The following is a 144,179-nucleotide window of genomic DNA, read 5'->3' on the forward strand; positions in this document are numbered from 1 at the left end:
TAGCTGGTAAATGTGATTAATTGTTGCTTGTCTGTAGTTGTGGAGTTATGGCCTGCTGGCTTCTCATATTGGGTTCCTCTGCCTTGCCTCTCCTACAAGGCCATGAAAATGAGAGCAGGGAAGAAACTGTAGAGGTTTTTGGTATGATGCTGATACACAGTGAAATGCGTGTGTATAAATATACTTCTTTTTAAACTGGTTTGCATCCACAAATAAGCAGATTACAGTAAAGCATGGGGTAAAACTCTTCTTTTTTTCATAGATAACAGTAGTCATGAAAGCAGATCAGTTTCCAAAACAACTGCTTTGCCAAATGTGAAATTTCTATATATACACCAGTGTGAATCCAGTGCTGACATCCTAACAGTGATGGAACAAAATCTTTGTCTTCTAATGTTAGTGTTTATACTTCGTTCTCTCAGTAGCTGCTCAGGATGTGACTCTGCTAATAGGCGTTCATCAAGTTCTGTTTAGCAGAGATATTTGCTATATTCTCCCTGTGACATGGAATAAGGAAAGAGCTTTTAAAACAGTAAGGCTGCCATGTTCCTGAAAATCTTTGGGTTTTGGCATTTGGAATAAAGCTCACATGAGATGATCATTAAAAAACAAATGAAAACCCAACTGTATTGTTATTAATTATCTGAGACGAAAAAGAAGACCCTTCGGAAGAGCTTGATCTTCCTCATCATCATCTGCAATTCCTTTTTTTGCTGCTTACTTTTTCTTACATAGATAAACCCAATTTTTTTTAATTATTAGGTATCTGGATTATGCTCTGAAAAGGGTAGGACATGGTCCTCGCTGTGCTGTAAGGCTACATCTAGATGATGATCCCACTGCAAAGTTCAAGCCTCCTCACCTCCCAGATTTTCTTGGGGACTGTCTCTCTCAATGTTTTATTTGAAGAGGCTGTTGGTGAGGGCTGTGGGAGTAGAGCAGAGCAGAGCAGAGCAGAGAATCCTCCTCTTCCACATGCAGCTGCCAGTAGCTTCCCGTGCAGGAAAACCTCAGTGCTGTTCTTGTGCAGCAAGGCAGTTCTGATGGAAATGCGGGCAGATCCTGCATGGGCAGCTCTGTTCTGCAGGCTGTTCCCCTCAGGCAACTGTGAGGCCAGAGGAGAAACAGGCCTGAAAGGGGAGTGATGATGGCAGGGCAGGGATGCAGGAGGCTTCCTTAACCCACCACCCTTTTCTGCCTGGGAACCTTCAGGAACTATGTGCCCTGATGAGTAGAACCTGGAAGTGGATGTGGACACCTCATTCTCATCCTTCAGCTGGAGGTGGGCAAGGTTTATTTCCATCTTGACTTACTAGGGCAGGATTACCAGGAAAGGGCAGAGAGCTACAATGAACTTCAGGCTCCCCTGCGCCTCCATACTGTAGCTATGAGGATACATCCGCAAGGCCAGGAGGGCAGCTGTGGGTCAGCAACGTCTCCCTGTCAGATGAAAGTTATGTCTGCTCTGCAACCAGGATTCTTTTTTTTTAATTCTTCTTCCTTTCTTTGGGGGGTTGAACTGGGGAGGGGATAGGGCTGTAGTGAGGCATGCGAACAACAGAGCTGGGATCCTCATCAGGTCTCCCCACTCTGAACTTGTCCTCAGCTCTTTATTTTTACATCAATATTTTCTTCTTCTGTGTGTCCTTCTTAGCCTACTCTTCTTACGGCCCAGCTGGTACTGTTTGTAATTGGCAGGCCATTCAGGGCTTAGGCAAAAATAGCTAGAAATTAAAGCACGACTGACTGACCACTCTCTCCCCTGCCTTGCACCTTCTGTAGATAACTCCACGTGTGGAAAACGAGTGGGAAATTATATCATTTTGATCTGGTAAGGTTTTACATATGCTTTGCAGGGACATAAATGAGTACAGAGTGTATATGGGTGGAACTCTGTAGAAATGGAACCAATAGTTTGCATTAAAGCTTGTGTGATAATTTTTCCTATGGTTAACACTTTCCTCTTTTTGCATATTTTGTTCATTTTAATTATTTATAACATTAATAATACATCAATCTTCCTTCTATTCTATCCCAGTGGGATGCTGTCACAGAACTTAAAAAATAGGTATGTTATTACTCTATCTATTAACAAAAGGAGACTGATTATTCTAGATAGTGATATCTGGAAAGTATACTAATAATTTTAGATAGTGACTCACCCAGAAAATGAATTGGAATTGAAAAAGCAGTGGGGGTGTCAAGCTATTACAAGCCCTGTAACAGAAGTTGTAGAAACCTCAACAGTGATTTAATAATGAAAAGGACTCTAAAACCATAAAAACCCACACCTTACAACCGTCCCTACCTGTAACAAGACTGGTTAATAAAATGCTTTTGAAATGCTGCTTATTAAGATGAAAGACTAATAATTAGTCTATGCAATTATCAGCCAGCTTTCAGAACAGACCTTACAGCCTTTGTCTCTGTTTTGGAAGGGATGATGGGCAGGGAGAAAGCTGTCATGTGTGTGATCCATCCATCCTTACTGCACAGACAAATACTGTGAGAGGTAAAGCCCACAACTGGTAGTGTACCCAAGAAAGAGAAAGTCTAACAGTTGTGTTCTTACTGAGTGAATGGAAGATGTGCATGGCTTTGACTTGATTTAAATTGTACTTAGCTAAAGGGGCTGTTCTTCTAGCAGGAGGTTTACAAAGGAGTCAATGTCAAATTTTCTGGACCAGCATCTGTGTATAGGGTCAAAGCTCCCCTAAGTCTATGTTTTGATCTTACTTCTGCACCAATGGCTTTCCTTAGAACAGACAGCCAATTTCTCTTAAATTCCTTTAGATCTTGTTGACCCAGGAGAAGAAAGTCTTAAGAGTTCCTCCTGTGTCCAATGATTGCAAAAACCAAGTGAAGAACTCAGCCCCTGTGAGTAAATTACCATATTTGGTATAAATGTCTGCAGACCTCACACTCAAAAATCAACAGCAAGATGTGCGGCCAGACTTGTTTTGATTCTCCCCTCCCTTCTCCCAGGAATTATTACTCAGAAAAGGGTCTGTGGGATGAGCTTTGAATAGCTGTTATCAGTGATTTCTGTTTTTACATACACTCTTTTTCATACATGCTTGCTGGCATACTCATTATACTCACTGTGTAATTGCTGTTCGGTGCTGCATGGAGATATGCCACTGAAGCAACTGCAGTTCCTGCGTTGAAGGTGGAAGCTTCTTTTTGAAGACTGCCACAGAGTTCCTATTTTTGCAGAAAGTAATGAATTTCAAAGCCATAAGGAAAGCTGTCAGTGGGATCAGGCTGCATATTGCCCTAAGGCACGCACATATCTTTTTCTTTTCTTTTTAATTAATTAATACAAACTAAAGCTTCTCAAGACTTGGAATGTAAGGAATATCCTCGAAGTGGATTTTCTGGCAGAAGCTGGTGTAAAGGATCAAAGATGCATAATAGATTCATTACTTCATGGACCAGCATCAAAGAACAGAGTCATGTCATGATGCAGAAGTCGACGATGATGTTTTCATTTGTTGTGTAATCTATTTTAAATGCCTGTCAGAGCTCTGCTATGACTGGTTTCCTTCAGCAGTGCTTACTGCATAGTCGACTGGCTTATCATGAAGTTGAAGGTATATATTCTATGTATGAATTTATTGAATGCTTTTGAACTGAAAGCCCATTTTAACATGTAGTTAGCTTCACACTCTGTTGCAGAGGAGAACAGAAGCTTGAAGATGTGTGCACTTCAGATGGAAAAAGAGGGTTCAGTGTGTTTGACAGTGATTCTTTTTACTTGTTTGAAGAGTATACTGAGTATGGTAGTGTTATTGGACTGAAACAAATGATAAAGAAGGAATTAGTGTCTGGTGGCACTCTGTTGTTAAGTTGATGGCTGACTTGTTTGGGGACTTGGCTTCCTTTCAGAGTGTCTGATGTTGGGGAAACAGCCTTATATAGGTTCTCTCTAGGTTTGTGCTTAGTGTTCAAACATGCAGCAACATTTTGAAAGACAGCTGTAATCAAAGCACTTAATAGGATAAAGGAAAATGGAGACTGTACAACTTGAATAACTGTCACAGAGGAGCAAGGGGAGGGATGTGAGAAAATGGATGAGTTAGAGGAATTGGAGGGAAATTACACCTATGTGTTCCTCATCACCATTATTTTTTTTGCCTTTTCTACCTTTTTGATTGGTTGCTTTTGGTCCTGGTGAGCCTACTGTCTTGGTTCCTGTGCTTTTGCTTTTCCTCCATGTTAGGATGTGTGCAGAAACTATGTTAGGAGCATGCGAGATGGAGGAAACATGTTCAAGTTATTTGGTGGTGGGTGAATACCTGAACTGACTACAGGTGAACCACCTTCTAGACTCATCAGCCCACTGCCACACCTGAACTAATTAGCCTCATAGAGATTGTTTTATTTACTGTGAGGAAGTCCCCAGAAATTTTACTCTCTATGTGGGAAAAGGTCTCAATTGTTCAAGCAACCCCTTTCTCATATCCATCTTCTGTTAGAATTATTGTCATCTTTATTCTCTATATAGTATTGAGAGCAAATTTATAATTGCAACTTTTGTAAATTGTTAGTACAATCATTTTTTGTAGGTTAAGTGATTTATGATGTTTTACCACAGTCTTATAAACAGGAAAAGCCAGCCTAAAGACAGAAGAGAGATGCTAATTAGAGAATGATAGAAATACAAATTTAAAACAGTCACAGTAGAGCAGAAAATTTAAACACCAAAATAAAAGCATCCCTTTTATTACACCCTAAGTCTTAATTACATATCCTACGTCTTCTATTAAATCCCAAGTCTAATTGCAGAAAACAGGGGATGGGAAAACTAAGCCTTCACAGCCATATTTGGCAGAAGCTCTGGAATGGGATTCCTATTAGAGGAGAAAGTAGGAAGTAAGCTCTCGTGAGGAACGTGTAAGAGAGATCAGGACACTCTGCTTGGCTGAAGGGAGAGGAGGAGAACCTGGAGCTCCTGCCAGGAAGGAACCAGAAAGAAGTACATTGGCGAGTGCAGGCTGGAGCTGGATGCCCGGTGAAGTACCTGATGGAGAACTTGACTGTTAAGTATGATCTGGTGACGTGTTTTGATGTTTCCTCATTTTGTTAGTGTTTATTTCTTTACTTCTATCAAAGAGTGAATATGATTTAGTTTCCCATATTTCTGTATGTTAGATGGAGTCTTCAAATAATCTGGCCAAGTTATGGAAAACAATCTCTTTAGTGGTGTGTATTAGTAACAGGGTAGAGCCTGCTAAATTATGAATCATATTTTTTAGAAGTGCATTTCTGGGGATTGGTAGTATTGAAAGGTGAGTTTACAGAAGGAATGTTTTTAGTAGATGTCAGCAGTGCAAAGGGAGTCATCAGTATGGGTTGTAATGCACTTGAGTGCCTACAGAATCTGTGGTAAACGTCTTCCTCCTGTATTTTGGTTGAATTTTGCTATCAGTCTGTGGGCCCTGTGAATTCTGACCTTTTCTTTTTTTTTGTCTTCGGAGCTCCTTATTTAACCCCCTACCCTGACCTGGCTCCGAGTGTGCCTACAGTCAAGTATCCTTCTGTGTGTGGAAACTCATGGTCGAGCAGCCTTAGTCCTTGAGAATTAAGGGGTCCCAGTAACTAAAACACCCTATTTGTCAAAGCTTTAATCATGTAGGTTTTCCAATTTACAAGACATAGGATTACAAAAGGACACAAAATACAACTCCTTGCTACTTCTGAGTATTCTTAAGTAATATCAAGATTTTTCTACTACATGTGGGATCTCTCTCCTATACAAGGCTTCTCTCCATGAGCTGTCTTCTGCAGGCAGTATCTTTTTGCTTTCATTTCTCCCCATTCTGTGCACACTGGCCATTGAGGGATACGTCCTGTCTCAGCTAGTATATATTGCCTGCCTTCTTACAGTGAATCTTGGCCTTCATCTATTGTCCCAGTTTATTTTACTTTGCCTCTAAATCCACTGAACTGTCCAGCTAGTCTAAATTCAATCTATTCTTGTGAGTGTGTTCCCTCAGCCTGAATAATGAAAGCATCAGTTTATTATGAAGAATAAAAAGAGGGCTTAAACTCACATAGTTCATTAACTGTAAGTAGATTCCTCAAAATTTCAAGAATTGGGGTGTTCTGGCTGTTTTGTGGGGTTTTGTGCATGAATGTGTGTGAGTTGTGTTTTAATTAAAAATACGTTGATGTTTGCCTCACAAAGAAAAAGGCACTTCTCTAACAGTCTGTTTTATATTTTGAATTCTTGCTTCAAACCACAGGAATCCTATAGAATTTCAGAATGAAATCATGAAGTATTTTGCTTAGCAGTATATTATAATTACATTCTTTAAAAGCCTTAGCTGGTTTGTCAGAAGTTAACGCACCAAAAGAAAATGGATGATACAGGGTACTCTATATTAAGTATTTAGTATTTAAGCCTAGTTCAGGCTGCCCAGAACCATGTCCAGACAGCTTTTGAATGTCTCCAAGGATGGAGAGTCCTCAGACTCTCTGGGCAACCTGTGCCAGTGCTCTGTCGCCCGTACAGTTAAGAAGTGCTTCCTGACACTCAGAGGGAACCTCCCGTGTCCTAGTTTGTGCCCACTGCTTCTTGTCCTGTCACTGGGCACCACTGAAAATAGCCTGGCTCTGTTTTCTCTGCATCCTCCCTTCAGACTTCATGCCATAAGCCAAAGCTTCCTATGGATGCTTTCCCTCTGCTGCTTGCGATATAATTTTCATTGAGGCTATTTATGGTCTCCTTTTGTAGTGGTTTGTATAAAGAAGTCTGGAAGGTCACAGGGAGAGATAATTTAGTTAGAGACTAGGAAACAGTGTGTGTGGAAATGAGAGAAGATCTCTACCTCCGTTTTAAGTATTGTGCCTTGTCATGGACTCCATTCTCAGCTGACGGGGACATTAGGTGACTCTCCACATAACGCCATTCCCAGCTGAGATAATGAAACAAAGGCTTGCACTCTTTATACCCAAGTGCCAGTCAAGAAAATAGTTTGTATGCATCACTGCCCTCGATTCAGGGACATTCAGAGATTATGGCTGGATTCTTTACCCATACAGCACTAAAGCTAGGATTTTGATTTTTTGGAGATAAAGAAAACAAGGAATCCTTCTGTGTTCATATTATACAACTTCCACCTCCACATCATAAAATGTATCTGCATCTGTGGCACAGCAAAACCTGGGCTGTTCTCTCATATTTTAAGGTTTCTGCTCTTTTTTGGAATGCATCATTTTACCCTCAGTAGAGAATCTATTTGCCAAAAATACAGGGGTAGAGAGCCACTCAGTACTCACCTTGTGAAAGAGGCATGGAGAGAGCTACTTCTGTGTCCTGGACTGGGACACAAAGCAAAGACTGGCTGACACTTTTGAGAAACAAGAGAGTGTTTCCACATCTCTATCTCCTTTGCATAATCTGTGATATCTGAATTAAGTTTCATGACATATTAACACTTTGAAGTTGAGTTAATATGCTGTGTTGTATAATACATTATGTATGACTTGGGCATCAATTGTGTTGGAGCTTCAGCAGCAACAGACTTGAAAATGTCTCTTTCAGTGACAGAAATCTTAAATAATACTGAAACCAAATTCTGTTGGCATCATTTTATTTTGCATTCCTTATCCCATTACAGTGTCACTTATTCACAAAGCCACTCATGTTCAAGCCATCTAGCTTTCTCTTCTCTCCTCCTTGTACTTGTCAGAAGGTCCCTGCTCCAGATCTTTCATATTACAAATATTCCCATGATGCTGCATGGTAATTTTAGTTTGTAAAATCAGAAGTGTTAGGATTATGTTAGCTCTGCTGAGTCTGAGCACTATGATGTGAAAAAGAACAATGATGAACATTAATACTTACAGTAATGATGTACTGCAAAGAAGAGCAAGAAACAAAAAGAAGAAAATAAACCCCACCATGGTTTTTTTTTCGTCTTCTGTATTTGTATTTCATGCTTCCAAATACAACTAAGATATAACTTATTTTATCTGAAGTTGTCTTGTAAACTATACATTGGTCTGACATCGGATACAGTATATATATATAGGCAAATATTCAGTCACAGATTTATTGATCTTAATATAACTCATCTTAAGCCTGATTACTTTATTTCAAAATTAGAATCTCAGAACATATTAATTATGGATGTATCCCCAGACAACATGGTTGTCTACAGGGGATTTCTGCCCTTAACTCTGATTAGTGTTAATAGGAACCATCCATATAAACTCCTAGAGGACCAGAAAGAAAAATAATTTTCTGTTAGTTATATTTTTACTTTAGAGTGTAGAACAATAATGAAATGTTCTGAGAGTGATTTGGTAGAGGGCTTGAGAATGCTAGTCTGAAACCTTTCCAGTCTGTGGTGGATTCTGGCTCTAATAAACGTATTACAACACTATACACAATTTTGTATGTTTTTAAAATTATATATAAAGTGACACTCTTTTTTGTTTTCTTCTTTTATTTGTTTTTGTTTTTGTTTTGTTTTTTCTTCTATTTATTTATTTTAATCTGAATTGAGATATTAGGGTTTTTTTTTCTTTTTATGGAAGCACTGGGCTGAGAACTGCTAGTGTAACATATATTATGTCTACGTGACCTGGTGTTGTATACACTAATTATCCACTTGTCATGATTCTCCCATCTCAAATTACTCAGGAAAAAAATCATCTACTTTGGAATTAGCAACAGGCACAATTTTTGGAGAGAGGGGATTGCTTGTGCTTAAAGTTTATTGGGCCTGTGTTGACTGAGACTTCTGGGATCTAGTATAAGCTAAGCATACAGTGACTAAAGTATTTTCTTAGTGATGGAAAATTTACTGCATCTTTTGACAATTCACCTCAGTAGCTAATTATACTTAAAACACTGCTTTTTATCTCTAGATTGAACTTGCAAATACTGGATTGTGTTGCATGTCTGCCCACTAATTTACAGTCTTCTGAAATATCTTCTTGTCTACTCTCTTAAAGATTATAATCTTCTCTTTGAAGCAAAATACATTTAGTTCAATGTCTCATTGGAAAGAGTCTTCTCTTTTTCCAGAGCTAAATCATTCTTGTTGCTCTTCTCTGCACTCTTTCCAAGTTTGTTTACCTCTTTATTTATTTATTTTAATTAAAGGTATTGTGGTTTACCAGAGGCCTTCCTGCTTTGTTCACAGGGTTGTTATGGTTTGCTTAACTTTATTCAAATTCATGTCTCTGACTGTCCTCAGCCAAGCAAATGGCACAGATCTTTGTGCCTACCCTCGTAAACAAGGGCCCAACGCCCTTGATGAAGCGATGCAAAGAGCAGGAAGATGTTATCCAGAATCAACCTAAGAGCTTAATTGTTTATCACCATTCAGAACCTGTACCCAGAAGTAAAGTAGGATCTATTCGAAATGATCACGTATATTCTTAGCAACAGATAAATCTCATGATCATCATGATAGACCCATGTGATGGGAGGGCAGCGTTCCAGAGGTGAGGTGAGAAGACATGAACAGTGTGAATGGGGGCACCTTAAAGAGAAGAGATCATGGCTTACTGGTCTGAAACAGCAAAATAATAAGGCATAACATTCTTGTAGTTATGCCAGCTGCTTTGCAGCCATTGAAGGGCTGGCAGTACTGTTACTGAGGACAGTGTCAACACAAGAAAAGAAATACTGTCAAATTCTGTCACTCTGCTCTCTGCAAAGTATGCAAATCAAACTCTAGGGTTAGATCAGTGAGGTGCTTTCAAAGTGGTGAACTGAAGTTTGTGAGTAAACAAAGAAACCTAAATACGCAGTCATAGGCTTTTCTCAGGGAAACTCAGGAACTGCCCAACAGCACCTGAGAGACCTGGCAGACCAGATCCATGAAATGGAATGGTTCAAAACCTCTTGACCCAATTTATTCTCTTCTCTCCTGTCTTTAAACAGTAGTTGAAAGTTTCCTTTTTTTTTTTTTCTTTTTTCCTTAATCATTCTGTTAACAAAAAGGAAGAATAGCTTGGTGGGATGGGGAGTTCTCTCCTCTCATATGGAAGAGAAAAACGGGAGAAAAAGCTGACCAAGGAGGCATGGAAAAAAAATCACGTTGAAAAGATGGTTGTGATGAAAAATAGGAGTAGTGTAACTGTGATCTCTCTGTTTATAGATAATTTCTTTCAAAGAGGATGTGACAAATATTTGTGGTTGCTGTAGCCAAAGGCGATATACTTCTAGTATTTGTTTTATTCTAGTTGTATTTGAAGAATTGCTCAGGAAACCTTTACTTTCTTAATCTTTTTTGCTGTATTGTTATGACAAAAAAGATACAGTATTGCACTGACAGTATCTTCTAGTACGTTTCTGTTCCCAGGTGTTGTTGCAAGAAATGCATATGTATGTTTTCAGCTTTCACTTGTGGCACAAAAGTGGTTTAAGCATCTTCTTTGGCCCCTTGGTCTTCATTTCTGTTTCTGTTCAAAGTTTTATTTCAGTGAAGGCTAACAAACGGATGGCATACAGGTGGATCTGGGCCTTGAATATCTTCTCCGTGGATGTGCTGTGCTGTGCATTTTAGCAAATGTTATGGTGAAATACACAGAAGCTAAGCACAACACCGCTCCATAGTAAAAGCAATAGCAAAATGCTGTACAAATATAAAACAGCTTCAAAAGGCCTCTGAGATCCCATAATAATTTAGTAAAATAAAGCTAGTAAATGTGAGTGGGCGGACACTTTCTTGCCATTATTTTATTTTTTTTATCTAATTTGTAAAATAAAGCAGGATGTTGCTGCAGGCTGAATTACTGGGGGTATCATCTGAAGATGCGATCTCTGTGAAGGCAAGCCCCAGAATATTGCCTGCTTTCCCTAATTAGCTCTGGTTATTACAACTGAGTCACTCAGAAGAGCACGGACAACAAATATCCATGGTGTTCAGAAGGTGCACAAAGTCTAACCTCTGTTGTCTGCACTTCTTAATAGTTAATGTAATCCTATCAAGCTGAGTGTTGGGCTTTTGGCAGGGAGGGTGGGAGGCACCCTATGCCATGCTTTAAAGCCTCACTAACAAAGAACTTTACTTAAGGAGGAGATGTTAATAAGTAATAAAACAAAGGCTCTGTTATAGAGATTAAATGTGCATGTGTCCGAGTACAAAGTTCGTGTGGCAAAGAGCAGCTGTTGCTCTGCTCGCAGCCCTGCCACAGCCTCCGAACCCGGGGTTCAAAGTCTGCCTGCTTTCCTGTCACAGGGCTGGCCAGGGCAAGGGCTGGCCGAAGTTCAAAGTTCAGTGTCTGAAGGGTTGCTGGCTCTGTCTGCTCTGCTATCTGGCACTGTTTGGATGAGCAATAGTTGTTTTAAGATTATAAGTACAAACAACAAAAACTTCCCACTCTGTTTTCAGATGTGTCACATTTCATTAAAGAAGGAACATTTGGGGAAGGAGTGACTGAATTGTTTAAAAATAATGTGCTGTATAATAGTCTACCCTAAACAAAACCCACTGAAGGAGCACTAGTAAAATGATGCATACAGGAAATTGTGCCTGTTTTCATTCTCCTTCCTCCTGCAATTTATTTAAATGAAGGAAAATGAAGCAAAAGAACTAATTCTCTGTACACACAGATGCAAAACTGAACTCTTTAAATTAAAAACAAAAAAAAAACACACGCAAAAAAAAAAACAGAATCCATTAGTTCATGTGTTTCCTTTGTGTCCTGGTAACTGTGTTGCACATTGTGGGGGTGCAGCGAACTTAGTATCTCTGGATATCCTGCTTTCAAATCCTCCTTTTTTCTCCTCCATCAAAGGCTTTTTATGAAACTAACCCCAACTTTCTTATTCAGAAGGGCTGGATATGCCTCCGTGCAAAACCCACCTTTGCAGCTTTTTTTGATTAGCTGTGGTTGTATCAAAGGTTCCTCTACCAAGCAGGGATCCTGAGTGAGAATGGAAACCTCAGCACTGATGCCTGAGAGCAAAGGCTGATACAAAAACCTTTGCAGAAATTTGTATCAGGCAATGCTGTAGCTGTATTGGAGATGGAGAAAAGTTTCCTATCTGCTACCATATCCTTTCTCAAGTAAAGAATGGGAAACCATGGGTGGTAAACCATGTCTTCAGTGCTCAGCACCCGTGGCATGTCACAGGTCTGAGCAGACTGCTGTCATCTCACTACCCTGAAAGGAACATGGAGGCTCAGAAAGCTTTCTCAGACAGCAGAGGCTAGCCCTGTTCATATCATAGCTTCTCTTTCTCTGGATTCAGTAAATGTAAACATTGAGAGCTACAATTAAAGCAGGGCACAAGGAACGATGATAGCAGCCAAAAACATCATTTCTGGGCCAAAAGACATGTGCTTAGATACAATGATTTTTTCCCTTCCCACAAACATTCAGGTGCCCATCAAACACCAGAGGAGCCTTCCCTGATGAGCTGCTCCTACCCTTTGATTATCACCCCAGATCTAACCTTCTACCTCTGAGCAATTTACTTCAGAGGCTAATCAGAGACAAAATGTCATCTGGTGATTAGGAGCCCATGGAGATACAGCTAATGCTCCAGACTGTGTGTTGCAAGGTTTCTGATGGGCATATGAGCTTAGTGGTGACGAGATATTACCTCCTTTTCTCCAGTGTTTGGCAGTATTATGATGGCTGAGCCCTTTCTGGGAGGATGTGTGGAAGGAGAAATAACAAGCAGTTCCATTCCTGTCCTAGGCTGATAAACTCAGGAGTATTCTTTTTTTTTTCTTTTTTTTTTCTTCCTATTATTCTCCTGTCTCCATGCAACCAGTATAGTGATCAAATTAAATCACCGAGACTACTAGTAAGTAGTGACTCTGGTGGTGCATATCCATAATTAATTTGGTCTGCAGTGATGCAAACCCTTGACATAGCAGCGCCTGTAAATAAGAATTTCTGTGGCTTCTACTGCCAAAGTTGCACTCTAGTCTGTCACATCTTTGGCATCTCTTTGCTAGACTTACTACATCTGGCCTTGAAATCTCTGTTTCCTAAGAAAATCTGACTAGAGTCATTACTCTCTCCAGTACAGTAGGCTACTGAAAACACACATAAGGTAAGGAAAAGATGATGAAATTAACAGGTATAAAGCATGTATATTTCTCACTGCACTCTTAGAAGTCTTTTGGATGACATAGTTCTGCTAGATGGTAACTGCAGATTAGAGCCTTGGCTTGCCTCCTCCAAAAATTTGGCCCTGTCAGGCTATTATCTACTGTGAAGTGGGTTTCTTTCATTCCTTTCTCTTGGCATTGGCCACCTTTTATTAATAGCATATTTATAGGGGAAGGTATAATGGGAGGAAGAAGATTTTGTATAGCCCTGTGGTTAGTAGGGTTGTGTTGGCAAGGCCAGTAAGCTGAAGTAAAGGTACATAGTCCAAATCAGGCAAAACAGGAACTTAGACCAGGCTTGCAAGGTAGAAGTTGTTCAGAAGTAGATAGATGAATGTTTGTATCTTCTCCCACCACCCCACCTTGAATTTTCATGACCGTGTCCATGTCCACTGGCTTGAAGGAAAGGCTTGAGTCAGAAATATAATTAAAAAAAATATTTTTTGGCCTAGGTCTATCTGCATTTATTTAAAATTACATATTTACCTTCTCAGCAGATAGTTTGAGAATCATCCCACCTGTTGCCTATCTGAACCAGGAACCAGAGCGTGGAGTAGGACTGCACTGGTACTGACTGGCTGAAGGTCTACCAGGATCCTAGCACTGAGACCAACCTAGCAGGTAAGTCGAAATCAGATTTTATTTGAGGGGCTGAGTCCCTTAGAAGAGTACTTTAGTCACTTGCCTCTCTTGGAAAAAGAAATCACAGATAAAGGGTGTGTGCTTGCAGATATGATTTGCTTTTTATTATCATTATTATTTTTACTATCTTGAACCTATTATCATTGCACTAAGAACATGTGCCTGTGAATTGCTTTATTTTCAAATTAGACACTCCCCGGCCCCTTTCTCACCCCTTCAAGTATGACTACCAGAAAAGCCCTCCTGCAGTCTAGCTTCCCTCTTCTCATTCAAATTCAGATGTCTTAACAAAATACAAATGAATTTCCTTTGGCAGGTATACTGGAAGAAAACAAACAAGATTAGTGCAAAATAGGATTGGCACAGCTGCCATTGCAGTGAGGCATTATATTTGTTTCTGGTTTTGTTGTTGTTGCTGTTCTTGCTCTCCACCTTCAGAAAGTTTCTTTTCTGCATGCCTTCTGCAATCAGTCTTGTCCGTGCTCCATGTTGGAGTGTTGGAGCAAGAAGGCTTGTATGCAGCTGAAGGTTTACTGCTTTATTTTGCTGGTGTAGTTAAGGTACCACCCACCCCACCCCCCCCATTCCCCAAGCCCTCCTTGCTCCTTCCTAATGCAGGTTGTGTTGTAACAGGAAGGAAGTACTGGTACAGATACTTAAGATGCTCTGTACAGCAAACTGACATCTATTATTTGATGCTATATTTATGCCTTTTTTTTTCATAAAGACTTTTAGACATAACCACTTAATTTAAATACATATATTTGTATTTCAGATTTTTAAAAGGTACACTGGCTAAATGTTAAGAAAAATCTCTGGGTAGTTCACTACTTTATAAGCTGTTAATAATTAAACTAATACACCTTCACTTAGAGTAGCGAACACATTGTTACAAAATTAGAAGGAAAGAGTGAATTGAAATGAAATGATTTTTATAGGTATACATATATTTGCTCGGTAAGAACTTTGACAAACTTCTTCAAAAGAGTTGTTCAAACAGTAATGCTTTTTGCTTCCATCTAGGTTAAATACTACACTGTCCAGAACCTCCCTCAGTCCTATTTCACAGCCTATTCTATGTAAAATAATGACCAAAATATTTCCTTTAAAAAACAAATCCTAAGCAAAATGATCAATTTTGTCTGCAATATGTTAATTATGGCATAATATTGGCGAGAGGTTCAAATCTTTATTATGAAAGCACCTTGTTGCTTTTGGTATTTCTGGTTGACACGAGATTACTGCAAGAACACAGATCTGTGTTACTTCTGTGTCAAGTGGAAGGTTCTGTATGAACTTGTTTGTTGTCAGGACCTGGGCTCTGGTTTGCTGTAGTTACCGATGTGATGTATTTAAGGACAGAGCTCTGTAGTTTATTGTGGAGATGCTAGTCTTCATTTCAGAGTTCAGACTGTGGTGGAAGCTTTTGGTTTACTGGGATCTCAGTTATCAAAAAAATCTCTGTAAAATGCCATCTAAGGTGGCAGTGACTTAAATATTTAATGATATTTTGTTGGAAAATGAGCAGAAATAGGAAGATCTTTAAGAGTTAAAACAATTTATTTCTTACCAATATTTCTTTTCACTTATTCTTCCTTTCTTTGTCACTCTTGCATTCTGGGTTTGATCCTTTGTTCCCCAAAGTGAAAACTCCTTGACTATCAGTATGGATGTGCAGTTTTGATCTGTGGAGAATTTTCTAACTTTTTAGTCATAACTGAAAATTTATGTGCTAAGTTCAACTCAATGAATTACATGACAAATCCGCAGTAGTGCAGACGCCATCACAGAGACACAGAGACTGGCTGTCTGTCTTGCCAAATATCTCAGCAGTCCTAGGACAGAATAAGCTTCCTAATGCATAGAGTATGTGACAGCAAGATGTGCTGACTTTTTTGATATATACGTGTACAAAGTTCCTATTAAAGCTTCTGTCTCAGAATAAGAGGTTGAAGCAGCTGGGTATATATTGCGCTGTAAGATTTGTTGGGGATGGGAGACAGGAGGGAGAACATTAGGGCATGTCAGTATGTTATCAGCCTCCTGATGGGCAGTGTGGAGATCCAAACCAATAAGAAAGTGTACTCCTTGCAGCTTTTAAGGTGCGTGCCTGCATGTATAAGGTGTGTTTCATAATGTGACTTAAACCATCACTAGCTAGTTAGCCTTTGCTTATTTACATGAACTGTGCTTAGATCTATATACTGTTTTGATATATTTCTTTATATTTCAAAAACTTTGTGCTATTTCCTATGCAGAATGTATACCTTCACTGTGCTTTTATTTTCTCTATTCAAAGACAAACTTGTTTCCTTGTAAGCAAATGAATTGTTTACTTTTCAGACAAAATAAGAAAATACTCTTTGGAAATAAACTATAGCATGGTCTGATCTGGCTGAGAGTCCAGTAGGTATACATTACACCAACAGTGGGTGTTCAAATTTATTGCTATGGCTAAAGTAGCATTTGCTGAAATGTGCATAAAAATATCTGAGAATGCATGAAAGATTTAAAAATGTCTCTGAACTTTTTATTCATATCCCACTTATATAGCTCATTTAAATAGTGAAATTGTTTGGGCTTATTTGGTTTCAGTTATTATTGGCTGAAGTAGTGGAGTGTGGATAAAATAATGGGTTAACTTGAGTGTTAAGATGTATCTTTTTCTTTTTCCTTCAAAAATCAAAACAAACAATGCCTTGAATTAAATATAAGCCAATTGATTTTTCATGGATTTCATCTGAGCCACAAGCTGTAGGTCAATGAGACTTTGATTTCTTTTTCAAAATACCAGATCAATTTATGTGAAGGATACAGCTTAGGTTTGAATGTTAGTTCCGGTTCTCTATATTTGATATGCTTTCTGAGTGGATTCTTTTAGCCTGTAATATTAGCAGTGCAGGAGTTACTTGCCTTGGCTAGTATCAGCAGTCAGTCACTAGCTGTGTATGACTGGCATAGTGAAGTGAAAGAGGTGGAGGCACATCTGTGAAAGAGAAAAGATCCTGGAACAGCAATTTATCAGATTAGCTAGCCATCTCCTTTGTAATAAAATGATGCCAAATCCAAAAAGGCTTTCACTCCTATGTTTCTCCATGTCTCTGCCTCCCATGGGATTCATCAGGTGTCTCTGGGTACAGAGGGTCTGGCTTATGTGAAGTGGCTGCTAACGTTTGCACAAAATGGTAAGCAGAAATAAGCAGAAATCCCCCCTGAGACATGTATGCAACAGTGATATGTGTATTTAACTTCATCCCTTTCCTCCCCATGTAATAGAATTAATTTGCACATAAAGAGGATAGAAAACATGTTGCACCTTAAGCATCTTGTCCCTAATTGTTATTAAATTTTACATTTCTGTATTTACACACCTCTTTTTCTCCCTACTTTGCCACAGACTTTAGTGGCAAGGTGCTGTTGTAAAGAATGTGGCTCTGAAAAACCCATATTGTGTTTCTTATACATCAGTTCAGCTTCTGAGCTGCAAAGCCAGTCTGATACTCAGGATTTTAGCCAAGGCAACGGGGCAAAACTCTGTCTATTGAGAGAAGGAGAGAAAAAAAAAAAAAGAAAAAAAAAAGAAAGAGAGGCAAGCCATGGAACTTTTAATGATCAAGCAGAGATGATAGGACCTTGGCATGTGAAAACATACGGTGTAGTAAATCAAAGCAGGCTGTCTTGAGTGTAGTAATATTTTTATGCTAATAAATTAGTGTCATAAGTGATTTGTCAATAAGATGTAGAATATGCTATGAAGGAAGTCAGACAATATTTTTCTTTCATGTGGAAAAATAGGGTGAGGTCATTTAAAAAAAAATCCTCAAGATTTTTTTTTTTTTGAAGATAGATGCTGTTGGTCTGACCCACAGCAAAATATTTGCATATTTAATTTCTTAGGTGCCTAAAATACCTTATATACCTAATCTAAATTTAATATTTTACAATAGTTTAATGGGAACTATCATGGTAAGGAGCTGCACTGCTGCAGTGGAGAATGCCCCAGTCAGGGACATGCAGCTTTTCTGAAGCAGTGGCTCCAAAACTCATGAGAAGCTCATGGCCCATTCCACCCTTTCTTCTTAGGGGGATGTGCTTCATAGCTGCTGGTTTTGATGTCTCAGTCAGAGGTAGTTGAATTTTGGAGCCATGGCAGGAAGGAATTTGAACTTGGACCTAGGATGCTACACTAAAGGGTTCAGGACAGTCCTGGATCACTCTGCTGCTGAGCTGGTTGCTCAGGGCCATGAGGGCTGCCCCATCCCTTGGGCTCTCTCTACGGCACAGGCAGCAATCCTTCACACTGGTCACTGTGCCAGCCCTCACAAAACCTATTGTACAGTAACCTATGCTCCTGCACACCAGGCCCTCCAACTCCAGCCACAACTAATTCCTTCTTCACTTGCCTTAGCTTTACTTTTTCATTCGTGGACAGTTCATTTCCACCTGAATCTAGAAAGCACTATGCACTGCCTAGGAACAGATGAAGAAGCTACTCTTTCCCCTGAATCTAATGCAATCCAGCATGACGGAGCCTTGTTTCCTCTTCAGACTTTCTTCAGACTTTCCTCTTTGATTTCCAACCTGCTTTGTTCTGCAAAGAAGTTGCTGCTTTCCTTGAGAAAACTGCATTCTTAAGGAGCGAGAGAGTCACTATGCCCATGAGCATGCAGGGCCTGGATTTCTCCTGGTCCTTGCAAGAAGTGTACAAGGGAGAGCTGTCCTTCCTTGCATGCTAGCAGCCCAGTAGCATAAAGGCCTCTGATTTGGCAGGGTGAAGGTATTAGCCCAAGGTAAAGCAAACTTTTCACTGGGGAAATCCAAAGGGAGAGGATTTATCCTTTATCTTCTAATCTGCACTTTTCACTCTGGGTCCTGTTGCGTAAAAAACGTCCTCCACTGCTGCTTCACACGTACAAAATTACAGGTGGAAGTCCAGTCTGACAATTTGGCACTGCTCTCTGCAGCAATACTAAGTCTTAGGAAGGTCAAAGGCTTATCAGAACTCAGAAGATTCATGCTAGTGCAACATTGATCTGTTTGTTTTAATTCATTCCTTTTAACAGATTCTGAAGGTGCATGTTAGTAATTAATTTAATAGTGGTATGCAGATGTAATGCTCCTGAAACTTGCTGCATCAGCAGTAACAGTAATAGTAGCCTTCTATTAATCTATCCAACAGGTATAATATAGAGAAAAGAGTTTCCATCTCTTTCAACACCTCGTCAGTTCAGAAGGGTAGAAAGCTAGCTCACTTGCTTTATATTTCCTGGAAAAAATGCCTGCAGTTGCACGTATCTTGATGCAACAAGATAGTGGTGCTTGTTTTACTATCCATTTGGATTTTCTTGTAGATATGCTTAAGGTATATGAATATTATTATTATTTTTTTAAATCCCAAGAGGTTTTTAAGCTTTTCCACCTCACTCTCAGGTCCTCAGTACCTCCTCTCCAAATCATAATGGTCAAAGAAGAGCTCATTTAACCCAGAGTCTGTTGTAAGACTAATCACAGTTGTGATGCAGAGAGAAGGATTTTTATGCGGGCTCAGCCTCTGCACGAGTACATCCACTACAGCCAGCCGTCAAGTTTGTGAGAACCGAGTGGGAACACTCAACTAACTTACTATGCCCGTTGGCTAATGCAGACTATTTATCCACCAGCATTGGACTGGTAGATGGCTGGCTTATTTGCAGCATGATTAAAGCAAATATATACTGCACGCACCATTTACACTGATACATGGCTGCCTTATCTTCACATTATCCTCTGTATTGCTAATCTGGGATAAGACCTTCTTCCGCAGCAGTTAATCAGGTTCTCAGCAGTTTGGGCCCTTTTTAAGGGGTTAGCTGGAGCACATCTGCTGGTCACTCAGAAGCAGGTCTATGAGGCAGAACCTGAGCACATCCCATCATGCAACATACACTTTTGAAAACACCTCTGCATTGTGCCCTGTGATTGTACTAGTTCTTGTAGGTTTCTTATTTTAGCTCATGATTCTAGTGTCGATGCTTATTCCTATCTCTGGCTGCTGACCCTTGGTTTGACTTTCTGGATCCTGATTTTTGGCTATGAATGTTCAGCTCCTTTCCCAGTTCTGGACATGGGCCCTAACCTTTGGGCTGAATAGCCCGTGCTCTAGTCTGTAATCCTAGAAGGCCACCAGGTCATCTGTAGTAGACTGTACTCTATTCAATAACAAATGAAATCTAAAATAGTAGATACATTACCTTTTTTAGGGGAGCATGTGGTGTGGCTTTGTTTGTTGTTGTTTTTTCACAACTACGGCCATTTACTTGTAAACTGGTCTTACATTAGTATTTTGTTATACTGATAAATGGAACTTTTCCTTTCTCTTAGTTATCAAGTTGTGCTTAGTGGCTGTTCTTTCTCTGGGGAGATTATAATCATATCTCAGCCAGTAGAGTGAGTGAACAGAACTGTCAGTAAGTATGGACATTTCCGATTGGTGGCTACAGGTCTGATAAGCTGCAAGGTACCAAAGAAAAGGCAATAGTGTCAGCATATTATGAACTTCCATTTCGTTTGATATATGAAATATTATAAACATTATTGATATACTGTACACTTAGTCTGCTTTTTCTTCTGGAATTTCACAATGTTACTTCATCACATGGCATAAGAGTATAAACACACTCAAATGCAGAAAGTTCGTTATAGACTTGTGACCGAAAATCCATGAAAAAAAATGAGATAGAAAGTTGATAAGGTATGAGGGAAAAAATTGAGACAAAAGAGGAAGAGCTGAAGCCTGTAATGTATGTCAATGTTCAGGTGGGAGAAGGGTCAAGTTCCTTTGACAAGTGAGTTAATGGATCACAAATGCAAAGCTGAGTTCTAAAATGAACTTATGGTTACTACTTAACCAGCTAGAACGTAACTTCGAATAGGCAGTAATGTGGATCTGAGTGAAAATACAACTGCTTTTCTATATCCTATATATGTTACGTATGTTATTTATATGCAAAACTATGTAGTATAGATGAATATATACAAATGCTCAACAGCAGATAATTACAAGATTTGTATGGATCATCAGGGATAAAAAACTCTGTGTTGATGCAAAGTTTTTGCTTCGTGATGTTTTGACACAGGTATCTAAAATCAAGGTAATGTATGATCCATACGTGCTGCTTCTGTTTCAAAATATGTGGCAGTTATCAATCTAGAAAAAATATTTTTTAGCCTGTTTTAGCCTAAAAGCAGATTACAGCCCAGTGTTCATCACTGTCTCAGAGAAATGTGGTACTTCCTTAATTTTAGGGCTTCAGTCCAGAACTATTGATATGGAGACATTTGGATCAAATTTTTATTATATAGACATGCTTGCTAAATGCACCTCTTTCTGCCCTTTGACAGGAAAAACTGTACTTTACTAGGGTAAGTTTCATGGATGTGTATATATTTTTTTTCTGAAGCAGGCTGGTTTAAATAAGGGATAGGGGGATGTTTGTAGAATTCAGTTAATGGTGACTCACTGAGATTCTCCTTTGGTTAGTGTAAATGAAGAGCCTGTTGGGGGGGGGGGGGGGGGGGAACAAACAAACAAGTTTAGTGGATTGCTTCAGTGTGTTTCTTCCAAATCTGTCATTTACATTAATATGATTTTATATGTTTTTGTTAAACTATCAGTTCAGGGAAAGAAATGTGGTGAAATAAAACAAGTGACTTCTTCAATCTGTTGTTGAGTTAAAATTTGTCACCATAAAAGCTAGAGAACAGTAGGGCATAGTTTTTTATTTAAACTGAGAATTTTTACTTGGTGTAAAGCTTCTTAATGGAACTGCCTGTGAACTGATGTGACATTCATCATGTGTAATGACATCACTTGGGTCTTTTTTTTTTTTCTTCTTCCTCAAATGAATTAAAAATGGAAAGTACTTCCAGTACTTCTTGGTAAGTATCAAGAAGTCGGGTCCCTTGGTACAGCAGAGGTCCTTCCTTCATTAGAGGCAGGTAGTTTCCCTTACTCATACCAGGTACCATTTAAAATCCCACCACCTACTTAAAAGGCAAGATGTTAATGAGAATGTTACTGGAATGTCAACTCTCAGTTTGATAGCATGTGATTCATCTGTTTTAAATTTGCAGAGAATGAAGCTTCCATTACCTTACATCAGAGAAGATTTTTACAGGCAAGAAGATCTAATTCTTGCCTAGTTTCCCTTGATAGCCAATTGCCTTTCTTAAATCTTCACCATTTACTTCTAGGTTAGTTCCCTTGTTTCACTTTAAATAATTTCTCTGATTCCTTGATACTCACACACTGCAGTTAGTTATATATAGACATTTCTCATACTACCCCCATCCACTTAGCTGGTGAGTAGCCAAGTGATACATATTTAGCATTTTTAATTTTACCTCATAAATCAATCATTTTAGCTGCAAAATCAGTTATATTTTTTTCTTTAAAGTATCATTCAACACAAAGGGTCCATTATGCTTGCCTATGAATAATATTAATTGTGTGGTTTAAATTATAAACAATGTTTTATAATTAACTTCATAAAATTGCTCACTTTGAAAATTGTGTAACTGTGATTTCTATAATAGTAGCTACAAGATGACAGCATTAATCTGTTGCTCTGAATTGTTGCCAGTAAAGCAAAGGCCTCTTAACTGTGTAATTATGATAGAGAGAAAGTGTATTCTTTGTGCAGATTTATTGCTTTAAGTACTTTTTCAGGGGCTTTCACCTTGTTTTCCATTACCATGCACTAACGGTATAAGCAAAGGTTACTTCAGGGAATGGCTTTAATAATATAAAGAGATAACACTTTGTTTGTTTATTTATTTATTTCAAAGTAGATTTTATTTTTTTTCCAATGTGCTACATTTTCTATCAGGTTGTTTAAAAAAAAATCCTGATTTTGCTCTTTTGCTCTTGGCAAATAGTGTTTATTTTCTCTTGGGATGGAAATAGAGCTGGTATGAACAGCAGGATTTATAGGAAAAGAGAAGTAAAATCAGATCCAAAAGGAAAAATGTGAATACATTAATAATTAGTTGTTTCATGTTAGGAGGTTGAACTGATGTCCAGATCCCATAGCTAGACAGCCTGCCAGTGTCTCTAACAAAGCAAGAAACATTGCAGTATTGCAGTGTGTTTAGGTAAGGCAGGGAAAGAGTTGAAAAAGATACTACTTTACTTTCAAATCTAGGAAGCTGAGGTGCAAAGAGACTAAGCAATTTGTCCAGTATTACAGAGATCTGCAGGAGTAGAAGGAGTTTAAGCTTCTGCCCCCCAGTTGAAGCCGATCTACAAGACTATGTATTCTATAATCTGTTTTTATGCTCTTATCTATTTAATCTCCCTCTCATACAAATTTTTCTAAGAATGTCTCCACAGAGAACTCCAGTGTAAGAAACGTTTCTGCAGATGAACCCTGAGGTTTTATAGTAACACTGTATAATCAGTACGTGGGAGGTACTCGGAGTTAAAATGGTGCAAATTGCCATTAGAAGTGAATCATTTCAGTATAGGGAATTCAGGTTAGCTATCTGCTTATTGCCGCCTTTTCATCCTCCACTGTCAACAGCAGTGGCTCTTTCAGCATTACATAACATTATATATGTTGAGCCAGATTGGCTGCTTCTGCTGGGGGAGCGACAAACACAGCCCCCCCGTGCTGGGAGTAGGAGGAAAACCCTAAGGAGTCCCGCCTGGGATTTTCCAATTTTGTTTTCTGGGCATGGGAAACTTTGGCCTGGACTTTATGCTTACATGTGTGTATGTGCCAGCTCCTTCCTTAGCATGTCTCTCCTCTCCTTTCCATTTTTCCCTTTATTCCTTTCTGAATGGAAGGGATTGGTTTCGGCTGGCAGGAGAGGATGCACACAAGAACACCGTGTGCTGCAGACATCCCTAATGCTTGCTGTGTAAAAACAAATTTTGGGGACATTATGCCATGGGTTACAGCTACAGTATGTAAGTACACTAAAATTAAAGCTCAGGCATGGAATTGATTGATTTGATCTTGTGTGACTCAAAGTAAAAGGCAGCCACTCAGTCAGTGAGTGCAGAGTACCAGTTATTTCGTGAGTTATTCATCTAAACTGAAGATTCCACCACTGCTTAATTGCACTGTATGTGAAGCTCAAAAATGGCTGCAGCTCCAAATTTATAAAATAGCATTATACAAAATATAGGCCTATTAACTTTACAGTCTAATTTCTGATTAGGTTTTACAGCACCTCTGATGAACTGCGTAGATTTTACCCATTAAAAATGATGACAATTCAGTTTTGTCATTTTAAGTGGAATTAAACCCAGTATTGCCAAGTACGATAATATCCTATAAAAAAAAAAAAAAAAAGAAAAAAAAGGAACCAACACACCCACACCCACACACAAAAGGGGGGGGGGGGGGGGGGAAGGGGATGACAAAAAATTAAAACGTCTCCAAGGACCATGTCATTTCTGTAAAGGAAAGTTTTACTCTCCAAGATAGTGGGACTGTTACCTGTTACTGCAGCCAAGAAAATGTGTGTCTGGAATCTGCTATAAACTTGAATTCTCCGTTCAACCTGGGCAAGTTAATCAGTGTTTTCTAGCACAGCTATGTAATGTGTCTATTGACAATCAAAAAGCCTACTAGAGCTGATGAAGGAAGAGGTTCAAGTAAACATTTCTATCAGAAATTATTTACATTAAATAATTAAATCTTTACAATGTCTATGCTTTGTTTTAGAGAAAAATATTTTTATTATTATTTTTTGGGGGGGCGAACCTGCAAACATTGAAACAGCCTGTTCTTGACATTTTTAGATGCAAACTTAAACACATCAAAATCTGAAAATGGAAATACTGTAATATGAAAGAAAGAATATGGATTTTTTTTAACTGTGAATTTTATTTTTTGGGGGAAGGGGCTGACTTTAAACCAAAGTCTGGAAACAGACATAAAGTGACGTTCTTGCTTGTGACATGGCTTTACATTGGCATTTGTAGATGCAAGGTATATTTTTTAGTTCCTATTTGCTATGATAATACTGTTGAAATCTCTTGAAAAGAATGGCATGTTTCCCACTGACTTTATTAGTGACAGGATTGGGCCTTGATGCAATACCTCATGTCATAGCAGCAAAACTTGTTGCCAATAGGCTGTCTCAAGGGAGGAGATTTCCAGTAACTGCTCCCTGAGAACTATTCTAAAAATGCAACTTTTTCTGTCCAGCCACCGGGATAATGATATACTCCATCCCTAAAGAGAGGGGCACTGACTGAACTGCATTGATGGCACCAGAGGTCCCTGCTGGCTTGTTCACTAAACAGAACTGGCAACTGACTCTGAAGATAAAAGTTCTTGACGTTTTTCCAAGCTGGTGGAATGGAGCTGAGTGACACTGAAATAAATAAAGGAGGGAATAGTATGATCTTGAATGACAGAGAAGCTTTCATGAAAGGCTTTCATGGGGGAGATGTCGGATGTACAGTACAAGGCTTGAGTCTAGGGGATTTATTGACACTTGGATAAAAATGCGCACATTTACTACCATTAGTATGAAATGTAGAGGAAAATAAAGGGAAAAAATCTGAATGACTTCTTTATTCCCAGTTAAATCATTTTTTGTTTTTTTTTTTTTTTGTTCTGTTTTGTTTTGTTTTAAATCCCTTTAATTGACTCTCTATAAATTGCCAATCTCTTCGGAAATCTGTTAGAAGAACGTTCTCTCTCCTGACAGTGAAATACACTTCATGCAAAACATTTGTCATTTGTCTGTTATTATAATTTATGATCTTATCCTTCATTCTCTCACTTCTTTAAGCAAATAGTAATCGTACCTTTAACCCAGAGACTTCAAAGGTAAAAACATTGTGACATTGTGAAGGGGTCTGCATTCTTTTCCTTCTTGTCTCTGATCTCAGCCAAAGCCTTTGAACAACAATGCTGCTCGAAGTTTGGGGCAAGTTCTTAAGGACTGGGTTATTAGAAAAAAAAAAATCATTGAATTTCTATGTTCATATTCAATGCAGATGAGAACAAATATTAATATTCAATAATAGTTTAATTTAATGACAACAATTAAAACAAGTTGCTGTTTAATCTTTTTGCTCAGTACAATGAAGCTCACTCATTCCATTGTATTGCTGTGAAAAATCCTTGACTTCTGTTACTCTGAAATTGCTTGAAAATTTTTCTAACCTAGGAACTATAAAGCAATTAGAAATTTAAAATAAATTCCCAAAACAAAGAATGTTGCCATTTTAATTACATTATAACACTGTAATATGAGGTTAACACTTACAAAAATGAATCCTGTACCCTCAGTCTATTACCTCTAAGCGATTCTCATTTTCACATTAATTTTTGTAGGCTCTCATCTAAATTAAATACTTTTCAGCTCTGTCAGTTTATCTCTATACATATTCTCATTACAGCAGTCACTAGAGCCAAAGTATTTTAATCTTCAGTATAATCCCTGTAGGACCATATTCTTAGCTACAACTTTTAGGGGTTCTACAGCTGGTCTTTTGCCTTTAAGAAGTAGCACTCCTTTGTACAGCAAATCTCACCCTTTTAAAGACATTCAATAAACAATTAAGTTTTGCAGTCTGATCCTAATAATGTAAAGGAGAAACGCTCTTCATTTTCAGTGGCGAGATAGTCATAAATCCTTCCTTTCCCCATTACTCACCTCATAATTTCTGTGTTCTCAGGAAATGTTCTAATCACTGTTTTGGTAGGTCTAATTTCTGGTCTTTTATTAAAAGCCAATTCCTGAGGACAAAACCCTTCAAATTTTCATTAAAAAAAAAAAAAAAGGTCAGAAAATATTGGTTGTAAAACTAAATCACCAGAAATATTAGGGTTTAAACTAGATCTCTCTTCAAATCAGAGCAAATGTGCATAAACCTGAGTGACTACAAGAATCAGTAATCAACTCTACAGCAGAAATGCATGCCATCAGGGAGGCCAGTAGGGTAGACTGGCAACTCTGCTATGCCAACATTTCTTACTTAAATTAAGGTACGTTTTCTTGTGGAGAATTTTCACTGACTTCAGTAGCAACATCCAAGAAGTAAGAACCTTGTTTGAGTAAGGTTACCTGAGAAAACAAGCTGCTAGCACTACTGTTGTTTGTTTGCTGGGGTGGTTACATTGGTAGGTAGTTTTGGTTTTATCTTGTTTTTGATTTATTAGTGAATAGTAGAGAATGCTTAGTCCAGATTCCTACAAATAATTCAAAAAAAATAATAATAATTTAAATGGCTTGTTAGTCCTTGGTAGCTCACAGCCAAGACACGTTCACAAGCCATAACTCATCAGAACACAAGAAAAACCTGATGCAGCTTGTGGCATATTCAGGCCCTCACCAGACACAGCTAAACTGTGTCTCTTGGCGCTGGTAGTCTGGCCACCCTGAGAGAAGGCCCTGTTGTGTCACACATGGGATTCCTTCAGAAGAAAATCAGAGCCTGCTAAGAAATAGTGAATACACCCAGGTTTCATTTCAATACGTAGGATATAGCCAGAGTGCACAAACATCTGGATCCAGGGGCAGAAAAGGGTTTCTGAATCTGCGAGTTTAGATTCAACAAGTCTTTCTGAAAATTATACAGAAGGTAGAGACTTATGATGTTCTCTTGTCAGAGGATATGAGCAGAAGGCCATCACCCAGCATGTTAAAGCTTTAAGAACACAAGTAGAGGCTATGTCAGCTTACAGCTCATTTCTTCTGGAGTCAGTGACAAAGCTTCCATTAACTCAATTTGGTAGGATCAGACCCCTGATGAGTATCTACTAATAAGTCAAAGTTTGTGGAAAAACTTGGTAGGGCAACAGAAAAAACAAACAAACTAACAAACAAACAAACAAAACCACAGCTTAAATAGATTTTGTGGTGTATAGTAGCCACTGTGAGAGAGCAGCAGGTATGAAGTGTGCATTAGTCTGTAACAATACACTGCCCTGGAAGCAGAATTTGCTATGCAAAATGAAATTTGATAATCGGTCTCATCATTGGATCGACAAGCTGGGCATTAAAATAATCCTAGTCTAGGGAACATAAAAACATAAATGAGTAATAAGTAAAGCACATTTATTTCAACTAATAATAGGAAGCCTTAATCTTTTGTCTGCAATAATGAAAGAAGAGCTCACAATCAAAAAACACATAAGGTTTTAAACCAATGAACCTGGGTTGAATTTTAAAGATGGGTTAGAAGTTCAAGTGGGTTTGGGTGGATGGCATGAGCCAGTCATGAACAGCTCTGTTCTGTTTGATTTTAAGTGAAGAAAATTGATGCTTGTAGAAGCTTTTGTAGTCACCAGCTTGTCAATATGGTAATAGTGTAGTTTGAAATTGCTGGTTTGGTTGACAAATAGGTCTGTGTCTTATCGGCATAGAAATGAAAACCAGCATCAAGCCAATGAATAATCCTGTGTACAGGCAGCTTTGGAATGCTGAATATGAACAGGGCCAAAATGGAGCCCGACAGAGCATAAGAAAATGCTCTAGGAGAAGGACACAAATTACCCTTGAAAATATAATGCAGGTAACTGTTGGATAAATATGATTTAAGCCAATTTAGAACTGTGCCAAGCAGGAAGATAGAGTCCCTCAGGCATTCAAGAAGAACATTAAGATCTAGCAAAATGAGAATAGCTGTAGAATGAGAACCTGTCTTTTGGAGAAGGTTACGTCTCATTGCTGTGTTGCTGAAAATTTTAAATAGTAAAAAAACACCTAAAATATATAAATTTTATTCTGTATTCACTGAAGCCAATGGTAAATCTTTTACTTACATTGGTGATGCTGGATTATGGGGATGTAAAATGAGACAGTAATTCACTAAGGATTTTATGCTTTTTGTTGTACATTCATGTAGCTTTTTTTTTTTTCCAATATAGCAAACAGACTTTGTATGTGATGTTGCATCTCTTGCTTTTTTTTTTTTTGATTCCAGCAACTACTGTTTACCATTACTACTTTTCACTAAACCCCTGAAGAGACAGCAAAAAAGTCAATTAATTAAAATAATTCAGTGAAACATTCTGTAAATTTGATTTTTCCAATTTTTAAAAATTTGAGAAAAGATTTGTATAGGTTATTTTTTTAGCTTCTGGTTTCCAGGTTTTCCTTCTATCAGAAGCATTCTAGCAGAACTGGAAAATGTTGCTGAAAATGTTCATTCATATTTCAACTCACAAGCAAGAGACACGGGAAAGAAGGAAGGGAAACCTTTACCAGAACCTTTAACAGAACAGCTGTACAGTAGAAGCAAAGGCTGAGTATCTTCGTCTTTTTCATGGTATGGAATAGACAAAATCCACACTTCAGTTTAAATTAAAAAAAAAAAAAAAAGATTTTTCTGGGGGGGATAGAAGGTGAGAACTGAGAAAAAGCTGGAGAGTCATGGCAAACAACTACATGTCTTCATGTCATGATTTACATTGTGTTTTTTATTCATAAATCCAGGTACTGGATATTACTGTAATCACAGTAGTCTCTGAAACTGGGAAAGAGAATTTCAGTAGAGAATATTGAGGGTCATAGCACAGCAATCTGTTTCTGCCTTTTCCTTTTTTCTATAGAAAGGAAATAAATAAAATCTATTTACCGTCAAAGGAATAACTCTAAAAATCACATGGAACTATTTGTTAAAATGACAAAAAAAAAAAAAAGAAAAAAAAAGAATTCATATAAATTATTGCATCATATACTAAAATCATTTACTTGCTTGTTTACTGGCTTTCTTATAGCACCCATATGAGCAACATCAATCAGACAGCAAGAGTAGCAAATTACAAATAACTAGCATATAAAGCGACTTTGGAGAACTGAAGAAATGTTTATGTATTTAATTAATTTTTCGTATATCAACCAAACAACTTTATTAGGAAGAACTTCTTTACTGAAAGGGTTGTTAGGCATTGGAATTGGCTGGCCAGGGAAGTGGTTCAGGCACCATCCCTGAAGGTCTTTAAAAGACGTTTAGATTTAGAGCTTAGTGATATGGTTTAGTGGAGGACCTGTTAGTGTTAGGTCAGAGGTTGGACTTGGTGATCTTGGAGGTCTCTTCCAACCTAGATGATTCTGTGATTCTGTATATGCTAAATATTTGTCAAGTGTTTGCATTTTCAAGAGTTGAAATCTGCCCTTGACAAACCACACACACACATTTATCTTTGCACATATATTTTTCAACTAACATTTTTATATGTTTCTGCTAGGTAAATAGTGCTACTGACCAGTAAAAGTTACGAGGAATATAGAAGGCAACATATTTTAGAGGATACTTGTAAGGAGTCGTGTGAGTCCTTACCCTTCTATTAAGAAAGTTGGCAATAGTGCTGAAGAACTGATGTAACAAGGGTTTAGATGTCATATACGTTAAAGAAGGGATTTTAGAGAGGGGAGTAATTTTAAATAGTGTTTGTCAGAAAAATGTGGATCCATTTATATATTGTATGTGATGGAAGTATTCTGCTTACACAAAATAATAATAAAAATGATTCACGGCATCAAGTTAGATAAAATTCAACTTGAAAACATTTTTTTTTCTTGCTGCTCGATGATCTGATTCCTCAGGGATGCATCTGGTAGGCTGGAGAGGAAACAAGGAACAGGAATTCCTAGGTGTACAGACTCCTCCTTCCTTTGTAATAGGGCTTCCATGTTGAGGCTTTTTGTAGTATTTTATCAAGAACAGTATAAAAATCCTGGCTTTCCACCTGGGAAATTGCACAGTGGGCAATAATTATAATGTTGTAGGACTTTGAATGTTGCTTCTCAGTCCAAATAAACATGAAACAACCCTTTCAAATTTTTCACAAAATGTAACTTTTTTGTATTTTTTTTTCCATACAAGCTTATCCATTTAAAAAGTTATGTTGGCCATTGTAATGCAGCAGAATGGATGTTGTTCAAATGAAGAATGTAACACAGAGATTTTCTGTGCTGAGTCATCAAAATTTGTAATGAATTCTCTTCTCCACAGAAGACGTTTTCATGTATGCTTTTATTTTTAATTACACCATTATCCAAGAAAAATAAAAGATGCAATCATATCAAAATCAAAATTATTCATATAGCATTGGTTTGTACTATCTGCTTTTTATATATGGAAGTATGCCATGTTCTTACTCCCTCGTTTTCAAAGCAAGAGTAATCTTGAGTTCTTTAAAATATATATAAAAAGTAGCAAGAGAAATTTCCCACCTCTATGAAAGGGTTGTAACTTATGTGAACATATCTGTTGCTATCTGTTTTATGGTGAGTTGAATCACTCTTTAAAATCTGCCAGCTTTACATCACATGTGAAATATCGGTATGATGATCAACAGTATCAAAACTGGATTTTTTATGTATCTAACATTTAGTGAAGCTAATGTCTCCTAATAAAACCTAGATATTTGTATGTTAATAACACTCTGCAAAGATATATAGTTGGATGAGTTATAAAACCACAACTAATTTGATTCTGATAAACTAATCCCATAAAACACATAAAATAAATGTAAGAAACTTATGTATAAGCACAAGACCCAGTGATTTGAGCTCCTTAAATTTTTGGATGCACAATTTAAATAGATTTTCCCATTAGGCATCAGAAGGTAAACAGAACCAGTAATCACTTGTGACTAAATCTGTGACATTAGGTAGGTAATCAGCAATTTTCTTGAGAATGTTTAATCCTTAAGAACTGGGACCATATTTTCCAAACAGTCACTTTTTAGATACCTAATGACAGAGAGTCATGGAGAGTCATGGCAAACAACTACATGTCTTCATGTCATGATTTACACTGTGTTTTTTATTCATAAATCCAGGTATTGGATATTACTGTAATCACAGTAGTCTCTGAAACTGGGAAAGAGAATTTCAGTAGAGAAATTTTTTTCTTCAGAATTTCTTAACTTTTTAACCTTTTGGAAGGCTTTTACGAATGACGTTACGAAATGGTGGGTTGTAGTCCATTTGCTTTTGCTTTCCATTATGTTTTTGTGATTTCTGAAACTGGTTGAGTGTAGGTTTTTCCAAAACAATATTTTTTCTTTTCATTATGACACAAGCATATGATAAAGACCTTCTGTAGTCTTGAATTCCAGTAATCCTCTGAGTTGTCTTTCCTTCACTTCTCCCTCCCGCTCTCACATGAAAAAAAAGAAAGAAAGAAAAAACAACTAGCAACTTAGAACAAAAAACATTACAGACAAATGGAAAAGATAAGATGCTACTTTGGCACTTAAAGCACTGCTACTGTATTATTTCATCAATAAAAGTCCATTTTTCTGAGGTATGAAGGATGTAACTGAGCTGGCTAAATTAAAGTCCCCCATGTTATTTCAGAACTGTGATAATGTCCAGCATGTCCATACAGGGCTGGGAGCGGGGGGAGGCAGGCACTTTGGCGAGGCAGCTGGAGGCCAGGCTGTGTGTAAGGTGTGTAAGATGGCACCAGAGGCCAACAGTCCTTCTCCTGTTTTCCAGAGTAAAAGTGAAAGCAGTCACCATACCACTAGAACAGAGGAAAAGCATCTTCTCCTCTGTTGTAACTGAAATCAGATAAAATAAATCTGGGCTTGCTAGTTTTCCTTTTATTTGTTATTAGATAAAACAGTATTGTTTTTCTTCTAAAAGGAGAAAAAGAAATATAAATTAAGACTCTGTTACTCAAGTAAATGTTTCAAGTTAGTGGCTTCCATGGCTTCAGTGTATTAAATAACTTGCATCTTATATTGTTATTTTTCCATGAAACCTCCTCTTGTTCATAAGCTAATATATGGGCAGGTAAATATATTGATAAAAATACACGAGATACACAGTTTAACTTATCACAGCAGTTTCATCTACTTGAGTCGGAGCACTTAAGATCATTCGTATTGAAGAATATAAGAATTTTAAGATGTAATTAAAATGTTCATCTGTTTAAAAAAAAAAAAAGGCAGTACCTGTATTATTTTTAAGGGCAACACACAGGACACTTTAGCTTCTCTTTTTTAGCTGCTTCCTAATGGTCATTTCTAGAACTCTGTTCCCTTGCAGTATGGTACTGACTGCCTGTTCTCCGTATGTATAATTTGTACGTACTGTTCATTTTATCTTAGAACATACTGTTTCAACAACATGGTTTGTGTCATCATGAGAACCACGACAAAGGGTTATCCAGATTTAATGATAGCCGGCCAGAAAAATGGTGCTGGTGAAACAATATTGTACTGACAGTAGCTTCTAAATACTGAGTCTCAGAGAAGGAAAGATACTTCAGTTATTATTCAATTCTTTATTGCTGACATTAGGAACGTGTTTGTCAAAGAAAAGAGGAGAGAGAAGCAGGAATATGAAGTCTGAAAGAACCTGCATGGTCAGAATGGTTTCAGCTACACACATATCTTTCTCAAATGTTATCTTTGCAAAGTCATTGACCCACAAGTCATAATATTTTCACACTGACTGTTACACCTGCTCTCCTGGTACTTCCTTGTGTGATTTTGGAAGTGGTAACTCTAGGCAAGGCTACCCATTTTCTGGACATGCCTTCATGCTATCAGTAATGAGTGACTCATCAAAGGAACATTCTCAAAAGTGTGTTTTTCATTGTGCGAGTGGGATGAAATTGCAGAAAATTCACAAGTACAGGATGTGTTCTTCTGGCTAAAAACACAAGTCTTTTATTCTGGTAAAATGCTAACAATTACTGTAAAGTAGTCACATCAACTTAGCGTATACCACTTCGATTCTTCCATGAAATGTGTTACAGGGTCTGAAAGTAGTGTTTATTTCCTGCCAGAAAATATAAGACCCAAAGTGTTAGTTCCTGTGTACTGTCAAAAAAGGCACACACACATACACGAGAAATGCATATGGGAAAGTAAGCCTAACTCTAGTTCATGCCTCCGAACAGATACAGTACACTAGAGGCATGGCCGAAACTAACCAGATGCTGAAAGCATATGACTACTTCATGACAGCTTATATGTTACAGCTGTCTTTAAATGTTTTGTAATTGGAAAGACTCTAGCATCTGGTCCTTTGCTTATTACTCTGAGATCAAATTGTCATGATCTGAAGTCTACTTTTAAAAAACACAGAAAGAAAAAAAAAGAACTTGAGGTGCTAAGGGTAACTAAGGTGCTAAGGTAACTAAGTGAAATGACCTGCTTCAAAGTACTTGTAAAAACATAACTAAACTGTGTAATTAAAAAAAAAAAAAAAAGCGAACAGAAAACAACTGAACAACTCCAGGAGGAAATTATATGAATTATGTAAGCACACTAATATATTTACCATTTTAAATGTAGATAAAGTAACTTTTTAACACAAGCATACACACTTTTGATGTCTTTCATTTTTATGAAGAGTACATTACTTTTTCTTTTACGTGTAACTAAACTCCACCTCACCTGACAGCATACTTGCTGCTGTCATGAACAAAATGGGATATGTGCTATATACTATGCCCTATAGAAGCCATCACTCCGTACGTTTTTCCTCTGATACAGTTCCCACAGTACGGTTCCCACTCATTTCAGTTTCTCCTAGACAGTACCACTGAAGAAAGGGAGACTTTTCCTACTTCTGATTCATGCCTGAACACTGTTCAGACAGAGGAGGAAGTTACAACTAACACTTATTTAGGCAAACTTCCTTTGAAGTCAATTATTGAATAGTGATGATTTTGTGTGCCTTTTTTATTATTATTTTGTGTGCCTACATAAACTCTGGAATATTAGGTGATCTAATCCTCTGTGAAGGTACCTTCCAAATAGTGGCTAATCTGACATATTACATGAATTGAACTAGGCTGAGTCAAGGATGGAATTTCATTATTGGTCTATGTAAGGCTGACATAGTATTTTAGAGTAAGACTTTGGCTGTAAATGAATTTCAGTAAAGCTAGCTAGCTTTTCAACCATGTCCCAAGCCTTTCATATGATGATTGCATGTCATAAAGCAAGGCCTTAATTATTTTGATTGAAAAAGGTAGTTTCAGAGCCGTTAGTTTTTTGAGAGGCTGAGAAAAGAAAACCAAAATAAAAGCAACTGTAGTTCACCCAAGCTCTTCAAAACACTTTATGCAATTTAAAGATGATATAATTAGTATTAACATATTTGGAAATCATGTAATGGCATTTTTATTTTCTTTTTGAAAATAATATATTTCTTGTTACTGTATGGCACAGACGTATGTTTTATTTTTAGCAAGATAAGATAAAGACAATGTTTCATTACTGGAACTGTAGCTTTGTTCATCATTTTAAATGCATTATTGTAGCCACCACAGCAACCAGAGGAAAAGTTGGGGTAAGTCAAGATTTTTATTTAACCATTTTTAAAACAGTCACAAAGATTAATTTTTTGAACTGCAAGAATGTAATAATTACAATTGCATTTAGATTTTGCCAGAATTTCTCATAGATCAAAATCATGGCTTTCTGTTTTGAAATTGATGGTTAGCAATTGTAAAGTGTGTGTGAGTGCACATGTATATTATTATATATATTTATGAATATAAAAATAATTGGTTCACTGTTATTACCAAATGTGAATTTATGACTAACAAAACATGGTGAGAGATCTACATGCTTGCAATTCTAGGATTGATTTCTAACATAACCCCTATAAATATAAAATTCTTCCAAGACCAATCCAAAACCAATATGTTTTCCTGTCATAATTGGCCTTCAATTTACAGATGATCTTATAATGAAGAATTCCCCTTGAAGAACTGAAAGAATGTCTCCTTCTGCGATGTCTATAGTGAAGTGAAGTTACAGGCACCACCCCCAGGTAGTAGATAGGTAGGTGCATTGGTAGACGCGCATCTTTTATGCTTGGAGAGTGAGCGTGCATTTAAGTTTGGTTGAAGACTGCAGAGAAAAAGCCAACAAATACACATCAGCACTTTGATACTTCTTGAGAGACTGATTTCATTGTGTGCTGCAGTACGTTCTTCACTTGTACAGAGCATTTATTTCCTAACTTGTTTTGATTCTCATACTTTAGGTAACTGTAATGGGCAAAATTCAGTGTGATATGAATATTAAGGGTTGGAAATAATCTGCTAAATCGATATATAGCATTGTTTGATACAATCTCATCTCATTTTACCATACAGAACTTGTTTCCTCAGCCAACTATATTTTATCTAACAAAACGCATTTTAACAAGTATTTCACACGAGCATTTTTTCCGTTGCTTGTTCAGGATTCCTCGTTTTGTAGGTCTCTCATCTATGCAATAAGTTCCCTAAGGTTAAGAATGAAAGAGGTCTCTACTACAGACATTCTTGATTGAAATAGCAGCTAAATTGCTGCAGTAATGAGAAAATTTCCTTTCCCCTAGACAATTCAGCTGCTTAACAATGAAACATTTTTGAGATAAAGATTTTTTGAGAAATAAAAAAATTAAAGATCATTTCTTTATGAGAATTTGCTAATGACACTACTATGCAAATGAAGAGCAAAAATCAGTGTTTTACTGGAAGCACGATCAGCTTGTGTTGTGAGACATTCCCTCAAAGAGACTGTCATGTATATATAATGTGACACGCAGTAGCTTTAGAAAATGCTGCTGCTTTTCTGGAAAAAAAGTGGTTAAAATCACATGATGATTAAGTTAACCTAAATCTTTCATTGGCTTACAAAAAATAGGTCAAGTAGTGCATTACTCGCTCTGCTCTAAGCCTGTACACAATCCGTGCATTCCAAAGCAAAAGAGGTTTTGCTTCACATTCCTACATCTACTTTCAGTCATGGTATCTGTAAGCTAAAGCACTTGGCTTTTCACAAGCGTGACTCCCTTTTGCTTTCTTTAAAGTGGAAATTAATATGTTCTTTAACGGTATTTTTTTTTCCTGAAAAGATGTTTGAATGTACCACTTGTAATTATTTTACATGACTTTTAGAACTAAAATACTGGCATATGTTGACACAGATATTATCGCACAGTTCATAACTGATTCATAAACAAATTTGCTTCTCCTTTTCCAGTCTTTAACATCTAAGAGAAGCGAAGTATGATGTGTCTCCTAAAGCCTATGTCAAACAACACGCGAAGCATCGAGACTCGTTTTAAACACGGGCACTGCAGAGGCACATGGATGATGTGACTAGGGTCACGCACTTTTTTTGCAGTCTAGTCTCAGCAGACAAGTCGGCTGCGTGTCTCGGGGCTCTCCCACTCCTCGGCGGGCACGGAGCCTGACGGCAAAGCAGCCCCCAGTGCAGCCCCCTCAGCAAAGGCTGCCTCCAGGCCGCCGTGGATGCCACCCACCAAGATGGAGGCCGCCTCTTCTCGGAGGTTCTGTCCCAGGCCGCCCGTTCCTTGTTTACTGGCACGGGGCCACCAGCCCCGGCTCCCCAGATCCGCATTTTTTTTGGGGTGCGGGCAGCTGCTGCCTCCCCCGCGGCACATCCCGGCCCCCAGCCGAGCCCCCCCGGCCGCGGCAGGCGAGGCCGCGCTCGGGGCGCCGCAGGCCGCGAGGGCTGGGCCGCGGGGGGAGGCCCCGGGGGAGGCCGGTGTAGGCTCGGGGAGGGGGGCAGACCGGGCCCGCTCCGCCTCCGGCTCGCCCGGGAGCCGCCGCCGCGGGTGCCGGGCGGGCCGCGGGAGGCTCCGGGAGGCTTGTTGGGAAGGAGAAGAAAGAAGAAAAGAAAAAAGTTTCCAGCTGGTGCTTTTGGGAGGAAAGGCGGAAAATGCCAGCGCTGAGCCGGCAAGAAGCGGTAACCACGAGAAGCCCCTTCCCCGTTATGCCGTTCTTCGCAAGCACGTTGGCGGCCGGGGGCTGCGAGCCTCGGCGGGCCGGTCCGGTCTGGGCCGGGGTGCTGCCTCCCCTGCCTCCATCCCTGCCGGCCTCCCTCCGTGCCGGCCCGCGGGCGGGGTGAGAGAAGGGTTAAGAAACTTGGCTGAAGAGATGAATGGCGCGAGAGGGGGGAGGAGGAGGAGGAGCCGGGCTGCGCCGCGCGAGGTGGAAGGCGGGGAGGATCGCTGTTGCGGGTTAGGCTTTGAAAGTCAGCCTCGCAGGCATTGCAGCAGAGCCCCGAACCGCGCAGGGGAGCGGCGCCTCGCCGGGCTCGGCTCGCCGCGTACGTGCGGGTGGACGGGGAGGAGCGGGGAGGAGCGGGGTGGCTCGGCTTGGCTCGGCCCGGCCCGGTGGCTGCCCGGGTCGGGGTCCCTGCGGAGCCAGGCTCGGCGCTGGGGAAGGCCGGGCGCCGCGGCCGTGCGGCGGAGGCAGGGGGGAGGCCAGCGGGCAGCGCTCGGGAGGAGCCGCCGCGGGGCGGGCGGTGCTGCGTGTGCAAGTGTGTGGAGGGGAGCGGTGTCCGTGTGTCTGTCTGTCTGCCTGCCTGCCTGTCCGTGCCGGCGCTGCCGGGCGGCGGCGGGGAGCGAACAATACCGGGGTGAGCCCCGCGAGGGGTGGCCGCGGCGGGGACGGCTTCTTGGGGGGGAGCCCCCCTTACGGGGCGAGCTGGAAGTTTTGGGGGGCCGTGTGTGTTTGTGTGAGCGAGGGGAGGCCGCGGCTTTTACAGCCCGAGCGCTGGCTGGAGGGAGACTTCCAGGGTCGAGGCCAGGGTCGGCGAGGCTCCGCCCGCGGCAGCGCCGAGGCCGTATTCTGCCTCCTTCCCTTCCCTCTCGGTCCTGCCTCCCCGCCCAGCCCCACCTGCGGGCGCCCCCCGCCCCCTTTCCCCCTGGCCGCCGGTCGGGGCGGCCGCGGGTGCCCATGAAGATGCCGCCTCATCGCCTCCGCCGCGCCGGCCCCGCGGGAACGTCGCTGTTTCCCTTCTAGACTAAAGGTTACTTTTCAGGCGTGTTTTCCTATCCCCGAAGCCCTTTAAAGGTGATTTCTTCACCCCCCCCGCCGTATCCCTGCGGAAGGTGGTGGAGGCGGCTGGTGCTGTGCGAGTGCCGCTCGGTAATTAACTGGGAGCAAAGGGAAGCCCGAGGAGACGCAGGGCAAAATGAGGGTAAAAAGAGAGCGTGGGCAAAATGAGGGGCAGCACCGTGCCTCTGCTGCATCGGTTTTGTTCCTTTCTTATATCTTGTTGTGGATTCCGATCCACAATGTTTTAATTTAAAGGAGAATCGAGCTGAAATGTTTGATGCATGTTGAAGGTGTTGAAAAAACGGGGGAATTTCTGGCTTTGGCAGTGTGCTGGTGTTAGGAGAGCTGAAGTAGAAGTTGTCCCCTTCTGCATCATCTTTCTGGAGTCTGGAGACCGTACCGCTCTGCGTTTCGTGTAGGAGGACCTGCCTGCGGTGCCTGAGAGCTCCTTGGCTGATCAGAATTTAACTGAGTCATGGCACAATAAATGTTCAGAGATGTTACAAGGCTTTACTTAACAAAGCGTGCAGATATAGCCTACAAAGATCCGTAGGGAGGAAAGATGGGGTATCCCTGAGTGAGTGCTGGAAACCTTTAATAGTCCAACCTGAAGCGCTGCTCGTGGGCCTGGCTGAACACACTATAAAGTGACACATTAAGAAGCCGTATGACACATGCTTTCTGAGCTGGGAGTATTTTGTGGTTTAAATCTGATCTAGTGGCATCTGAGTAATTGTTGTATGGGCAACCGGAGCGGACGTCTCGGAGAGCAAAAGTTCTCGTTCAGAGCTGTGCTTGGGCAGATCTGTGACTTCTGCTGTCTGGGGCATTTGTCTTCCCAAACTTGTGGTTGAGAAGGGCTGTCTTGTTATTTTATCAGCGTTTGTATGGCCAGGGATAGACTACAAGGCAAGACAGTTTTTTTGTGAGTTAAATGCATGTGTTCTGTGTGTGTGTGTGTATATATCAATGTATATATTATGTATATATATTAATACATGTATGTGTGTATATACATGTACACATACACAGGTATAAGTTTTGTTGAGCAGGAAGGAAGAAGTAACAAGTAGTGACTGCATGTTTTAGGCTGGGGTGAAAACTGACCTCTTGTTTGACTGGCCTGCAGTTCTGAGTTATCTGATGAGGGAGATCTGTCAGTGGCTTTAAGATTTTTCTGTATCATGCATGCACACAATATAAGATGCTTTCAAATGCCGAACCACGCAGGATGGATGTTTTTTAAGTAACCAAATTGGACTGTTGTGTTTTTTTTTTTTCTCTCCCCTAGTGGTCTTAGGGTAAAAAAAAATATAAAAATAAACAGATGAGAATGTGCCCTTCCTCTTTTCTCTCCGTAATTATTTCTTCTTCTAATGCGATAGATAATGCTAAACAAAACTGGAGAGTAAAAATAACAAAAACTTATTATAATCATAGAAACTATGTTGATAAAGAAGTGAACAGATGTTTTTATATCATAAGCTTAAAAAACAGGTGCTTTAAATGTAGGCTGTGTCACCTGCAGCATTTGATAGTCAGCTGTGTTTAGGATGACTCCTGTTATGTAAAAGACATCGAAGATGCATATATTTCTTAAACTGATTCAGTAAAGGTTACAGGACTCAAACACAGATTAACTTAATAGTGATCATATGTGCTGGTAGGTTTTATTTAATGTGGGATTGGTTTAAAATAAATGACCAAGGCTTGCTTTAAAGCTTTATTTTGACTTTTCAGAGAGAACTTTTTTTTTCCTCCTGTATTTGAACATTGGCATAAGGTTTCTGTAATGCTACCTGTAGTATTGTTAGCACTGAGAGCACTGTTAATTTTACCGGTGACAGTGCAGCACATTACTATATTAAAAGATAAACTCTGTTTTGCATTGTGCCAAGCACATGTATAAACTTGCCCAAGGCAAAGCTGGGGAGTTGCATTTCCCACAGTCAGCTGTCTTGCTCAACGGTAGTGGTAGTGCTTGACGCCTCGCTGCAAGAGAAGACTTGAAGACTAATATTTTGTTAATTTTAGAATAGCTCTTACGAACCAGCCTGAACCTCAGAACCAAAACGGCTTGCGTTTTTATTCCTGCATGTGAATGTATGGGGATTCCAGAAGGGAGACAGGGAAGAGTGTGGGGTTTGCAGCTGAGCACCCGGCGTGGGGGCACCGGCCCCAAGAGTGGTGGGGTGGCAGCTGCCCGGCACCCCTGGGGCTCCGTGATGTGTGAGGTGTGTGGCTGGGTTACAGGTGGTGGATGGGATGAACAGGATGCACATCCCGTGGATGGGAAAAAGGGGTAAATGCTCTTTTGGGACAAGAAGAGTGAATTTTGAAGTATAAATCATTACTGCTCAGCAGGGGCTTAATGACAGGCGAGTAAAAAGATAATGCAGGTAGGGAGTGAAGTCTGAACAGGAGGAAAATGTGCAAAAGAATATGCACAAATGGATAAAAATATTAAAAATATGAACTTGACAGTCTGTCTAAATAGCCATAAACCAAAGAAAGAAGAGTAACAGTAATAGCATTTGTGGTTTGCTCTCTCTTCCTGCGAACAGGCCAACATGATACAGTCAGTGACTAGCTGTATTGGTCTGCCCACAGCACATACAAGTAATGTATTTAATAAGTGTGTGTGACATCTTTTGGATATGATGGTGTTCAGATTTTGATAATTGCATTTGAAAATACTGAATTAGAAAATAATACGCTAAGATTTGCAAACGATATTTTAAGTGGACATCAGTGATCACATAAACTCTTGAATTTGATAATGGGAAGATTTGCCTCCAGAAAAATGGGAAGAATTCTTTTGCTAAAGATGAATGCATATGTTTTAGTGTTTCTGGATTATTTATTTCAAGTACACTGAGAAATGTGACCAGACCTATATAGCACTTGGAATAATTAATGTGGTAATTTGTTTGGCTGTCTGTTGCATGTCACTTGACTTAAATGGTTAAAGAAGGAGAACAGAAGCTAATATTCCTGTAAACATCTGTGTGGTGTGGAAGGGGAAGAAGCAGTTGCGAGCCATCAGGAGAGTTTGTCCCAAAATAGGATGCAGTCTCTTGCTGAAATCGTTCCTGGAACTCATTACTCCTGTTTAATAATTACCTGTCTGGAGAGAAGTTCTGCTTTCACACATTTCACTTCTAAATATCGCTGTCTCTGGCAGAGAACATTTTTGCTTATAGACAAAATCAGGTTAAAAGCAGAAACTGCATGTCTTCCGTTAGCTGTGTGTTTCTAAGAGGTTTAGTGTAGAAAAGTTGAGTGTTGGGAGAATAACTCGGGTGGCACGTTCTTCCTCCTCTCAAGAAGGAAAGCTGCGAGAAGGTGATCATAACAGACCAGGCAGATGCTGGGTGTAAAGTGTTTGAGTTTTGACTGCACCTTGTATTTAAAAACAAAGAAGAGATCATTTAAGTGACCTCAGAAAGCACTTGATGAATGTCAGTGCTGAACAGTGCAAGACATGTCTGTCAGAAAAAAACAGTATTTTAGTTCCGTGTGGCATTAGGCTGATGCTGTTGCTCTGATGCTGATTCTTTTTACAGTGATCTGTAAGTAATCCACAGCTGCTGGCTTTTTACCTCTTTTACCTGCCCAACCCTCATTGTGAAAATGGTGTTGGAAGGGAAAGGGAAAACACTTCTTTAGTGATGAAGTGAGCTCAGCCTTCTACAGAGGTGAAAATAAATGATCAGTCCCGTCCCAGGAGATTGTTCTGGTTGCATTTTTAATGGCATCACACTTTCAGTAACTTATAATAGGGAAGAGAGAAACAGTCAACCACTAAGGTGCGCAAACCCAAGTATCCAGCTGTTAAGCTTTTGCAAATAAAATACCATTCTAGCAAAGAATTTTTCAAATGTCATTGAAGAAATGTGGATTTATTTTTCCCCAGAAATAGCAAATTCTTTTGTTCTTTTCTCTGAATTCTTATAAACATTTTGTAGTCACAAGGAACAATACAAAAATTGCTCAATGCTGACCTAAAGGAAATCTTGTGTATGCACTGAACCTTGATGGCAATACAGTGGTGTTCTTTCTTGTTTGGTTGGTTTCTCCCTTAGATAGAAATCTGTCTTCTCATGGAAGTAGGAATACTTAAATAAAACCACCTGTCAGTGGTGGAAAACATTTTGTCTACATCTATAGTATAGCACAGAACCACTGAAATGAATTATTTTTCTCAAATACATATAATTTTCTCCGATCGCCTTAATTTATTATATAAATTTAAAAGCACAGCTTCCTTCTGCTCCATGGATGTTCTGCTCTTGTCCCTCTTTTCTTTGGTCACGAGAGGCTCCATCATCCAGCTGACCTCCTCTTTCAGTCAAATGGGGCTGGAAAGACTTCTGAATGATGTTTATTGCTGCATTTGTCACTGTACCTCTGTCACTTCTCTCTTTATTTTGACTGCAATGGTAATTTAATCTTTTCTTTCCTACTTGAATATGAATGTTGAGGCTTGCTATTGTTCTGTGGTGCAAAATGACTTATTTCATGATGTATTTAGGGGAAGGATCTGAAATAGTCTCTGCATGTAGTATTTCAGGGTATTTACTTATTTTTCAGCATAGCAGATCCACTGCTTTTGTTGGATCTTGATGTTAACAGTAGCCCACTGTGCTTCTGTTTCACTGACCTGAGATCTTTGAATAGGTCGTCTTTGGATGATGAGCCTTCTGTCAACACCTGTATCTCTTTTCCCAGGTAGTACATTACAGTAGTCAGATGTTTTCTCTGAACTGACTTTAGCCCAAATGGCTTTGTAGAAGGGGGCAATGCTGTAAGCTGCCTGCAAAGCACACATTTTTCCCCTCTACCTCACTGCCCCAGTAGCCATCCTTGGAGTCCTCCATGCTAGAGAAATTCTGTGTTTAACAAGCTCTTGTTTGTAGGCTTTGTGAGAAGAGAGGCTAAAAGTGAGAGAAGGAGGAGGGGAACCCTACCTGTGCGAAACGAGAGAAGGGCTAAATTCGGCAAAACCAGAGTTTTTTTTTTTTATATTATTATAGTTAAATTTGTTTATGCATAATAAACTTGCTGCTTAGGGTGGCAACTTGGAAACAGAGGAGTTAACATGAGCATTATTCTTGTGACAAGCCCTGTTACTGAAGGTTAAGTAGTACAAATAACAATGACCTGCACTACCTGTAAGTTTGCATCTTTTAGTACAAGTTAGAAATAGTAGAGAAGCGCTGAGAACAACTTTTAAAGTGGTACTTGCGATGGATAACATGTTCTAAGTATACTGTTCTACACTATTTAATTCCTGAATATCTCAAAACAAGTATTTTCATTTCTATTGGTTTGTTTTTTCTAATTATTTTGGGGGCATTCTGTTCACCAATTATACTATGGTCTCATCTTTTTCTTGTATATATTAAAGGGCTCTTAAAAATATGACTGAGATTCATAGGTGTGAGTCTGAAGTGTTAAGTGGTACTTCCTACATAGGAAGGAGGGCTTTCATGTCACGGCTGTTTTTCGAATAAAATGAAGAAAAACAAGACTGTGGCTTTGAATCAAAGCTGAACATGGACTTTGTTCTTGCAGAAATGCTCTCCAATTATCTAGACAATACAAGTATAGGCAATGCAAGTTATTTGTAATTGATTTACGAATGGTTCTATTTGGAAAACTTTGGTTTCTGATGTTTGGAGCTACATTTTTATTTTGAAACATTCAAAATAAAACATCCCTTCTTGTTACGCTAATAATGAGAAGGTAGACATAGATTGGAAGAGGAGAAATTGGTATGCAGATTTTCATAGGGTAATTTTTGTTCCTTCTTTCAGGTGAAGCATAGAATTGCTGAGGAAGAAAATTAATGCATCCTTGGACTCCTGAAGGAAGAGCCTTCCTGATGGGACCACTTTCAAGGTAAATGATTTGTTTCAATTGTTTCCTTTGTTTCTTCAGTTTTGGGTTTCTTCTTTGTCTTGCCAAATCTGTCATATAACTTTCTGCCCTGTACGAGTCTTTTAAGATTACAGTATGTTTTAAAACAGTAGATTTTCAAGATAATCCCTCTCTTTTGATGTCAGGCTTCCTTTTTTTGAAGTGTGTGCTGATTAAAGACAATATTTTTGGTAATATTTGAGTGCTTTATATGGAATTTGCTGGTAAGTTCTGAAGATTTAGCCTACTTGTTTGGGAGGTAATTGCTAAATAGAGAAGAACCAGATTTGCTTGTAATTTCAGAGTGAAAGAAAAGATAAAATAAAACTTGTGTTACAATCTTTTATTTTTTTAAATAAAACAGATCGAAGTTGAGCTTCTGTGACAAGGGACTGTCACAGTAAAATCATTATTAGATATTACATTACAATGGCTTGCAGACATTAACACCACTGTCATTTTGTTTGTATGTGCTCCCTTGGTTCCCATTTTCTAAATCCTCTTTTTCTCTGATGCTAGGGAATAATTCCCCAAGTGTTGTCCAGTGATTGCTTATGTATATGTACTTTGGTTTGTGAGTAATTTTATTCACTTGAGTAGCCCTGCTGTACTCAGTGGGCCGTACGTGCATGCCTAAGAACTTGAGAATGCTGATGAGCATAAAGAATACAATTTGGGCATGTAACGGTTGACAAGCAGTTGTTGTTTTGTTTCTGGTCTCTCTTAGGACTCATTTGTGTTGCCTCCAGTGGCAATTTTCGGGAGCATTAGTAGGGAAGGCCTAGAACGCTGGAGGCAGTCATATCAAATCCTAGCCTGAAAAATTTCTAGCATACCCACTGTAACTACACAACATATATAGCATATTCTTTCTTTCATAAATGTGGTGTTTGACTTCATTTTGAGTATAGAATTGGTTGATGTACTGCAGTTTAAGCATCTGAAATAGTTGAATATAGTGAAATCATCAGAAAATGTTTGTGCTTTTTTAAATTGCGGAGCAGCTCTGGATTTATCAAAAAGCAGTGTTTTGGAAATAAAGATAAATCAAAATGAGGGATCCATTTCTTTTTCTGTGATGCTTCCTGTTTGACTCAAAAAAAAAAAAAAGTATAACACTGTTATAGTGCTTAGTTGTCTGAGCAATTGTATTTACAGGCAAGTTAATTGCATTATTTGCTGATCTCAGAACTGGTAAGGTAGACACTTGGAATTAGAACAAAATTAATAGTTATTTACAACTTCACAGTTGTTATGGTCAGCAAGAGATGGTTTCTTAAACAACCCTGATAGTACTTAATAGACAGTGGCTTTTGTGGCAACAATGCTGTTGAAATGTTTCACGTCTTCAAAAATAGCTAAGTAACTGAAAGCTTTGTCTCAAATTGTTACCTGTGTTTAAAAGTCATTCTATTCAGAGTTGCAAAAATTTATGCCATCTGTGAATTAGGGTCTTGGATTGTGTGTATCAGCTTGTCAGTATGGTGGTTAAGCTAAAGATTTGAGGAGGAAAATGTTTGTTAGTGCATAGTTGTCTGGTAATTTTGGCAGAGATGGCATTCCTTCCACCGTTTCTAACCAGCATTATGCTGTAGAATACCTGTCTTGGTATGCAACTTTGGATTGCATGGTGTTGTAAATAGTTTTAACATGGAGCACAGTAGTTTTCTTGATTAGAGATTTTTTTTTTTTTAAGTCAGAATTCTAGGCCACTTGGATTCCTGCAGAAAAGTACAGCTTTGCAAACATAACTGTTGGTCTGGCTGGGGCTGCGTAACTTACAGGAGGGGAAGGCAGTCATGTTGTCTAAATCTGAGCATACATCAAAGAAAAGTCTGCAGCATTGAGCTAAAATTCATAAACTATGTTCAAGTTTATGCAGATATACTGTTTTTACATGAAAGTTCAAAAGATGCAACTCACAAAAAGATACGGATGAAGATTAAAAACTTGGAGTAATTATAACTATGCTGTCAAAAGAACAAGGTGCTGACTCAGTGTGAGTGAGGTTGGCAGAGGCAGCCCTTAATTGAAGAAGAATTGGTCACTGTAAACTGATTGCATTTTATTTTTAATGATAGTTTTCAGAGAACAGCAAATGAGTGTAGTGTGATCTTGACTGATAGCATGCTTTTTCCTTGTTGGGTAAAAAAATAGAAATAATGAAAGCCTGAGGATATGAAGTTGCAAACAAAACTTTCACTCTTCTTTCCTTTCCCCTCTAAAGAGGAAAAGAAAGACTTCATGGAAGTGAAAAGAACTGTGCTTTTGCTGCAAAGCATTTGGGTGTGTTTTGTCTTTGGGAATTAACATAGGTGGTGCTTCTGTTGTGTCAATCTAGAAAATTTGGTAAAGGGATGGGTAACGTGCAGGGTGGAGATGTCCCTCATTCTCCCAGTGGCTTGGCATTTAATATTTTACAGCAAAACTTTTTAGTTTAACGTATTTGAACTTTTACTAGATAGGGTTAATAGGCTAGAACAAAAGGTCAAAGCATGAGGCATTAGGCTTAATTAAGGGAGAGCAGGAGTGGCAGGAGTATGTGACAGTTAAATGGGTTTCTCACAGACTAATGTCTGTTACAGTGCAACCATGCCTCAACTTAAGTGGGTTATTTTGTGCAAAGGGCAGCAGTGATTAGCAGTTTGACATGCCAGACATTTCTGGCCAATCCCATCTGTTTTAGAGGTTAAAAAAGCACACCTTTATGAGCTGATAGATTGATTTGTGTGCCCGTTTGGTAAAGATTACAAGTCCAAGGCCAGTGCTGTAAATGCCAGTTATAGAATATTGTACTTTCTTAGTTGCTCTTTGTTTAAACTGTCAACTGTTTTGTAATGGGGATAACAGCTATAAAAGTGACCGTACAATATGAAAAACGTGACAAGGATTCTGAAGCAAGTGTTTTTGAACCAGAAAGGTCTGGGTGGAAAGTTTCCTCATCAGGTCTGTTTTGAGTTTTGGCCTGTGAGCCTTGGCCGTTCTGTGATGCTGCGCTTGGAAGGGGAATCTGTCTTCGTGTGCTCCTACCAAAAGTTTGCAGCTTTTCTTTATAACCGTCACTTTTCATGTATTTGTCCTGAAGTTACCTGCCTCAGCGCTAACAGTTTTTCAGTTCTTAGCACAGTTGGATAGAAGAGAAATTCAGTACTTAAAAGGATTCAGTGTTTATACCTGACTTCATTACATTCTATGTTTCCTTCCTATTCCATTACTTAACTGGGATGATACATGCATATTTTTCGTGATTTTCTTTTGTAGCTATTATTCTCTGGATAGTTTTTTTTTTATTGTAACATGAGGTTGCCTTAAGCCCAGAATAAAATAGGTAGCACATTAAGTCTTGACTGTGTTTCCTGTCATCTTTATGACTTTGTAAAGTCAAAGTTACATTACTATTAATATGAGACTATTAATAAATCGTTGATGTAATAAAACTGTTTTTGATAATGTTCAAGGTTCATACATAGTTGAAGGTGATTATCCTATTTTAAAATAAAAAAAAATAAAATAAATAAAATAAAAAGTAGAGGTCAGACTGTGTTGTAAGATACTGACTTTGGCCCAAATGATATCTGATAGCTTCATGACCAATGACAGTCTTCCTCACTTGAAAGAAAAGTGATTTTGAATTAAATTGTTAACTAAAAGTGTGCTTTATGGTAACATGCTGATTAACTTTTGATTCTGTGAAAAGCAGTGACACATGTGCTTACTTGTTTTTAAGGACTAAAGATTTCGTATTTAAAAGCTATTAAGCTTTCCCTATTCCCTATCTCCTGTCCATTCAAGCAGTGACACTTTCTGCTAAATACAATTGAGAAATAAAGCTGCATGAAATTAACATTAGACACCTTACATTTAACATTCCAACATTAACTTTAAAATTGACACCTGTCTAAAATTTCATATTTTTCTACTTGCAAGCATGATTTTATTTCACTCAGTTTAGTATCTTCAACTCTTTTAATGATTCTATATGCATATTCTAAAGTCTGCTCCACACACCTAAACTATACTTTTAACTGTAACAGCTGTGGCCTGTTCATGAAGAGATTTCCTGATTCATGACTTAAGAAAGGCTTGTCTTCACCTCATTTAGCTTTGTAAAAGCCACCTTATTTTTTTCTTTTTTATCTTGTGAAAGTCTCTTCCCCTATTTCTCTTTGAAAAGCTTAGACATATTTTCAGTGTCCTTTAGGATGAGTAAGGCATCATCATCTTGCAGTTTATTTAGCAACATGGAGCCGGAATGGGCATATGCAGCATCATGTTCTCTATGGAATAATATCTGTTTAAATGATTTGGATCTAATACATATTTACATGAAAAAACATCTTGCCCTTCTCTGTGGGGAGAGAAGGTGAACAAGCATAAATTTTATAATACTCATTGCTTCTCTTGCACTAAATCATACTTAAATTGCAGAAGGTTGTTGGCTTGAGAGTTGTGTAAAAAGTGCTTGGCTAGTAAAGTGAGGGTGCAGGGAGATTTATCTAATTTAATACTAAGAAAATATCAGCTGTAGTGTGTTGATATGTGATTGCTTAAATCCAGAAGCTGTAATTCAGACTTCTGTATATACATATTTGTGATGTTTTCATGTTTATAACACACAAAATATAATCCTGAAACTACCTATTAGTGCAGTGCGCATACATACTATATTTTGGCTAATTGGATTGCTATTGATCATACCTGAGCCATTATATAATATCTTGGGAATGGGGTGGATGCTGTGTATGCTCTTCTGCTCTTTCAGGGCAGAAGGTACTTTATCAAGTTTCTTGCAGTGGTCATTATTAAAATCTTTATAGTTGCTGCAATTTGTGTAATTAGCATTTCCTGCTCTAAGTGTAGCACAAATTCAATGAGAGGTTTTCAGATAACATGATAAAAAAAATCTATTTGAGACTACAATGCAAGATACTTTTTTCCCTATATCTTAAGGCTAGAGTCTAGTTTTGTTGATGAGGGTTAAAGTGATATTTATTGGGCTTGGGCTTCTCTCAGTCTGCTCAATTTGTGAAGTACGGTGACATGAAATCAGTATGGTGGCTTCCCTTCTACCATTCCATTTTTCATTCCTAGATGAATTTGTGCAAAACCATTCAGTTTGGTGTTACTGAATATAACAGTGCACTATAGCAAATATTCTGTGGTTGTCAGTGAATTTGCTGCTTTTGAACATGGCATCTTTTGTATTGTGCCTTTCAGTTAGGATATAAAATATTTGCATAAAATATTCATACTGCTTGATTGGCCAGTAGACATTAAAAGCAATTCAAAACTGTCTATTGTTTTCAACTTTGAAAGTCTTTAAAAAAAAAAAAAAAGTTCCCAGTCTTAGGTGGACAAAGAAGACTTTGCTTTTTATTTTATTTTTCTCCTCTCCATGTAATTGATGAAATGGCAAAGGCAAGCACTTGGTTTGTACCCCTGACCTTTCCATGCTGGTTAGGAAGGATGCTGTGCCATGTTCATGTGAACTGGTCTGCTGTAGATTTCTCCTTATTTCAGACTTTCATACTCTTTGACCTTGTAGTCGTTGACTTTGATCTGGAACAATTTCAAAGTCATGTAAATGAATGTAATTAAGGTATTGCTTATCATCTTGGAGAGTTCACAGAGAGGCTTATTGGCTAGAAAGGTTTGTTTACTTAATATGGAAGGTTAATATAAGGTTAAATTTTGCTGTTTAAAATGGCTTCATAATGTTTTTATTTAGCAGCTGAAGAAAATAGTGCTTGAAAAGCCAAATAATAGTTTTATCTGACCTCCGTATGTCTTCTGTAGCTTGCATTATTGGGAAAATTTATCTTCATTGTGTATTATTATTGCACTCTTCTTTTCTCCTCCTTCTACAAAGGGAACCTCACACACTTATTTGTCAGCTCTTATGTAGGAAAGGAACTACATTAAAGAAGGGACTGCAAAAATATTTGACAATAATTGCTGTAAGTAGTCCACCCACTTCCACTTAAGTCTTTTATTCCCACTCCCCCTTTTTGGAAGAATGGGATTTATATTTTGTTCTTCAGTAACTTATCTTGTTTTTATTCTTACTGCTGCCACAATAAGGTGAAAAAGCAGTATAGAGCAGCAGAGAAGAACATCGTTACTGCTTTCTTCCTTCCACTCAGGTAGTAGAGAGAACAGGGCTTAAATCTCTGTGTTCTTGTCTGTATTCCTCAGCTTAATTTGAACAGAGTTGCTTTGCTTATCACTTATGAAAATAACATCTGCTTGAGTGTTGTTTTTTTTCCACTCTCTTTAGAAAATTTGTAGTTATCAGAAAGGTAAATACATGGCAAGTGTCAATTAAGAAACTCTTTTCCCATACCTTTTCTGATCCCGTGATCATGGCCATTTTTCTAAAAATGTACTTCCCAGCTGGAAAAGCATACATCCGTGGTGGGTGATGGTGTCCAAGCAAGTGTGTTCTGCCAGACCTGTACTGGGCTGATTTCAGTGAGGATGTACAAAGCTACATGAAGCTTGGAAACACATCTTTCTGCACAGCTCTTTCTGGAATCATTTAGACGGCAAGGTTGCTGGCTTGTTTGCCTTATTTTGTAGAGTACTTGCTTTTATAATTTCTTTGTGTGGCAAAAGTAGTAGGCTACTTGCTGTGGAGGTAGCTAACTTTCTTCTGCTTACTAGAATATTATGTGCTAAATAAATTATGCAGCAATGAGAATTAATATCCTTGAAAGGCTGATTAATGCAATAAAAGTCTTATGTGACTATTTCTAGCTTCTGGGGATGCCGTATGACTCCTGCCCAAGAGCTTTCTTTTTTTCTGTTCCCCCCCCCCCCCCCCCCCGTTTTAACGAAGGGGTCTGATCCTTGCTTCCCAAACGTGCAACTAGGATAGTAGCTTGATTTTTTTTTTTTTCTTTTCTTCCTCCAATTCATAATAACAATCATAACGGGATGAGATCTAAAAGTGCTTTCAGAACACAAATAAGCAAACATCTCTCATCTTCCTTTTCCCACATACAGAAGGTAACGTTCAAAATCATAATATAACAATCTGAATGTGGAGAGGGGAAAAGGAGCACAACAAGTAAGTGTGAATTACTTAGCCTTTTTAAGTTAGACGGTATTGTGCTGTTGACTTCAGTAAGGCCAATATTTCACTTTAATTCTAGAGCTTCCTGAATAATGGACAAGAGGTATATGGTTATGGGGAAGAAAGGCAAAAACAGCTGAACAATGTCCTTTATCTGTTACTTTAGGTCCTATTTATGAAAGATAAGGGAAAAATCCATGCACTTTTGTCGCTCTTTTTTGCTTAGCTAACATACTAAGAGCAAATCTGATCCTAACTTCTTAACAGTGGCCATGTAGGAGTGCAAAATGTCTTGAAGAAAAGGTTGTCTTTGCCTGGTGGTTAAGGTGATTTCTCAATTTTAGTCCTGGTACTCTAAATTTGTTGGTGTTTTATTCTCTGCTACCTTAAGTTTTATCCTGCTACAAATAAATGAAGAAAGAACATTAATAAACTGTGCTGATATCATACTGTAACCTCTTTGCACTCCCTGACATAGGCTTAACTGTAGAGGTGAAGAGATAACAAGGTTGCACAGAATCACATTTGCTGTTTACTGAACTCTGGTTTGGCTTTGGATTGCAACATCAGACGTGCAAGCTTAGTGTCTGTTTTTTAATATAAGTCTTCAACATATCTGTCTTAAGCTCTTGTTCACCAATTCTTTTTTTTCTTTTGCTAGAATTTTTCACATGGTCAAGACTATCTTAGTATGCATGTGACCATGAACTGCTTTTTGATCTGAAATAAATAGTTTCCCAAACTTTATGGTTTAGACTCAAAATATTGTCATTAATTGTTTTCTACTGTGATTTTTTTTGAATTCAAAAAGGATGTATTCACTGTGCTTTTCAGGCTTTCCAGGGACACCTGATTTTCATTTTTGCATCATCCAGCTCTGGTTTTGTTTTCCAAGTGTTTTAATGTGCAATGGAGATGAACAGTATTCAGACATCACTTTTGTGGTGTTTTGGTTTACAATCCTATATAGTTCCTGTACTGAGGTTTTCAGACCCTTGTCTAGGCAAATACTACCTGTATTTTTGCCTTTGCAAAACTAAACTTAAGCATGAAAGCAGCCTTTAAAATATTATTTGTGCAGATGATAACAATATTTCTGTGGTTCTTACCTTATGACTTTTTTCGTTACTTTTTGAGGAAAACTGTGTGTGCCTCATGAGATGACGGGAGAACAGAAAAAAACAAATTTCCCCTTTTTATGGTCTTTTGGGATATCATAAGGCATTGCTGTTCTACTACTTAAGTAGATTTAGAGCCTCAGATATCCATTACTCTGGATAATGGATTGTATGAATTTAACGTATATAACCAGCATGCTGGTCTCCTTTTTCTGTCCTCCTTACATCATTGTCCAGGAGGGAAAGTTGAGTCATGGGCAATAAACACTTGTAGACCTGCCATCTGATCTAATTCTTATTAGTTTACTGCTTGATGCTGTGGCTGGTGGACTTTGCCAAGTGTATCCATGATGGTACTACTGACCCTGGTTACTCGCTCCATTCCTTTATGGAAGAGTCCCCTCCCTGTAGCAGTATGGCAGAATTGTGCGTGCTGTCATCTCCTCACCTGTTGCTAGTCCTTGTTGAGCAAAGAGAGTAGCTTAAAAATGTAGATGTTCCATGTGGAGCATACAGTGTATTTCTGTGGTAACTCACCCCTCTCAGGCTCCTGCAGACGCTCTGCAAATGAGAACTCTAGTGAAATGTCCTAGCATGTCCCAGATTGTTGAAAGAATGGTGGTTGTTTAAATAATTCATAAAAGTAACACAAAACACTCAAATATGCCTGAATGTTGCAGTTATTGTGCTTCAGTATCAAAGCTATAGAAAGGAGAAAGACTATCAGAAGGGCATGTGACAGCATGTATGCTAGAGCTGGTGATGCTGGGAGCATTGCATACTCTTAAAACTGGGAGGGAAGTAGTGGATGAGGCTTGTTTTTCAGTTTGTGAACACGTGGTGACGAAGCTTGTAACAAGAGGCTAGGCTTCTGGTTGCTTGAGGTTTTTTTTAATCCTAATTTAGAGTCTGCATTTAAGACCTATCAAAAGACTTCATACATTCTCATTAGAAAGAATTAGGGTAGATGTCTACCTTGTGACATATTTGAAGCAAAGTTGAAGCTTACCTGTAGAAACTTCAGGAAAAAATGTAATGATAGAAGTCCTGAGGGCATAAGTCATGATAATTTTGCATGCTTTTATATACTTCCGAGGAGTGAAAGCCTTGCACTTTCTGGGTAAAACAGATTTCACCTGATTGATCAAATGTGAAATGCTTATGTTGGAAAGCTTCTTGTGATTTTAAGAGTATGGCTAATACAATGGCCTTCAGATATAACTAAAAATGAGTTGGAGAAACAAATACGTGCTTAACTTTCAGCCTGCATATCAATTAATATAGGGGCAGATATTTCTGATTTTTCTCTTTTGATTCAATTGCTAGACCACAGAAATAAGTATGTAAATATAAACACAATTCATAAGCTGACTTCTGATATCTGTCTGTTCCAAAAGTGTATTCTTGCATTTATTTTTTTCCAAGCAATTCACTTAAGAGGTGTAGAAATAACTGTTAATTACTCAAATGAGATCACAGAGGAGGAGAAAAAAGGTATATTTTGTGGATGCTTTTATTAGCTCTCCTTTGTTACCTTGTGTGTGCTATTTAGTCATTTCAGTTTGCTCATGTGTAATGTACATAAAACATTTTCTTCTGAAATGCATGAGTGATTTATGTTGAGTTGTTCAGTGACTACAGCACAGCTAGGAGGCTTGTCTTCCACTGGATGTGACTAGCACTGAATATTTTGATACTTCTTGTGGTTTCTGGGCATTGTTTTCTCTCAGATTACAAACAGTGTTTTCCTGCTGTTGGGACTACATGCGTAAGTAATATGTTTGAACTAATCTCAGCCGCGTTTTAGGAGTTATTGAAGGACTTTGGGTTTAAGTTGCACTTGAAAAAAATTTAAATATTCTCCTCTCAGTGGCTCTAACTAGCGTAGAAAACATTTTTTGTTGTTATTATTTAAAAATTACAATAGTAATAACAGCAACAAAATAAGTCTTTTTGTGCCCGAGGGTTTATACCCACTTATATGTACCCCTACCACTGAGTAAGTGAGAGAGAAATGTGCTAATCTGTTTTAATATATTCTGTAACAATCATTTTCAGGCATAGTGATGGAGCAAATGAGTTAGAAGCAATGCTGTGAGGAGAAGTTTGGCCTGCCTTGATTGTTTAGAAAGAAGGAAGATACCTGAGCTTTTCTAATCAAAAGACAGAGCCTAAGAATGCAGTGGAGGTGTTGAGACTTGCTGGTCCTGAATACTTGGGACTTGGACTCTGCTACTTACGTCACTGCAACCACTGGTTGGAGAACTAAGGATATTGCCAAAACTTTGCACGCTAACTTGTATGTGACTTATTTGATTCTGTGGGTGAAGGGGAGGAATTCTTCATAAAGTAATCTGTTGGTTAACAGTGCATGGATGATGGGAGTTTTAAATAATCCCTTTGGACTAGGTTGAGTAACCTTTGATCTTAGAAGTTGTTAAACAATTTAGAGGAAGGAGCAATGATGTGGAGGTGAAGAGCAATGATGTGAATTGAATGTAGAATTTGCAGACTATTCTACCCTCCGCACTGCTGCTTTTTTTTTTTTTACTCTGTTGATATGATCATTGTAATAATAATCTTACAGTATATTTTTATAAAATGTTATATCATGTGCTGGAACTGCCCTGAGACTGATGGTCCAGGGCATGAACAAAATAGAAAAGTATCAAAATGCAACGTGTCACAGAAAATATTTTCCTGTTTAGAACTATTACATGAAAGAACAGTTTTGTCCTTACCTCCCAGCTCTGGAGAGGGACTTTGTCTATCAGTGGCTGCTTGGGTTCTGGTCTGTAGATAGTGCACACTGGTTAGCTGATGTAAAATAGCTGGTTTAAGTCCTCTTCTCCACCCCCCAGCCAACCCCATCGTTTTTCCAGCTGTTTGCAAGTGAAATGGGAAGAGCTGATGTAGTCTAAGGGAAATTAATTCTTCCTTTCATAGTTCACATTGTCATCTCTGGATGTCTGAAGTCTTTGCATCTTTCAGAAGATGTATGTGTGTGTTCTATATACAGTTCAGGACCTTTCTAAATAAACAGACCGTGGTTTAAAAATGTACCTTTCATGAGCTGTATCAGGCATAGCTAAAGCTGTGGGAGTTGAAATACATCTAGTAAAAAGAAAACAGCCAGAAGGTTTAGTTACATGTGTATACAGTGAAGCCTGTGGTGGGTTTATTCCATTACAGGGATGCTATCAAGCTCAGGCTGGCTACCTCATGAATGAAGGCAGGTATGCTTATGTATTCTTTCTGTAAAAGTGTGGGAACAGTGCTGACTCTTTTTTCTTATTTTAAGCCTTCTAGCACTCAATTGGATGGCTGTATGTCACCTACTGTGATAGAAAATACGTATAATAGCGTGCGTGCTGCAGGAAGTTATGGGTCTTGGCCTGTAAGTGCTGTGCCCTGTTCTTGTATACAAGGCTTACTCTTCAATCTTTTTTTTCTTTTTCTTTTTTTCCTTTCTGTTCTGATTGTGCAAGTGTGCTATGCAAACCTGACTTCTGTATCCTTGCTGCTTTTGGTAGTGGAATATTTGTGGAATATACAGGCTCCATGGGTATATCTGGGCAGAAGGAGGCTGGAAGAAGTATGGACAGCAAAAAGTACCCAGAGCTAAGTTTAAAAATTAACCTAGGAAGGACATTCTATAAATAGATTACAACATACAAACATGTACCTGTGAGAAAGATGATGTAAAAGGTTTTGGTCCTAAAAGAGGCTTTTTAAAGAGATAGCTATATGCATCTCTTTCAGCGTGTAAAATTAGACATTTGTGATGCTTTAAAATATTTATTCCCTATTCTGAGGGAAATCTGTCTTTGTTTGCTTTTGTTGCTTCCTGTTCCTGTTGTAAACCTCGACTTTGAGTATGAGAGAACATCAGACTAAAGTGAAACTTACAAATTTTAGGGAAATAGCCCTACTGCCCCCTGAAAGCCATCTCCTTTATTTGGAGGTAGGGACCAAGGTTGTGACCGAACAGTTAAATCTAAGTTAGCACAACTAAAAAAAAAAAAAAAAAAAAAAAGTGTTATTTTAGTTATTCCCTTTAAGAGCTATATAGTAGTAAATATGCCTTTTGCAAGAAGAACAGTCTGTCCTTTAAGTGTGCTGATTCCAGGGGAGCTTAGCGCAAAAATCGGTGAAGCTGTAGCGTCTCCTGTGAGTTGGTGGTTTGATTATTGCAGTTTCATTTGCTGGAATGAGTAGATTATATCCAAGGAAAACGTGATTCTCCTTCCTTATCCACTCCAAAGATTTAACTATGTTTTTTGTTTCGTATGATAATGACTGTTTTGTATTACAGGTATGCAGAAACTGTAGCTGGAAGTAGAACTTCACAGCATTCTGGAGTGTAAAACACAGGCATATGCTAAGGGGAAGAATGGGGCTACTGTAACTTTACAGGTGTGGGACTAAAACACGGGGACATAAGTTGGACTGAGCATCCATTAGGGAGTTCTGTGGCAATGGTATACCCCTGCCCAGACTGCCACAGTGTCAGGCCAGCGTTCCCAGGTGATCATTCAGTCTAGAACTGTCAAAACACAGATTCTAACTGTGTGGAGGCATTATTTAATGGATGTAGTAGAACAGGTGGGATTCAAAGTAGGTATCAATGAGGGTTGTCTAACCAATTTTCATTTTGAACCATTGTCATCAAATAATGCGAGTTTTTTTTTTTTTTCATGTACAGAAGGTTGACGTTGTATATGAGGGAAAAGCTTAGGCATACTCACCTCATTAGGTATGGAAATACAGGAGAGCAGTAAGAGTGAAGCATTACCTGTAAAGACCAAATACATAGATTGATACTCCAGCCAGGTTTCACTGAAAAGGAAGTCCTCTCTTCTGCCCATCAGTCTTTGCACTTCACTAGTACAGCCGCAGACAATGGTATTAACCTGCTGGAAGCAGTTTAAGGAGATGCAATTATTTGTCCTGTTAAAAAATAAAAACATCTGCTGTGTTAGTTACTTGAGCCAGCTTATTGCAGGATCAGGAAAGAGTGCTTTTATTGATTAAAGAGCTGGGGGGAAATGGAGGATGTGATATGTAGTGAGAAGTTTCTGCAAGAGTAAAAGTAAGGGAAAGCGGGAGACTGGGAATGATTGTTATTATTATTATTTATTTTTAATCGCCTCCCCGTCATCTCATGTAGGCCTACCTGAACCTATTGACAGATAACCAAGAACAGCAGCAAGAGATAGATAAAGAAAACATGAGTTTACGTATGTTAGGAGATTCTCTGAGCAAGAATAGTCTTTCATTGCAAGAAGCTGTATCAGTGTTCAAAGCTTCTTATTATTCTCCTCTTTTTGTCTTCCTTTTCTAATTTTATATTTTATTTTGGCACTTCTTCAAAATAAAGAGAAAAAGGATATTTGGGTAGATCAGACAATGATGTTTGGGAGTCAGGGTTATGAGATTCTACTCTAGTTTTCCTAAAGGAAATTTTGTTAAATCTACACTTTCAGTGTAGAATGCAGATCTGTACTATGGTTAATAAATGACTACTCTAGCCTCATACTGTATGGAAAGGCACAGGTTATCAGAGTAAATTCTGAATGCATTGGACAGTCTGTACTAATTTAAACAAAATTGAATTTACAAAGACCACTCATTTCCCTTAAGTTTTGTAATAACAGAAAAAGAGGACAGGCTTGAAGTTATTTACAAGTGGGTTTTTTTTGTTTGTTTGTTTTGTTTGTTTTTAAAGGCTTACTTATGAAATTGCCAAAGCAGATCTAGTTTCACAACTTTGAGGTTCATGAGACTTTTCTGATCCAGGAACATAAAAACATTCTTAAGTAATAGCCAAATTGAATAAACATTAAGATGACAAAAATGGAAACATGTTTTGTACTTTACCACTTCTTAGGTTTTGGAGCTTTTTAGTAACTTCTTCTAATTTTTAAGTGTATAAATTTATTTAAAAGCTTAGAAATACACTATTTTAGCTAAAGTAAAAAAAAATTAGTGAGATATGACAAAAACAGGCAATATCTGTTTTTAAGTAATTATTAAAATGCTCACTGTAGAATGTATTTATTAAATTTATCTACAAATGCTGATAGCACATTTAGTGAAATATAGTTTGAAGTACTGTTTTGTTTTTAACCTATTAACATATTATTAACAGCTTATTATAATGCTTGTTCTGAATCAAAGTAAGATAAATATTCCTTAAATACTGCTGTTTTCTGAGTGTTTGTGGTATAGTAACATCACTTGCAGTAGCAGGAGAGAGATGGGGGTAGGAGTTCAGGTGTTAGGTCGCGCTAAATAAAGCTATGTGCAGAAATGGGCATTTCCTAAGATGTGGATTGTGAAGGGAGATGTGGAGTTTTGCATGCTGTGCGCGTGTGTTGTGTTTTCAGCACCTGTGCTCTGAATTCAAGAAGCCCTTTCCAACTTTCTTCCTTTAGCCATCGTAAAAGGCCCTGGATAGTCGTAGTGTTTAGGTTCTCTGCTTGATGCAGAAAGGTGATGCCAGGCTGTTGAAAAACAGAAAGAAACCTCAGTCTATCCTTCTATAACCTGCTGGGGTTTAGCTGGCTGCCACACATCAGGGGACTGAGCAAAGGCCACCCAGATCTGGAGGCATTTTGCCTTTGACACAGAAGTTGGTCGTGCTGGTGTTCTTGGTTCCTGTCATCAATCTTTAATCTGTGCAGCTGTCTAAACTGTCGTCTGCACTAAGAATTTGTGTATGTAATACCTGCTCAGTATGCAGTGTTCCAGAGCTTTGCTCTGAAGATTGTAGGAGACCCATCACAGAGTATTGATGAATGAAAGAGCACAAGAGGAATGATTGGGAGTTTCTAAATCAGAAAGCCTCATTGGAAGCATTAATAGGTTATCAACATTTTATTGACTGCAAATATCATGGGAAGGGGAAGGAGCTGCTCTAGTTCATAAAATTTGGTCACTGGGGAGACTCACCAGGCTTTTATTCCCCATAACATAGTGAGGCTATAATGATTCCTGTTGGCTTACCTGAGGAAATGTTGTGTACTTCTTATAAGTACTTTTAGGGTTAATTTTGACAGTTGTCATATCTGAATGTTTTATTCCTTATCTGGGTGTGGAACAGTATGCACAGTATAGAATAGGGGAAAAAATTGTAAGGCATTTTATGTTTTAGGATGGTTTTTGTTTGTTTTGTTTGTTTTAAATGGTGCTGGCTAGATTTTTAGAAAATGATCCTTGAAACAAACGATTTTGAACTGAATGTGGAACTGTAAATAATTAAGAAAATTTAGACTAAGTGTTAAATATATATGTTGGAGAAGCAGATAGTATTTGAAGGGGGGTGGGAGGGGAATCATTTTGTTTTGTCAGTGAACGTAAGTGAGCTGCCAATGGTCCACAGGACTGCATGTGCCATAATTGCCAAGTAGTTGGCTTGACTGACAATGACTTCTTCCAAATACTGTTTTTGCTTTGAAAAGTGTATTTTAGCACCCGCATTCTTAAGATTTTGAATAAAATAATGCAAATGTTGGATTTGCTGTAGACTTTTGGTTTTCCAGCTGGTTTTGGGTCTACATGCAGCTATAGGGCTCATGCCCAATAAATACTAGCTCAGTGTCAGTTGCTTGAGCTATTGTATTACTGCACTGTAAAGAAATTTTGTGACAATGTAAGTGGACACAAGCCATATTGGATTTGCCAGGAGCTTCACAAACTACAGACAGACTCTAATACAATTATCTACAGTATTATTTTTTTCTGTCACTTGAACATCTAAAAAGCATTAAGATTCAGCAATGCTTAAATGCAAAGGAAAATATTGATTATGATTTGGAAGCCTGCTATGAGCTATAGATTACAGCTATATATTTTCATCTTTTGTTTAAAAAAAAATAAATCTTTTTATCTCTTTTGCTTAAAAAGGCTGTGTTGTTCAAGCTGTTTGGGTACATAAGGTGAGCCCCTTGGTTTTCTGTTAAAATAGTAGCTTTGGAAAACACATTAATGGCAAGAGCTCACTTTGACATTTTCTTCCTCTTCTGTAAGTAATATTTTGGAAATAATTGGAAGAATATGTAGAAGGAGATGGTCAGATTCTGGAATAACTTTTCATGTTGAAGACTTTCTTGGCATTGGCCATCAGTTAACTCTGGGATTGAAACTGTGAATTTGAATTCTTTCCTTGTTTGCATTGTTAAGGTGTGTTCTGAAAATTGCTACTGCTGCTAATCAATTTTCCCGTAAAGAAAGCAAGGAAAACATAATCTGATGATATCTATTATCAGATGAATGTTTCAGGTTTTTAAAACCTTTATTCGAGTTTTGGTCTGGTCAACAGTGACATTTGACTGCTTTGTTACTATCTGTTGGTGCCCACTCACCAAACTTGTCTGTTTCTTTGACTTAGCGTGCTGATCCATCTTGTTGCTCATCTATCTTTCTCCAGATTCTTCCTCAGAAATGTTACCTCCTTTGCTTTCAGAAAATCATGCAGTTGTTTTTATTCCATGTAATAGATAGATAGAATTGCATTTTCTGTTTACAAAACAGAAAAGCAAAGAATGCAGTCTCTTTCTGTGGGAGTGTTTTTTTTTTTTTTTCCCGTTCTCAGCCAATGGTCTTGTGCATGGTGTTCTGAAATACTAATTTTCTCTTGGCAATAATTAAGAGTGACTTGACTCGGTCCTGTACTCTTGACAATATAAAGATGACTTTCCAGGTCATCTTTCTTTTCCAGTTGGACATAGCACAAGATTTACCTTCAGCGTACATAGAAGTGGAAGTATCAGCAAATGGAAGTATGGCACTATAGAGACAGATGATGCTAGTTTACTAGCAGCCAACATCTTATATAACCATTTTGTAACTTGCTGGTTTTGAGACATTTTCGGCTGGCAGTCTCTCAGCCTTCTGCATCAGGACAAAAAAAAAGTCTACTTCAGGGGGTTTCATTTCAGAATAATAATCTCCATCTCTGTCACCTCCATGTGAGGCTACAGGGTAGCCTGGTCTTGAGGCTGCACTTGACCGCTGCTGCGAAACCCCAGTTTAAGAAGTAGGCAGCTGCCTGTCTGCAGAGAGGGCATAGATGGCAAGAACATGCTCGGGCAGTTCTTCAACAGCTGCGTTGGCTTCCTTTTGGCTTCTGGGTGTAATTCAAGGTTTTGGCCTTGATTGCTTTTAAGCCATAACATGACTTGAGCTCCGGCTGAGAGGCTGCCTGCCTTTTTTGATCCAACATAGCAATTAATGTCAACTGGGATACTTGACCTAGATCATCCTAGTTTTTAATGTCAAGTAGCCATTGGCAGGAAGTTCTTCGAGAAGGACTTCTGACTGTGGAATGTGTTCCCAACCTGGTCTGATGGAGTCAGTTTGCTGGGAGGGCTCGGTGCCAGGCATATCTGATTTCTATGCCTGTGAAGATGAGAATTGTTCGGTGCTTGTCCTGTTTTCCTTTGCCCCTGAAGAAAGACAGGTTCATATTGGTTTATGATGGCTAAACTAATATTTTTCCACTTGAGCCATGTAGGAAGACATGTGAAGCATATTTTAGAGAAAAAAAGCAGCATACTTGGGTGTGGACATAAAAGGGCTGCTTTTGGTGAATTTTATTGAATGTTTTGCATGGAAAGGAAATCAAAAGATGCTTCCTCACAGAGAGCAATTTGAAAGTGTGGTAGGTCAAATTCAGATACACAGCTTTTCTTCAGTTTTGTGGAAGATGCTACAGTTCAGTGCCAGTCACAGAAAGGTTCCTTCCTGCTAGGGAAGGAGATTTGTCAAACCATCACCAAGTTCTTTAAGTTTACAGTACCCCACTGAGACGTATAGCTGCATAGACTGTAGTAGTCCCACCTTGCCCCCATGAGAAGGTGTTTGATGCTTTTTAATAGCCTTGCAATTTCCAAAGCAGTTGGTCAGTTTACAGAAGACAAATGTTCAGGAACAAAAGTAATTTTGAGAAGGACTGGTTTTATCTGGTGTGTTGTATAACAGCTGCTTGGCAGTCCCAAGCACAGATACAGGCTGGGTGGAGAATGGGTTGAGAGCAGCCCTGAAGAGAAGGACCTGCTGGTTTTGGTTGATGAGAAGTTCAACATGAGCTGGCACTGTGCTCTTGCAGCCCAGAAAACCAACCTTATCCTGGGCTGCATCAAAAGCAGCATGGCCAGCAGGCCAAAGGAAGTGACTCTCCCCTTCTGCTCTGCTCTCCTGAGAGCAGTTCAAGGAGCTGGGACCAACTTCTACATCATGCCACATTTTGTCAGATGAGAGATTGTATATTTCTCCAGGTTGATAGAATTCAGTTTGCATGTTTGCTTTGGACTTGACAGGAAAGCTTTGAACACCTCCATTAAAAAAAAAAAAAAAAAAAAAACTTTTCCAGTCAGCCTGTTTTCTAGAGAATTTCTGGAACAGTGTTGTGGAGAAGAAAGGGAAGGAATGAAAGATTAGAAATGCAGGGGAACAAACAAATCTGGAAAATATTAGGAAATAGAGAAGTAAAATTAGAGCACTTGAGAATATTCATAATTTTAGTTTGTGATGATTCAAAAAAAATGAAGGTGCTATAAGAAAAATTAAGAGGTAACATGATCAAATTGATCAGTTGGCTCGATCTAAAATCCACTGAAAATTCACTGGTTTCAGCAGATTTTAATGGTGCTTCCTTTTATTCGCTTTTTTTTTTTTTAAAGAAAAAAGGCTTAAGGGAAGTCTTAAGAAATTGAAAAATAAAAGGAAATAGACTAGAAGAAAATATATAGGTCACACCAAAAGGGAAAGGTCTCTGCTAAGTTTTTTTGGTTCTCTTTTGAAGACTGGTAATGAAGAGGGGAAGTTTCTATGCTAATGCGAAGAGTTACTACCCAGAGTGGGGCAATGTTTGTGGTGTCTGAGAGGAAAAAATGAAGGAGTAAGTGCAAGCTGTTGAATGTTTTGAAATAAACATAGTAATTCATGTCATGTAAATAAAAGCAGTTATGTGAAGGACTGGTGTTACCCAGTAGCAGGCATTCACTGTATTTAGTGGGAAGCTGTGAGAACTTGCACAATCGGTGTTTTGTTGCTGATTCTTAAATGGAGATGGTTATGATGGAGCTAGGACATAGCTTGGGATTTATCTCACCTGTTTTACAGATAGATGCCTACTCCCTGAATGGAGGGAGGGTAGGGGAGAAGACCCTGTACACATTTGGTATGCAGGAACCCTGTAGAACAGGCAGTGGGTGCCTAGGGGGTGTGTATTGTTTGACCTCCTTTAGGCACATGCTGTAGGATGAGCTCAATAGCAGAGCCTAGCTCTTTCCTGGGCAGTAAAGGAGGCTAACATGACCTGTTCAGGTACTGACACCTACACTATAAACATATTCATTTGGTCAAGTGAATTCTGGCTTGGATTCCACATCTAAGAATGGAAAGACAAGGGTGCTCTGTTATTACAGCTTGTGGTTAACTGTCAAATGCTAGCTGAGTAAAGACTTGACACCTTTTCTAAATGGAGGTTGACATCCTGAGGCCTACAGAGATCTGCCCAGGTAGGGCTAACAATGCATGCTGAAGTACTGCAAGGGCAGCTGGGGCAGCAGAAGCAAGTGTGTTCTGCTGCTTTCCTCTTGAGTTGGCAGAGTACCAGTGGTGGATTTTACTACAAGACTGGGTTCTGCAGAATCACTGGCAAGAAGTGAGTACACGTATTGTATGCCCAGCTCTGGAGCAAGAAACATCTTCAAAGAGCTGGAAGTAGCAGCCTGTTGAATTCCCCTGGTCTAACAGGGATTGATTTGTAGGTGGGTGTGCATAAATGCAACAAGTGGTCAAACTGTAAGCTCCATGGGGACGTGCTTACTACAGAGTAGGGTGTATTTGCTAGTGACAGGCTTGGTATTTACGGTAAATCACCTGGCACGTTTGGTGGAGCATGGAAAGTAAATGACCTATTTAAGCTGCTTTCTGTGTGAAAATGTAGTGGAGTACTATATTGTTAAATAGGGCCACATAAAACACAGGACTTCACATTTTGTTGATGCTAGAAACAGTAATTTGACTCCAGTTTTGGATGATAAGTAATATGCAGATGTTACTCTTCTATCGCTTGTTACTATTGAATCCATACAATGCTACTCTTATAGCTTCAGGGCTTTGAGATTATTAAGCTGCTGAACACTTAAATACATATATCTTTCTTTTACTCGCAAACTTATTTTTTCTGGGTACACAATATAATGGATGTCTCTTTGACTTTTTAAAAAATCAAAAAGTGTTTAGTATTCTGTTTCTCTGAAATGCATTCAAGTTAAAATTTTCAGGAAACTTCAGCAGAGAAATAAAATCAAAACATTTGTTTTCATTCTGGTTATATTAAAATTTAAAGCACTGGGGTAATCCTTTAAGAAAAAGGAGGGCATCAGTTTTAGTGTTATGACTGTTATGAATGTTTTTATTAAAGTATGTTTTAAATGATAGCCTTGTTTGCAATAAAAATGAAGAGTTTCATACATAAACAGATCATTCTTAATTATTACACCTGTTTTCTTACAGAGTGCTCATTGTCTGTGTAGGCTCATTTTATAATGTATGCGTCTGGTAATGAAAATAATAATTAAATTCTTTCACAATGAAACTGTGACTGGGGGGAGGGTGGAGACTGGGAAAGCTCAAGTAATACTAGTAGCCAGATGCATATGCAGTAAAGCTGACTCTTCACCTAATGTATTTTAAAGCCTAAAGTTACATTTTAAATCGGTGGTTCTCATTTTCTAATTGGCGCTCCATGTGTGGAAACACCACTACTTTGTGTTTCTTTGCCCTGCCTCCCTCCTGCCATTGCTCCCCCCCTGCGATGTCTCTTCCCCCACACTCAGGTTTGCATTCTGATCTTCCTTCAGCCAGTAAAGAATTGCTTTTGTCCTGGAGCTGAGAGCAACCCAGGCACCAACCTGAGGTTTGTTGAAGATGCTGCTGCTGAGGAGCCTGGGGAGCTCTGTGGCTCTGTTACTCCAGAAAGCGCACAGGGTGGTGAGCCATGCTCTGTGACAAAACCCTAATGAAGTCTCTCAGTCCTGGGAAAGACAAGGGTGTAATCTAGGGTCAACTAGCAAAAACATACTGGTATGGATAAAGGTCTAGCTATTTAGGTGAGTGCATACATGATGATTGAAATGTAGGAAACAATGCAACTGTTGTCTTGCAGCATGGCTGAAAAAGTATTTGGATTAAAGCTGACTTACTTTTTTTATTTCTTAATCTCCCTGTTCTTCATTTTGCCCTTGCTTGTGTTCTTACTTATTTGGGATTGTGTACTTCTTTTTTTTTTTGGGGGGGGGGGGATATGCTTTTTTCTGAATCCTTGTTTTTTCTCCAAATCTGTTACTTTTTTTTTCCTCTGTTGGTGCTATTTGACCTAGCAGTAATCATGAAGATTGTCTTCTTTCCTGGATATCCTTTTCATCTCTTTCAAGGCATATTCAGACAGGTCTTCTGTTGAGTTCTGCCTTGAAGTTAATAGGAGCAGCATCAAACGTTTTGAGAGCTCAGGACAAACTTCTGACACTGCCCAAGCTCAGTATAGCCCATGAAATCTGTGTTCATGCTCTCTTGCAGGCACAGATTAAAGCTGAAATAGTTTCATGGCCTTGGACTGATTGGAGATCTTGTAATCTTGTGTAACTGATGGGAGGAAAGGGATGTGGGACAGCTGGCTGGCTATAGGAGACCTGGCTGGGCATGTGGGTTTCAGTTTAGGGGATAAAGGCAACTATGGTACTGGGAAGTGTCCTTTTCAGGAGGCCTTTCAGTCATGTTTGAATCCTTGTGTGGCTTGCGTCCATTTATAAGATGTGATTTTTGGGAGGGCCAGTCTGATCCACACTTGGTGTGGATCACACTTCGTTGGTGTGGAGTCAGATTTTTCTTTTCGAGATTAATTGTTGTTTTGTTTTAATAAAATGTATGTACAACCTACTTTATTACAAAAACAAATGGTGTACAATATTAAAGACTTAAAAAATGTGCTGAAAAGATGGCACATAAGGTTAAGATTTCCCTTCCATGAAGAAAAAAAAAACAAAGTAGCTGTTTTTGAAGCTGCTGCTCTGTTATTAATTTGGAAACTAATTTTGGTCTTTCGTGAACTCATTTAAACTTTTGGTTTCAGTCACCACCTGTTATAGCTTATTCTACTACCTCTAGCATTAAATACTTCTGCCAGACTTACCTGTTTACTTGCATTTTCCGTCAGTCGCTTTATCTAACTCTGAAAACCTCTTAAATCATCTCGGAGTATCCTCTTTCCTCATGAGAAAAAAGACCCTGGATCCTTGAACCTCTTTGTTGTAAATTTCTAAGGTTGTGTATCACTTTTTTGGGTTTCGTTGACATTTGTATCCTTCTTTAGATCAAAAATGAGAACCAACAATTTTTCTTTGGCTTGCCCTGGAAAAGAAATCTGTCGGATACAGCTGTTCAACTTAAGGGAAAGAGTATAATTTAAATAATCCGAACTAATCTTCTTCCAGAGTATATATATTTTTTGAAACTTATTCAAAAATAAATAAATAAAAAAAATCTGTTGTAGTTTGAAAAGTGAAGATGGACTTGACAAAATCCGAGTTTCATTGGAGGGTTTGCGCCTATGTTTGTCCATGGCATAAGTTTTGCTCTGTGAGATAGAACTCAGCTGAAAACTGTAACTTTGCAGTTTGATTTCTGCTTTTGTCTTTGGCCATCACACCAGAACACCATGCTCAGCTGGGCAGGAGGGTGCTGTGGACGGGTGGCCTGACACCCTACTAGACCCACGTCACTTCCCTCTCCAGGTAGCAACGTTCCTTCTCAAGGGGGCAACAGTGCACAACTTACTCTCTGTCATAGATATCATAGAAAAAAAAAAAAGGAACATTCAGGCCAGCAGCATCCCTATTAGAAATAAATAGTTTTTTCTCTTTTTGGCACGTGAAGCCATCATATATCCATCAAGCTACATAGTGGCAAGAACTCTTTTCTGCAATGAGTAATGTCTTGAGTGTAAGTAGAAGAATCACTAAGTGAGAAGGCCACATTGAATTAAACCTTTGTGGATGTAAACAAAAAGTATTGAATCGCATTTGCTTTAAATATTTAGGTATGATTTACTGTGGAACTTTGCTTAATGCATGTGTGTTGGAGTATGATCCAATGAACTTGCTTCATCTCCAAACTTGAAATGGTGGTTACCAGTGTGGGATGATGCACAGACATTTAAGATCTAAATCATTCCTTTTACTCAGTTTTCTTTATTTTTTTATTTGCAACAGTAACGTAACTTGCTGATTTTGTCTATAAGGAAGATATTCTACTATAAATATGCAGGTAGGCTAGAACTGTGGTATGTAACATCTGAGTGAAGGGGAAAAGCCGTCTTTGGGGATGGTATCAAGTTCAGCAGGTTGTAAACCTTCAAACCTTACTTGTTAGAATTCTCTGTTTTTAAGAGTGTGGAAATGGTTCCTCCCATGCCCTTTTTTGCAACAAATTAAGGAGGGAGAGAGCAGGAACAGAGAACAAGATATGAGAGTGTAAAGGCTGTGTGCAGTTGATAAAGGAGAAGAGTTCACCCACTTCTACCGTGTAATGATAGACCCAGGAACTGGTTTCAAATACATGTCTAGGTTTGTACTGTGTTTTTAGTGAACCCATACAGACCCTGTTACTCAAACTGAAACACAAACTACTCTGATAGAAGAGCTCAATTGTATAAGGACAGAAGAAAACTAATCAGAGTTTTTGGCCACTTTATGCAGGTTTTTCTTGTGGGACTTGACAGTATGGCATGTATAATGCCTGTAACCTAATCAGCATTTCTGTGCTGGTGAATGACATTGTGTGACATTTGTGTCATGTTAGTGGTTGCAAGGAAGTAAGACTTTAAAAGTTGCTCACATCTAATGTTAAACAGGAAATAAATCTGCAAGCAAGGAAGCAACAGAGGAAAGTTGTTTTCTTGATGGGTGGATTAAAGGATTTAGTATGTATTCTTAACTATTATGAAAGACTAGTAAATCCTGTTTGCATGTGGGTTGGTAAATTTTTATGAGTAATTAGTCAAGTTAATTTGAGTATCCTTTTTTTTTCCCACATCACTGATACTCAGGTTTTTACCATGAATTATATTTTTGCAGGATGTCTGATACAGTTCATTCTCAAGGAAATGCATTGGACAAACATTTTAAATAACAGAATACCATCCAAGTGCCTTTGTTCTGAAAGCACATATTAATGAGCCTTCATTGTGCTTGAAATTGTGCCTTTTCAATTGTGCTCCTTAATTTCACTGCCTACCTAAGGAATGGGAAGATCTCTGTATTTCCTGTGATGTTTGCTTGTGGGTGTTTTTCTTCCTTGTGGATCTAGGTCATTAATTTGAATGTCTTGAATTCATGGACTAAATCTTGCAAGTTTTGTTCATCCCTTCATTCCCCCCTTGTAAGTAACTAGTGTTGAAGCCAGTGGACTGGTTGATTGTGGATAGATTTCTTTTGCTTAGGTTTGGTCACTGCTGGTTCTTGTACTTATTGATCTATATGCTTGTTGTAATGTTTAGTAAAACGGAGAATAAAATTCTGTAGACAAAATCATTTTTCTGTATTTTTAATTTTGAAACCTCCCAATGACTAGAAGATACATGACTGTTATTAGAAATTTTAGCCCTAATATTTCAGAATATTTGGTGTTTGTTTTTTACAGGGCAAAAATAATGTAGTGCTGTCACTTGTGTCTATGACAAAGAAAAATCTGCTAAAAGAGCTTACAATGGCCCAATTTAAATAGTCTGAACTGTGCTAAAAACAGTTCTACAGTATCCATTTTTTTTCCTTTTCTCATTTTGGAAGAATCAAAGATAAATGTCTTGCACATTAAGGAGATGAGCTATAATAAAACATATATGGATAATATGGCAGCAGTCCAAGAACATTAGTATGCACACCCTGATGTAGTTGTGGTGGCAGCTAGCAGTCACTCTTGAGCAAATGTTACTCAGTCAGCACAGAGAGCCCTCCTTGGTGAGCTGTACCTGTTTTGAGAGGAACCCCTCCACCATCCTCACTCCTGCCATGTGAGGCATTTATTGCCTGGATCGATGTGAAGCTTGTTGATTTGAAGAATTAAAGTCCAGCCGCTCTAGGGAGCAAAACTTGTTATGGAGTGTCTGGGCCACAGATGATAATGTCCACAGCTGTGTTTATAACTGCCTAAGGACTGAGCATGTGTATGTTTTAACATGGGTTTTTTTGGGAAATGCGATCACCCTGATGTAGGACTGGCCATGCTAATAGATACGCCTGTAAATGTATGTGAACTTTGCTCCATGTGACAGCTATGTGAGCACCAGCACTACTGCATGGTAACCTATACCTTTTTTTTTTTTTTTTCAATAGAGTGGAGGCTGCCAGGTTCTCATGAAGCACAGCAATGAGACGGCAATTCCTCTAACCCTTGTCTGCTTTCTTCCCATATCTAATTAGCCATATGGGAAGAAGACAGTAAGGGATGTCTGCAGGCCAGGCAGATTTTTCCAGTGGATTGGATGTGGTCTGCAAGTTGCAATTTGAGATTTCCAATTTGGATTACAAAATATAACTTTAGGTTTTATGAGTTTCTTGTACCCAGCTTGCTTTGAAACACATGCATATTTGTGATACCTGTTATAATCAAAGATCAGATTGTTTTTCTGTTCCTCAGAGGAAAAAGGCTTTTGGAAGATCTTAATTTCTTTTCCATGATTATCTGCTTACTCCATTTGCTTAGGGGAGGAGTAGTCTTTACTGCTTCCCTGCATTATTACATATTTCTTGCAAGTGTTCAGGCTTTTACTTTATTATCCTTTGGAGGCTCTTTCACAGAGAAATGAACCTTGATGTCAGGTGGCAGTGTCATGAATATTCCAGAGCCAAATTGCTTCTGCTCTGGAAAACCTCATAGGAAGAGAATCAAGAGAAGGAAATTTTCCATGAGGTTCTTGTCACAGACGTGTCTTGTGGGTAATGCCTGGAATCCAGGGAGTCTAGCCACAATGTAGAGCCCTCTGTGCAGGTGCCCTCTATGCAAAGATATTTTTTGGCGGTCTTAGGCTTTGGGGGCAGGGGTGGTGGTTTACTGTAACATTCAGTTTTACTCTTGTGAGCACACAAATTGGGTCCTTTATTTTTTTGCAACGGTCATGCTTTGTTTAACACTTGTTACTACTAATACCCAATGCATTGCAAGGAGGAAAGCTGTAGAGTTTTCTGTCAGTTCTCACCCATCCTGTGGCTGATCTGTTAACCATTGTAAGTTGAAACAACCTGTAAGATGACATTTGATATTTATACAACTATTTTGTAAAGGAGATAAGCTACATTTAGAGTAGTGACCAAAATATGCTACCTCCTTTGTCCTTGTGAATATTAGTTTTCAGCTTGTTTTCCCAATATTGCATCACTGCATCATCTGCTCATCCATGATTTCTCAATAGTAGTTTGTGTACAGCAGGGAAGATGAAATAAGGGTACAATACTTTTCCATTTTTATGGACTTCATTTAGATTTCTAGTAGCTCAAACCGTTTTTGCAATGTTAATGCAAGATTGGAAAGCTGAAAAAATTAATTCAAGGTTGTTTTTTGTTTGAGGAAAATAATTGTTCTCACAGTATTTTCATTTAGTGAATTTGTTTTTTATGTAGCCCCATGCCTCCTGAAGAATGTGCCTCACGTCTGTTTGGCATGCAGGTGTATTGTTAGTCATCCACAAATGAATATAATTGAGAAGTGACAAAGGCCTTGTAAACGTTTTGAAAATATTGGGTGCATTTAAAAAATAAAAATAAAAATAAAAAAACTTTAGAAAGCATCATAGTTCTGATTACGTAATTGAGTCAGCCTGGAGGGGAGGGATTTGTAGATTTGTATCACTGTCAAAATATTAAAAGTTAGGGAAACTTGAATGGACTGTTTCTCATGGCAAAAAAAAAATGGAGTTACATTTTGTGGCATGCACTGAATGCTTAAATGCATCTTCTGAAATGCGTAAGAATTTGTGTTCCATATTTTCCTAAACTAGTAGTTTCACAAGATCTGTAGTTTCAAATTTTGTCATAAGTATGAAGCTATTGTTCATTTTTATTGAGGCAATGTATTTGGCTTTAGGGATTATCTTTACTGTAAGACAATTGAGGGGACTCATTTCTAAAGGGATCTGTCTAGCCTTTCTCAGAAAGGAAGAAGATCCATAAGCATTTGAACATTAGGAAACAAAAAAGAAAAAAAAATCTAACATGTTTCAGGCTTAGATTTGTGCAGTGAAGTAGGAGTCCCTGATTGAGTGTAAGGCAAAGCACTGGGAATCTAAATTAAGAATTCCGTAAAGTTTAAAAAACAAAACAAAAAAATAGCAAGAGAATGCATGTTAGATGTATTTCTGACACTCTTGCTAGCAGGAGAACAGAAGAGGTTTGGGTCACTGTCTGACCTAGGAATTTGTATCACTGAAGATAAAAACGAAGCGTGTTTGAGAGAAGGAAATGCAATTGGCAAGTGAATACTCAAACTCAATAACCAGGAACCACTGCTGACTCATGTTGGCTTCAGCTATTTTGCTGGACACCTGGCAACAGTATTACAGTGTGATCATTGCTGGAACTGTACAAGTATGATTCATTCTTCTGTTGGGCTTTTCTGGTTGTCAGCTTCTTACTCTCTTTTCTTAAAATAACCTGGACTACCAGTAAAAGTATGCATGTCTACCACACATGCACATACATGGAAATACAGTGTATTGTATACAAAAGATTGTTGCCTGCCAGACACATCCGGTTCTGACTTTTTGTAACTTGCTGTGTTTTCCATAATCAGTATGCTGCTTTTTACTTGGTAATGATATCTCAGATTTCCAAAGATAATAGAGTTTTAAATGAGAATATTTGAAGGTGAGCATTGGCAGTGTGATGTTTAAGTGATAATAGAGACCAATGTTTCTACTTGAAAAACAAAACATTTTTATACCCCATGTTTCTGATACTACTTTAGCTGTCAGGTGCTGACAAAATATTAATGATGGCTAATACATAATACAATAAAAAAAAGGCAAAATAAGTGCTAGTATTTCCCCTCTCAGTCCCACATCCTTAAGTATAAGATGGAAAAGTGATAGAGAAGCCTGAAGAGATCAGTTGGAGTGGTAAAAGAAAAAGGTTGGGGACCAGGGAATCTTTCTTAACTGCTTATGATATAGACAAACTAATGGATATTTGCAAATTGTGAATTATCATTGAATGGAAGTAGCTTTCTCCCCTCTACTTCCCATGCTTTTAAGTGGAAATTTAGAAAAGGTTGTATCTGGCAGAGTAGGGAGAGGAACTCGAGGACCTGATTCTCTACTGGATGCCTTCAAAGACTAAGGGTGGGAGGTGTAGCTTAGACTTTGAGATTGCTGGAGTTGAGCCTGATTTTGTATCGTGGTTATACCTTCTAGATATGGGTGGCTGCAGAGACTGAAGACTAAATTAAAACCTATGGTTAATACGGGTAGCCAAGTAGAATTATTAACAGACAAATTGATTAAGGCAACTTTAAAAGATGTTTTTCACCATTTAAAGATGTTTCTAGACATCACTTTGCTCTTAAATGCACTTAAGAAAAAAAAATCTTTGGTCTGCAGACAGCCAAAAAGCTGTGTTTGTGAATGTTAAAAATGACCTTGAGCAGAAGAACTCAAAGGTTTTTGGTGGTTTTGTACTGAATAAAATGAACTGGCACAGCAATGTGAAAAAGCTGCATGAAGTTTCATGGCCCTGATTTAACAAAATACACTTAAACACAGATATAGTCACTATTCTGTGAATGCGCATGCAATTCCTGATCAGTACACAAGTTAAATACTAGAATAAACCAAACTCATGAGTGTGTGTAATGTGAACTGTTGCTCATATTCTTAGATGGGTATCTGAGATGTCTGAAGCAGGAAATGAACCCTCCCCCCGCCAAATGAACAGTGTTATCTCTGCAAGTAGTCAGCCTTGCTTTTTTTTTGAGATGCAGCCTGTGGAGAGGTGTCCCCAGACCCAGAATTGGAAGACAGTGCTTTTGGAAAAACACCTGCAGAAGATTTGTTGCCATGAATGCTCAAGTCATTGGGAGAACTGAATTAAAGCACTGGTTTTGCTAGCAAGGGGCAGAGCAGAGGGAAAACTTAAAGATGACTTGTAAAGGAAATTGCCTGGGTGTTAAATGAGACCTTGGTAGAATAAGGCTATATCCTTTCTAAGTGTAAACATTGATAATCTGTTAAGACCTTTTTTTTTCTTTCCCTGTGGATTTGGAAAGAATTGCAACTTTTGTTTCCTTCAATCTACAATATTCAGTACGTATCCTCCTTAGCTACTGCTTAAGTGTAACAGTTGTACTAGTATGCAAAAGAAAGTTAATATAGCTAACGTATTCTTATACTAGAAAAAAATATTCGTTCTATTAAGTATGTTTGAAACTAATACACTAATTATAAGGCTTCTCTACTTTCACTTCTTTACATGTTTTCCATGACTTCAGTTAAGATGGGTAGAACTTAAGTAGATGCACCTAGCACTTCATAATTGTGTTCATGTGCATTTTCACGTGCACTCAGTTTTTCTTTAACTGTTCTAAGATTTGTCTATATTATTTCTGTACTGAGTTTGTATCTGGTGATGTTTCCATTTTCATGACAGCGCACCTATTTTTACTGTGTTAGTACTACTTAATAGTACTAGCACTATAAAGACTAATTTATCAAAATTCCTCTTTATTCGGGTTACTTAAAATAAGTAGCCCCACTTACCTGATTTGCACTTTAAAAAAAATTGTCACTGTTTTTACACCACAGCTCACAAAGAAAATTAGAATCATAATTTACAACTTCTGTCTCTAGAAGACTCTCATGTGCAGTGCTAGACCTTGGGCTACTTCTGATATTGCTAGGAACACAGGTCATAACGTTGTGTGCCATGGCCACAGGACAATTTTACAACTGTTACTTGTTAATACTGGTACCAATGAAGCATATCTGTGTTTGCTTGCAAGAGATTTTTTTTAATCAATAGCGTCTCTGTGTTAGCAGATACGGTTTTATTAAATTAGGCGGTCCAGGTGCGAAAAGAACAGATTATATTAAACTCTGCCATCTTTGTTTTCTTTTTAACTTACTTTATTTGCTGCATTGAGCTACAGTGTGTATAAAATAACTGCCCTATGCTTAAAGTATAGCCAGAATCAGCATTTAGAAAATGGTACAATTAAGGCTGCATGGACAACCTGTACTTGGACTGGTTGTAACGTGCTGGTCTTGTCCATTACTGGGTTTGCGTGCGTTTGTGTAAGCATGTCTGTGTAAGGCGCCAAGTGGATAGTGTTACTTCTGAGAACAGTGTGCCTTGGTGCAGTTGCTGGCCATGAGAAATTGTAGTCCCAAAGACCATATTTATCAGAAGGTTAGAAATGAATACTGTCCACCTTCATAGATGGTATGATGCCGTGATGGCTGTATTCTTTGCGTATGGGCATACAGATTGCTGCTGTAACTTCTGGGTTGTGGTTAGATGCTGTGTAAACCACTGCCTTCTGTGTGAAGTTCTTAAGGTGGTCTGAGTTGGAAAGTGTTTGCTGGAATGTTGTAGCCCTGGAAGAAAGCTGGTGATTTGTATTTGGGGGCTTTGGCAGGGCCACACAATGTGTCCCATGCTTGGCAGTAACTACTACCTGGCTTGAAAGCTTTCATTGCACCTTTTAATCGCCCTGTTCAGCTGGAACATTGCAACGTGAGTTCTTTGTTTTTGTTTTGGGAGTTTTCACAATTCCTGATGTTTGGAGAACCTGTAATATATTTTTGTTTTGCTGCATGTTTGGAGAAAAAATTAAGAAACCACTGATGTTTCATGTTCAGTTGTGCATACCATGAAAGTACTTCTCAGTATTTTCTGCTAGACTGACGTGTAATATAAACTACTTAAGTTGGGTCTCACCTAATCCCTTTTCCTGGTAACTCTGGCGTAAACTAGAAAGTTTTCTAGGAAACACAGTGTAGGACCCATTACTTCAAAAAAAGTGTGTAATAGGCCAACAGACAAAACTTTTTTTAAACCACAATTGGCTGCCTGTCTGGTGTTTTGTTATTCAAGGGACACAAAAAGAACACATTTGTGCAGAACAATCAATGAACCACATGCATGGATCTGATCAATCTCCGTTTGCCAGAGTCCCAAAATGGATGAGAAGACATTCTTGGTTGTGTGCCATTCCCATATGGCTGCGAACCAGAGCCGGTCTGGGACCTTCCTGGGAGGCAAACCTTGAGAGCATTCTGAATAATGGCAGAGGTTATTCTGACATCCAGGCGCTGCAGGAACACCGTGGCCCTCTGTCCAAGCATAATAAACACGTTAGAAGCCTTGGCGAGTCTGTGGGAAGGCCTATGTGTATTGTACAAGTTCCTCCTCTACCAATATAAAAGGTGCTCTCACTAGTGTTACTTGAAATCTAGCACGTAACATTGTTAGTTGTTTAACAAGGAGGATATTTTGTGAGAAAAGCCACGACTCTTGGGAATGACGAAGTGAGTCTGTTTTAGTGGTAGGTGGAGGATAGTGTCATAACAGTTGTGACATAACTGCCAAAGCTGTGTCCTTCTTCAGTAAACTTAAATGTGTTTTGCTCTTGTCTGGGAGGGAGTACATAGTACTTTAAAGACCCTCTATACAAAACCAGACTGACTTAAGCCGTTAATGTTCAACCAGAAAAGAATTAGAACACCCTCTGCTGGTGTGAATGGCTCTGTTTTCCTCTTCTCCACAAGGACTTGTATGGCGTATATCCTAGAAATAGTAAAAGATGGTTCTCAAGTGTGATAACTTATCTTGATTAAGCTGAGATTATTTTACCCCATTTGTATTTTTTGCATGCAGAAATTTGATAGTTTGAATAATACCACCACTAAAACAGACATGAAGATAAGGTGGTGATGGTCTTTCTTTACTTTTGTACGTGGGAATCCGTATTATTTCCTCAGTAGGAGTACAAAAAGTTGTTATTCATTGGGAAATTCTTTCGTTCTGAAATTGGAGGTTGTGTGTGCAAGTATGCTTCTGAAGAAAGTGGCTATGTCTTAAATATGTTGATAGTTGCGTTTGCATGATGCTGCCACATCCATTGGGTAAATCTGTGGTTTCATAGAGTAACCATGTGCGCCTTGGGCCTTTCCTACTGGTTATCTCTGTGCATTCACTCAAGTTTTTAGAAAACCTCTGTGTCACTTGTCAGATGATGAGCAGTCAAGAGCAGAGAGGCTGGCTGTCTTTATTTCAGTTCCCCAGTACGTGCGCTCATGCTCTGAAACTCCTGGTAGGCCTGTTGCATGTTAATATCCTCTTCTCTCCTTCCTTCCCGACTCGGGATGACTGAGAAGGAAATAACAGGGTCAGATGAGGAGTGGACGCTTCTTAATTTCTCCTCATAAAGCATGTCTGGTGCATGCCAAAGCAGTCCTTCTCATGTTCTTGACCCTCCTCCTCTTACGTGCCTCGCCAGACTCACAACCTGTTGAGATGGGTGCTGCCTGGTCACTGAGGAAACCCTTGGCCCCCAGCAGGTACAGACAGGGGTCCTGGGGCCCTGAGGAGCTGAGCATCCCTCTGTCCACCTGTGTCACTGGGAGCAGCCTGAGCCAGGGTACGGCACCGCAGTGCTCCCGGACTGCACAGCCGCGTGGGGAAGGGCACTGTGCTGGGGGAGGAGAGGGATGGCGATTGCTATGCAGGGAGCCTGCTCTGTATTAATAACAGCACCCTTTCCAGTAAATGGTTGCTTACATAATTTTGTTACGAAAGAATGCTGCAGGTTGAACCGTGTTCATCTCTGCTGCTTATGAAAGTGTCCCTTCAGCGCGCCTGCGATACGCTGCCTGCTGCAGGAGAAGGGTTAAGAGCAGACAACATCCTGTCAAAGACCTTGTTTTTAATTTTGCCTCTCACACGGGCACAGATCCGGCTAAGAGCAGCCCAGATTAGTTCGGAAAACCTTTGAAGAGATTTAAGATGTCCTTCAGCCAGTTTGAAGGTTTTTGTCTTGCAAATCCAGTACAAGGGCGCCTGCAGGCATCTCGACCCTTGCTGTGCTGCTGATGCAGCTCAAGGTCATGCTAACCCGCCCTGTGACATTCAACAACAGCAAAAAAATTATGCAGTGAAACTGCTTCAGCATTCAGCCAACCAACAACTTCCTCAGCTCCTCACTAAAGGAAGAAGTGTGTATTTTTTTTTCTTTTTTTTTTTTTGGCTTCGCAGATTTTTGCTGCAGGAAATAATCCAGGATTTCTGGTGTGTGTGATGACAAGGTCATTTCTTAATTAGAACACATGTAAAGAACAAAGCTAAATGGCTTCAAAACAGCTTTGTAGTTGATGGAGAGGATTTAAATTATTTAAAGAGATAGTCACCCAAGTATGATGGAAACTGAATTCTAAACACATTAACTCTTTCAGTACGCTGCAGTTTCCATATGCTACTCAAAAGAAAATGTCAAACTTGATGAGCAATATTGCAACTGCTGTTAAATGAACATTTTTACATCCATTTATAGTTGGGACTGTATTATGCATTTTCTTATCTGAGTTATGAAAGCTAGGTATTTATTTATTTACAGTGAAATATTCTGTGCTGGCTAGAGATCAAGAGATAGCCATAGGAAATTGCTTCCAAGACACGAGTGACTTAATTTCTACCATATTTCATATTTTAGTGAATGTATTATCATAAATGTGTGTGTGTGTGAATTACAGTGCAAGCATGCACATATTGTTTCAGAAGTGCTGCGGGAAGAAATTTGGACTATTATAAAGGCGGATTTGAGATAAAGGAATGGAGCTTGAAAGGAGAGAATTGGCAATATAAATGGCAACTTCACTTAGTTTTAAAGTACTGTGAGCTGTCTGGAAAACCTAATTGTAGGAGGGATCTCGGAATCTGAATTGTGTTCCCCAGGTTTGTCTGTGTGTCTTGAAGCACTGAAGTGCAGAGGCATTGGTTCAACAGTCTGAGACGTGGTTTGGGGTGGCTGTGTGTGTGACCTGTCCATCCTTTTAATCCGGTCTCCTATATTTCCTCCCCCGATCTGATTTTTGGGCTTCCTGTGCTGTGAATTCCCTGTGACCGAACAGGTGCCCACACCTCCGCGGTCACCTCATGCGTGCGGAACCCCGTGAGCCACCGTCCAGCTTGCCCGGGTAGCGCTGCTGCTCCCGCTGGCAGCACATCCCGATGGCACCTGCTGTGCTGGCAGCCTCCGGAGGGGAAGTGCGACCTGCCCTGCTCTGCTCTGCCCTGCCCTGCCCTGTTGTGCTCTGCAGAACCTGGCTTTTGTCACTAGCGCACAGCAACAGCAGCAGAGGCACTGGGTAGGGGCTCTGCTAGCCAACTTAGAAGACGGGCTGTGCGTGCGCTCAGAGATGCCACTGCATGGTGCATCGGGGAATTGAAACGTGGAGGAATAAGTCTTCCTTCTGCAGTCAGAAGTTAAGCACTGAAATCTCCCAGCCGAGTGTTTCATGTGTAAATGACATAGATTATACTGAGAATGTATGAAAATCTCTTGTTGTTTTTTCTGTTTATGGTTTTTAGGCTTTCTATTTTTTTTTTCCTGGGTGAATCTTGTTCAGCTGGAACAGGAGGTGCAGCAAATGTCAAATGTCAGGCTGAAATGGAGTATGCTTACTACAGACAGATTGTGCTGGCTCCCAGAACCTCCTTGTGAGAAAGGAGGAAACTGCATTTGCCAGGACAGGGAGGAAAGAGCAGGCACTACAACTTCTTTCCCCTTTAGGCTGCTTTTCTTCCCTTCCCTGCGCTGTCTGTCTCAGATGAGGCTTGTGAGGAGAAAAGGGTGGAGGAAAACAGGTTCCACACAAGAAAAATGGATAGGACAAAGCGGATCTGCTGTGCGAAATTTGTATGCTCTTGCCCTTGCCTGGGGTGTGCTGTGCCCTTAATATTATGGAAGACCTAAGCTCACCTGCTAGTAATTCCTAATTTACTGTCCTAATTCATCGATTTGTTATCACTAATTGTACTTCATTTACTTCTGTGTAGTTTCCAGTACCTAAAGGGTTGAAAGGTTGCTGTAATTGGCACCCGCAGCTGCTCTTTCTTTTGACAGGGGATAATTTTGCAGCCTATGCTTTGTGTGACAGCTGCCTAATTGGGCATTCTCCCCTTGTAGCAAGCCTGCCTCCTCCAGCCTCCCTGCTGACAAATGGTGGTGGATTATAGATGAGGACATGCTGACCCATTCGACCTTGCTGAGACAGCGGGGAGGGGCCTCCTGCTACTTGAGGGAAGCTTTGGGTCATTTAAAGGACAAGGTCATGAGCCAGGTGGGGAAATGACATGATATCACATGACAATAGCCTGGTGACACGGTCAGCATGTCAAGGGCAAACTCATCAGTATTGATTATGCTGCTTTTTTATGGTGTCTCCATGAAGCCACTGATATTTCAAAACTATTTTGCTAATTTATTCTAGGTGAAGTGCCAAATGCTATTTTCAGGGTTATTTTTAGTAGTATTTGTACAGTTTTTTCTTCTAAGTACAGATCACATACAAAAGCAGCGTTATTAAAACCCTGTCAATAATAATTTACAGGGTTTGTCTTGATGGTTTTGGCAAAATGTACATCTGCAAGGACTATGAGGAAAATACCAGGAAGGGTGAAAATCCCTGCTTTTAAATTTCAGTATTTCACTTTTCTTTCCTACTTGAAAGGCACGCCTATGAACCTTTATGAAAACGTGTATCCGCATACGTATGGCTGACTCAAATGTGGGGAAACTCTTTAAATAAAAAGAGCCAAAGAGAAAAGTTAAATATAAATCGTGTGTTTAAAGAAAAACTCTTCCATTAGCTCAGGGGTGATACAGTGAAGATAGTCCTGCCTATTTTAAGTAGCAATACAGTATCCAGCTATGCCAGCCAATAAAAACCTGCTAAGTGGGTTTTAGAAAATATGTTGTGAATACAAGTGACAATATTTTGAGAGCATCTCCATGTTGCATTTCTATGCTAATAAACTTCAAGGTAAACGAACAGCTTGTTTGACATTTGCTATGTTAGACAATAATAAAATGCTTTCTTCTGGAGTAATTAGACTTGATAGATTGATTATGCAGAGAGGTAGATAAAAACAGTCAAAAAGAAAACTCTCTTGAAGCAAGTTACTACCCATTTCTGAACGCTAATTGGATCACTCAGCTGTAGCCTCTGCCTAGCAGTCTTTGTTGCACACGCACCCACACGTGTGCACAAACACACAGGCACGTCCAGACACACGCAGCAGAAGCAGAGTTTCTGAAACAGCCTGTTAAGTACAGAGGGGAGTGTTCACCTCAGCATGCAGTTCGCGTTTCTGTGAAATCTGATTTGGTGTTGGATGCTGTTGTGTCTGAATCTCGTCAGTTCACCAGGATGTAATTTTACTCCCCTGAGGTAAAAAGCCGTCAGTGGTAAAGTGTGATAAATTAGTTCACTCAAGTAGACGTGTGTGTGTGTGCGTGTGTGTGCGTGTGTTTAATTCTGACCTTGCCGTGCATGTGTTTAGCTACTCTCGGTGCCTGTGTCAAGCTTGGTGGAGGTTTAATCCTGTGCCCTTGTACACGTATGCTTGATTAGTAGTTGTGGTTATCTCAGCAGAAGACATTCTGCCCTCCTCCTTGTATTGGTCGGGACCCGGGCATTGGGGAGTCAAGTCGAAGGAGAAAGAAAAGATTTTTGCATTAGTATTCTATGAAAGCCTTACTGTCTGCAGAACAAATTGATTGCTACAGTGTACCTGTGCTTGGCACCACTGCTGTGAAAGAAAGGTATGGTTGTAATCTGTTTTATTGTATTACATATTGTGACACTCCAGGAATGTTTAACATTCAGCTCTTCTGTGGCACATGCTAGAAGTCTAAGTAAAGAAAAATACGTGAATGAATGAAAAGTATGTGAGCCTGTCATATCTGCAGCTTTGTTTACTACAGTGAACTAAGTAGCCCCTGCTAATGAGACAAATATGTTGCGTATGCCAATGGCAACATAAGGAGATAGGTAACAGAATTCTCTATGTTATATTCAGTTTCTCACATCTGTGTCAGTGGTTGCTACGTACTTATACAGATAAAATTCCGGTCAATATTGTAAGTGTGATTTTTTTTGAGCTTTTAGTAAGATGATAAATGGGAGATACTTATATTTGAACATTGATGTGTTTGTCTCTTTAAATGAAAATGTCTTTTTTTCCCAGTTTTTGATCTGCTGCACTGGTCTTGCATGGAGGGGTATGTGAGGGAATGTGTAAAGGTAGGGAAATCTTAGACATGCTATTAACGATAAACAGGACAAGAACAAAGCTGAGAAGTCTTTACAGTATTTCAGCCTTCAGTCCTTCTTCCTCCAACCATGTAAATACACACCCATTTTTTAGAGAGAAAGCTAGCGCTCTTCATTTTCTCAACTCTGTTGCAGACTTTACACAGTTGATTCTCTGGTTTTATAGATGCTCTGCTGATCTCGGTTGTGTGTTTGTGAAGTATGAAGTGCTCCTTTAATAAGATTCAGGCTGTTTCACAGAGAGCTGTGAGTAGTGCTTCATTCTTGGCATCCCTGAAGTTGTGTTTGTGATTATTTGGATGTTAGCTTGTGGTCATTCCAAAACATCTGAAGTGTCTGCTCTTGTCATGTAGACATTTCCAACTAATTAAGTTTAGGACAGGTGGCAGACTTGTCCTAGACATTTAAATCTGGATGCAAACCTGATCGAATAACTTGAAGAGGAAATGAAAATCCACCTTTCCAAGTGTGTTATCATTATACATGAGCCACAGATGTATCTGAAATCTTCTCTCTGCACATTGTCTGGGCAGGTGACAAGTAAATGGCTTGCTTTAAGGAAATGAAGGATTTAGGAAGCAATGTATGCTGAAGAGCAGTCATGCACTATAATAGTTACTTCCGTCATACGGCCTTGCAGACTTATGATTAACACTTTATAGGTGTGCGGTATATTTATGAGTGTAAGCTCGAGCTTACATTTTACACCTTGTGAAGGGTATGAATACAATCTTATGCATGTAAGTTGTTTACCATCTAGATAGCTAGTTTACCATCCTCTGATAGCTAAGAAAATTTCTGAAAACCCCAGATGCTGTGTTGTGATTGTTTGTACTCAAATGATGACTAATTTCATTAAAACGAATTAATCAAAACTTACTTAAAGCAAATGTTTTGTTAGTGAGCTTTTCTTCTCTCCTGGAATTCTTTTGGAAAATTGTATAAACACATGTTGTAACATTTAGGGAAAAAAAAAAAGTCGATTTAAAAAAAAAAAGTTGCACAATTTACAGAGCAGTTCACAAGATAAAAGGAATTGGCCATATTTAACAAGGTATTGAAAGTTAATTGCAGTGCTAACGCAGAAACGGTTAAATTGCATCTTAAATTCTGTATTGATATTTGTAGACTTTAACTGGTTAGTGGAAGGTTCTGAGCTCTAAAGAAGATGCTAAATAAATACAAGGCAATACTGCATTTCAATGCAATTAACTTTTGTTCATAAATAATTCAACCTGTGACTTTAAATAAATGATTAGAGGAAAGGAAAATGACATGCGATTAAATCCAAGTCCTTGAAAACATTTTAACAGTCAGGATTGCTCTGACTGCTTTAAGACTTCTTGTAACTCTTTTTTTTGTAGTAGTAGTAAATCCAGTTTTGGGAGTTGTGGTTTTACTCCCTCCCCCCCCCCCCCCCAGTCATTAGTGTATCAACAGAGATACGAGGTAGGCTCCTGAGCTCACAGTTAAGAGGAAAGATGTGCGTGCTTTTGGTATCTTAGTTTTGCTAGTGCCATGGAATATGTCAGCATGGATAGCATGTGATTTTTCTGGGTTTGTTCTTTTAAATGGAAAGTAGAAGGCTGTCTGCAGAATTAAAACTTGTACTGCCAGCTTTACTGAATCAGCATGCCTGAAAACACTAAAATCTGCACGATGGTTTCTGACTAAAACTTGTACTGGAGTGGACTGTTCTATTAGAAAGAACATATAAAATGTTTGAAAAACAGTCTTACTTACAATGGAGGCAGGCAGTTGATTCCACCATTGGTTAACTGTGTAGCAAAGTCTTTCCTCTGGAGGTATTTAATCAAGTATTAAGCTGGAGTTGATGCTTGAACACATCATCAAGTTGGGCAGATTTTAGAAGAGAATTCTAGTTTAGTCGCTTTTTGAAAGGTAGTTGTGCTCTCCTTGAGGCTGTGAAATGCCTGTCCCCCATTGCCACCCCCTGTCCTTCTGTTATCATGCTTTAGCACGGTAAAGAAAAGGAAGTTGAGGTGTTGCATAACTTTTCTAAGTAAACAGATTTTGTGTGCAGATATTGAAGGTAGTCTTAACTCAGTAAGTGCTGTAGCTACCAGATTCCTCTTAATGCTAAAAGCAGTTGTGTAATTAATGGCCTTGTGTACTGAACTGAGACTGCTGCTAAACCTCCTAAGGGAATTATTTTGTCTATCATGTTGGTTAACTTTCCCTGAAAATTAAGTGTTGCTGATACTCCGTCATGGTGATGGGGGAGGATTTTTCAAGGCCTGATGAAATAAACTCCAGCATTGTTTTTCCTGACTACTGGACAGAGCATCCGCAGCAGCAGAATCAGTTTGAATGATTGAAGTGTAACCATTAATAAAAGCATGATCAGGGTTACTTGCAGGGGCAAGTGTGGTAAGATAAGGAAGTGCAAAACTGCACTTAAAAAAAAAAAGTGTTTTTTTAAGATGTTCTCGTTGTATAGTCATAGACAGAATTGAGACTTGTTTCTGGCAGTAGCATGAATGCCCTGTTGCTATCATGGTAAATGATTTAGAACAGGCAAGATTAATAATCCTCTTCTTTGTTAAATCTATTCTATTGAAGCCATTTGGAAACCTTGGAGCTTATTAAAAGTTCCAACCATCTTTTTTCTTTTCTAACTTTTTTTTATGGATCTTTGCTTCTATAACATCAACCTTAGGTGGCACTGCCTATTAGCAGTTAGGGTTTGAAATACCGCTACTCCTCCCAAACTTGCATTTTTTGCGAAGCTGATGGCAGTTAGTTGATGTATTTTCTCACCCTCTGGGAAAGGGTTAAGTATGGCAGGTATCTGCAAGTTCTACAAATGAATAACCACAGTAACTAAGTTTTTTAGTAGGCTTGGTCAATTTGGAAACTTCTGATTTGAATACAACTCTAAGATCAATTTAAAATGTTTGTCCTTTGAAACCAGTCTTGCCAGCTCCAAAGCTGGAATTTGAGCTTCTAAGAACTCAAAAGGAAACATGTTCATGTTTATTTTTGAGAGGTGAATATACTTCCTATCCTTTTGGCTCTGTTTAAATGGGAGGCAAACACATTTCTGCAGGCTTAGTTCTAGTTACTGATGCAACATTCACAGGATCATCTCGGTCAAACATGGCAGAATTCAGGGTTCCAGGACCTGGACACCACTGAGCAGTTCAGCAGCTCTCAGAAAAGCCACCTATGTGAATTCACTTTTGCTCCTTCAGCTTCACTCACCTTTCCTTTGTAGCTCCGCTTTGAGCATGGACTACTTGAGTTCTGTTTATCCATTTGTGTATGTGTGGATGAATTCACAAACTGTGTCTAATCCATCCCAGCAATCCAAAGCTGAATGTATTGCAGCTGAATTAGACCACTAAAAAGCAGACTTTGACGGCTTTCTAAAGCAAGGAAATAAAAATGGATCTATTCTGAAAGGAAGTGCTTAAGTATGTATATACACATCTATACATACTTTTTATCCAGAAGCAAGGACCTTTCAAAATGGACTTCATTGTTCTTGGGTAGGAAAGAGGCTGAAAGTGGACAGTGGATGAGAAGATCCACTGCTGCAAAACTCTCTGCTGTGCAGTGGTCCTTCCAGCTCCAATAAACTCAATAGGCTCTGGCCAGCTCATTAGGACTGTTTCAGCATGGCAGATCAGCTAGAAAGAGTAAAAAAATAAATAAAATGGTGAAATGCGTGTTATTTGTAAGGTATTCTGTTTTTTACAAAAACAGAATAACACTTTTCTTGCAATTTTAATAGTGCCCAATAGCCTCCAACATGGCTTAGCCGCATACAGTGCACATGATCGGGGTCTGGGTGAACAACAATGGAGAGAAATTACTATGATCAGTGTGCAATGAGCAGCAGCAATCTAATATTGGATACTTAGGTGTCAGATTGAAATAGGTCTTTGGTAGCTGAAATACTTCATCATTTTTATTATTATTATTATTTGTTTGTGTTTTTTTTATGATCTCACTACATGTATAAATAACATGGAATTGAATTTCTTTAGTTCACGAAAGTCTTTAAATAGCTTGAGATTTTCTTCTTTTCCAGACTCATGTAGTGGATGGATAGCTTATGAAAACTTGTTCTACAGTTAGGATGCTTCTTACTATCTGCAGCTTGGTGGTGGAGTATACCAGGTTTGTTTTTATTATGGAGTTTTTAAATTGTGGTTGTATGTTTCATTAAGGAAAAACAAGCTGCTCAGGATGTTCAGCTTCAGACACTTTCTTCTTCTCAGCTGTTTTACCTGTGACTATTATTTGGAGAATTTTTTCATTTCATGGAAGGGTAGTTCAGATGCACGTTTCGTGTAATTTGTAAGTATGGACTCTTACACAGTTAAAGCTGACAGTACAGACAATGGAGGAAAAAGTCTTTTATCAACAGTCTTGTGCTTCTAAGAGCATTTCTTGTGTTCTGCAAGGCTTATGAAGTCACTATGTCAAAAGGTTTTGTAGCGTTCAGCTAGTCATGATGGAGTGCAAACCAATTCGGAGTTAAAAATGGCTGGATGAGCTTTACTATGCAAAAATTAAACTCATAATCAAATCTGCTAGTCAAAGAGAAATGTTTAACGAGCAGTTTTAGTGGCACTGCTTGGAGCAACAAAAAATGTTACTTGAATATCTCCATGAAATAGTCTGGTTTTTGGATGTGCAAAGCTGTTGTAAATACTATTAGTTTTCTCGTGATTGATAACTGTGAGGATCATGCTTGCTCTTTGACAATATCTATTTGCTTTAAAGAAAGGTAATCAAAGGTGAATAAAAATAACTCGTGGAAAAAATTGAGATGTGTTTCCAGTACTGTGTTCAGGTGTGTGAGCAAAAAGGCACATGCTGTTGTTCCATGTTCTTTTGAATGGATCATGTTTTATTGGGCAGCTGACAAAACAATTTGCATTCAGTGTACATTTTGCTTCTCACATGTAGAAGCAAATTAAAAAAAGTGTTTAGTCTAAAATTTTCTTTTTGGATTGTTTTCCAAATATGAATTGATTCATTTGGTCTGAGTGGTGATTTAACAGATAGTAACTTATTGATTCTACCCTCATCTGCCTTCCCTTTCTCGGCAGCAGATTATGGAGTCAAGATGTTTTAGATTTTCAATCCTTCCTCCTGTTCTGTTGGTCAAGATCAGAATAAAACTAATGCTAACATCTCAAGATTTTGACTTTTCATCTGTATGCGTTGCACCACAGTGTTTACTGCAGTTCAGTGGAAACACTTTCTGCAATGGTGAAGAAATGCATTTGATATTTTAGGAACTAAGCTACCTAGAATTTCACCTCTGGCTTTATATTTTAATGAAATGGGCTGCTGCTTTCTTTCTGCAGCCCGCAGTATCCTATGTAATCTTGTTCCTGCTCTTCTTTTTCTTACTGTTCAGGACACTGCTTGTGAGACAGCTTCCCAGGCAGCTTGGATAAGATCTATACCTTCACTTAACTGTTGCTGCTTTTCTTCCTTAAATCTACCTTTTTTTTCCTTATAAACCTTCTTTTCTGCTTAGTTATGCCGGTATCTGGTCTTAGTTTGTAATCACTTTGGGGTTATAGTCTGAATTTATGGGAATATAAAATGTTTTACAATAGTAATTATGCCAGACAGTGTATCCCAGCAAATGTCAAGCACAGACAGACTTGTTCTCATAAACCTGGCAGAACATAAAGAAGGCAAGTGAAATTGGCATCCCAGTAGGTTATTCTTGGTAAGCCAAACTGTTCACCTTCAGAAGCGCTACAAGCGATACTCTGGTTTGTATGATTTAGTAGAGAGACACCAAAGGGACTTTGGAAGGAAGTCAGGTTAAGTTTTATTTGCAGCAAATCTGAAATCTGAGCTAGACCCAGTAAATCCAATCTCTCTGATTTAAGCAGTGGAAGGAGAAAATATGTCCAGAAAAAAAAAAAGGGGGGGCGCGGGAGATGGACTCACAGAATGTAAGTCTGCTGTTTGGGCTCAGAAGGTTATTTTATTAAGGCAGCTGAGACAGAAAGCTCCCTTTGTTTCACTGAATGTGGTCTGGGTTTATGTTTAACTGCTCCCTGGGACAGGTACTTTCTCTGCTTTCAAGTTCCTCCTCAAAAATTTCCTTGTTCATGTTGTTTTTGGCACTGTTTTCTGTCATGATTGAAATAAATAAATAACTAAATGTTGTCATTCTGAAAGTAAGTTTTTCTAGGAGCAGTGTTTCCTTTCCTCATCTGGTCTTTCTGGTTTGTCTTTGACCAGTGCTCTCTGACCTGGAAACAGCTTGCAACAGGGCAGGGGGATTTTCATTCTGCCAGCCAGGGAAGGGGAAGAGCTCTTGCTGCTAACTCCTTTTAAGATCAGCAGCTCAAGGGAATGGGAGCCCTTTCATGGTAAATTTTAGCCCTTCTGTACCCTTTCCTCCTTATCATTACTATTTTGGTGTGTTGATATTTTTCTGTGTCTTACTCTTCCCTTCCAATCACATGTGGTAAAAAGAAAGCTATCAAGTGCATTGATACATTGCTGCATTGTTACAGCAACATGTATGGTTATACTGCTGCAAAAACAATACAGGCATTTACTTCTTTTCTTCTCTCCTAAGGAAGGGAAAACACTTATTCTGGAGGCCAGGCTTGCTCTAAGGCTTCATCTAGCTGTTGTCCAGCTGAACTCAAATTATTCATACACTCAGCGTCTCATGGGTGAAGATGTATTGATTTTAAACTTGGTGTAGACTATGATGAAGGAAAGAGGACAAATAGTAGGGTTAGAATCTGTGAAGAAAGGCAAGCAACATACATCATCTGTGTTTTGGCATGTGGTTTTCCTGGAGGTATTTTGGTGGATTTGGAATAATTTTTGCTATGATGACTTACTGTTGTTGAGAGTAAGCCTCAAGATTGTAGCTGATTTTTGTCTGGGGAGCAGTGCAGGAGCATAATGGAATTTCCTGTGTGAAAGGTGCCTGTATATTTCGATTAAAATGGATGTTTGTGGAAACGAGACGAAGGAAGAGGGATGCAATAAGTGGTTAGGCTATGTGGGTAGAAATGAAAGAGTTATTAATGTCTGTATAACTTGGATGATAAATTTTAAACCTCATCTAAAGCAAGAGAAAAACAATTGAAGTGAAGGGTTATACAGTCAGTGTTTGTTGAGGGGAAGGATTACAGTAACAGCTATGCTTTGTGTGATGCAGAAGGGTTGCTGGATGTTTGTAATGTGGAATTGTAGGGATTTGAGAGAAAGCTGAATGAAAGTAACTTAAGGAAGAGACAAGTAAAACTTTAGAAAAGCAGAATACAGTGTCTTTTTTAAGTCATCATGAGTAAGTGGATAGCAGGAATGTCAGAATAATAATAATCTCCTCTTAACAACTTTTTTTTGGGACAAAATGGATAATATTAATGAGGTGAGGAGACCTATCCCCTCCATGTCACACTACCTTTAATGCTACCTTTATCACCTTGTTCAGCTCTTATACAGTGGTCAAGCTCTGTTATTGTCAGAAACTGACCACAAGCGTAACCAGCTTTAGGGGGAAACTCTATTTTAATCTAGCCTGTTGATGCCTTCTTAAGTAAGACAGTCTCCCTTTCATGGGATAATAGTAAACTAAGAGAATGACTTTACTGTTAAAGTGGAAATAAAATTGTTTTCCATCTTCATTTTCCACATCCTGATTCTAATGTATTTATTTTTGGCAGGGTGGAGTGAAAAGCAGATGCACAAAGTTCCAGCATTGACACTTTCAAGGTATGAGTTTCTGTCCATGAACTTGAGAAGAAATTTTTTTTCATCTCAGGCATAGAATGGTAACTATATCTAATTCACACAAGCTTTAGACCTTTTGCCTCCTAAGAATTCTGAGTCAGATGATGGTTTATTTCACATGCCCAGATAGTCCTTGATCTCTTTCTCGTGAGATTGTTAGCTTGGCACCCTATTCAGCAATCTGCTAGAAGTATCCTGGGAAGCTAAAGACGTCATCACCTGACCACCAGACCTTCTCGCCTTTTCTTGACGAATGGATTTTAAATTGTATGCTTTTAGGGTATAAATACTGTTTGAGACAAGTGGCAGCTGCTCCCCTCCTATCCCTACTGGTCTTTCTTTGTTGCGCGGTTTGGCTTGCACCTCAGCTGTCCAGCATGATTGACTTCTGCATTAATTTGGTATCTGTGAGTCATCTTGCAGTCCTGTTAGTTTCTGCAGGTATGTATGAACCTGAACTGCTGTTGAAAGATACCAGGTTGATGTAATCTTCAATGAAGTTCTTTGGTATCATTCATTGACCAAATTTAGCAATGGAGGTTGAACAAAAACCTCTAGCTTTATGGCAGGATTCTTATAAATGCTCTTTAAAAAAAAATAATAAAAAAAAATATATATATAATTACAGGCTAGTAAGAACATGTGCAGCCAATGAAACTTATCAGTTATATTCAGGTCACTGACAATGCCTTACTATCTGTTGATCCAGAAAACACTGGAGTTACTTATTGATGCTGGTATATAGAGCTGGGAAACGATTCTGCAAGGTAAGTCAAGGAAAGACGGCTTTGTGTAACACAAAGGACATGGATTGTGACCCTTCAGCCATGCTCAAATCTTGACCAGGGCAGATTAAGCTGCAAATAGTATCTAGCCTGCTTGGCTGAATTGATAGAGTTGTGGGTTTGGATACTATTAGATAATGACTTTACTACATAACACACAGTTTATGATAACTTGAAGATTTCTGTGTTTATTTACTAGGTTCATGACAGTTCTCTTGTTTTGTGAAAATTTTCTTCTCTCTGCACTTTATCAACAGACATTAAGTAAACAGACTAAAACTCTAATTACAGTTTTGAGATATTCCCGTGTTGTTCTCCATCCCTGCCCTCAAAACTGAGAAGATTTACAGAAGCGGATTTATTACCCGGCTCCCATTGTCTTTCATTGTTACCACTAGCTTTTTTTGTTGGATGATGAATTGGTATCAGACTTCCAGCTTGTGGGATACCAGATCCATTGTTATGGTTGGTGTGTGTGGAACAACTTAAGGAACAGGCAAGCTGGAATAATCAATCTTGCAGATGTAGTTTGGAAAAGGAAATCTTAACTGGTTATAGTAGGAAAAATATTCGAATCTTGAATGTGAAACAGTTTGAATTAACTTTTAGAGCTTCAACTTTATTAGTCAGGATCCTTAAACTGGTGGTCTGTTACTGTTTTTCAGTATGGTATATATCCATCTATCCAGGTGCCTAATTCTGCAACATTAATGTATGTTGCATAAAATTTAATGTTTCTCTGATGCATGAATTGGTATATTTACTTAATCTTTCCATTATTTTGATGTCCTATAAAGATTAAAAAACAAACAAACAACAACAACAACAAAATAACAAACACAAACCTAAGATCTAATTTATTAGTAAAAATAAATAGGTAAAAAGAAAATGCAGAGGAGTTACTATTAAACCATTCATCTAACTGACATTTTGAATATTTTAAAATACTTCTTGATTCGATGTTTCACATGTAAACACAATATTTTCTTTCTTTAAAAATAAAATTAAAATAGTACCTTTACAGAATCAGTCATGAGCAGCCAGCCATTGCTTCAAGATAATCCGTTGTCGTGGACTACTTTACTGCTGAATTGATCAGAAACACTTTCTTCTTTGTGATAACTGACATATTTGTTTTTGTTCTATTGGCTAGTCACTCATCGTAGTTTGTCATTACCATCTTTTAAAAGGCAGCACACTCAAAATGGCCTACATTTCCATTTTTAGGCTCTCGGCTGAGTGCAGTGGTTTTGCCTATTAGGATTCTCTGAATAGAAATAAAATTGTGTTTTGGGCGTTCTCTTTATGTTGTCACAGTAAGAAAAACTCAAAATAGTCGCTGCCCATTGACAGCAGTGTACAAAATCCCTTTGACTTGAAAACAACGGGGTTTGATCCCAAATTGAGAAGTAGCTGAAGCCCCCTGCTCCTGCAGAGGATGTAGCATGTGAACTTTTATTTAACAAGAGGAAAAAAAGTGCTGCTGACTTGTTTTAGTTGTGATTTTATTTGATCTGGTTATAATGATTAAAGAAAAAGTTTCTATAACATAAGCATTAGAGGAGACCTACTGTGATACCGAACCAACAATTGTTCCCAGTAATATAGCTCAATTAAAGTAAAAAAAAAAATAAAAATAAAATAAATGTTGTGCATTAGAATTTTTGTGTTTGTAAACTTAAGCTATTAGGCTCCAGGTAGACTTGGTTTAAAGTGTCAGATAAATACTACATATAAACTAATGTGTTTCTTTAAATATTTTTGGTTGTGAAATGTCTTGTATATTTTTCATGTGTGTTTTTCTTGACAAATGAGAGAAAGCAGCTGACTGCGGATGTTGAATGAACCTCTGGTACCTTTGATCTTGAATCATAATCATTGCCTGATTTATTTCATAGAATCATAGTATGGTTTGTGTTGGAAGGGACCTTAAAGATCATTTAATTCCAAGCCCCCTGACATGGGCAGGGACACCTTCCACTAAACCAGGTTGCTCAAAGCCCCATCCAACCTGGCCTTGAACACCTCCAGGGATGGGGCATCCACAGCTTCTCTGGGCAACCTGTTCCAGGGCCTCACCACCCTCAGAGTAAAGAACTTCTTCCTAATGTCTAATCTAAATCAACCCTTTTTTGTTTAAAGCCATTACCCCTTGTCCTATCCCTACACTACCTGATAGAGAAATAGATACCCTAGGCTTTCCTGTAGGCCCCCTTTAGGTATTGGAAAGTCTCTATAAGGTCTCCCTGGAGCCTTCTCTTCTCCAGACTAAACAGCTCCAGCTCAGTCAACCTGTCTTCATAGGAGGGGTGCTCCAGCCCCTTGATCATCCTTGTGGACCTCCTCTGGACTTGTTCTAATATGTACATGTCCTTTTTTTGCTGGGGGGCCCAGAGATGAACTCAGGACTCCAGATGGGATCTTACAAGAGTAGAGCATGGAGAGAATCACCTCCCTTGACCTGCTGGCCACACTGTTTTTGATGCAGCCCAGGATATGGTTGGTTTTTTGTCTGCAAGTGCGCGTTGCCAGCTCATGTTGAGCTTCTCGTCAACAAACACCCCCAAGTCATTCTCTTCAAGGCTGCTCTCAGTCTATTCTCTGTTCAGTTTGTATTTGTGATCAGGATTATCCTGGCCCAGATGCAGGACCTTGCACTTGGCCTTGTTGAACTTCATAAGGTTCCCACAGGCCCACCTCTCAAGCCTGTCCAGGCCCCTCTGGATGGCATCCCTTCCCTTCATTTGGACATTGAGCCACTGACTGCAGCTCTTCAAGTGCAACCATCCAGCCAATTCCTTACCCATCAACTGATGCATCAGTCAAATCCATGTCTTTCCAATTTAAGAGACAAGGATTTCATGGGGGACAGTGTCAAATGCTTTGCAGAAGTCCAGGTAGATGATGTCAGTTGCTCTTCACCTATCCACTAATGCTGTAACCCCATCGTAGGACACCAGATTTATTTTTCTTTATAACACTTCAATGCATTGAGAAACTTTCTCAAACTTTTACAGAATAGGAAAGATAAAAATTCCATTAAAAAAAAAAAAACTACTCCACTTTTCTCCCATTTTGCTCAAAGGGGTTAGAAAAGGGTTAGCAGAATTGTATTGCCCTGAGGTCTAAAACCTAGCTCAGTTTGATCTTAAACCAGTGACTGTTTTAAGATCTCATGAATCAGTATCAGAGCTAAAAACACCTATACTGTTGTGCTGAGAAGCTCGCATGCAAGGCTTCAGGAGTGATTTGTGTGTCTGCAGTAGCTCAGGCAATACTATAGCTGACTATAGCTGAAAGGAGTGACAATCTAACTCACGTGAAGGATGTTATTAAAAAGGAGCAGTCTTCTTAGCTGGCATTATTTTTCTTGCCCTTTTCCTTTAAGGGCTATTCATTAGTAACTGAGCCAACCCAATCAAACAGGTAGAGTGCTACAAATGTAATATCTGTACAAAAATTAGACTGAGAAAAATTAGTAAACAAATCTTGAAACAGAAATGAGATGATAGATGGATGTGTAATGACATAAAGGTTTTACCGGTGATGCCTGAGAGTCCCACATATGAGTTAAACAGGTTAGCCCAAATGAGTTCCAACGAAAGCTTTATACCAACACGAACAGTCCTATTTATAGACATAGCGCTCTGTCTAAATATAAACTGCTCCCAGTCATGTCTAGACTAACATCGGAGCTGCTGGTGTTGAAAGTGGAGACTCAGAGTACAAGCCATCCTGTTCTTCAGATTGCTAGTTATAATGTACTTACAGAAACTTTGTGATGGTGTTACATGTTTGAACGTTATGACATTGTGTTCCTCAAGACTCCTCATCTTTCTTCTGTTTGTGTCAGAAGGTGTGTCTGGTGGACATGATCTGTACAATGATTATTTATCAGTGTGTGGTTAAAGGTTTGGGAACATATCACTGAGTGAGTGAATGGATGGATAGATCAGTAAATGACCTCCATTGTTAACTATTTTCAGCTGCTGAGTTTGAATGAGTCTTTCAACTGTTGCTACTGTGTTTAATCTGCTCACTTACTCAGTGTTCAGTATTAAAGCAGCTTTCTAGGAGGCGAATGTCCTGATTACAGAAGAGGTTAGTTTGATTGTATTCTGCAGGGACCTTATGTTACAAGGTTCTTTTTTTTAATTGAAAAATATATGCTGTGCTCACAGCTAGTTAGGATAGATGAGTGAATGTTGTATTTGGGAGTGCACATCCAAATATACAGTTGCTGTATTAAGTGACTCAGAGTTATAAACTTGAGAATCTTATTCTTTAGCAGTGGTCTTACTACCATGTCCTATACTTCTGAGAGGGTTCTCCTTTCAAATTTCTGATTTAGTATGTATTAAATAGTGAAAAAAGATGGCAAAAAGGGGTGTCTTCCACTTTGTTTTCATTTAACGTAAGAGCCGTTCCTTAGTTTATTTGATACCCTGCCTAACATCTCTTGTTAACATAAATAAGCCCAGGTCAGCTGCTCTCAAAGGTGGGGAATACTTAAAACATGTAATGCACCAATGTGAAGAAAATGTGGTATTTCTGGTAAGCATACTAAATAAATAAATAATTTAGGAGCTTTGATCAAATGCCAGCTCTTACATCAGTCCTCTTTGTAGTCTTTCTTGCTGATCTGTGACCTTGACCTTGTGTTTGTGTTTGTATGTCAAATCTATTTTTGGGATGGACAAGCTGAGTTCAGTTTAATAGGATTTATACTGCGGCTTCAGGGGATGCCTCACTATAATATAAAAATAAAAGTAATTTGATTTATTTTATTTTCAGTGAACTTTTCAAATTTCACAGTGACTGAAAAGAACACATTGGAGATATATATGCATATATATATATATTTAATTCTGTTCAGGAAATGCTTCTTAAAGGTATCTTCGTCTGACTAGTGAACTCTTCAGTGTTCAGTAGAGACATTCTGCCTGGAGATGGTGGTTTCCATCTAGAGAATCTCAGCAGTGGCAATACTGCGTTTGCTTTCATATGACAAAAGTGTGGTTTGGCACTTATAGACGTAGGTCCTGCCCTTTGTCCTTCCCCACACCACTCCAGCATTCACACATCCCCACATGGAGGACTGTGAAACAACCAGTCAACAGCTTCTTTGGGGTTCACTTTGGTGTCAATGAGGTCCTTAGTCCTGCTTGTCCTGTAGGAGCTTTTTATAGGAATATGTGTCAATGTAAGGAAGGGAGCAGGAGCAAGCAGCTGAAAATTTATAGAGCAAGACAATGCTACATGTTTTGGCAGTAGCTTCATGCTTAAATCAGACAAATTCCTGTGGAACTGTGTTTTTATATGCCTTTAAATGTGCAGCTTCTGAACTAGTCTGTTTTATTCATTAGAGTTTTTCATGGTGACTGAGGTTGACTCTTTTTTTCTACAGAGGGATGGGACTCACAAGCAGACAGTTAATGATTCACCAGTGCTGCACATGTTCAGCAGGGTTCTTGAGCACAGGCTTAATTTTAGACATATGCTAACATGGACGTGAAGCTGGTTTTGTAATTGACACTGTAGGCATATGGCTTTATAAAGGCTTAGTGAAGTTGTTGATTTGACGTGTACTATGAAAGACGGTCCCAAATTAGCTAATGCTTACATGTAAGTAAGAGATGATAGGTTTATTTTTAATAGGTCTTTCATTTTGCTGGCTATGTTCTTGCATGTGGAAAATCACACACTTAGAATCAATTGCACATCTGTGTTGTTTTGTTTTATATTGTTTTAAAATGTGTATAAGTATTTCAACTTTCTTGACATTAATGGAACAATCAGTAATGATAAACAGTTATATATTGCTATTTTGTAATTATGTCCTTCATATAGCACTCATGAAAGACAGATATAAAACATATTAGTAAAAGCTCTATTCCACAACTTCATGACAGCATATCATCTTTCTGCTTAAAATGCTTGTCATTTTTATCAACATAAAATTTGAGAAATTACTTCAAAGTTCATGCCCGTGTATTAAGGGGTAGTTAAAACACTTGCCCTTGCCAGCCTTCCACTGTTCCTACCACGATTTCGTTGAAGTGTATACAGAGTCATAGTTTGCATTGTTTTTTAGTGAAGTCAGTATTTTAACTGTTCTAATTTGACTCATGACTTAGGTCAATTTGACTCATGTATCAGGATGAGTTGCAACCCAGTTCCTAAAGTTTGAGAGTATCATTAATTGTCTATTCATCTCTGTATACATCTATGTGACTTAAAAGGTTTTTATTGTTTTAGTTGGGGATTTGCTATGAATGTTTGCAGATTAACTCTGGCCCACTGGTAAAATGAGGAATTTGTGATGTTCTGTACAGGATGTTGTTAGCTTTTTCTCTCCAGGTTTCACTAAAGTTGGTTCTTACATTGTATATTCATTTTTGCTCGATTTTATTGCTGCTTTAGAGAAAAAATATATATATTTTTAATTGTAATTAAACTACAAGAAACTTTATTGGTAATGCAGATTTTTCCTTTCCCACTTAACAGAAGTTATATGAGCTTTTTCTGTGTCCTTAGCCTTTAGAAACATGACCCGCAAAAGGCTGAAATCTCTAATTAAAATGGAAACTATGTTGTCCTTTCACTTAAAAAAAAAAATAAAATAAAAAATCACCTGGACTTTTAACATGGATTTATACTTTTTTTTAAAAAAACATATAATTGAAAACTGCATGAGTGTGATCCTATACTTCAACTTACTGTCAAATTACTGTGTGTGTTTTCTGTTAGTTGAAACCTATTCTGCTGAAAGTCATGAAAGTGGCTCTTATTTACAGCTAGCCATGGGACACGTGGTCCCAAGTGGAACACAACCACTACTGGCAATAAAAACTGTGCCTTACTTTTAATCAGGTGTAGCTTGGCCTTTGTGAAACCAATTCTTGGTTAAAATAACATAAAATTACTTACATGACAAATCACTGAACATGTATGTACAGTTATTCCACCAAATCCAAGGAATGCACAATTTTATTGTAGTGCTGTGAAGAAATGGCTGTATCTTCAGATTCCTTTAACAAGAGGGAAGGTCAGAGATGTGTGGAAGTGCATTATCTGCATTGATCATAACTCAAAAGCACGATTGTCCTTAAGAGGACATTGATTTCTTCACTGTATATTAATCAAGTTTCATTCTTGGGGAACTGACACAGTTAAATGTATAATCAGTGATAAACATTTGTGGGGGTAGGGAGGAAAGGACAATGGGAATCTGGTTGTCAGTTTTCTTTTAATTGCTAATTGCTATGAAAGTGGTTTACAAAGAATGAAAAGATGCATCCTCTGTCTGTTCTGCTGTACCTACCAGTGTATTTTGTTTGATATCTACCGCTCTATCCTACAATCAGATCTTGGTATATTTTTTGTGCCCATTTGCTCTTGGTGTCTTGAATAGGAAGACTCAATTAACAAAGGCCTTTCTGTACACTATACTTCTGAGCTTTGTTCCAAATACTACCGAAGTTAGTTGGGATTTAGTGATATGGGCTACCTGGGATTTCTACCCTTAATTTGGAGGAGGGAGTGTTTTCATTTTTCAGCCTTAGCATTTAGTTCCTGCCCGTCCTGCCTTCAACAGCAGAAAAGATCATTGAGCAGTGTTTCATAAAGCAGTTTTAGATGTCAAATACTCAGTTCCTTCACAGGTGGTATCTGTAGACCAAACATCTGTTCCTCTTCTTACTAGAACTGGCAAAGAGTGTGTTTCTGAGTTCATGTCTAAATGACAGCAGGTCCTGATCAAGAAATGAACTTGAAGACACTCTTTAGTTCTGTAAAAGTGTTGCAAAAAGAACTGTTCCTCCAGTAGTATTTGTGAGAAGAAATACATGTGCATGAGTCTGTGCTGAGGAATTGACTGAAATTTCCATTAAATACTCAGTTACAGGTGTAAAATAAAAGTTGCGTGAATAAGGTGGGGGTCTTCCCATACATAAGCATGATCATTTCTGTGAAGTTCAATGCTTCTACTTACTAGATTAAAAAATACTAGTTTAAGGTAGGCTGACATGCGCTATGGTTTTAAGAGTGCCTGCACACTGTGTTGTGGAGGATTTTGCTGGGAGAGGTTGAGTGCTGGAACCAGCACTGTGTTAGTAGTGATGCATTGGAGCAGGCTGCCCAGGGAAGCAGTTGAGTCACCGTCCCTGGAGGTATTCAAAAGATGTGTGGATGTGGTGCTTAGGGACATGGTTTAGTGGTAGACTTTGCAGCACTGGTTAATGGTTCAACTTGAGGATCTTAGAGGCCTTTTCCAACCTAAATGGTTCTATGATTCTATACCCTGCTTCCCAGGCTAAGCTTTATGGGCTTCCTTGCCGCCAGGCTAGACATACTCTGGCACCCAAGCTATCTTGGCTGTCTTCTGTACATGTCAGGCTGCAGTACGGACATATCTTTCTCTCCAACAGCCACTGTTCTCAGATGGCTGTCATTTATGCTCTTACTGACCCCTCTCCTGGAGAGGCACACCTCCAAGTCAAATGGGGTTCCTTTGCAAAGAGCAATTCCCCAGGGTCTGTAAAAGTCACAGGTTAGCCAGCGCAGCTCAGGCCTTTGGTCTTTCATGTAAAAATACTTTGCCTCAGAGTTTGAGGTGTTCCAGCTCCTGCTTCTCTCCTTCCATGTGCGTAGATGTCTCCTATCTGCCCTGCTGCTTCCCTGAAAGGGTATCTGCATAAACATGAAAATCTCTCTGACATTTCCTCACCTCATTTAAACAGACAGTGGAAATATTATATTCCCCCTTGACATATTATGTATCATCCCAAAGCTCCTCATTGCCGTGCAGTGGTATGGCATGGTCTGGGTGTGGGTCACAGATTCCCGGACTGTGGAGAAGCCCATGTGAAGTCTGAGAGCGGAATGACGCTGAGATTAGATGTCTGGATCCCCCGCTTCACACCCCACAGGGATGATGCATGAACAGCTGCCCCTTCCTTGTGTGACTGGGGCCACGGTTAACAGCTACACTCGTTAGCATTTATACTTCAACAGGCTTTAAAACAAAAGCCCAAGTAAACCTAACTAGTCCATAATTGCCAGAACAATTGGGTTATTTTTCAGTCCAGTGGCCTGTCCTATCTTATTCCCCCAGGAAAATAAACATTTCTTGTGTCTGCTGTGGTGTTGGTTCTGTGTTTACACCAGTTTTACATGACTTAAGACTTCTCAGTGTTTTGTGTGCTTTAGTAAAATGCTATCTCTGTGCATCTCTTCAAGCTATTGAGTCAACTGTTATGGGACCAGTTTGCAGAATTTTTAAAAAGCTGTTTAAGCAGCTGAAACTGTCAGAAGGCCGTGGCGGGGCTGGTTTGGCATTCTTCCCTTCAACTCAACCCCCTTCTGCTGCCTAAAGCTCTGAACAAGAGAAACTAAGGCCCCACTAGTGTTTGGCAGTTCACAGCCTACAAAGCAGCAGGGAAAAGGCTTTCCTGCCTCCTATGCTTGTGAATACTTCAGAGCCCTGAAGTTACTGCTGTTGCTAACCCTGCCGCAACGCAAAGGGTTATTTTGAAGAGCAGGCGGTAATCCAGCACGCAGCAGGACTGCGCTAGGTAGCGCCGAGGGAAGAGCCCAGGCCCCAGGTACTTGGGGGCCCAGCTTCTCCTGGGGAGCCCCTGGGGAAAGCCTGGCAGCAGCTCCTCCCGCTGCAATGCGATCCCTGGCCTGCCCTCTCCTGACAGGACCTTTTAAAAGCAGTCGGCTATCCTTTCCATGTTTAAAATGTCTTTTGGAGTCAGTAGGCCCGATGAAGGCATGAACAACATGCCAGGCTCTTGGGAGGAAGCCTATTTTTGCTTTCTCAGTGGTATCCTACAATCATAGAGAACAAGTTTCATTTTTATGAATTTGTAGTGAAGAAGGCTTGTTGATTTCCAAGCTCTCTAGTGTGCAATTTTGGAAGAAGTCACCTATTGCTGAATTTTTCTCAGTAATCTAATTACTTTTGCTCCTTTCTCCTTAAAAAAAAAAAAATCAAATGGAACCTTCAAAATGTCTTGACAGCCTGAATCAAATCTGTGAAGAGGTCTCAGCTGCTCCATTCATCTCAATAGATTTCTGATATGAAGCGGGGATTTAGCAAACACTTAAATACTTGATTCTCTTAAAGCACATGCTTAAGTGCTGTTGAAGTACCTGCACGTTTGTGCAGCTCTGTGGGTTTGGTACAGTGGGTTGATGAATCGGGCCTCTTTCAGTGCTTATAACCTTAGCAAAAAGTCAACTAAAGTGCTTATACCACCACTCTGAATACATCCTGCCTGCCTGCTAAAGTCAAAGAAATACAAATTGAGCTCAATACCAAGTAGTTCTGGGACAGCCACTCTCACTTTCCATGCTCACGTTTAGTTCACTGAATGATTCTCCTGCAATATCCATTCCTAATGCATCTAGAAATCTTTCTGTAGACCATAACTTCGTTGTGCTCTGCAGCATCTCACTGCTGACAGCTTATAAAGATCAGGAATCATCCAAAATTCTATGTAAAAGGTGCTTTCTTACTACTATTATTGGAGCTGTTGAGAAACCCACAGCCTGTAATACATCCTCAATTATTTTTCTGAAGTTTGCATATATTATTAATCTATCTGTGAAAATACAATACAGAAAAGCAAAACCAGAAGTCAAAGAGCCTGCCTGCCGTACAGCAAGTAATTGGACCCCGGGATCCCAAGCTGCCACTGCAATCATTGTACTGTATTCCTTAAATCTGTAACAATTAAAATAACTTTCTAAACCATTGCTTGATGTGGTGAGCTGTAGCCACTACATTTGGGAAGATGAGAATGGGCAGGCAGTGAGCTCTAGTGAGAGACTTTCTCTTCTAACCATTAAGATGCTGAATTCATTAAATAATTAAAGATTTTAGTTTCACATAGCAGTTTGATTTCAGTTCTACAAATTCATGTTTTGATTTCAGCTCAACTTAAAATTGGAAAATAAAATTAACACATGAATTTAATCACTATTAAAGGACTCTGGAATCCAGTTAATAAGTGTTTCGTCTGTGTGTATATACACATCTCAAACTCTGTATTGATCATTTTAACAATGTGCATAAGTTTAGATAATATTTCTTTTAGTGAGTGTTCATGTGGGAGATCTGCTAGCCATTGTTAATTTCCTAGACGAATGCCTTAATATAGTTACTGTAAGATTTTTCCATAATGTCTTGAATTAAGACTACAGAAGATACATCTACAGTATTGAGTTTTATCAGTTATCTCTGTTAGAGCATGTAGCTCTCCTGCCTGAATAATACCAGTCTAGCATTGTTAATTTGCTAAGTGGAACAGGGGGCCACAGTAGAGAGATTTATCTGGAAATGCTAGTCAGAAATATCAGAAAAATGACTTAAGGATGAAATTTAGCTAGTTTAAGTTGTAAACCGATTTTAATTTCTTAAATGACAGCAACTGGTTGTTGGTTAACTGCAAAAGTGCTGTTTTAGTGTCTCCATGTAGGTTTTATAGATGAGGTATTCATCAATTTAAAAAATAAATAAATGAAAAAATGTGTATGTATACACACATGGGAAAAAGCCGTTGGCTCAGATGTTGTCGTTTTAACCTGGAAGATGTGTTCTCAAATTTAATTATCTTTTGAAGCACTAATACTTTATGATAACTAAAGGATCTTAGAGTTTATTGTTATCATTCCATTGAAATCTTTGTAACTGATAAGCATATCTGTAGTTTGCAAACAAAGAAGAGCTCCAACAACAGCAAAAGTAGAATTAATATTCTGGACAACGATGGTTTCTGTAGTTCAGTGTATGTTTTAATATTCTCTTATTTTCCTACTCTGCTCACAGTTTCTCCCTAGGCATTTTTTAAAAGGATGTAGGACTGATTTCCCATGGTATGCTCTCCACTTTGGGAGCGTCTTCCCCAGGTTACAGCTTTTGTGCTGTGAATCGTGCTGCTGCTTTAGTTCTGTCTAGGTAAACATGACTTAATGAGCTGTGTTCGGTTTGTGTTCATGTAGGTTCTGAAAATAGCCTCAGAAAACAAGCATTTTGTTTATTTGCAGGATATGAGAATCTGTAAAGAAAGGATTGGAACAATAACAACAACAAAAAAATAGTTCATATACAATAGTTGCATGGTAAAGAATGTATATCAAATTTATAGTTCCTCAATTCTTTCTCAATAGTTACATACAATTTTTAGGTCTAGAGATTCATAGTTATTAGATGCTAATTTTAGAGGTTCATTGCAATAAGTCCTTACTGAGAAATGAGATGTATTTCTGTAGGGCTTTTCACTTCTCTCCACCCCGTTCCTCCCCTCCCTCCCCCCCCCTTCATTTCAGGTAGTTTCTGGAATAATATTTAATAGCGTATTTCAGTGGGTCCAGGGAATTTCCTTGGTTTAGTCTGTATGTTTTAAAAGGGTTGCTGAATGATTGCCTTAGTGTCAAGCTAAACATTAATTTCCAGAGCTGGTTCTGTTTCCACTTGACTACGCTTTAGATCAGATAGAGAATGAAAAGCATACTAGGTTCAAAACTTACTAGAAATGCATAGTTGTGAGATTGCTTTCAAACCCTGAAATTTACTATCAGGCTTCCCATCACATATAAGGTGTAAGTTTAGAGATGGTTTTCATTGAAATGTAATTTCTGATTCTTGACAGGTGACTTCATCACATTTGTGTGTTGCACATCAGGTTGTGCAGGGTTTTATAATGCTGTTATAGCTGTTGCAGCACTAGATCAGAACAGATTCTTTGAAGTGTTTGGTGATGTCCTATTCCTTATGTTAACATGCTTTTCAGATTTAATTCTGTTAAATAAAGACTCCCTTGCATCAGTCTTCTGTAAAATTATGCATATTTCCTGGGCCTTTAGGAATTCCAAGCAAACAAATAAACAAAAACCATGAAAGTGGCAAAATGCTACTTAGAGTACATCCTGAATATAAACTGTACTGGCTCTAAGTGTCATCTGCAGTAGTCTTTTTGAGAACTTGAGGGATTTGCGCAAATGCTTTGTCTTTTTTTTTTTTTTTTAATTTTATTTTTTTTATTACCTAGAGCTGCAAATAATAATGTCTTACTCATACACAATGGTGCATTTGGTTGGGACTTTGGCTTAAAGGTAGCCTGCAAGGCACAACACAGTGAAAGATATGCAATTTTATTTTCTTAAACACAAAACACAAGGTATCAAGTGCTATTTACTCCTTTATACAAACAGCATGCTGTGAACTTAATTCCATTTTGAAATGTGAAAATGTAGCTGCAGATAAACAGTTTATTTTCGGAAGCTCAAAAACTTCATTTTCTAGATACAGTGCATTCCCAAATATTTGAGGAAAGAATCTTAGCTGTATTGACATTGCACTTGCTGGACACCTGATGTATACATCAGAAGCATAATGTATTTGTTGGATTTTCTGTTCAAGGATTTGAAATTTCTGTTATTTAAACCACTTTAGATTGAAACTTTGTAAAAGTCCACCCAGAGACGTACAGGTTTTTGAAGGAACAGTGAGATGATAGGTAATTTCTGATTAGACAAATCCAAGTTTGAGTTGTATTTGAACAAATACAGTGTCTTCTCCAGGTAATTATGTAAGTACTGGTCAATGTACACTTGTATTTCTGAGAGAAATGTTGAGACCTTAGTAATAGCTACCAACTTTTAATTTGATATTTAGGTACATGGGGTATACATATCTACACTACAATGAATTGCTGGTGTCTCAATGCTGTGATTTTGTGTTGTATTTTTACAGCATAATGTCTTATTCAAGGAAGTATTGTGTAGAGATGTTCTACAAGAATTGCTTTGAAAATAATAGTATTCAAGGAAGGCCTGTTTTTTCACCATTTTACATTTAATACATGGAAATGATGTAAAAATAAATATCTTCCAACAAAGATCTACAAGGAAGCACCTTTTTCTCCATTTCTATTGCCTTTATCTTCTAATGATAACAGATTTAAAGATAAAGATTTCCTCCATGCTGTACTATCATGCTAGATTTTGCATTACTTAGATAATCCTGGACAGCAGTGACACTTTGGTTTCTAATTCTGGCAGTATCACCTACCTGCTAAACAGAAGTGTGGTCATACATGTTGCTACTTATTTTGAAAACAGGTATTTGAAACAGATTCAACATGAACCTAAACACTGACTTCAGGCATGCCTTTTCCCATTAATTCTCTTTCACAGTGATGGTGTTCATACCTGTGTATTTACATAGTAAGAAGAAAGATCAATGCAACTGTGAAATAAAATCCTTTGTAAATTTTTCTAAGCAATGTTTAGATTTTATTTCCATGGCTGCCATTCCCTGTTTTGAGCTGTAGAGAGAGAAATTCAACGATCACTTCTAGTAGCTATGCTTATAATAGTCAAAATGATTGAGACAGAAAACTTTATGTAGAATTTGAGTTTAAAGTAAACTAAGTTCTTCAGATTAGGTGGCATGGACTCTCTGCTTTACTCAACTATTAATTTATTCTAGCACATGGTTATCACTGAAATATCCTGTATCTGTCTAAAACAGTATGTTAAAAAAAAAATCTGATGCAATTTATTTAGATCTTACCCTAATTCTTTTTTCTTGACCACTGGTTTTTTGTCTTTGTTTCACTTAGGAATTCTACATGCTTGATGCAGATGGAAAAAGATGAAAAACAAACTGGATTCATGGCGAAGGGTGAAGAAGGCAAATACTTAATGGAACTTTATGACCTTAGAAGCGTGTTCTAAATACTCTTCCTAGACATCTTTCATAAATATTCTATGTATCAACACAGTGACGTGATTGGAAATCTGGCTCATCAAACAGCATACACAGGAAGAAGCCTGCTTGGAATGTGACTATTGTTTCTAAGAGTTTGTGAGAAAATGCTATAGACATCTACCTATTATTTATTAACTCTACATCTCAGTTCAGCTGCAGCAAACTAGTCTTTGAAGTGAATAGAAACAGAGCCCTTTTGGATACTTTTGTTGAACATGACTCATGGAGAAGAGCTTGGCTCTGAGATGCACCAGGATTCTGTTGTTCTAACTTACCTAGAGGGATTACTAATGCATCAAGCAGCAGGAGGCTCAGCTACTGCAGTTGACAAAAAGTCTACTGGGCATAGTGGAGAGGATCAAAACTTTAAGATTTCTGGAAATATATTTCCCAACTGTCAAAGTAATGGTCCAGTTCTTAAGACAAATACATATCAGGGATCTGGCATGCTGCACCTCAAAAAAGCAAGACTGTTGCAGTCTTCTGAAGACTGGAATACAGCAAAGAGAAGGCGGTTGTCTGATTCCATTGTGGATTTAAATGGAAAAAAGGAAGCTTTGTTAGCTGGCATGGTTGAAAATGTGCCTAAAGGCAAACAGGATAGCACATTACTAGCCTCTTTGCTTCAGTCATTCAGCTCTAGGCTGCAGAGTGTTGCTCTGTCACAGCAGATTAGGCAGAGCCTTAAGGAGCAAGGATATTCCCTTAGCCATGATTCTTTACAGGTGGAGAAGGATTTAAGGTGCTATGGTGTTGCATCCAGTCACCTGAAGACTCTTCTGAAGAAGAGCAAAGCAAAGGATCAGAAGTTGGACAACAGCCTGCCAGATATAACAAAGAACCTGCCCAATGAGAGGTTTATAGAATCTCCTCATGCAGTGCAGAGTGGACCTAAAGTGATAAATGAGCCACTGTCATGTGCTGCAAGATTACAAGCTGTTGCAAGCATGGTAGAGAAACGATCCAGTCCTGCTGCTTCACCAAAGCCCAGTGTAGCATGCAGCCAGCTGGCTTTACTCCTTTCAAGTGAAGCTCACTTGCAGCAGTACTCCAGGGAACATGCTTTAAAAGCACAAAATGCAAATCAAATAGCAAGTGAGAGACTTGCAGCTATGGCCAGATTACAAGAAAGTGCTCAGAAAGATATTGGCCAATTCAGTTTAGCAAAAGGAGTGACAAGCCATCTCAATGGTCAAACAGGATCATCAACCAAAATGGTATCAAGCAAAAGCAATATGGCACCATTTCAAAGTTCAGTGGGAATCACGCATTCGCCTCCCAAAAATGTGGGATTCAAAAGTACTTTGGAAAGGAGTAATGTGAAAACCTCTCCCAGCAACAGTTTGCTCTTACATCTCCTGAAAAGCCAGAATACCACCAAACAATTAAAAGGACATGAAGAGAGCAGCACACCGACAACTATTGATGAGTATTCAGACAACAACCCTAGCTTTACAGATGATAGCAGTGATGATGAAAGCTCCCATTCTAACTGTCTTCCCATAGACTTATCCTTTAAACAGAGAACAGATAAACCAGATGCAGGTCCACCTGCATCACTGGATAACCTGACTCAGTCTTTGCTTCATAGCTGGGATCCAAAAGTTTCCTGTCCAGAGAACAAGGAAGACAAAGACACTCCAAAGGCGTCTAAGCTGAATCCCCATCAAAAAGTAACACTACTTCAGTTGTTACTTGGGCATAAGAGTGAAGAAAAGGTTGACAAAAGTAATGAGCCTCAGGGACCACACAGTGCAGCTGATGTGGCAAAATTCACTGTACAGACTGGTAAAAGGACTCCTGTTACTGACAGTCCCAGTGCAAATCGAATGACTCCACTAAGCACTCCACCTTTGCTTGCTTCTACAAAAGCAGACTCTCCTATAAATCTCTCTCACCAGTCGTTAGCCATCAAGCGTAACTCTCCGCCGTATGCCTGCAGCATCCAGCCAGATAGGCTGGTGAATCCTGCATCTAAACATTTGATAGACCTTTCTAAAAGCAAAGAAATTCAAGGAGCCAAGCTGAGCAGAAATGATAGTCCACAAAACTCTTCGGCTTTCAGTGCCAGCAAGCTGTTGCAGAATCTTGCTCAGTGCGGTATGCAGACTTCCATGTCAAGTGAAGAACAAAGACCTAGCAAACATCTGCTAGCAGGGAACACAGATAAACCTGTAGGCTTGATTGATAGATTGAACAGCCCTCTGCTTACAAATAAATTGAGTACACATGAAGAAAATAACAAAATATTCAGTTGTCAGTCTGTACCCACTGAACAAGGACTTCCAGGTTCGGAAATAGAAAATCTCCTTGAAAGGCGCACTGTCCTTCAGCTGCTTCTGGGAACTCCCAATAAAGGTAAAAGTGAAAAGAAAGAGAGGGTGCTTTTAAGAGATGAAGGTTCTCAGGAACAGACAGATAAGGCTTTGAATGAGCAAATATTGACAGTGAAAATAAAAACTGAACCATCTGAAGAATCGAATGTTCCTTATAATTCAAATGCACAACAAATAAGAGAGTGCAAGGGTAACAAATTTCAAGGATTTATTCATTCACTGCAGAGAAACACAGCTGCTTCTCCAGCATCTGAGGAGATGAAATCTGAGCCTCTTTCACCTCAAGATTTTTCTTTTTCCAAAAATGGTCTGCTAAGTAGATTGCTGAGACAAAATCAAGACAGTTACCCTGCAGATGAGGTGGACAGAAGTCACCGAAACAATGAGCTAACGCACCTGGAATCAAAGAGTCTTTGCACAGTACCGAAGAAGAGGAAGCTTCATGCTGAGCCTTTGGAAAGTCCATTAAAAAAGATGAAAACTAATGTGTCTGATGCTGCAAACAATCATGTTTCTCCTACAGAGGCACTGTATGGACCTTTGCTAAACCAGCAAGAACTGAAATTCAGCAGAAGTGATTCTGAATTTAAATATGCTGTAAGTCATGGTTCAAATAATGAAAGTGAAAATAGGAGTTGGTCTAGAGATAGTAAAGGCTTTAATGTGTTGAAACAGCTGCTTCTCTCAGAAAACTGTGAGAGAGATCTGTCACAACATAGGAATAACTTACTAATGGAGGGCAAGAAAAGAGGAAACAAAAGCAATGCAACAATTAATAAACCTGAATTCAGCATTTCTTCAGTAAACACATTAATGGGAAGTCCTGTGCAACAGAGCAGTTGTGTAGATCACAGAACATTTCACTATCCAGTAGTGGTAAAAAGTCCTGCCAGTTCCCCCTTCCCTGAACATTTGGGGAGTACAGTGTCTAGGCTCGAATCTGACCAGTTTAGTGTGTGTCCTGTGCCCGGTGAGAAAGGTCCCATCAGATGGGTTATCACAGGTATGGACAAGAATGATTATGAAAAAGACTCTCCAAGACTGACCAAAACCAATCCGATATTGTACTACATGTTGCAGAAAGGCGGTAACTCTGTTAGCAGCCAAGGAGCACACGACAAAGAAATTTGGAATGAATCTTCATTTACTGATAGTTCAACTCATGTTACAATCAAAGAGGAGTTACCATCTGATGCAGAGCTTGAAACTCCTTTTAATAACTTAAGAAGCCCTTACAACAGCCATATGGGGAATAAGACCTCTCATCAACATGGTGTGAATGGTGAAGTTCATGGACTTCTGGAAAAAGTGCTAACGATCAAAAAAGAGCCAGAATAAACTACAGTCTCATCAATGAGTTTACAATCAGTGGTTTTGAATCTTTGTTAAAAAAAAAAAAAAAAGGAAAAAACAAAAAAAAAATAAAAATGAATACGAACTTGACTACTGTACAAATTGAGCATGATTTTAGAAAAGCATGGTCTAATTGAAACATGTTTTCATTTGAAAAACTTTTTATTTTTCTGGTGATGTTATTTAAAATACATGTAGATAAAATTTGCTTTACAATAGATCGTCACAAGGAAGTTAGGTTGTAATTTGTACAAGACATTTCTGTATGCATCAAATTAAGTTATGAGTACTCTTTGATCAGTCTTATTTGGATCTGCAAGTCTTTGGTATAACATAAAGTGTAACCGTACAGCCTAGGTGGTGGTAATGCTGCGTTTCCTCCCTTTCCTGGAAAATAATCCTTATTTTTGGAAGCCTGAGCATAGAGACAGTGTACCTTTTTTTTGAATGTTTAGTAAGTTTTGTGAAATTTTAAGAATAACTTTAAAGAAATGGAGCAGTCTGTCCAAGGTATTAGCTTGTCACACGGGGAAAACCTGTGCCAGTGTTAATAACTGAACTGCACTGAAATGTAATTTTTAGTGCTTCCAAATTTTTTATTTTTTTTAAAAACCTTGTTTGTGGTCCTGCCAGAATAGCGCTGTAAAATCTATTTTTCTTCTCTGCCCTGCTTTTGACAAAAGGCTTCCTCAAAATCCTTAGCTATAGCTAAGAGTTCCTAGTTACGATTAAGGTTTTTTTTCTAGGTTTTTATATAAAAGGCAGATTTTCATATATTGTGGAAATACTACATGAGTCTTTTGTTGGTGCATTCCTGTCATTTCCCTCCTTAAAAGGGGAAAGTCAAATGCCTCTTGGAGTACTGCAGTTCAGAAAGCTTAGCACACAGATTTTGTGAGGAAAGTGGTGGAAAGTTTGTGAAGTAGCTAATCGGAATTGTTTGTTTAGCACCATCTTGCTTCTTTTAATGAAGAATACCAACTGCACTAAAGCAGCATATCAGGCTTCCACTCAAATATAGAATAGGATTTTAATGAAAAAATGTGTTGGCCTCTGGAAAGAATCCATATTCTGCCAATATTTATTACTCTTTGAACAGCTGATGCACAGTATAATGCACTGCCTTTTCTCTGCAGAAAACTTGGTTTCAGAATAATTTTTGAGGTTGCACTGAGGATAAAATTGTAGTTTTGTCATGTTTTGTAATGGGTAGTGGGACATGTCTCAGAAATTCTCCTCTGCCCTTTTCATCAGTCCCCACCTGTGCTGTGATTTGTAACATCTGGCAATATCAGCCTGAGATGGGAATAACTGAAAATTGCAGTCAAAGCTGAGACACCTTAAAAGAATTGCTGACTGGGGAAGAGCCAAGCAGCACTGTTAACATTGTCAGTGTTAACTCCATTTGGAGCCCTTACTTCTCCCGGGGGAAGAGGAGGACAAAATCTGGTTCCTCTAAATTATATGCATTAAAAGTTTTACTGAACTTTTCACTCCTCTGAAAAAAATGTTCTCTGTAGCTTTTAATTTCATTGATAATTCCCTATGTTATCAGAAAACAGCTAAGTAGCTGGCTTGCACAGATAATGAAAGCTGCACTCTTTTTAATGTTGACCATTTTCACCATTGAGAGCTGATGACATGACAAAACTCTGCTGTTTCTTGTTTAACTCAAGTTTGCAGAGATGAGTGGTGGGGCATTTTGCTCTCTTCCTTCCTGGTTTTGTTTCAGAGACCCTTTTCCCAGCCTTCTGGCTCACCTAGACAGAGTGAGCTGTTGTCCCTTTCTCATCCTCTGCCCACTGCCTGGGATTAGTTTCCCTTCTTTCCAGTGCAGTCCCTACTGAAAAGGACTTCTGTCTGCCAGCTGGAAAATGCACGATTCTGTTTAACCCTCCTGGGGATACCTTCTTTTAGGGAACACAAATGTTTGGCAGTATCCAATATAAAACATTCCCCTGGTTTATATGAGAAATAACAGAGCAACTTAAAGATATATTTTTATGTTATTTGGGTGAAGCGTAATATATTAATGGGCTCTACAAAGATTTATATTTTAAAGCCTTCACACAAATCTAATGTCACTTTAAATGTCATTGTCTGCCGTGTATTATAGAAATAAATTTTGTCTTTAATATTTGAATTTATAAGTGGCCCAATGACAATTCAGATGTCTCATAGAATAGTCATTAATGATATAAAGTATATTTTGCATTGACAGTGGAACTGAATTCTTTTTATATGAGTCAACCCAACAGAAATATTTAAAAAAAAAAAAAAAAAGGCATTTGTTCCATCCATTAAACATCTCTTAAAGTCTTAATTGATTATTTTTCTTGAAACAACATGTATATAGCTAGGAAATATGTACAATATAGAATAATAGATGCTCCCCGGAGTAAATACAGGGCTATAATTTGTTTGAAGGGCTCCGCAGAAAGATGCAACTTGAATGGAGGTGAAAAAATCTGTTTGTGAAAATTTCATCAAAGCAAGGTTCAGATGAAAAGTAGGGAAGAAAGTCTAACCCTAACAAAAAGTAATATTGGAGTTTGGGAGTGTGCTTTACCTATGTATTTATTCTATGGTAGTCTATTGTTATAGTATATACTTTTGAACATCTAATTTTTAAAGTTTTATAAAACATTTAAGTAAAATGTTAAGTTTGACCAGTTAATGATTTAGCTTTCTTTTAAGTGGTGTTAATGAAAGGGTATTACAATTCTCACACATCTTTAGACTATAATACACAAGAATTTAATTGTAGGTCATGCTGTTCATAGAAGAATCTTGCCTGTTGTGGTCACTGCAATCTCAAAGCAGTGTGTAGCATAACGATGAGGCCCTTGAGAGGGAAGGGCATGCTAACTTAATGCTCTTCAGTCAGCTGCTAAAAGGGCAACAGTCTTCTGTGTGAAATTCACCAGCATCACTAGTGTTACTGCTCCCTAGGGAAGAGAGTTCTTTTTCATAATCTGCCCCATCCACATTTACAGCCTTCAAACCTGAGGACCAAAGGCTTTTTCTTTATTTTTTTCTTGTAGCTTGGGTGAGTGAAAAGGAATCACTGTTGTCATCCTTGGGACATTTTTCCTCAGTTCTTCTATCAGAAAAGGGAGGTGCAGGAGCTGGGTTTGCTGCCCCAGCAGAAGGGCTGGTAGGGCTGGCCACGTTTTCCCAAGCAACCCAAAAGATCCTTGATTTCCCCTGGTCCCTGCGACAAACCAAGGTCATTTGTTGTGTAATACTCTGTGTTCTCATCAACTCTGGTCTCCTTGGTTCAGTAGACATTTACTGCTAGGATATGTATTTCAGCTGTCCCCAGTATGCTTCCTCAGCCTGTGGGAGTGGAGGCTTCAAAGATAAGTCAGCTCAGGAGGTTGAGGTTGCAGCTAGGCCTTTAGACTGTAGACTTGGAGAGGAGCAGGACCATGTCAGATAAGGGAAGCAGTAGCTCTGTAGGCAGGTGGTGCGGGACTGTTAGGTGCTGTTGCATGACTTCCCCATCCGAGGAGCAGGGAGGGAGGAGAGGAGGTTGCACTGCAGTTGTAAACGGGGGAGACTTCTGGAGGAAAGCTGCCTCCACCTCATGGAGCAGTGAAGAAGTGAGATAGGAATGTGTGTATGCCACACCTAAAGTTGTAGCTGCAGCCCCTTGAGACTTGTACTGGAATTAGCTTGAACCTTCCTTAACAGAGTAGTTGCAGCAGCAGCAGCAGCTGTGATGCTAAGTGCCCAATGCCTTGATCGAGGTTGGATCTCCAGGCTCGTGCTGCTTCATCTGCTGTGTCGCTGCAGTGCTCAAACCAGATAGGTCTGCGGTTTGACTTGTAATTCCCACACAGATATGCCTTTTGCTTCCAGAGGAAAGTGTAAGGGACTGAGGTAACCAGATTTTTAGCATCTCCTCTGCCACAGTGTGAAGCAATGATAGGGGGGTGACACAACCACAGAATAAAAGCTGTGTTGCTAGAGGGCTTCTCTGCTGATACCACTTAACCTGTCAGCACAGTTTGAGAAGTTTATAAACACTGTTAGATCAAAAGGGAATTCAGCCATAACTTTCACTTTTCTTAGTCATTTTCTCTTAGTAATATTTTTAAATTTTTGATTTACAAATCTTTTTAAAAGAAAGAGATGAATGGTTTAAATTTTCCCTGTTAAATGTTGGTGAAAGTATTACAGCTCTCATTGACGTCAGTGACATGATATTACCAGTTTGTTCTCTGCCACATCTTACAGAGGAGTAAACTGGTAAGTATATATTATATATATTTATATATAATGTAAATATATTGACTTGTTACACCTATAATATGTTGAAATTGGTTTTTAAAAGGTGATGTAAATAGTGGTTTCCTTAATGAAAAATACATATTTTGTATTGTTCTAATGCAAAGGAAAAGAAAAACCTTTTAATCTTCTTTTTTTTTTTGTTATGTATATTCTATGTATAACTGTAAATATGATCAGATAGGTTTAAAAACTTTTGCATGTATGTATACAGTTGCAAGTCTGGAAGAATGTATAGAAAAATACTTTTATTTAAAGTTGTGATAACCTGCTGCATGAAAAGTGCATGGGGGACCCTGTGCATCTGTGCGTTGGCAAAAATGTCTTAACAAGTCAGGTCAGTTCAAAACACAACAGTATTCCACTTCTGGACGTGACTTCTGCTGTGGTATTTTAGCTTTGTGAAAGAATGTGCTTCAAATCAAAAGGGTCTGGGAAAAAAATGCAAAACTACTTTTAAAACATGAAGTACTCATACAACTATAATCAGTCACGTAAGTTCAGAATTCCATTTTACGTAATTGAAATATTGTACCAGGACTATTCTATTGCTGTAAAACAAAGGAATATTGATTTTTCATTGCCGTACATAAGAATTTGGGATTTTACCACAACCAATTTTATTGTGATGTGTTTTCAATAATTTATCTAACTGGTCTCATTTTTTATTAGAAATTAATTTCCTCATGTGATGTCACAAAACTGTATATACTGCAGTGTGAAGTTTTTTTAAATCTTTCAGTGTTTACTTCCTGCAGAAGATTTGAATAAATGAGAAAAATGCATTGTCTTGATGGTTTTTAAATCTGCTTTATTTCATGGGTACGTTTTGTTATTGGAGTGCTAGTGGGCTTTCTGCATCAGTGCTATTAATATAAATTTCTGACAACAAAAATATCTCAAGGAACTTAGGGGGATGTATTCTTCAGCAAGGCTACTGACTCGAAACAATCAAGGAGCTGGAATTGAAACAATCTAAATCAGATTAGCAGCTTTACTTTACAATGTACTCCATTATGTTTTATTCAAATATCCTTCTCCTTATTAACTTGAAATCAGTGACCATAAACTAGAAACCTTTAAATGGAATTTTTAATTTGAAAATTTTTTTAAGCAAATGTTGAAACATCTTCAGGTTGCCTGTGCAGGGCAAGAAATGTGTACTTTCCAATTAAAATCTACTTTGGCCCACATCACATAAGGGACTTTTCGGTTGCGTTGAGCTTAGGTTCTTAAGCAAATGTGGAAAAATTAACACAATTTGCCTGTTAAGACTGTAGAAAGATCTAACTGTGTGTTTGCATCGTATTCTACTGTTTTTTTAAGTTAGGTTATGACATCAGTGCAACTGGTGGGTTGCAACATTAGTGCAAGTGGCGTTTCCCCAGAGAATTTTTGTTCGAGGTCATACAGGTGCACTGTCTAGAGCTGTAGAGTTGCAAGCGAGCAATTGGGCCATGACTGTCTTAGGTAACAGTAGCAGCGATTTGCATGGATCATCCATAATTTCTGATTTCTTAAGACAGATAAACGTGCTTCTGTGAGGTTCTTTGGAAGCTTTCAGGAAAGTATAAATTATAATCCATAAATTTAATTTTAAAATGATAATCATAACTCCATAGATTTCAGGTAGGTTTTCATGACGTGTATTGCTGAGCATTTTGATTGATTGTTATCATAAATCAGATAGGGTCTGGATACTGACTGTCTTAAAGTCCACATATGGTGCCACCAGAGATGCTCAGCTGTGCTTTGGAGGGAAAAGGCCCTTATACCCAGCTTCTGCTTAGCCTCTTCTCTCCATGAATAGGCATGCACCTGATTTCAGAGATGAATGGCTAAGCCAAAATACAGCCACATGAAAATGCTGTATGCCTAAGGAGACAATCTAGTCTTCTAATAGTAATACAGCTGGGAAATCATTTCTGAAATACGTGCTTCCTCACTGACTTGATTCATTTAATTTTAATTCTACCAACGAAACAAAAACAATGGTATGCCTTTATTTCTTACGTGAAATGTCCTAGGGCAGTTTCCTAGGGCACCTGAGTATCACCATTTTTTGTTGTTCTGTTACTCAGGGTGAGTTCAGGCACTTTTAATTTCAATATGTTTATTCACAATATACTGTAACACCACGTAAAACTTGTTTTGTGTCTACCAGAACAAATAGGCTTGTGGAGCTGAGCGTATGGTATGCTAAACAGCCTTTGGAGTGACAAAAATGTTAAATGGGTGTAAATCTTCTAAGAGATGTTTCACTACAAGTGAAAATTTATCAGCATTTGCTTAGTAATTCATAAACTCACTCAAAAATGCCTCAAACCACCAGTGAACTCTTCAGACAGACCCATGGTTCTGCAGAATCTTCTTGATCTTCAGTTTGTTCCTCACAAAAGATGCATGTGATGTTCGTGATTTATTACAAAACAGCCTCTGGATAAAGAAACAAAAGTTCTGCTTCAGAGATTTCAAAACGTAGGAAATAAATAGCAACCCATGTGCACAGGACTTGGCAGCCCTATCTTGTGCTCCTCAGTGAAACTGGTATTGTGGGCATCAGGGACGGATGCTGACTCAGGTGATGTGTGCTATGCAGGCCTGTGTATTGGGGAAGCCTGTATCAGAGTAGAAAAGTTTGTTGCAGTAGTAATACAAACACACATCTGCAAATAAAAGTAAAGCAAATGGTTCATGATTGGTCTTAAACATTGCCAAGAAAAATGGGATTTTTGAAACTGAAGGATACAATGAAAATGTTTTTTTTTTTTTTTTTTTTTTCTGTATCGTGCCACTCAGCACGTTAGGGACGCTGCACACCAGTGGGAGCATCTGTAGGGACTTGGTATGGACCTTGAGCAGTGGCTAAGACATGCAGGTAACAACTGTTGATAGTATTTTTATTTTCTTTTGATTATCAGAGTGACTGAGAGACAGCATGGCACATGCTGCAGGAATGCAGGCAAGTTCTCTGCTGGTAAATATCAATGCAGCTATGAAAGCATATGCTGATCTGAGCTCACAGTAGCCCACTTTGATTTTACTTTTTAAGGACTGCTTGCTCTTAATGAATAAAGAGGTTTGTCACTGTTTCCAGGTTACTATTCTGATTAAACCACACAGAATTTAATTGAAAATGAAACAAACATTATTGGCTTGCAACTGTGCCTGTTAGATAAGCTTGATGCCTGCCTTCACAATTAAACTCAACATATGCTTTCAGTGCATCTTATTGTGTTGGGGAGAGAGATGGAGAAATACCTCCCTGTCCCTCTTTTCAGTACTAGATGACCTTGATTCTCTTTGCCCAGTCTACTGTGGTGAGGTGAGGACACATCCTCACTGGATGTCTCACGAGGCAAGCTAGATTATTTTCTGAGTTAGTTGAGGCTCTCCAACTCCAGCCTTTGCTGAAGCTGATGTTAACTTCTAGGTTATACCCTTGCATGCTCAGAAATTGAAAATTTCTGTACAGGCTTCAAAGGTAACTTCTGCAAATTAATTGTGGGTTGGCACTGGGACACAGATATATCCAACCTGTTGCTGTCACTTCTTCATCTTTGCCTTTCTGCACCTTTGTAACTCCAGTGAAATGTCATAATTTTCCAAGTTCTGCTTGACTAGAACTGACATACAAATGTCATCACCAGTACTGGGAAGCAGAGTAAGAGGTGAACTTCAAGCATGGTTTGGAGTTGGTTGCCCTGACACTTAACCTCTCGTATGTGATAACTTGGGAAAAGCTTTGCTAAGGCTTTGTGAAGGAAGGAAGTTCCTCTAATACCTCTATTGACCATTACAATGTTGCTTTCCCGCCCCCCCCCTCCAAAAAAAATGTTTTATTCACATCCCTTGTGATGTTTTGCTTTGTTTAAAGAAACCTGTGTGAATCTCTCACATGCCTTACAAATAGCTCAGCATGTGATTTGTCTTTGGTCACACAGGAAGTCTGTGTTCCCTCGGTTGCTGCAGACTTCCGCAGTGGTTGAATGTGTCTGCATCGCTGTCCTTTGTGTGCGCTGTGGCAAACCAGCAACTACTCACCTCATGGGCCACAATTAATTTAAGAAGAGGAGGAGGAAGAAAGAGAGGAAAGGAGAACCTTAGGGTAGAAAACTACAGTGATGTTATTCCCAAGTACTTTTTATTTTCTAATCCCAACTCATTTTCCTCTATTTAGCATGGTCACAAGGAGGAAGTCTTCATTAGCATCTGAAGCAAGAATTGGATAGATCTTAGAGTGTATAGATGCTCTTTACTTCCTGGTTCAAAGCCAAAGTAGCCTTATTTTTCATTATGCAGAAGTATCAATAACTGTTTGGTTGATCTGTAAATATATTTGTAAATCTGAAAGGAATTAGTTTAGCTTTGCAAGTAGTAATGAGTCTGTCTCTCATGCTAGCAACTGTTAACTCTTGTGCTATTTTTTCCCCTTCCTCTTCCCTATTATTTTGAGTCATCTTATTTTTAAACTATATGGTAGCCCAGTCAGCACCCATGAATGGTAGAGGAGGCAAGGGGAAAAATATACTTTTTTTAGACAAAAAAAAAACAGCAACAACAAAAACCTGTTTTGAAATGAGCTTTTGGGTAAGGTACTTCATTATGATTATATTGAATGTAACATTTTGCTCTCTCCTGCTGAAAGTATTTACCCAAGACATTGTATAATGCCTGCACACTGGGATGAGAGGTGATGACCTCTAACAGCATCTACCCACCCAGTATCTCTTTCCCTAACTTTGGAACACTGCTTACTATGACAGAAAGAAGCAAAGTGCAAGTGACAAAGCCACTTTTTAAAATGAAAACAAAAAATTGCTTTTTAAGATTTTTTGAAATGTCACAGAATAAAAGGTGCAAGTCCAAGAACAGAATAAAAGAAGGTCTGTAAGGAAAAAGAAAGAGAGGTTGGTTTGTTTGTTTGTTTTTGGTGTCCTCAGTGTGGTCCAGCTGGCAGCCTGTTGCTGCTCCCATTCTGTGCCACCACCTGTTTCACTGAGGGGATGCACTGGGACGGCATGGGCCGTGGCTGCTTCCCAGGGGGCCAAATGCAGCCATTTGTACGAGATCTGACGCAGAGAGCCGAGAGCTTGTGGCGGCTGCTCTCTCTGAACAAAACAGTGGCAGCTACTGATGGAAGAAGAGAAGGCATTGAAATCCCCAGCTGAAAAATGTCAGCAGACCAAAGAATCATCCTGGATTTTGCAGGTTTGCAGTTATTGATTTAGAAGCAAAAGGAGTGATTGTCAAGAAACAAACAGCAGCTATTGTACTGAATACATCCCCCTCTTTCAAGCTTGCATCAAAGGTGTAAGGATAAACCCAGTTACATAAAAAGATGAGGGCTTTTTTATATATCCAGTGGTTTCAGTGGATTTTTTTTTAGTATTGTTCTTAGCACATCTGCTTAGCATTTGAAAACTGGGTTTACTTTGGTAAGAAATGCGCTATTGCAGTTTTCTTGTCATCTTTTTCTGTTCTTACATAAACATTTATGCTATGCTTATGCTAAAAAAAAAATATGGCTTGCTGTCCCTTGTTTGGTTTCAAAGTACACCTGTAATGTGCTACAACTTTGCATGCAAAATATCTCCTGACACTTCCGGGAACCTCCTGCTCAGAAGTCTCCTCTGACCCAGGCTAACCGTTGTTCCTCACTGCTAGGATGCCTGGAGTGGTAAGCGGTAACGTTAGTGACATGAGATACTGAGCACTGTATACATTTCTGCCTAGTTCAGTTCCTGTATCTCCCAGGTTGGATCAAGGGGATACAGAAATTTTTGGCAGTACATAGAGCATAGACTGCAAAAGTAGCAGGCAGCTTCCAGACATCCATCCACTAATACTCATGTTACCCCACATTTGAGGCAAAGCTGTGCCAGTGCCACTCTGCAAGCATGTGCCCAGTTGGCCCAAAGCAAACATGATTACATTGAAGCTAAGCTGATGCTGTTTGTTTTGGTGTGGAATATGGCTGCCTGTAATGCAGAGCCCCGTGCTTTGCAGGAAAGTAGAGGATTCAGCATACAAGATCAAACTCTTAATAGCTGTAGCAGCAACTATAGGACAAGGTAGAGCTCCTTTATTTTTGAGCAGCTATGCTAGCCATTTGGAGCTTGCTCAGCTCCTCTGCTAGATACACTTGTATTTTTCTGGACTGGGAACCAGAAAGAGAAAAAAGGGATGAATGAGAATGGCATTTATGGGGCTAAATCCAGTGCCTGGAGTGAGGGACCAGATCAGAAGGTGGTAAAGCGCAGTCTCAACCTCTGTCAAAAAAAGATATCAAGGCCAGGAGACAGTCGTAGTAGTAACTTGGTGAAAGGAGGAGCACTTGGAATGGTGCTCTATGTCTTTTCTAGATAGTATGCAAATTCCTGTCATGATTGGTTTCATCTGGGATCTGGCAGAGAGTAAACAAGATACCAGAAAGGGGCTTTGGTAACTGAGCCCTGCTGGCTCCTGCTGCTCAGTGGGGTGGAGGGTCCACAGTGGCCAGCTGGTAGATAGATGGTAGCATCCTGAGTCTGAAAGGAATGTTGGCTGGGTTGGGCTTGCTGAAAAAGTCCAGGGTAAGATGAACATTCAGGAAGGGAACTCAGGAGAAGCAGTGTGGTACTAGAAGACCTTGTTATAGTCTCAGCAAGCAAAGTCTAGTTACAGAGCCAAAATTATGGGGCTTTTGGAAAAGCAGAAGTCCCTGTTTACTGTTTTCTTTTTCTGTACCAGAAGTTACAGCTGCTGCACCACTCTTTACTCAAGTTCAGTTGTCATCAGTGCAGCTTTCCTGCCATGATCAAGGGTTGCTCTTGCCACAGTATTTGGAAATAAACAGCATAGGTAGTCAAGTAAATCAAGCCAGGCTGAGCCTGCACCCTGTCAAGATTGATTGTTACCTACCACCATTCTCTCCAGGAAAGGAGGGATAGTCCCGAAATTCATTCAGAACCCTCAGATTTGCATTGTGGGTTTTCATAAAATTTCAGGTAGGGCATAAGGTTATACTGCATGTCAGGAGTTAAATAGACCTAAAAAGACTTCTCCTTGTTTTAGGGAGACTTCAATGCTAGTGGAATATCAACTATATTTGTACCCGAAATAGACAAAAAGGTATAATCTGTCCTATATTGAGTTTGGTGTGTTAAAATGCTTAGCATGTGATTTGGCATTATTAGTTAGACCACTTAAATGCGAATGTTCCCATTGGTTGGGAACATCCTTGGATGTGATGGAACTGGTGTGCTCTGGTAACCTGTCTATCAGAGATGTCTTTGCAAGTGAAGGGTCACAGAGCAGAAAGTCAACTCCGCAGCTCCTGTCTCTTTTGCTTCCTGTCTCTGCATCAGATATTGAAACCGCACTCTGCAACCCTGCCCCTTTGATCATCTCACATGAGACCTTTGAGTAAAACTAGGTTAAAATGTACATGCAAGAGAAATATTTTGGAAATATAACTCAATTACAAGGCATTAAATGAACAAGTTTAAAAGCAGATAATGATAAAGAAAGTGGAAGAAAGTCTTCTGAAACCAGAGAGTAACCAAAGTGGAAGCAGAGGACTGGCTATGATTTTTACCTGAAACCCATGAAAGCTGACCCCAGGCTTGCAACTGTATTGCAGATCTAACCCCTAATAGGCTTGGACAAGTAAATAAGACCTTGCAGCAGTGAGAGCCTTGTTATGATTATGCTTATGGAGCTCAATGACTGTTTTTTCTCAGCTGGGCTACACATCACTGTGCTTTCCTCAACATAAAGCTCTTTCTCTTAGGCTTAGTTCCAGTGTTCACAATTTGAGCGTATTTTTAGCGTGTTGTTTATCATCTGCCATATATTATGTCTACAGCATAAAAAGTTAAACATGGGACCTTGTGTCTAAAATAGATTTTGCTGGATAGGTTTTGTTGAATAACACAAACAGTGCTTTTATAATTTCTGATTATGTTTTGCGTAGAGAAAGGGTACTTTTCTAGGAAGAATAAAGAAGTAGAATACCTTTGAAGCTGTCTGAGTTTCCAGCAAATCCAAAATGTTTGGTGTTATTTGCAAAAATGAGAAATTTCAGTGCACAGGATTATTTTAGCGTTTCTTTCTGTGGAGAGAAATGTGAATGAGCGTGTGTCCATAAACACATGCAGAAGATGGGCACAATGACTCATGCAGATAAAAGAAAAATTAAGAAATCTGACAATACAAGGGCAGATATTTAAAACAGTAGGGGTGTACAGTGAGCATTCTTGTAGAGTAGCCATTATTTATTAAGTACAGACAGAGTGATTGGAGCTATACAAAATATAATGAGACATGCTTCAAGGAATTTGCAGCCTATTACAAACTCAGAAAAAAACACTGCAGGCACATAAAGTACATTAAGTGCTGGTACAAGTTAGCAGTAGTGAAGGAATCTGGCTGAGGTCATTGTTGAAAAGTATTGTGAAGAGAATAAGCTCGGAGGAGGAGGGGGGAAAGTCATCTGAGGTGAAATTCTTTGGAAGACTGAAGTGGATCTGGCATCAGTTCTCCTGTGAGGGGTGGATTTTATTCTTGATGGTGGAGAAAGATGACTTCCCATTTGAAGAGGCCGTGAGGGAGAGGAGGAGGAAAGAGAAACAGGATGAACTGGTGAAGAGAGGTTTTTTGGGGGATTTAAAGGCTTTTGAAGACAATGAAAAAATAAGAGTTCAGGAGGAAAGGGAAGAGAAAAAAATGCACATATATGGAACTGAACTACTATGGAACTACCTGAGCTTGATTTGGAGTTAGTAAAGAAACACTGTTTACAGATAATGCTGAGCTAATTCTCAGGAGTTGAAGCAAACCACAGCATTCAATATCTTCTAAAGTTTAGGGAAAAAAAAAAAGTTAAATAGAACAAGAATGGAGGAGGGGAATTATTTATTTAAATGGCAAATTTGCTACCTAGGTATTGGTATTCCTAATTTCTGGAGGAGAGGTTTTGTTTCTAAACTTGAAACAAGAATGATTATCTACAGCCTGTACCACATCGGTGATCAGAAAAGGGACCTTTCACTGTGGAGTTCCCCAGTAGTCCCCTAAAAAACATTCTGTGAAACAAGGAATAAGTATAGGTAAAAACTGAAGATCAAAAGTGGAGTGAGAAAGAAGTTAACTTATTAAATTGCCAAGAGAGGAAAAAAAATGCAAAAAGCCTTGTTTAATATATTAAAAAGTCTAAAATATGTATGGAGGTGTTTACATCTTTAGCTAAAAGCTCTAATGTTCTTGGAAATGCTTCAGGTGCCCATGCCAACTCACTTACAGCTAGGGTGGGTATGTCTGCACAGCTACAGAGGCAGAGCAGTAGGAGGCTATGCAGACTGGCCTTGAGGATTTAGCAGAGAAGCGGATGTCATCTAGTTCTGAAAAATGAGCAGTAGCGAGGTAAAAACAGGCAAAGCTATGTGAAGAGAGCTGACTCCAAGTCCCTGGGTGCTCCCTTTGTTTATACTTGGCTGCTTTTAACTAGCACAGAAGTGTAGTCTGGTGTGTGGGTGGTCCCCACACTGCAACCCAAGGCTAGTCTTTGCTTAGCTAAAGGTTAGTGCTGACAATACCATCTTATCACTGCAAGCTGGAAAAAAAATGTAATGAGACTTTCTACTAGCAAATTTTAGGGAATTTTCCTTCTATATGGTTGCAAGGGTCAAGCAAATAATAAGTTATGTCTGGTATAGCTGTTGGGAAGGTTTCAAACCAACCATGATTTTATACAGATCTTGATAATGACCTTATCTTCCATATAAACTGTGAAAGAACCTATACACATCTTTCCTTCCATAATATTTTTGGGGACTCATGGGGGCTGCCCACATAGAGTGGAGCCAAGCAGCAACAGGTGGCAGATGAACCTGGTTGTTCACTAGAACAAATGATGGAGAAAAAGTACAGATGGTATTTCTTCAATCTACAGACCATACATTTCAGGAAAGAATTCTTTGTCCTCCTCTAAATGACCTAAGAACTTGGCCTTGGTTTTCTCAAGCTATGAAACCTTAGCCTTTGCTTTTCACCATGAAAACAAAACAGGTTTGTTTCTTTTGGGTATGATCTTTGGTTCTTCTCTGATGTAACTTAAAGAGTATTGGTGACACCTCACCTCTGCAGACTGACCTTCCTTACCTTTTCATGGAGAAGACTGAGATTTAGAATAAACAACTGTGCATTTAGATATAAAGTTAGGTAAACTGCATGTTATTCTCCAGATTCTCCAGATGTTTGACATTGTATATGGGGGGAATTTTCTATTATCTTCAGTTATTCTTCAACTCCTCCTTTTGGAGCAGGGGTTCTGGAATTTATGGCCTCCTGAATATTTGTCTGTTTTTTTGTTTGTTTTTTTCTTTCTGAGAACAATGCAGGCAGACACTATTAAGTCAGTGAAATTAACCATCCTAACAGAAAAATTTGCTTTTTCCAACTGTCTTTCATAGGCTTCTTATATTTTCCATGGATGTTTAAAATCCCTATGGTCCTAGAAGAAAAATGTCTGCTGTAGAGAGTCACTAATGATTATTTATGTACTACAAGTAAAAGGTGCAGGAATACTTGATGAAAGGAAATATTTTGAAACAATTTAGGTTTAATTGTATGCCAGATGACTTTTCACCTGTTTAACATTCTAGTTAATGTAAATGTATCTTCTGTGTGTCTCCTCAGCAAAATCTGTTTGGAACAACCTGCTCAGATCTAGAAACACAAAGTTGCACTTTGGGAAAAAAAAATTGCATTTGTGGACTGCTGCCCCTGCCAAATTACAGGAGTTTATTACTCTTAGGGGAAGGCTTAATAGTCTGTTAATTGAGAAGACAGAAGATCTTTTACACTTGGCTGCACACTATTATTAGGAGCATAGCAATAAAAGGAGCAAAGCTTAGCCTACATATTCAAGTAAAATTTTGCAAAATATGTTTAACAGGATAGTGATGTGTTATCCATGCTACAATGTGCATGGTTCTCTGCAGAGTACAAAAGGGCTAATAGTAATAAACACATTGATTACAGATAGGGATTCTGCTGATTGTTTTTATTGCCAGGTTGCAAGTGCAATTGCCTAAGAACACCATGTTTCTTTAACATTGTATGAAGGCCAGTGCTGTGAGAAGAACTGTGGTGTTTCTGGTGCTTCTGACTTGATCCACAGGTTGCAGAGTTGCAACTCTGTAATGTCACAGCAGTGTGAAGTGAGGCCTAGCTTGCAGAAAGTTATCAATTTATCTAAAATTTCACTCCTCTTTAAACATTGACTCCAGACTGCTAGATCAGAGTGAATGTTGAGTTCCTTGAAGGTACGGAACAGTTTGTTCCAAGGTTTTGCTTGCTTTGTATGCAGGCAAAACTGCTGCTTTTCAGAGTGTGATATGATTCACACATAGTAGCACTGGTACCATGACAACTCCAAACTCAGCTGTGCTTGTGAATCTCAATCTCAACTCGTGTTGCCAGTCCTATCTTTTATATTTCCCAGTTGTTATATATATATATATATATATTTATTGTACAATGTCGCTCTGAATTGCATCTTCAGATTTTATTACTGGTTATTGCTGCCTCAAACAGAAAAAAGCACACTTAGCATTAAACATGCAAGCACTTCTCCATATTATATTCTTATACTTAAGTAAATTATGGCTCTGTAAGCAAGAAAAGATTTCATATACTCTATTGTGATCGATTATTATTGACTTAAAACTAAGGAAGTCAAGCATAAGACCATCCTGCCTGTATGAAAGCTGTGAAATTTGTATCTCAGACATGCTTGTGGGCAGCTCCTTGAGCTCTCATATAGCTTGGCATGGGCAGATGCTGGAACCTCTGCACATCTGTGTTTCTGCTGAGGTCTGTGTCATTGCAAGGATTCCTTGCAAAGGAGGCATTTGAATCTGTGTATGTAAATTCAGTACCTTTCCAATGGATCTGCAGCATATACGATTTGGGAGATTATTTTAAACAATTTTTAAGAGCTTCTGTATTGAGCATGCGGGTGTTGCAAAGTAGGGTAATATTTCTTTTATGTTTGTACATTTCCTGCCACAGTGATTTAGCAATGCTACTACAAGTTTTTAAAAAGCTTCTTTTTTTTTTTCCACCCAGTGGCGTAAGTTAATTCAAGCACAAACATTCTTATCCTGTCCTCTGCAATTCTCTGCAAAGTAAGAGAAATTCACCATCCAGAGACACTTACTCTAACATACAGAAAGTATATCTGCCTTTCCCCCAGATTTGACAACGCCTGTGTTTTAATCAGAACTCCTTCTATTTGTATAGATGAACAACTGCTTGAGTGCCAAAAGGAGATTTCTGGGGCAGTTCTGGGGAGCAGGACAGCACTGGTGTCTGTCTGCTCCTGGCTTGGTCCAGCCAGCCCTCATACTCCCTCGGCCCCCCCCCATTTTTTTTGAGAAAGTGGGTGCTCAAGGGGGAAGTGGGTAAGTATTCACAGCCTGCGTATTTCTCAAATCGTGTGGTTTGCTGAAGAAATATTTGCTTACAGTCCTAATTAAAAACAAAAAAATAACTGGGGCTACTCTGCATGAAGGGTTTGCATCTTGAGTGACACGACAGCTATGCTGTGAGGAGATTTTGGTGGCTAACATGCTAGAGCTGATGAGGGGTTTTACCAGGAGGAGTATTTTAATTAAAGTTACCATTGATTCCAGTTTCTGCATATGTATATGGAAGCACAGGAGCTGGCACTGTTGCAGTAGGGTATTTGTCTTGACCGTTTGGTTACATGCTTAGCTGAGTCATTGCTGTCACTAAATTTCCAGTATTTTCCTCTGTGAAATAGTTCATTGTAGAACACCTATAATCGGGGCTGCCATGACAAACTCTCTCAGGCATAGATGACTGTTCTCCAGCTGCTGGGCCCTGCCACCCCCCAGCACCATCCTGGCCAGGCCTCAGTCGGCCTCCCTCAGATCCTGGCCATGGGGAGGTCCAGCCTGGGCAGCCGCAAGGGCTATAACAAGTAATGGCTGTCCAGCAGATGGTTGTGGCGTTTTTCCTGGTTCAGGATGAGCAGAGCGTTTGGGGGTGATGTCTGAAAGCGCTGGGAGATGGGTGGGATGTGCTTGCAAGACGTGCCTGATCCTCTGACATCTTTTTGTAAGTCCTGAAAGGGGAAAACAAACCACGTAACCCAAGATCTCAAGATGAAGAAGAGAGAAGAGGAACTTTTCCAACAACATGTCTTTCAAATGCTTTTTTTTTCTCTTTTCCATTTTTTTTTTTTTTAACTGCAGCAGATCTGTTGTGTTTTGTGACTAGTAATGACTAGTCTTGTGTCTCCTGATTTAAGTTCTGTCATCTCTGGCAAGAGCATTCTGAGATTATTTTGGGCTCACCCGAATTACGTCAAGCCATTTCACACCCTCTTCCCTGGCACCAAATGTACCAATACATGGCTCCAGCTGGGTCATGCTGCTTCTCTGACCAGGTCAGACAGACATGATGCAGCCATAAAAAAACAAACAGGTGCCCACTGTGGGAATATGCTTCAGTCAACATGTCCTCCTGTCCTGGGAACAAAATAGGGAGTCACCATACAGCACTGAAGGAGTGGGTTTTCGGGGCCAGATCTCGCAGGAGCACTTTGGGGTTCCTCACAAAAGGTGAGGATGGGAAGTCAGAGGAGTGGTCCTGCTGAGTGCAGCTTTTTTCCACAAATGTCTTGACAAAGTCTCACAGGACAAAATCAAATAATGCAACAAGCATGGCAGCTGTACCATGCCCAAGTCTATGAGCTAATCAAGAGGTGAGATGGTCTAAGAAAACATGACAACTTCTAGAGCTGCCATGGAGAAATTTGGAGTAAGACACTCGCAAAATATGGGCAACAATGCACAAGCATTCCTGACCAAGGGTTTCCTGGTTTCCTGACCAAGGGTTTCACAGCCCCTTTCTCTTCAAGAGTCAGGGGGGATGTGCTGGGTGTAGGGAAATGGCAATACACTCAATGGTGTCACTGGTCAGAGAGGAATCTCAGAAACTGCACAAACCAAGGGAGTGGCAGAGACTGAAACACACCCAGGGAAGAGAGTGTGGTGGTGTCTGAAACTGTTGTTCTTATTTTCATGCTGGTGAAACTCAAGTCTGCACAACTATGTCTGCAGAGGAGCATGAAAATTCCTCGCAAGAAAAACTTGTGATAACAGTTGGCATGCTTCACAGAACAGGGATGCTGACAGACAGCTCTCAGGAAGTGAACAGGAGCACTGAACAAGAATATTAACATCTGCGCACCATGAATGAAATGCTGAGGCTACATTCTCCAACAAATGAAATGAACTGACAGAGTCTGGTCAGCTGCCTTCAGATGTGGAGTGCTTGAAGATTTGCATCTCTCCTCTGCAATTTGACAGCCCTATCGTGTAATACTCTTGGTGGCCAGCCTTTCCCCATGCACTTGATCCATTGCTGCAAACTGACTGGGTGCTCTGATAGGTTGTCAGCTGCTGGGATTCTAAGGAAAAGACAAACACTTTTTAATTTTTTTTTCCATGTGCTTGTTATAATATGTTTAGATGTGGAAGTACTTAACTGCATAAAGCCCCAGATGTCTGAAGGCCTCTTACGGATGAGAGCATGCATGGATGATATTGTAGCCTGGCATGGTGCTTGTTGTGTACATGAGTAAAGACTACATTTAGTAATGAAAATTGAAGACAGGAAACCACCTACCTAGAGAAGAGATTGACTACAGATGGAACTGTGCACAATAATTCTGAAAACCAAGCAATATTTAACATTCAGATAAAATGAAGATAAGTCTGAAACTCAGCCACTCAAAGGCAAGTTAAAGTAGGTCAGTGAGTTTAAACCCAGCACTGCAATTTGAATAACTTGCAGAAAGTATCTGCATATTTTTCAAAACATAGGCACTGCCTAAAGCCATTGCTTTGCAGAAGATCCAGAAGTCAACTAAACATCTGTTAAGTCTGATCCAAGACCTAATGCTGCAATAACACAGAAAATTATACTAAATCATTATCTTTATGTAAGAAGTGTTCAGTCAGGGAAAAAATTGTAAAGGGTTAAGCTTCAGCTGACACACACCATACTTTTAATATGAACTTATTAGGAACAGTGGTAGGAATACATCCATGTGAGAGCAAAACAAGCATGGAATTTCATTTTGTCCTTTTGAGTGGTAACATTATGCTCCTATCTGGGGTTTGTGCAGGGCCACAATGTTTTCTTCTAGCACAGTGTTAACCAACACTTGTTGCTTTGAGCAAGGGCAGAGCCTACCTACAGCCAGGGCTACCAAAAGCCTCTCTGCAGGTGACAAGGTTGATACTCTCTGGGTGTTAGATGGTGGAGAATAAAAGGTAGCAAGTATTCAGCTTCTACTGGGAGACTTAAGTAATATGTCACCCTGATATATTTATAGGTAATGCCTCCTTGATTGAGAGCCCAGCAGGACACCCAGAATTGCAGCAGGCTGGGGCATTGCTATTGGATGCAAGTATACTGGTCGCCATTAGAAAAGCAAGCTGCAGGATCACTGTTCTCTCACATGGTTCCAGTGCTATTGATAAAAATAGAGTAACTGCTAATTTGTTACTGGGGAGGAGCAGGAGAATTGGCCAATTACAGGGGCGGGCAGGCGACTTCTCCCTTTTTGCATTTCAGAAAAGTTGGTATTTCTTCCCTCTTGAAAACACAGAAACTTCTGTTTTTGGCATGCTGTTTGGCTGCAGGTTTTCAGCCCAAAACAAGAGAGTAGCTCAAAAAGCATCAACCAACCAACAAACAAAGAAACAAACAACCCCCTACAACACAGAATGAATTGAAATGACACCATGTAGCTAGTTAGAATCGTTAATCTCTCTTGATAGCACAGGAAAGCTTGTACAGGCTTTCACAGTGAATGACTCAGGTTGGTATTTAAATTTATTTGAGAAGAAATCAACCTAAAAATATAAGTGAAGACTGATGCAGTTTTCTAGGTTAGGTCTGCCTTATTTAGTGAGCCTCGTTACATGTTCAATGACATAAAACCAGGTGGCAGTTGACACACTAAACCAGTCTAAACAGGTCACAGTCTGCTCCAATGTCAATCATGTGCCTGAGGTCAGGAAGTAAAAGTAGGCCATGACTTCATTTCTAAAAACATCAGATTTGTTTTTGTTCCTTGTTAGTTTTGTTCAACTCTCATGTTAAAATACAGTGGTCACATGCATCCCATGTAAGTAGCTGAACTTGAGAATGTGCCTTCAGTAGGAAGCCCACGTACAGGCTTGCTGCTGCTCCTTGTGCTACGTCCACACCTTCCTTTTTCAGCTGTGGAAGGGTAGTTGTTTGTTATCCCTCATGCCTTGAGCAAAAACCATTTCAAATTTCATAGAACAACTCCCTTAAACAGCTCTCTCTATGTATGCCAAAGGTATACATAGTCATGAAACACACTTGCTGGGATAAAAGTCTTAGCTAAGCAACTGGTATGTTCTTTCTTTTGGTGTAGCCCTGCTGATTTGCATCACCTGGTTGACACTTCCAGTCCCTCTCTTTTCAGCTAGCAGGGTAATTACAATAACACATCTTTTAGCTAAAATAGAGTTTTCTGAAAGTGTAACCTATACAGCAGCCATCCAAAAAGTGATGCTGTGTGAAAAGAGAGACTTTGTAAAATTGCTTTTTCTGTGAAACAAAAACATAGATTACTTTCAAAGACAGTGTTTAATTGTACAGTCCTACCAGGTTCATTCTTTTGTTTCCTATCTCCAAGTATTTACTCTTTAGGAAAAAAAAATAAAATCCTGAAATATCAAAATACAAAATATAGTGCTTTACTTTATTTTCACCTCCAATCCAGCTGTAGGGCCTGAAATTAAAGAGCAAGGTTCTCCTTTTCAATCCCATGTTATAACACAGTGAAAGAAATGATATGTCAGAAGAGAATTGGCGTGAGATTTTTCCACAGGGAACATACCCCTGCCTGGTTTTCTCTTAGTATGCAGCACCACTTTCACTGTGTGATACTTCATCACGTCAGTGATGTTTTCACCAGGTATTTGGGAGGCTTTAGTAGTAAAAACATAGGTGACTGCTGATTCAAGTGAAAATTCCTCACAATCCTTTTAGATAAGACGATGAAGAACCTTTGACACAAGTTGTTCAGTGCTAAATTTCTATTGTGTATTAAATAAAATTACTTAGAATCATATTCCAATTTTTAATTCCAGGCAGCTGTGTGGATCATCAGCATTCCTAAAGGATCTGAGGTAAATTCAATTACTGAGAAATGTTTCACCTGATATAGAAAAGTTGAGTGGTGTGCATTACATTATTAGATGTTTGTTTATTGATTTCTGAGGAGTTATCCTATTACAGTTCTTTAATCCTACTAAAGACTGCCTCACAGTTTTTTGAAAAACACTTCAGGTCTGAACAACCATACTGAAGGAGCAACTTATGTGGTCTTAGTGTGAGGGAAAAAAATAGCATTTTTAAATTTGTCACTAGTTGGAAACTAAGATTTAAATTTGACAAGGATCAAAACTGGATTAAGTTTCTTAAGTATACTTCTCTATAGAAAAGAGAACAAGCAGAAAACTTCTGAGAGGCAATTCAGAGTTAGAAAAAAATATATTGCTGTGTGAATGTTAAAGGAGAAATTTGCTGGAAACAGATGGAAGCTTTCCAAACTCTGATGTGTACTGCAGCATAAACTGGCTTTTAACAGTATCTTCCATTAACTTTTGCCTGTATCACAATTCACTCTGAATCAGTAAATGGAGTGTAGTATAATACAAGTTCTGCATATATACGTCTGGGGTGTTGGGTAAGTAAATTCATTCATGATTGTAGAGCCCCCAGTGGAAATGTCAACTACTGTTATGAAGCAGGCACCCCTGGGCTGACTTCAGCATGTTTGCTGTTTCTCTTGCATGTGGAAATGCCAAGTTATCTTCCAAAACTACCAATGTTGAGAGAGATATGAGATATCTCACAACTTCTGTCACTACCCAGATAGGGGCGACTGCTTGCTGGGGTGGGTGGCAGGAAAGAAAGAGCTGTAGAGAGGATATGAATTATTGCCTGACCTCTTTTGAATAATTGATTGTCACCTGCTACAGAATGGATGCAACAGTGCCATCTCCTCTTCATCCCTGTCTCCTACAAAAGAAGCTCCTGGTCAAACACAACAGCTTTTATTTTAGCACCAATGTGTTCTCTTTCGCTATGGTTGGTTCAAAGTATGCCTTTAGTCACTAGAGACCAAACAAATGATTTCTCTAATTCTGTATGTCTAAATACAAACCTCACGCTGACCATAATCAGTTAAATCCCAAACCCAAAGACCAGAGAAAGAGGCTTGTGCTTCAACGTTCTATAAATGTGCTCTGATTTTGCAAAACATCATAGTGTTAGTGCTTCGTGTTACCTGGTAAGATGAACTTACATGATATATTAAAAAGAAAAAAAAGAAAAAAAGAAGTACATTTCAGACTTGTATATGAATCTCCAATGCATGCTAAACCTGGTTGTAGGAGTATTTGGTGGGGGGTGTGAGCTAAAGTGAGATAATTGTCCCAGAGAAACTGTTGATTTCTCATTTTTCTGTCTTTCCTTCACAGGAACTCTCCACAAGGTTATTTATTTTAGGATCATAAGTGTAATTGTATCCTCAGAGCATATCAGTTCAGTTTATGTAGAGAGCATCTTGGCATGTGTCATATGAATTCCCTGGTTGAATGCTATGCTGGTCTGCTGTAGTTCAGATTATCAGTAGTTTGTAAATATAAGACTATGATCTTTGTTAAGATTGTCAGTCAGTAGGTATCTAAATGGAGATCATCAAACCCTTTCCTCAGAGTTAACCTGCTGTTGACAACTTAATGGTAGAAAGGGAGAGTGCTCTATTTTGTTGACCTTTACTGAAGTTCATTAGAAGTTAGTGGTGCTTTATTTAAGATTCATAATTATTGGAAAATAAGCTATTATCCTCTATTTACAGAAGCACAACTTATAGAATAAAACTGAAAACTCTGCCTTGTACCCACATCACTAAAAACTATTTTGGACTTCAAAGAAACATAAACAGAAGAGGTAGAACACATCAGGTCACTGATCACTTTCCCCAAAGCCATTAGAAGTCAATGGGAATGGCTGAATTGGATGCAATCAGCCACAGCAAATGTGAAAGCTTAGTGTGAAAATATTCTCATAAGCAAACAGAAATGATGTTTGAAGGTTGTGCATGCCAGAAAATTACTCTCCTTGGAGATTCTTAAAAACATTACTTTTGCAACAAATAGCTGTAAAAATATATGTCATATTATGTTTTATACATATTTTCCAGAGCCCACACTTTTAATTGCAGCCCATTGATTCAACCAATAGTGAGGAATTCTAGCAAGTATTCATACAACACTTCTTAAAACTGTTAGATCTTCATATAACTGAGGTAGTTATTAAGTTATTTGTTGGTATTAAGATAGTCTCTTGAAACTCATTATGCTTGAGGGCAAGTTACTGTAACTGCTGTTGAATCAGGTTTTTGTTTATTTCAGTTCATGTTTTTGTTTATTTCAGTTCATGTTGTGCAAGATACTCATTTGTAGAACTGGTTCAAATCTGTGTATTTTGATATAACCAGTAGTGCAATCTCCAATTAAGCAGAAAGGCAGAAATTTGCATTGATAGAGGAATGTGTGAAAGTTTCTTTCTTGTAATACCTTGGTCTAGTCACTTTTATTAACATTTTATTTCCCTGTTGTAGCCAGGTAACATTGATTATCTGCTGCACTATATAAATTAAACAGCAGCTGGTTGGGTCACACATTATTCTGTAGATATCTTCAGTTTAGATATTTCAAAATTTAGCCTGATATATAACTTTCCATGTGTTTCACACTGAATTCTTAGGAGAGAAATATCTGTCTCAGCCTAGATACTTGCAGTCACACATTCCTAGTATAGCAAGTCCTGTTTCGTACTTTAATCAAGAATGTGCTTTTTCTAGATCTCCACAAACATTGCCGTTTGCTATTCCTCTTCTATTTGCATGCCAGTTGTTTACTGGGATCATCATTATGGTAGAAAAGAAAAAATATTATCTAAAAAGAAAAAGAAAAGCAGGGGGTGCTATTTGCAGCTATTTGAAAGATTCTGTGAGGATCAACATCATAGAAGAAAACTCAAAAGAGCCTAATGGTAACAGCAAGTATCCTGAATACCAGGAAAAAATGTAATTCATTTGTTTATTGTTTAAAAAATTATATATATATATATATTTGTTTTTAGAGTTTACAGGTTACTCTGGTGCTGATCAGCCATAGATCTTACTAGAGGCATCCAGTAAGATCTCATTTGTCAGGATTACAGGTGAAAGCTGGAAAATAGAGGATTATAATAAAGTCAGCAGCAAAACACCAGAAGTCCCTTCATGCTTCCCAGGCAGTGGGGTAGTGAGCCATACTGTACAGGTGGTAGGGGCAAATGCTTATTTCCCATTTGCTGTACAGTGTCAACAAACTGATATGTGCTGCTAACCCTACGGGTTAAGCTTTCCTGTTCAACAGAATGCATACTATGGCTGTTGTTGCTACTTTCTTGTGAGGCAGGGTGGTTTTTTTGTTTGTTTGTTTGTTTGTTTTCCTCTGAAGACTAAGTCAGACTAAGAGAGACAACAAATTGTGAACCTTTCTCTTTAAGGGTTTTTCTTTTCCCCATGGCTACCTATGTTAAATGGCACATTAGGGTGAAAAGGCAATGGAGCCATAACAGCTAATTTTTGTTATGGTGAGTGAAGATTTTGATTTTTTTTTTCTTGTCTGGCTACTTACTTTGGTAGACCCTTCATGACTGAGAATCTTTTGTTTCAGATCTCACTGCTATCTAGAGTGGGAAATGCATAACATGCAAGGTGTATTTTATCTCATGTATGGGAATCCAAAGCTGTAGTTACACTCATCAAAATGAATAGAAACCCATTATTCCAGCTCTTGAAGGAGCTCCACGGGCAGCAATAGGTCTTAATCATCCTCATGTAGGACCCACACCCTCTCCCCATGGACCCAGGAGCCCCATTCCACCTTTGGGCAACTGTACCTGTTTCCAGTCCTGTCCCTAGCCCAGTCTCTGGTCCTGGCAGGACCTCTGAGATGGGCCCTGGCCCCAGTCCAGCTCATCACCACATTTGGGGTTGCCAGTAGGCCCTGCAGCTGCCCCCAGCATTTGGGGTCTGGAGGGTGAGGGCTAGTGGTATCCTGGGCTGCGTTAGGCTGAGTGTTGCCAGCAGGTTGAGAGAGATGAGCTTCCTCCTCAGCTCAGCACTGCTGAGGCCACACCTGGAGCACTGTGTCCAGTTCTGGGCTACCCAGTACTAGAGAGACATGGAGCTCCTGTAGCAAGTCCAGTGGAGGACCACAAAGATGATGAAGAGATTGGAGCATCTCTCTAAAAGAAATGGCTGAGAGAGCAGGGACTGTTCAACCTGGAGAAGAGGAGACTCAGGGAGTATCTTTTCAATGTATGTAAATACCTGAAGGGAGGATGCAAAGAAGACAGAGCCGGGTTCTTTTCAGTGGTGACCAGTGCCAGGATAAGAGGCAATAGGCACCAGCTGGAACATGGGAGATTCCCTCCAAACATCAAGAAGCACTTCTTTCCTGTAAGGGTGACTAAGCATTGGCACAGATTGCCCAGAGAGTTGTGGAGTCTCTTTCCTTGAAGATCTTCAAAAGCTTTCTGGTCATGGTTCCAGGCAACCTGCACTAGGTGACCCTGCTTGAGCATAATTGTTGAACAATATGACCTCCAGAGATCCCTTCCAACCTCAACTGTTCTTTGTAATTCTGTGTGGTAGAGCTCACCCTTGGGGGCAGCCCTCACACCTAACATCAAACACCACTTCTATTCCATCTCAAGCAGCACAGGTGTGAAGGCAGCAGTGTAGAAAAACTGGCAGCACATCTTAAAGATATCTCACTTGTCTTACCCAAAACAGCTACTGGCTATATTGAAAGCAGACATCAAAATGGACTGACTCAAATTATGAAGAGTTCAAACAGGCTCTGTTTAGCACAGATCACATGTTGAACTTCACAATTATCCTTCTGGACTCAAGAAGCAGGAACATTATAAAAAAGACACTCCTTCGGGAAATAAAAGATGCATGGTAGAAAGACAATCCTGAGGACATGTAAGCCTTTACTGGTACATACAATATCAAAAATATTTCTGCAAGGATCTTTGTATGGGGTACTACCATTTCCATCTTTAACTAATTTGACAGATCTTGGAGTAGCATTTTGCATGTGAAAAAGAAGTTGATCTTGGCAGTTGAATAAGGTCTTTTCCATTTAGTCAGCCACCTCTCCTCTCCTTCATGCAAGGATCAATGTGATCAAATAAAAATCTTATATGTAATAGTGCTACAAGGAGATACATCCCCAGGGATGGTGGGATAGCTGCTAGCACATTTAAGTGTGGAAGAAGGAAACTATTGTCTGTTGTCCTTTCGTTATTCACCCACATTTGTAGAAAAGGAGGAGTGGTGGAAGACTTTAAGGATGCTTTAATTGCATATCTATAGAAAAAAAAAAAGGAAAAAAGAAAAATAAAAGAAATGTGTTTGTTCAATATGTGAGAACAGTCTTGTATCTTCCTCCAATTTATACTCTAGAAATTACTGGTGCAGATTGTTTGCAACGTGAGCTTATCCTTCTGATAGTGGTGCCTCATGAGCAGGCAGTTTCTGGACGGTCTGTGGTAACACTGAAATAATTATTTCTGGACAGGCAAACCTAGGAAAAACAGAGAGCTTAGGAAGAGTTCAGTGCTTTCTAAGATAAATGATCCATCTTTGTCCAGTGTTTTGGCTTGGAGTGGCTATTAGTGGATTTTTACGGGTGAGTATAAGAAGAGAGAAAACATATGTTACTACTTCCCCCAGTGTGTTCTGAGCTTCAGCAATCAGCATCTTAGTATTTCTTAAGATCAGAATCCATACTCTAAGTAAGTGCTGCTAATTGGACTAAACTATTTGATTTTCTTGTTCAAAACTCAGCAGTCTGCAAGTCCTCAGTAAGCCAGGCTAGTCTGATAGAATCTGTAACCTCATCTGCTCCTTTCAAGATGATGTAAAAGCCCATAATCCTCCATGTTAGAATAGTTTCTTGTTCCCAGTGGACTCAAACAAGGTTCTGTACTTGAACCTAGCCTATATGTTTTTCTGTCCTTGGTAATGCTTCTCAGAGCATGACAAAGGAATGCACCTTCACTAGAGAACTGAAGGTCTCTAGTGAAGCTTAACCTCATCTGACTGAGAGCCCAACCCAGGGAGGCATCATCCAGGAGTTTTCATTCACTGATGAATGCAGGATTGCATACCTATTTGCTGGAAGACCTTAGGCTATCCTCAGTTGCCTTGTCATCCAGAGACGATTGTCTTTCCAGTAGTATACAGAAGATGGAGGTCATCGTATGAGCTGACCCAAGGCAGCTATTCAGCTTTTGCACAGCCAAATTTGATGAAACAAGGTTCAAAGTGATTGACATGTTTACCTTTATAGCACTCTTTCCAGGTCAGCAGTAAAGGAGGATGAAACATCTCTTTGCTTTGGGGAATAAAGCTTGTTTTGATCATCAGTTAAGTCTTATTTAGAATTAAGATATCCAGTGCTCTGCCAAGGATCTGATGTTTACTTTCTGCTATTTTCCACAGGTGGGATGGTATACAGTAAGCATATTCAGCAGTCCAACAGCTCTATCAATGCTGTTAATTTTGGATATTTACTAGCATAACTCTGTAACAAACACTGAGCTTCTTACATTGCAGCAACTTCCCGTGTAGCAAAACTGCCAATGCACGATCCTTCCTGGGTTTGCAGCATTCTCCAGCTTGTCTTTTTCCACAGTCTGTTATTATAAAGAAGATCACCTTGAGGATGACACTTGAACCTTTTAAGAACACCCTGAAAATCTTCAGCCCAAAAGGTAAGGTTACCATTGTGTGTCAGGTAAAGTCTTTGGATTCAGGTATCTCTGTCAAATCTTTTGAATGCAGGCTCGGTTTCTTAGGTGAAACACCCAGGCAAGCCATTGGCCAGAACAGAGGAAAAGCTAACGAGAAGACATAATAATGTTCTGGTCACCTGAAATTTATATATTTGGTCTGAAATAATACCTGTTCATCCTAGACTGGCTTGTTTTGACATTGTATGCACGGATGGTAAAAGTAAACACAGTTAGAACTGACTGCCAAGCAGTGACTGTCAGTTGTGTTGGACAACTAATAAATTATTGATTAAGCTCCACTACAGAAGCAAAATCAAAGATCCTTAATGCTTACAACTCTTGTACTGTTAATGTTTGAAAGTTTCTGTTTGTTTTCACACTTTAAGAAGGTCTCTCTTTTCACTTTTTAAATTAGAAGTCATATAGTTGATCTATCAGTGTATGAAATTTTAGAAACAAAGGTTATTCAGTTGCAGGTCTCTTACATCAGCAGAGACAATGGCAATACAACAGTATCTCTACTTTGGCAGTACAATGATTCTTGAGCTTGATCTGTAGATTACTGAAGTTAAACGAAGAATGACCACTGACTTTATTCAGAACTGAACAGGGATCTGAATTAAACTCAAAGTACAGAGAAAGATTTCATTTTTTTTCATTATCTGCAGAACTTTAAGTTTTTTTAGCAGTTTTGCCCAGTGAGTCAAAGTTACTTTTCATTTAGCAGCCCTCAGATGTATATCCTGAATAAGAATAGAATTTCTTTTATCAGCGCTAGTTTAATTGGTTAGATTAAAATGCTTCTTAATGAGAATATAGAGGATATAGTTATAAACTTTCTCACACTGTTCCACAAAATCTTAACATGTGTTTCATGTGTTAGAGACAATTAGGCTGAATGTATATTTTTCCTACCTGAGTAACTTCTGAGCAATATGTGAGAAGAGATACAAAACTGAAGTTAGATTCTATAAAATACCATGACAAAACCAAACAAACCAACCAAACAAACAAGCTTCTCATTACAAAGAAGTTCAGCCTTACATTTTTAATGCATGTCTAAATTCTGTAGTGATTTCAGTCTACAGATTTGACAATGCCCAGAAGACTGTATCAGCATTTTGTCAGTTTCAGTGCATCCGATGTTTTCTTTAAATATATCTGATATATCTGTCTTAGTTGATATATTACCTAAAGACCCATAGAGTAGAACTACATTTGGAAAAAAATACTAAATTTAAATTTGGAAAAGACCTTTGCTGCATTTTCTATCAACTTTAGAAAAAGTCTATAGAAGAAGTGATATAGCTTAGATTCACAGTTGCAAAAGAATTAATAGCAATGTTTTCTGTTCAAGGGGACAAGACAAATTAGAGTTACGTAATATTTCAAAGTTGCTGAACAAAGCAACTTGATTGTGGAGGTAATATGAAGTGAAATATCTAAGGTTTAAAGAAACTCTGATGGAATGGTGCTGCTAAAGTCACTGGGAATGATGCATCTCTAGAGAAAGCTTTAACAAGTAACTAGGCCAAAGAAATGAGGCTTTCAGCTTCATCTTTAATAGGTAAGAAGCTAGTTTTGTGAAAATCAGTGTAGCACAGTTAAATTGAGGCTCTGATAACAACATTAGCTAAAGTTCTGTTAGAACTGTTAGATATCTTTTCTGTACTTTTTCCTGTTTAACTGTTTGTTGTCTTGCTACCCTGTCCTCCTACCTTTTCCTTACCAGCCTCCAAAAAAACACCAAAGCTGATGTGTTAGACATGGAATTCAAGAAAACCAGTTGGTCAGCGTTCAGTCTGCAAGTGGCATTATGTTAGTATTTCAACTCCAGAACAATAAAAGCTAAGGAGTACAGATAAACTACTAAGAGCAGTTTCAGACTAAACTAGGGATAATGCATGTCACCAAGAGAGAACCAGCAGAGCATGGAAGCATATAAGGCAAAAAGTCAAACAGTTTTTATTAACAGAATTAAATTTAAGTTATGGTCTATATGGTCAAGTGCAGTGCAGTCAAGAAGTGACAATGAAGTTCTGGAAATCACTTATTGTATTAAAACCACTACATGCCCTTATAAAAGATAGACTTTTAGAGTCTTGGGAGTCATAATGTTTACTGAGTCCAGAGAAAAATAAAGCAGAGGATGTAGCAGAACTACAAGGAAAATTGTCTGCAAAAGCCAAAGACTGAAAATAAAGATAGAAAATATGTCAGGAAAATCCCTGTAGAAGAAATAGGCATGCTGCTGCTACTGCTGTCTTTTCCAATAAAAATAATAAAAATAGTAATAATAATAATAAAAGAGCGCGCCATTTTTTAGTCAATTTCCACCTCCCAAGATGACAAAAGAGCACTTGGAATTGCTATGACAAGAACCTTCATGCCTAAAACACTTACTAATTCATGTATCAATTTTTTTAGAAAACGAAAAATAAAAATCTAGACTTTCATGTGTCTGGTAAATGTAAATCAGTGACATGAATTACCAGCTGCTCATTCTTAGATGCATGCTGTGATGTGATAGTCTTCACTGGGGGGATCTGCAACCTTATGACTTTTTATATCATTTGGAAAAATATAAATGGAGTGTTGATACTTCATTGAACCTTACTAAATACCTTCTGTATCCCCAATGGTTGTCTGAAGTGAATAGTAAGTAACATAGTTCTTTATTGTTCCTCTAACAGGTACGAAAGATTTAGAAGCTAATGTCTACCTAAAAGGCAGCACACACATGCAGATCCAAAGAGGATGCTTTCTCATTTGTAAGAATACCAAAATTTTATTGTGATGCCTTGGAAACATCTCTAGGTATTGATTCTGAAAAATGATGGCAAGGTTCAGTGCTAGTGAAAGTGGTGGAGTCAGCTAGCTTTTGAGGACTTCAGCAATACCTCAAGAGGTCATTGGAATTTTCGCATATCCAAACGAATCACTACTGTAAAGTAAACTGTACAGGGCTGCACAGAAATGCTTAGCTTACTCTAAAAGGTGCTAATATATTTCACAAATTAACATTTATTTATTTATTTATTTATTTATTTTTCATAATGAATGTTCAGTGATTGTTTCCTCTGAGATTCAGTTGCTGCGATTTCAACTTTAAATAAGTGATCTTTCTTGTTACAGAGGATGCCAGCCCTGTCATTACGAGTCACGGGGACTGTCACGTTCTCCTTCCATTGTGCCTGTAGATCTTTCTCCTTCTCTAGCTCATGCTGCGTAACCTCCTTTCTCTCCTACGTCACATGCACTGCAATCCTTTTCCTTTCCTGTTACATGCACAGCAATAATCTCCTGCTAACGTGCCAGCTCTGGCTAAGAGAATAAGCCCTGTCACCTCCAAGCTCAAGCAGCTTCCTGCATTATACCACATGATGGGAGATTACATGCTTAAAATGTATTTCAGTCTTAGAGTTTTCTTGCTGCTTGTAAGTCATTCAAGCCATTCCCTGCAGGTTGTGAAGTTGCCCAAATCCTTTCCCAGGTCTATAACCCCATGTTCAGTTGTCTAGCATGACCTGACTACATATTCGGTCTTCCTGGGTTGCTGGTGAGGCACATGGCATCTGATGTGCCTTTAGCTCCCAGAAAGGGCACTTTACCATGTCCCTCAGCGAAGACATCAGAACAATAACCCTTTCCCTGTTGCAACACTTAGATCCAAAAAATTGCAAAATACTTTGCAAAACAGATTTCATTTTGTAATTACACTGTCTTAGGATGTAGCTGATTATTAACCTTCTTATTTACTTCTCTATTGTTCTAGGCATGTAAGTGTTATATTCTACTTCTCCACTAAGATTCCAGTAAATACAGTATATATAAATCTCTAAACAACATGTTTGGAAATAAAGCAAGCAGGTTGCTATATCTGGGTATCCTAAAATACAGCAAGAATGGGATCCCTGAAGAGCTCTGTTACACTTGTGGGCAAATACTGGGGCACATCAGGTACTGTTGAATACAATTTTACTATTGCAACGTCTTGAGTGTTTTTGCAAAATGTTTCTTCTCGTCTGTCATTTTTTAAACTGTTTCCTTTCCCTGGTCTCTGAAGAATGGCAAGCAGGTACTCTAGATTGCGGAATTCTGTAGTGATGCTCTTTTATGCATCATACAGACAGAGATCCATAAAACACTTTTCTTCTGCACAAAATCTCATTTATTTTGTTGGTGATGAATCAGAATGATATACTGAAGCCAAAGTTGTTTAGGCCACCTGAACTCATTATGTGCTCTCCTATGCAACTTTGAGAGTGATATTTTGCTCTCTGGTATGCCAACTGTAAAGTGAAGGTATTTATTCTTACCTTTCTTAGTATCCAATCTGAGGTGATATAAGTATGAAGGTACAATTATACTTTATTACTATGATAGAATTGTTCCTTTTAATGTATGGATAGCATTGTACCTTTTAATGTATGGCTTCATGCAATACTTGCTAAAAGTCTTATTGCTATGCCATTGTAGCATCCATTAGCCTTTTCCCCATAAAATCATGATTTGTCATATTCTTACAAGATGGCACGATTTTTCTCATATAACTGTCTTTCTGGCTGGGGACCTTCAACTAATGCTAAGCTGACAAGAGGGAGAATGGCTTTTTCTTGCAACCCTCTTCTTGGAAGGCCCATGAAGTAGATACAATCTGAATTACATAGAAGTGTTTTAGGGTGGAGTGAATTTCCTTTATACTTGGCTATTTAAAAGTTTCCCAACCATTTTAGGTTAATTGTGTAGCTAAATATTTTTTTGGTGAGTATCTAAGTCAGCTGTCGGTCTACCTCATGGTCTGGTTACTCTTTCTGAATGTTGTAGAAACACTTTTGTCAGTCCAAAGTATTATATGTTTTTATACATGAAAAGAAATGAGTGTATTTTCTGTTGCAGAGTTGTACATTTTTAACCTGAGTTTACCAGTTGCTATATTTAAAAAGCGTAAGTGTATCTGGGTGTCATAGAAATAATTTATCACAAGTAGCAATGTAAGAGAGGTCAAGAATTTAGAATCTGTTATTCCTGGGGGTTCATTTTCCTACGACAAAGAAACTGTCTAGCCAAGAGACAGTTATTCCTTTTCTATTACATAGCTATAAATAACTGGAAATTGACAGAATTTTATTCAAAAAACTGCAGAGATTACTGGGCCCAGCTTAGTTCAGATGCATTTTCTGAAGCATAAAACTTTTGCCTGAATTTTGCTCTGTAGTTTGAGACTATAGTGTGTTAGATGTGTAAGTTGTAAGGGTAGTGGAAGGTCAAAAAGGCAGGTCCATTGTGTTTCTCATTGTCTCTAGGCTACAGTGTAACACATGCAGGACACCAAAGTGGTATACCTTGCGACCAAAGTTAGAAGGTGGAAGCTGGACTGTGGTCTCTATGCAGTGCTGAGTTTTATTGTCCTGAGTGGGACTATATGTAAAATTACAGCTTATTCAAGCTTGGGTGACTTCTTAGAAGTATTAGACATAACCAGAGCATTCTTCTTTCAAGGTGCCGTATGAGTTGCACTTGAATTGTATGGACTCAGATGCAGAAGCTTGATGATCTTTCTACTTTGACGGATGAATGGAAACTCCATGAATTCAACATAACTTCTTATTCATTTTAGATGGCAAAATCCATTACACTGGAGAGGGCTGTATGGTTGAATGAATCATGATGTATAGGAAGTCTATCTCAGATATCTTTATTTCCTGGTTCCTATTCCATAGATATGTCTTCCCTTACTCTGTGGTCATGTTGTAATAATGTGCCTTCTAGGGTTTGTTGCATTGATACATTGGTGTTATGCAAAAAAACTAATTAAAAAAATGAAATCTCTTTTAGTCCCATTAGAACATCATATGAAAGATACTGAGAGACACCATGACACCAATACCATAAGATTTAAAAAATATGTTATTTTCATGGGTTTATTGAGAAATGTTATTAGTGGATTTGGAGCATCAAATGGACAACTGTATAATGCAAGGAAAAAGAAGCTAATAGCAAACAATGGATCAGAGACTGCTAAAGCAGAGTTTTATTTGGTGGTTTAAGTGGTTCAGGTTTAATAATTGGAGGGACAAGCTATGAACTGAAGAAAAGGTAAGAAATTGTAAGTACTGTGTTCAACCAGCCAGTACTTAAGTCCCTGATTTGCTGAAAGCCATCTGGAATTGTTACTTGAAGTCTCTGATTTAAAATTAAGTTGAATATTTAGGAGACTAAGGCCATGATCAGCCAATGCCTGCAAACACAACTACGCATGCTTAAAATGCTACTGCCCCATCCATGGCCATACGTCAGGCTGAGTGAGAAGAGCAGAGGCACCTCAAGGGGAACAAATTCTCCTAAAATGCCTCAGTAATTGACAACTAATGTACTTATGTCACTATGAAGCAAGTAACAGTAAAATTTTAAATGTTGATTTATGAGAAGTATTGTAAGCAAATAATTTAATAGAAGCAACAGCAATATTCATTAAACTTTTTACCAAGTACACAGAAGGTACCAAAGATTTTGACAATTCTCAGAATGATTTTTGTGCTGTACTGCTTAAATTTTCAATCAAAATTGGCAGGAACAGTAAACTAATTAAGGGTGAATTACAATGGAATTCCTACAAAAGTGTATGACATCTAGATTAATACGAAATGAGGCTGTCATGATTAATGTAACCATGATGAACACCAAGGGTATTAATAAAGTTTAGACCAATTATTAGACAGTGTCAACTAAAAGAAGATAGTTCAGCACAAAAAAAAAAAAAGTTCAACTTGAAAAAAAATCTGTCACCCCTTAAAATTCATGTTAGTAAAATGATAAGGATTTGACCAAAATTGAATAGCCAAGATGGTTATCTT

At 38.8% G+C, this 144,179-nt stretch overlaps 1 protein-coding gene and 1 long non-coding RNA gene across 32 annotated transcripts; one reads left to right on the top strand and one right to left on the bottom strand.

Annotated features, from left to right (window-relative positions):
* Positions 1–4,430: 4,430 nt before the first annotated feature.
* NRIP1 (nuclear receptor interacting protein 1) lies at positions 4,431–114,125 on the top strand. 31 transcript variants are annotated; one of them, XR_014584441.1, is made up of 7 exons: positions 37,593–37,786; positions 44,340–44,424; positions 86,082–86,170; positions 88,268–88,398; positions 89,716–89,764; positions 90,492–90,549; positions 90,859–92,950. XR_014584441.1 is itself a non-coding variant. In XM_083836309.1 (7 exons), exon 7 carries the CDS (start codon positions 105,565–105,567, stop codon positions 109,021–109,023), a length of 3,459 nt encoding a protein of 1,152 aa, XP_083692435.1. In that variant the 5' UTR covers positions 37,629–37,786; positions 44,340–44,424; positions 86,082–86,170; positions 88,268–88,398; positions 89,716–89,764; positions 90,492–90,549; positions 105,201–105,564; the 3' UTR covers positions 109,024–114,125. The 31 variants fall into 31 exon arrangements, 25 of the variants coding, with proteins under 25 accessions (XP_083692448.1, XP_083692444.1, XP_083692447.1 ...); XM_083836309.1 differs by lacking the exon at positions 90,859–92,950 and adding an exon at positions 105,201–114,125 and having other exon boundaries at positions 37,629–37,786; XM_083836310.1 differs by lacking the exons at positions 37,593–37,786; positions 90,492–90,549; positions 90,859–92,950 and adding exons at positions 37,286–37,423; positions 105,201–114,125.
* Positions 65,926–86,075, bottom strand: LOC310899800. Its single transcript, XR_014584674.1, has 2 exons — positions 83,768–86,075; positions 65,926–77,060 (listed from the first exon to the last, which is right to left on the bottom strand). It is a non-coding gene; the product is annotated as an uncharacterized lncRNA (long non-coding RNA).
* Positions 114,126–144,179: the final 30,054 nt, after the last annotated feature.

Source organism: Anser anser (assembly GCF_964211835.1).
Source record: "Anser anser genome assembly, chromosome: 1".
Taxonomy (NCBI): domain Eukaryota; kingdom Metazoa; phylum Chordata; class Aves; order Anseriformes; family Anatidae; genus Anser; species Anser anser.

Excerpts from the sequence above, each read along its gene's own strand:
- NRIP1 (XM_083836322.1), top strand. The coding sequence starts at position 105,565 with ATGACTCATGGAGAAGAGCTTGGCTCTGAGATGCACCAGGATTCTGTT.